This window comes from Hermetia illucens, chromosome 2 (genome assembly GCF_905115235.1).
Source record: "Hermetia illucens chromosome 2, iHerIll2.2.curated.20191125, whole genome shotgun sequence".
Classification (NCBI taxonomy): domain Eukaryota; kingdom Metazoa; phylum Arthropoda; class Insecta; order Diptera; family Stratiomyidae; genus Hermetia; species Hermetia illucens.
The window spans coordinates 130,945,412-131,067,307 of record NC_051850.1 but is presented as its reverse complement, the minus strand read 5'-3'; the positions used below and the strand labels follow the sequence as shown (position 1 = coordinate 131,067,307).

Genomic DNA, 121,896 nt, shown 5'->3' with positions numbered 1-121,896 from the left:
GCTTATAGTTGCCGTTTCCGTGCCTCCGTATGTCTTCCTCAATCCCCTGATTGCGAAAGGCGTATGCCTTTTTTCCGCATCCTTCGAGGATCCAAAAAAATCATTCGCTTCTTCTCTTTTCAAGCTTACTGCCCTTTGGATTTTGAAGGGGCGTCACTTGTCTTGCCTGAGTGACGCCTGCTTTCGTCAGGACATTTATATGGCTGCATGGCTCTGACCATATTTTTGATGCTCCGGTGCACATTGTGTTTGGTTTTTATTAATTCGGACAACTCTACAATTTTCCCTTCGAGTGAGGCGAACGATGATTCGTCCAAAATTTTTTATATGCGAGCTCAATGAAATGTCAATGATAGTAGCGGCCTGTCCAGAACTGAGCAATTTACGTAAGTACTTCAGCTAATGGAAAATCATGAACTTGCTTCAACTAACCAGCATAACCTATATAAAGTGACGCTCTACAACTAGTATCTTTTGCGATTGCCGCATCAACGGACTTCTTAAAGTAAAAATCTCCCTAAAGAAATATCTGCCACCGTGGCCCTCTATAGTTCCGGGTACTGGTCGGCTACTGAAGGTAATGAATGCTGCCTCTGGGTAATGGGAACGAGATTGTACCTTTGGATCAGTGCCTGAACGTGCTACCATCATATCCGAAATGAGCATATTTGTGATCAATATGGTGTCGCACATCGTAGATAAGTTGAGAAAGAGGACTATCTATGTAACGATCATCAAATCGACACTAACGACAACTATTTTGCTAAGATTGGTCTTAACATCGATGTCGATGAGAAGGCACGCAATGCCGATCGAAGCAGCGGAGACTTCATATTTGAAAGGTTGATTGGAAAAACTCCCGATTTTAGCCGAACCAAGCTTATGACTGAAAGAATTGACAAACCCAAACCCTACACAAGGCCTGACAGAGACCAAAGAAGGAGCGGTGTAAGAAAGAGAATCACGAAAGAATAACTCTGTCTGAATAATATTTGATTTGAAGGATCTTCCCTTTTCACTCTTCCTTCTGAACACTATGAGCTAAATGCAATGAAGTCATATTAATACCTCTATAAATAGGCAGTAAGATGTCCAAACAGGGCATTTTGTAGTATTCCCACTTCTCAGAAACAAACCAGGCGGCGAAGTTCGACTCGTTTGATTGTGATATCTGGGATAACGAGATATGCGCTCTACACCCATGGTAGACTCTTAACTTCCATTTCTAGTTTTTTTAAGTCATGCCATACTGTGCGATATCGATGAATTATTACCAGCGAACTGGTGCAAGTTCGAAGTCTTGGTCCCTAATCTTGTCGGTCGAGCGACAGTCATTTAGCTTTCGCTGGTTCAGACAATATTTTTTACGTGACTAGCCATCGAAACTGTCATATGCATGTTTTAAGTCAATGAAAATGCGGTGGAGATCAACATGATATTCCCAACTCCATTGAGAATATCAAGTGAATAGTCAAAACTGAGCAAATGCGTGCAGATCGATAATTATTTCATCATAATAGACCATGGTGAATCCAAAAATTTATTTAGTCTGTACCAGAAGACACCCAGGAGGTTCGTCTGCAGCCACATTGCTTGAGTATGTATGATGGAAGAAAAACATTGCACATGTTTGAAGTTCTTCAATACTTGCGCATGAAAAATTTCGCACATTTACTCTAGCGTTAGTGCCGTGCAAGATGACTATATACAGGAGATTCCCTATCCAACACTATGGAGATGCAAAATCATCGCATATATTCGACGTGGTAGGCGTTCCGCGACCAAAATTCCGGGCAAAAGGGCAGGTGTTAGTGCCGTGTATATGATTCCGTGCATTGGTTGCATTTGTCATAACTATAGTTATTGCCCAGCTGTTCATTGATTCCCATATGCCAGTAGGGACCAAAGGCAGAGCTTCCTTAAGGATTCATTTCAAATTAATGGTAATGAATCTTAATGGAATCACTGAGCGAATGATACTTCAAAACTCCTCTGTAGGGGCTTGGTGGAAGAAAGCACGCGCAACATTCTCGGCAATCAGTCCATTTTTGTTCTCTTAGGAACTGAGGAGCGAGTAAGTAGATGGATCCAAGATCAATCTTTCGGATGTATTCGTTTCCTGCTGGAATAGGATGAGGAAACGCACACAACAAAACCATTTAGGCAACCGCAACACACCGATATGTCAATACATTAACCGCATGGGCCTCGAGTCACTTATCCACCTCGTCCCTGCCCGAAAGGTGGACAATTCGATTCAGTGCCCCTTTGTCGCTAGATTTGCTCCACCTGTATATACTCTTCTTGGTGCTGTGTATGTGATACAGTGAATTATTATGCGGCCACGTGGTTACGAGCACAGCTGTTTATGGTTTGCCAAATGGGATGAGGAAACACACTGTCGAGACACGTGAACCGAAAAGCCCACAGCCCAGTTACCAACTTTTTCATGAGATTTTATGCCCCCTAACAACTTGATTTGATCCTGTATGTAGTCTTCTTGGTCAGCACCAACCCCCGTGCCCACTACACAGATATACAGCTAGCTGGTTGTATTAAATAGAGTTTCATCTGCTCAAAAGGGATATATCATGCTTAATTTAATTTCATCTTACAACTGAGCATTCAATATATAATACTACCAAACTGCCTGCATCCATGCATCACCTGGACGTCAAATCTATTCAGAGTAGATCTAATGAATCCATAGAAGCAGAGTTTCATCCACATAGCACGATAACCCAATTTCGGAAATGCCTCGAATGCATGTCCTTGTGTAAATAAACAGCTCAAGAACAATTTCAGTACCTCGAGCCTAAGGCAACATTGAACTCATTGCATCCCAAATATCTCGACGTGTGTTATACACTATTCCAAAATTTCAATTCATACACTTTACAAACACTTCGAATCTCTGTCAATTTCCAGAATCCAGAGGGTCTTGCATCCTTTAAATGCCAACAACAAAATATGAGATGACCAAATTCTATGCAATAACTCCAACGTTCCTACTTTCTCGGTCCCCAGAAACAGCATATTTTGCAAACAGTTTTCCTGTAATTTATCAATTGCATTCATGTTATTGCACCAACTCCTTAATTTAGTTCACCATTTATCAGAGCAGGAGCTGGTCCTCCGCACAGTGGACAGGACAAACAGAAACAGTAATCCGAGAACAAGATGATAGAGCCCGGCTTGTTTGAAATTATTTTCGTTTGTTTAGCCAGCATTCCAGCTGAAACAATATCGCATTGGATGTGTTAATTGAGTTCCATTAGGCAGAACAATACAATTTCCGGATGATGACACTTTCGCATTTACATTTTCGATTCGAACCGGCCGCTACATTATATTCATTCCTGGTAATGGCTCCTAATGAACGCTGTAGATATCCGGAGCAGACATTATTTACAGGACCGGAGACAGGGTCACTTCAAAACAGAAAGAATATTTATCTATATCTGTGTGCATTAGACCGTGTACAGTACGTTTACATTTTGAGTACCACAATAGCTATATCAACTTAAACAAGGATTTTGCAAGGATATTCAGTTCGAGTATATTTCGACATGTCTTTACTACCAAAGCCCGTTTTAAGATAAAGGAAAATATCCATAAATTACTAGAGAAATAATCTGGGATTAAATCCCTTGAAATTGGGAAGGATAGCACCAGACAATCAAAATTTCACCTTGGAGCTGGTGCTTCGTTTCTCCAACTGTTTTCTGAGAGGATTTATTACAAGGAGTAAAAAATGGAGGAAATAAACTGCTCCTATTTCCTTTAATATTACACAAGCCTCAAAGACATCTAAAAACATATCTAAACTACTGGATATAACCTTATATAGAATCCTCTGAAATCCTAGTTGGTATAGGCGTCCTTTGACCTTTTTCAATCAATTCAATATCATCCAGATCGAATCGTGACGGTGTAAATCCTGGATTGTCGAATGCGTAGACTGAATTTGAATCGGCCATTAGCTGTTGATTGGCGATAATTGTTCGACGTTGTATATCCTCCTTTATGGTCTTTCTACGTTTCCTTTCCTCAATGTGGGACTTTCGCAAATCCTGGAAGAGTGCTAACGACTTTCGGCTCACTGAAATCCGGCCGAGTTTAATTTTATCTGTAAGAAAAAAGGAAATCGAAATTTTAAGAGTCATTAACATTTGGAAACGTTTTCTTTTTGCAGTAACCGTTCATTTAGGAGAAGGGCGGGTTATCCTTACTATATACAAATCCAGGAAATATTCACAGAAACTTTCATTTGGAGTTAATTTGATTTTAATTGATGAGCGATGCAATAAATACAATTTGAATAATGACATATTATTCAATGCTTTATTAGCCCCTCCACTCTAAAGTAATGAAGTCATTTTAAGACCGCTTAGTATTTTCCTTCTTGAATAAGATAAGTCCCCATTAAAGTTATAAAACGAGAGGAAAACATTTCGGAGAGTATAAAAGGAAGACACCAGAACCGTAGCATAGAATAACAAGAGGGTAGGGAAGAGGGAAGAATGAGCAGTTGCCGACCCAATTTATCAAATTCTGCTAGCGGTTACTGCAAGTCGCGTTCTGATGATCCGAAGGCCGGTTTCAGACAAAATACTGACTCCAGCTCAATAGTCATTACTATGTTCCAACAGAGGCTTGCAATGCGCAGGCTAAAAGAAAATCTGCTATCGTGATGAGTAATCTGAATAGAAAGAAATTCTCTCGAAACTCCCTGACCGCATTTATCATGGCTGAAACACCGTTTTGGGTAATGCAGCGATAACGGTGGTAGTGTGGCGCAGCCACACGGTTGTTAATTCGACTGACGGATGCCACCACCGGTGTTCTCCGTGGCATATTCGAACTCACCTCGTGGCCGATTAAAAAGAGTATTAGGCATTTGCCAACTATTTTGACAATTGAAGTCAGTTGCTAGCGTTTCACCAAACTAGCCGCATTCATTTACGTGTCATTTTACAGTTGAATTATCACCAACCTTATCATTTTAAGAAAAGAGAAATATAATTCGAAATACAGGAAAGAAATTTCATTTATCATTCATTAGAGGCAAATTCATACAGATCTGAAAATCCTTAAAACCAAACTAATTTCGTGCATCAGTAGCGAGTATTAGTCAGAAATAATTGAAAGTACACAACACACCTAAATTAGCTCCCCATAAAAGGAAGCCTATCTGTCTATCTCTCGATGTGACCATATGCCAATTTGTATGTGTATTATATATCCCATGTGCCTTCTACTACTATTTAAAATTTCCCATATTTTATCGCCATTCCCATCGCAGGATCATATTTCCGGTATTGTTTCACAGAATTATGTTCAGCTACTATTTGCATTTCTTTTAGTTCGTGCCTCTTATTTTATCAAAGTGTAATCTTTTGGTGTTTGTAGCGATTAAATTATTTCAAAAAACTGCTTCATTTAACCACTGGAACAACTGTTTCAACGTTGCAACTATCATGATAGACAGTAGATGCGCTCTCACATGTTCAAATTTTAGTGCTGTTGATGTGACGAACGATATCAAGGTTAATGTCACCGCCGGCAAAACAACGCTTCCTAGATATAAAAATTCATCGCCATCCTCTATATTCCGCCCGTCAAACTCGGTTTTGTTGGTGTTTATCTTCAGTCCAACATTAATTACTTCTCTACCCAATGAGAGATATCGTTATCATAGTCAAGGTTTTAACAAAATATGTCACGTCCTAAGTACAAGGCAACATGGAGAACATCATCGATAACATGAAGAAATAATATCGGTGACAAACTATCCCTGGACAAGCACGACAGCGTTGAGTTTCTCATAGAAAGCCTCTCTCTTCCCTGGATCGAAAGTCTCTTCTGATATCCGACACTGCACTATCGAGATATTCCTCTTGCTGGACAGAAATGTCAAAGTTAATATTCTGTCTGATACCGGTTCCCAGGACAAGGGAGTGCATTTAGCGGAAGCACTAATTTAACACCGCATTCACGCTTACTTTGAGCAAATTTGCCAGAATAGGACAGTGCCGCAAGAGACAGGAAAGTTTAGCGGAAGCACTAATTTAACACCGCATTCACGCTTACTTTGAGCAAATTTGCCAGAATAGGACAGTGCCGCAAGAGACAGGAAAGTTCTTCTCGAAGTCTTAACGTCACTTAACCTCGGAATATCCAACTTGTATCGCTGAAGTCATCGAGAAACGTTTGCACATTGGAAAATCCAATCATGAACGATTGATGAAAACTAAAGATCGTAGTCGAAAAGTCAACCCGACTCCAAAGCGTAGTAACTGTCTCCAGCATAGTCCACAAATCTTTATCCCTTTTAGTCGCCTTTTACAACAAACAGAGAATATTTTGAGTGGATTTGATAACCCCCAACTCACAAGGGACTCACAACCTCCGAGAGACACGCGAGACTCCTATCCTAATAGAAAAAAATAGTCCGAGTGAGGTTAGTCTCCACCTACTGCATTCAGGCTGTTCTCCCTCGCCCTGCTCTTCTGTCGTCGTCTATCAAAACAGACATGGGGCCATCTATGGCGGGCGTACAGGAATCATATGGTTCATCAAAAACAAATCTGTAGAGGTACTTCCTTTACTTCACGTAGTCGACATGCTTGTGTTTGGAACAAGCCTATGTGTCCTTCGACTGTTCGTCGTCTGGTCCCATATTGTTTCCACGCAACTAGTGACCTGATTATCTATCGAGATCATCCCTGCAGTTACCCATATTATCTCATAAAATATAACTCGATAGAAAGTGCATGTTCGAAATGCGCTAAACTGATTTGCATCCTGATATTCTCTGCTATTTTCAATGGTGATAAGTTTTGATGCTCACACTGGTGCCGTAAAAACTGAGCTGAAAGACTTGTAGTTATAATATTCGTCGGTTGTGTTTCGGGCGGTTGTCTTTGGTTGTATTCTCGTTAATGTTGGGCTGGTGGTAGTTGCTTTCTTCCCCGAAAAACTTTAAATGTGGTCCAAAGCGAATGTTACTCTCAGGTATTTCAGCCATCGTTAAGAGTAAAGACAAGTTCATGGATACTATTTTGAACAGTTTTCAGTTTTCTTCACTTCATAATAAGCGCCATCAAAGTTAAATGCTTGCGAAGATCCAGCCCAGAGTCTCCAGACCAACACGATGGTTAACCGAGCTTTTGAAGCCCATTGGTATGACATATTATAGCCTAATATAGATCAAAGGAGAAGGAAAGGGGACATCAAGGTGATTCTCAGTGATATAATATCTCGTTGATGGAACAAGGAGGTAGAACTATCCTTCTAAGCAGAAGCCAATTCATCGCTGCCATCAATATAACCAAGCAGATTAAACTAGTCAGGCTTAGCACGTCCCTGGGAAGAATCTTCGCGGCATCGCTAAGATAATTGTTAAAACAATACTATAACACTTCAAAGAGCGCCTCGCAAGCCAGACCGACAAGAAGCAGGCTAGTTTGTGTTCTGCCCGTTTAATACCCTTCGGATCAGTCTATGATAGAGTAAATATAAAATTCACGCTCACCAGCTCTTCTCAATTTCCGTATGACTTTCAACAGTGTCAACATGGAGGGTAACTGGACCTTTCGCAGAAAGCATATTCCATTGGCTGTTTGATATGACAACGGAAAATGTCGTGTGCTCATCCAAGAAAAGTTAATTCTCGTTATTGGTAATGTCCTTCGTGCTGCAGTAACATATTCTGAAAACCTCTCGCAGATTGCAGATGTCATCTATCGGAGCAATTACAAGAGCAGGGGAGAAACCTAATGTACTGCAATTCTTAAATTTAAACATATCTCAGTTAGTTTAAATAATGCAACACGGTGATTACTGTTTCGCTCTTCCCAAGCTAGTTTTCCAAAATTACAGCTCACTAGTAAGATTTTGATTTTATTATTTCATCCTATCTACCAACACCGCAAATATGGATCTGGACTTTGAAGTGTGTTAGAGCACTTAGTCCTAAACCGTAACCGTACACTACAGGACACAGTACTCCGTCAGTACGTCGTGATTAAATAATGAGTCGACCACACCCACTGCCACCAGTGAGATTTGAACTGCGGCCTTTCATACTTGTTAAAATTGTTTTATTGCTTAACTGCCGGTCTGTCTGTCTATCTGTCTGTCACACGCACTTTTCTTAGAAAAAGTTATAACTATTGATGCAAAATTTGGTGCAAGGTCGAAATTGTCGACGCACAAGCATGCATTGTTCTACATTGAGCTTAAGGGGCTCCATATCAAATGAAAAGTCTGGATTAGTAGTTTCCGAAGCAAAGATCATTTCCATAGGGGGGAGTACGGGGATTGGAAAGTCATCACTCAATCCACCGGTCCATTCCCAGAAACTACTTAACACAAGAATCTAAAAAAAAACATGAAGCTAACCGTACAGGGCATCTAAACCCTAAAATTTTATCCATACCGACATCTGTTCATATAAAATTAAAATTGATTTGAAATCCCTTTAAATTCATCCTGGTTGTTTGCCACCCATTGTGGGGTGTAACGCATCAACCACACTTACGCGCCATCGTTCAACTTTCGCTGGAATGCGCTTCAGCTTCTCCCAAAGGACCAAGACACCCGCAATCCTCCTTTGCTGCTTTGGACCAAGTGCTCTTGGGACAACTCGTTCTTCGGCTATATTATGAGAACATATTCTACTGCATTGTGCAGCCAAGACCGCAATCGTCGCCAGCCTTAATGTGTGACCTATCCACTGCTGCTCCCACGCTCCGATCATATCGACCACGCGTGATAGGGGTATGAGCTAACCAAGTTTTTTAGGGTTTTGTTTATAGCTGTCACAATGCATTCTTTCGACCCTCATCTATCTAGAAAATAACTCTCGATTAACCAAATTAAGAAGTCAGGGAAACCCAGTTTAACCGAATTAAGGGCATTTCTGACAACTAATATAATCATCGCAATGCACTTACCAGCGGGTGACGTCTTCCGAGCCAGATGCATGACCGTTGCCATCACAAGTTGTTCTTTTAATTTTCTTTTATCTAAACACCCACTCGACGACAAAACTTGCGCTAGGTCGTTTTTTGAACTTCGCTAACAAAACCAACATTTGCCTCCTTTACTGGGCAGAAAACACTCTTTCCACCATTCACGATTCAAGCATAATTATGAACCATGTGGATCTGTCCTCCCACCCAATCTCAGCGCATTATTGCCTCCAATTCGGCACAGATTTCTTGTAGTTCTCCATCGGCAACTCCGGGATCGAGAGAACGTCCTGTTAAACCGTTGACTGTGGTTCACTTTCTTTATGTTGTACGAAAATAAGCGGAGTTATAAGAGTCGCAAATCACCAACTGTGATCTTTACTTACGAATCTTGCTCATTACAACCTTCTAGGCGTTTGACCTTTTTACGAATATTAAGAAGACCGCGAGAATTATTCGCCGAAATATGCAGATCGTAGTATTCTTTCTCCAGCTCCCGGTGTTCGAGCTTCCCTTTTATCCTTTAATAAAGGCTTGGAAAAACGATGATCTCAACAGCGATATTTCCTCGTTTTACCAGCAGTTTGTTTCCTACTGTAGCAAAAACACCATCGCGGCATTGTAGAGACACATGCCTCAGTCATCCGCTGACATTGCAGTTCGCCTTTTTCAGCGCCGTTCTCCTCATGTCGTGACCTCCTTCCCCAACCCCCAGGAATGTTTCCTACTCGAAAATTCAAGTGAAACGGCCAGTTATCCTAGTTGTTTGAGGTTTTGTTACAAACAATTTGGAGAAAATCCTATTTATTAACAAAGTTACAGTAAGTCCAATTTGCCCCTTTCACGTCAAATTACTACTCCTCGCGAAGTAAAATGTCAGCACCACATCGAATTGAATACCTCGTATATTCAGCGTACATACACTATGTATAATTGGAACTATCGTGTACCCAGATATTCTCACACAAAATATCAACAAAACCGTTCAGACCTGAAGCATATGCTTCCGGTTATGTTGCGGCTATGACGGTTTCTTCCTCGGTTTCTAATGTCGAAAAAGATGCCTCGATGATGCAGTGTTCACTCACTAAGCAGACCATCCCTCTGCCAACGGAGTACTGATATGTTAGTTTGACGATCGAGTCTAATCTTCAGCCTCGGAAGGCGGGCACTCATCCCACGTTGGCTAGTTGAATATCCGACTCGTCAAAGGTTTCAAGTAGGATTTAAATTTAGCCCCTGGTAATCGCTACTCGGCTGCTGCACTCCAAAGCCCACCAGTTCAAATTGCATTCAATAATTTTTGAGACTATGGTCTCTAGCGTCTCCTCCAGCTTCTTTTCCGCAACCAAATATCCATAAGACAAACCACTGTCGCTATCAATTATTCAGTGCAGCTGGTTATAAATTGCACATTCGAGAGCCTTATCTCTTATAATATTGCCTATTATAGTGACCTGCAGCTGCTTTATCTCGAATCATTTTCGACTCGTCCAGAACTTCGTGCTCGGTTACTGAATGGATGTGGTCTGCCCTTATTATTGCTGGTGGAAAGTTTCCTGATCTTAAGAAAATAATATCGTAACTATCTCCCGCTACAATCTAAAGTATATGCTAAGATGAGACTTTTCCCCCATGGGTTTATACTAGAAGAGTCGCCGTTCATATTCTGGCGTGTTTTTCTACGTTAAATTTGCCTTCTAGCGTGCAGGCTCTTCTTACGCTAGTTGCAGTTCTAATTCTGGGAGTATCTACAATCATCAGTATTCGACAACAACACCTCCAAAAATGTGTCCTTATATTATTATCTTCCCTATTTCCAAATATTTCAACGTAGAATCTGGTATGAAGTAAGCTACAAACTACTTTGCCCAAGTACCGGACCTTGTCCCGGGACCTGTGTGGAGATTTCGTTACCCTCCTCACAGACCCATTAAAAGTATGGAAAGTGTGGAAACTCAAGAAACAAATAAGCAGGAGTCATATAAGTCTTGGATGTGGAAATCCACAAAGATATATTATGAATGTTGCTTAAGAATATCTTTACGGGTTAATATATTCCATTCTTATCAAAATCAAATGCAATCTGATTTATTGAAGTCGAGAAAACTAAATCAGCTGGCAAAGAAGAACTTTCTTAACGAAGAATTACAATGATCACAATAAGATCGAATCGAATAAGTGAAATTGTAGGTAAGATAATCGATATAAACAACACAAAATTACGATTGAGAAAATAATAGAGAATATTCAGAGAACCATCATATGTAAAAACAACGCAGTGAAATACATAGATAAGATAGTTAAACTAGATTAACACAAAATTCGGAATAAATAAATGAAATATTAATTGTGAGCCACTTTCTAAAAATAACTTGAATGAATAGATGTGTTCTAGGTCAGTACGCAATATTCTGTAATCCACGAAAGTATAAACTCAAAGCATTTCATTTCGTCGTAGAAGAAATCAGCACTTACAATCGATCGAAAATCAAGAATAGAATTCAAGCATACGAAGAAAATTGACAAACATGCCCCCAATAGCTGCCTATCAAATTGAATCATATTAACAAACACTTTTTGCGGATTATATGACAATTCTAAAATAAATTCTGAACTAAAACCAAAAAAATTCAACCAGTAGTTGGTATGCTGTGATAATCTAACTATGGCGACAGAGACTGTAAAACACTGTAACCTCACCTACAGAAAATTCCTATGTTAGCGTCTCAGGTACTCAAAACAGGTTTTACAACCATCGTTGTTATCAATCGGTCTCCCGTTTGACAAGAAAGTTCCAAACATCCCGATTTTGAACTGGAGTTCACCAGTTCGATGTCCCTCACAGCCGCGTCCTAGTTTCCATGGTCGTTTCAATAGAAGGAAGATTTACCATGTTTTCGTTTCCTTAGATAGATGTATATATAGATGACTTTCCGGACTAGATTACCTTCTCTCATGCGGATTAGATGACCCAATAACCGAAGTCTACTAATGAGTCTAATGGACACCATATCTCTCTAGATTTTTTCACTGTGTAGGCTGCAACAGCCAGGAAGCTACACAAAATTCAATGCCCATCAGAACGGCAGTAAGAATTTGCCCTACGGCATGCCTAGAGAATTGATTTGTCTCCATCTTCACATACAGATGCTGGCCAGGCGGATGGTGCTCAGAATGTCCAGGAGTACCAGTGAAGTGGAGCCAGGGTCATTGGTCCAAGGAAAATGCACTTTGAACCAATGCACCCCAGAATATTTCAAGCGAAAATATATGCCACAGATGGATGTGCTTCCTTCACCCTCGAAAGGAACTATAGCAGGCAGAACATTGCTATTCTAACCGACAGTGGGTATTTAGGCACTAAGGTCCATGCAAATAAAAAAATCATATGTGAATGCCTTAACAGACTGAACACGCCCGGCTCGCTCAATAAGGTCTGAATACTGTGTATTCCAGCCCACATTTAGTTAGAGGGCAATATGGCAAAGGGTGAGCTGGCCAAGAAAGAAGCAGCGATGGGCCATTCTGTGGAGTCGGAAATGGGGGCGAACTTACCAGGAATAGAACAGTCCAGGATGCTCATGATGGGATACGAACCCACAAAATATTTCGCGTTGGTTTTTCAGTCATTTATATCTCAATATCAATTACTCTGGACAGACATATGTGTGCATATAGTTATATATACGTGCTAATGAAATTTGATAGTAGTGTTTAATTCTGACAGATGTATTTGTACATTAAACCAGCGGCATTAAATGTACGTACTTTATATATACATATGTATGCTTTTGTTCAAAGGGTAGGATAGGTAGTATAGGTCCCAGGGTCACACGTGGATTGGTACCCACGATTGTGCATAAAACCTGGGAAATGCCTGCTGAACCAACACCAACAGCTCTACTACCAAACCCTATCTCCACCTTCATGTGGTGACCGCAGGGAGCTCTTTCTTAACGAAAAACTGCATACGGAGAAGGATGAAGGCGAATCTCCCACGCCCTAAAAACAAGACAAATTGTACCAACTGGTCCTCCAGGTTGGAGGTTGGGTAGGGCTGGCAACCTTACACGGAAAACCAAAGTTACGAAGCCACATCAGGAGCCTCGGACTGGACGAATTATACAACGACGAACCCGGCAACGACAACGGAATAACGATTTGCGCATTTTCTCATGGAACGTGCGCTCCCTGTACAGAGATGAAGCTGATAAGCAGCTAGCCGATACCCTGTCTCAATATATGGCTGATGTAACAGCGTTACAGGAAATGCGTTGGACAGAGACCAGTTTCCTGGAGAAGAGTCACTACACCATATATTATAGTGCCCATCCAGTAAACCATGTGCTCGGAGTAGGTTTCTTAGTCAGCCAAAAAATTAAACCTGCTGTCATCGGCTTTGAAAACATAAGCGAACGGCTATGCACTCTGCGCTTGCAAGACAAGTTTAGAAATATAAGCCCCATTAACGTTCACGCCCTTCAGAGGAGACTGCAGAGTCGGAGAAGGATACCTTCTACGAGGCAGCAGAACCAACCCTCGAATTCTGTCCCAGATATGATATCAAAATCATACTTGGGGAGTTTAACAGCCAAGTAGGGAAGGAGTCCGTATTCAAGCTATACGTTGGCTCCCATAGCTTACACGAAAATACAAATGATAACGGACTACGGATTATTCAATTAGCAGGGTCACACGAAATGGTTGTTGGAAGTACCTGGTTTGCGCGGAAAGTGGTCCACAAACATACGTGGACCTCTCCAGACGAGACCACTTTCAACCAAATTGACCACGTGTTGATCGAACGCCGCCACCTCTCAGCCTTGATGAATGTCAGAACATATAGGGGGGCCAATATAGACTCCGATCACTATCTCGTTGGCATGGTGCTCCGAGCTCGAATAACAATACCACCTAGAATCCACTCTGACAATCAGGTGAGAGCTAACACTGAAGCCATCCACAACACAGCCCTTTGCAACAGAAGACCTGGAGATGAAGCATGAACAAATGATCTTCACAACCACCTAAAGAACGTCATCATGGATACGGTCGCAAACATACTTGGCCCCAGCCGCAAAAGGAGTCGGAACAGCACCGAAGACGAACAAACCAACAATATCAAACCACACTGGTCAAACAGCAAGAATAAGGATAGGAGAATACAACTTTGAAACCATTGATAATTTCTCCTACCTAATAGCTTATAAAACTGTTCCGCTCGAAACGTCTCAACATAGGGTCAAAGCTCTTACTGTACAAAACTATGATCTTGCCAGTCCTCATGTATTCCTCGGAAACTTGGGCTTTTAGCAATTGCGAAATATTGGCCGAATTCGAGAGGAGAATCCTTCGAAGAATTTTTGGCCCCCTACATGGGGATGGACGATTCCGTAGCCTATATAACGACGAAATCTTGAGCGATACCATGACCGTCAGGTTGTGGATAAAATCCGGCTCAATAGGTTACGGTGGGCGGGTCACTTAATCCGTATGGATGAGGATGATCCAGCCCGGAAAGTCTATAAGGGCAATATCGATTGTATAAAAAGAAGACGAGGCAGACCCTGCCTGAGATGTAGCGATGGCGTAGGTCAGGACGCCACACAGCTTTTAAGGATATCTAATTGGTGGACCTCGGCGCAAAACCGAGATGTCTGCAGTTCCTTATTAAGGCAGGCCTAGACCGAATACCGGTTGTTGCGCTGTTGATGATGATAACTCCATTGCTACCTATGTCATGCAGTCGAATTTGCAATCCCAGGATTTAATTTGCGGTTTCCTGACTTGTTTAATTTGTGCCTGCAGTCTGAAGCGAAGGAAACAAGTCGGAAAACCGAAAGCTAGACGTTTCAGGTATGAAAGGTTTTGTGTATTTCTTTTATAAAGAGATTCGAGTGTTCATTTGTCTCATTAGCATGTAGCACGTAAAATATGCATATATTACGTGAAAATAGCCACTTTCAAGTGATATTGACATTCATAGTCTTGAATTTGCAGAGGAGCGACAGTTTTGACCTAGTATAACTTTATTAGTAATAGTGCGATTTTTACCAAATTTGGCAAGATCATGATCTATGCTGTAGGCTACATTGTTGCAAAATTTTGTGATTCTAGGGGAACTTAAGGGCGGTTTTCCTGTCAATTACTTAAAATTATAGTAATGTACTATTATTAACTTTATTTGAACAGGTATCGGTATGGAGGTTATTTCGGAGCCTAGGCACCATATAGTGGCAGCCCCCTGATTTTTTTCAGATTTTTCGGTTTGGTAGTTTCTGAGAATGGGTTCGTTAAAAAAATTACCACTTTCAAGCCCCCGCACTCCCCACTTTTCAGCAAAAGTCAAAACTAAGACCGGATTCGAAAAGTACTAAGAGACCTTTAATTTGATACTCCACATGACTATATTTGATAAAAAAAAATGTACACCCCCTTTTTGCATGTATGGGGACCCCCCCTTAAATTCGTCGTAAAAGAATGTAACTCACTATGTGCGTGAGCGTTCACAGTTCCCACCTTTCTACCAAATTTGGTGTCAATCACAAAACCTTAAAAAATGAATTGCTTTTTTTGGACTGAATACGTTTTCAGGTCACAGATACAGTTTTTCGGAAGTCAATTCCGGTTCCTACTTGTGATTGTTTTCAAGCTTATCCGTATACATCATAAACCCTAAACATCTAGCAGTATATACCTGTGGCTTATGTGTGTGCTTACCCTCACAGTGGTCGAAGATACTCAGCATTAACATTTTTTACTGAAGATTCAGCACTTACAATCGTCAGCATGTCATAACAGAGGGGAATGGTTCTGATCACCCTATATCTATAGACATATCTGAAAGATACAAAGGCTCTGAAGCCCAGGGAGGTCAAATATCATCCCAGACCATCTTATTAGTACTAACAGGATCCTTAAAGAGGACTTTCACGCCCCTCCAACTGGTCTGTACAGAGTGGAGCACATTTTGAATATTAAGCAGTTTCACTTAATGTCAGCAATAAGATCAGCTTCGAAAAGTAATAATTGCCCCTATTCATTGGACAACCCACATGAACATATTCTGTGAAAATTGTACACCCCTCTTAAGCATATATAGGGAGTCCACCATCCATTAAACTCAACACAAAGTGGCACCACATGATGTATGACGCAGGCCACATGTTTTCATCAACTTTCGTGTCAATAGCCTCAGCCGTTTCCGAATAAATTGGTGAGACGGTGGACTACCTACTGCAAAAATATGCGGTTTTAATGGACGGAAATTCCAGAAAGTCTACTTATATACTTTCATACCCCATAAACGATACAGAATAAAAAGCTAACCTTTATAAAATTATTAAATAAGTTTTAGTTTGAAACATAATTGAGTCACGTGTAAAAAAATTTCACTTTCCAAATATGATTTTCAACCAGATTGGCTAATAGTCACGGGTGAATTCAATACCTACGAATTCTATAAAAATATGATTAACATGTGATAAAAAATAAACTATGAATCACAAGCTATTAACGAGTATTCAAAATTCAGAACATTTTCTTTTTGATACTTTTACATGGTAGGCATACGGAAAGGGGGAACCTAATCCCCAATATATTGAACAAAACCAGATGATGTTCTCCTTTCTAAGCAAGGTATTCACCTCATGTGATTCCCTCGCAAGTAGAACACGCATTCACAAATTTACATCACGTGCCAACTTTACATAGAAAGACAAATTAAACCTCGATATTCATAGGAATGCCTTAACCCCAGCTGCACCCTTAAAATCCCCATACCGTATTTCTTCCTTGCTAAACTGAGGAAGAGCTCAGCAACTGTTGACTGAGTAAAAATGGTGGTGAGGAAACTCAGCCTACAAACACCAAAATATCTAGTTCATTGGCAGTAATTTGGAGTAACACATCGACGCGTGTTTCAGTTTATATTGGGGATGGTGAAATGACTCGTTTGTTGGACATTTTACCACCAAATAACAAGATAAATGGAGTAATTTCGTTTACACCTTTGTATGTTATTAAAATTAATAGCACAGGATGTCCTGAATGTGTGTGGGTTAATGACGAGAGCACGTGTAAAGTCGTGTCAAAATTTTCAACAATTTATCAGTGAAAGCATTTCTTTGACGTTGATTCAAGTTTTTGATGAAAGGAACTGAGATCACATCTCAGAGCAATAGGATTCCGATACGCAGCGGATATGGATAGCATCATTTTATAATTAGTTATAGTCCATATATAGTAAGAGCAAAATATTTTTTTCTGCAAATATAGTGACGTGGGGTATAAAAAGAAGTGTCAATGATCCATTTCAAAAAACTTATATTATACACCGCGCGAGTATTACTGCCAAATTTTATGATTTAAGAGTGAACTACCCCTGGACTTTGGACGTTTTGGTGGTTATGCTGTATTCCACTAGAAACGTGCGGCCCAGATATCGTATGGTCTAGACAAACCGAATCAACCAATTTATTGTCGTGCGCCCATTACCGTATAATGGGTTTGAAACGGAAAACACAATAAAACCATCGACACTATAAAGCGTTTACAACCCATTTTCCGAAACTAAGCCATGTTCCGAAACAGACCGCTGTCGACAAATACCGGGTGACAGGAAAAATAATCAAGTTACCATTTCAACTAATCAACAAATTTTCCGGATTGACCAAAGGAGCAATTCGAATACTTCACTTGTGCGTCATTCTATGAATCCAATAATCAGGAGTAACTGAGGACCCGAATGATGTTGCAACTTCGACCGCATTTCTACGCACATTATTAGAATATGCTAAGATTCTCCCAGACGTTAGGCTACAGATCCCAAAACTACTTCGGAAACAAACAACATCATTGCTGCTGTCAACAGAATTTTGGATGATCATTAGGCTAGTGAGATTACTGTTGGTATACGTTGCGATTATTCGTCTTTCCAACAAAGGATTTGAAAAGGTAGTTAAAGAGAGTGTTGCTTTAAGATGGTGGTACTCCTAGATTTTAGATAAAATGGATAGGGCGAATTTTTCCATCGGGTTTCTTTGGTATTCATTTACAGTCCAACTTTCTTTTTCCTTTTTTAATAGGTATTTGACAAGCGTATGTCATCAGCGTAGTGAAAATCTTTCCTCAGTCTGCTCCAAACTTGACGGCAACTTACATGGACATATTTTCAACCACTAGCCTGTCTGCAGTGAAGCGTATTTCTAATTCCATTTCGCTCTGAATTCGTAGTTTTTTTATTTATCATCATCGACAGCGAAACAACCGGTATCCAGTCTAGGCTTGCCTTAGCAAGGAACTCCAGACATTCCGGTTTTGCGTGGAGATTCACCAATTCGATATCCTTAAAAGCAACCTAGCCTTTCGGTCTACACCATCGCTCCATCTCAGGCTCTGCCAGCTCTTCCTTTTCTATCATATATATATCCTGTAGGAAGCAATGTGGTCAGCATTGCGCTCGCCTGCGATTATTACCCTAATTTGACTCAGGTGCTCACAACTGACTCAAATGGTAACTGACGTGAAGTCAGGGTACAAATTCCACTGCTAGAGAAATTTGAATCACGACCTTCCATACGACATTGTAGTACTCTAACCACTGGGCTATCCGAATGCTCATGTAATAAGCCACAGATTCTTCTCTCGAACACGGTCAAGATTTTGCAATTACTCGTGCTAAGAACCCAACTCTTCAAGGAATATAGGAGGACTGACAAGATCATTGTCTTGTACTTAGCTTTGACCCTATCGTGAAACGTTTCGAATCGCACTGGTTTTTTTACATAGACTCTATTGGCTGACTCTATCACAATATCACAATAATACCAGAAGCAGAAACAAAATTCAAGTGAGGATACAATCCATTGTGAATTTCTCCTATCTCCAAATACGACACACGAGTTGCGGGAAGTTTGGCTCATCGCCCATAATTCATTCATGCATTGGTTTTGCCTCCTTCAACATCTGTTTGCCCTTTCACCATCCCACCGAGTCATGGACCTTGGTGAGAGGAAAGTAGAGTTCAACTGAAGATAAACACCAGCGAAACGCAAATTCTCAGTCCAATGGGTCATCGCACTCTCCTCTTCTGCATTAATGGTCAGAGCATCGAAGGCGTCCATCAATTTGTATATTTAGGAAACGTGGTTGCTGCGGACGCTGGCTCTGAATTAAACGTCGTCTGACGCATTAAAAGCGTATTCACTGCCTTGACTAAAATCTGAAAATGCAGTTATCTCAACATCAAAATCCAGTTGAAACTGTTCTGCGCAAGTGTTCTTTCTATGTTGCTATATAGGAATAGTATATGGAAAGTGACCACCACTGTCACTCAAAAGCTCCAAGCCTTCGTAAACACTTGTCTACGGCGAATCATTGGGGTACACCTGTGGGCGATGTCACCAGAAGGCGGAAGTGGCACTGGATAAGTCACACATGAGGGAGGGGGTACAATTGCTCCTGGCTACGCCATAGAGTCTACTGTCCCAAAATGGACAACGAATAGGTCGCCCCAAAAGCACTTGGCGCAAAGCAACAGATAAGGAGTGTTGGCATCTCGAAAAGTTGAAGTGCATTTCAGCGAACCGCTTATATACTATACTCCACCAAGGATCAAAGATATCAAAGTTTATATCGGTTTCACTTTTCTTCTCAATTGTGGCAACTATTTCGATGAAAAGTCAAATACGCCGAATTGAAGACAATGTCGTGTGAAAGACCGAAGTACCAAACAACCCGGTCTATTCTCCCCGACTGGTTAATCAAGGGGCAGGTAGGCTGGGAACGAAACGTATTCGATAGTGCTGAGCCAAATTGTAGGTGATTTTGAAATGTAAAAAATTCGTCATTTTTTCGACTTGCTTGATAGTTTTAATTGCAAGTTTGGCAACAACAAAAATGAGGGTACAATCATACGAAGCTCACTAATTCACTACACACCCCCCGAGAAAACTCTCAGTTTCCAATGGGGAATAACAAGAAACGCATGCGGATCATCAGGGAGCTTCACTTAGCTTAGCTTACTTGAGTGTAACGAAATGTAGAATTTCTCCGATATGTGATATGGCTATGTTCTTAAACTGGGCTATGCGATTTACTTAATGTAAGTAAAAGAGAAAAGTTTGGAACAACGTAACTAGTATTACTATCGGTAAAAAAAAAGTAGAAATTTAATTTCAAACATTGGTATCATCCTAAACTCTACCTCATCTTTCTTGGTGAGAGCTCCCAGATTGTCAATTAATAAGTCAGGGCGGATCAAATAAGCGAACTATGAGCAATTCTGAAAGTAATAATCGAGGCCTTTCATTTGATACCCTACATCGCCATATTGGGTGGCAAAAATTTTACACCCCCCTTTTACATTTATGGGGAAACTCATCTCAACGTAAAATGATGTTGTTCACAGAATGCATGAGGATTCACAGTTCTTACATCTCCACCAATCACTACATTCACCCCGTATCAATACATATAACCCTATCTGAGGAAAGAACGTAGATAGACTAGTGAACGCCAAGATCATTGTCGTCGGCTTCAAGGCCTGAGCAGAAAAGTGGGGAACCGGGAAACGAATGAAAGGAGACAGATTTTACTCGAAGTATTTTCCTGCTAGAACATCATGGTGAGCACCCCCAGAGACCACAGACTAATTATTAAACCTACTTGCATTTCTGGGGGTTTTGTGCTGTAATACCGATTTTACCGGAACGGAACGGGGTGCTATCGCCACCTCTGTGGAGTATGTTGACCGACTCACTACTATGTGAACTGTAAAACCTGCCATTGCATGTTCAAACCTATGCGGAGGGCGTGGCTAGTTGAAACGGTGTGAATAAATATACAACGCCAAGTTGAATTGATTGAAAGTTTGTGCCTCAGATATGGACTTTCACAATGGTATTATTTTCAAAAGGAGGAAACCGAATGTTCGTTGATTTCCACAGATCATGGGTACTCTTCCTCTCTCTGAAGAAGTGAAATATCTGGAAGTTATCCTAGACAAGAAACTTCTTGAAGACAAGCGTGAAGAAGTAAGCATGAAACAGCTTATGGGCTGTGTAAGCGGACCTTCGCCTCGTCATAGGGACTTAGGCCTCAGGTAGTAATGTGGATATATGTTGCTATCATTGGGCCGATGTTCGCTAATGTATCCCTAGTGTCATGAGTTATGGAGAAACAACTGAATTTGGGCTGCAAACTAATCACACTGCAAAGAACTGTGTGTCAAGGTATCACTGGTGACATCAAAATGACCTTCGTCGCAGCTCTCAATGAATTTCTCAATTTGCAGCTTTTGATTTTGTTTATTCAGAGCACTTCAAGCTGCTCTCAGCTCATTCACAAATTCGATTAGATCTATGGAAAAACAATGGACGTGGGACACAGAGCATTGGAAGAATCCAGTTTCCGTAATGCCTTCTGATTCTCGGATTTCCATTCATCTGTTTGTTAGAACATTTTAAAGGATAGTGGGACTAATCAGAAGAATGCATAGTAGGATATATTGACGTCTTCTACACTGATGGCTCAAAAACAGAACAAGGTTCTGGAACAGGAGTCCACCTCTCGAATGAAAACGAGAAGTGGACTTTTCTCTTAAGGCAATCTACAAAGGTCTTTGAGACTGAAGTGTATGTGATCCTAAGGGCGGGAACCTAGATGATTAACGAACGGTTGAAAGGCAGGCGCATCGCGACCTGTAGCTGCATTGAGGGCATTGAGCAGTCCTTTGATCACTTTAAAAATCGTTCAGAAATAAAAAAAAATCGATTGGGCTCTGTCTCTAGATTTAAAACGGTGGAGCTACTCTGGGTATCCCGTCATTGGCATATAGAAGGAAATGAAATCTCGCATGCTTTAGCGAAAAAACGTTGGATTTCCCCCAGGCCCGGAATTGCAAGCAATTGCTATCAAAAATTCGGAATGAGCTTGCCGTAATGGCAGGTAGCAGAGCCATAATTGCCGGTAGAAAAGCCTTAATGCTGCTAACTAAACCAAAAAAACATTGTTTACGATATGGATGATCCTAAGTCCACATCCACCTGATGTTGGACCGGATCAAATGGAGAGTAACTTACTCTCATAGTTTTTGGTCCGCGGATCTCTCGTTTGGGGCATAGCACCCAAGCAACACGCTAGGTAATTGTTTAGGATATGGAAGATCCTAAGTCCACATCCACATGATGTTGGACCGGACCGGATCCCTCGTTTGGGCATAGCACCCAAGCATTCAAAAAACAAAAAAGGACTAACAGAGGTGAGGCAGCGTCTGAAAAGTTGCCTCTGCCCTAGACAAAACCGGTAGTGCTCTTTTGTTTTTCAAACAAACAACCCGAGAAAATTATGCTGTCAAAAAGTAGGAAGACCTGCTGGGAATATCGTGGAAATTCTGACTGGGCATAATTCACTAGGCATATGTTCAGAACAGGAATTCTTGAAAATTATATGTGTCCATCCTATAATGAGGAAGCGGTTTCAACATTTTCTGTTTGAATACCCCGTCTATTGAAACATCAGAATTTTGCTGCTGATATGCTCCTAATCCTGCGATACATAAGTGAATCCGCGATATTCCGTTAAAAGGAGAAATCCAATACAACGAACCACACGGGTCTGATGGCTCAGATGTTTTGCCTCTCCCTGACCTCATACACAGGAGACACTCCAAATTGAGCAACAAGCGAAAGACAGGACATCATCTATTTGAGTAGACAAGAGGACAGTTTCGACATGCATGACAATCTATTCCGCCGCAACTTTCAAGACACCGTCCAATTCAATCTTGATAAACAACTCGGTGACATCGTTAGGCAACGGCATGGTCAACTAAGGCAACTTTGTCAAAAACTGTGCATCTTCACCTTAAGTACAATAGTTCGTGTATACATATAACTACGATAAGGTGGTGCTCTGCAACTGGAATCTTTTGAAATGGGTATATTGTCGAATTCCTCGCCTCAAAAATCTACGGTAGTGCTACTCAGCTCCGAGTGCTGTCTGCCCACTAAAGTTGACGAAAAACGTAGAATGAAAGAAAACAACCTTGAAAAAGACCGGCCTTCACGCACCAAGAAAGAATGTCATCCTCTAAAGGTAGGATGTTCGTTAACAGAAGAAATTTAAATGGATGAAGGCCAGATAACAGTTGGGAGGGCAAAGTAAACTTTGATTTTAAATAGTAACTTCCAATGTTTCAAGGGACTTTTTGTGTTCCATTCAAAACCAATTACATTCCTTCCACTCTATTTCTAGGGGTACGTCCAGTAAGTTCTCTCCTGATATCTAAGATTTAATCAGGTTAGAGAAGTTTTGTACACTTTCATGAACACTCACTTCTTAGAATGTCTGAAATATATTAAGTGGTGCTATCATTAGATTCTAAACAAAACTAACAGTTCGTAGATAAAACCCAATGCTTCTCATTCAATCGGTAATTAATGAAGTGGTTGCTTGAATGAAACCTCCCCCTCCCTGTCTTGTCTTCTGTGTCAGGCTTACGATGTTTGCATTTAGAAGCTACTGAAGCACATACATACGTCATTTGAAAGATGCTCACTTCGTAATTCTCATATAACGTTACGAAATCACTCCTACGGAAAGCTACACACAAGATACTAATTGAAGGCTTCCAAACTCGAACGAAAATCACGTCTGCTTGAGCAATATTCAATGCATCAATGAAACAGCTACAGTAATTTAGGCAAGATATAAATTCGATATCATAGACGAACTCCACACACAATTTCTCCCAATTTTCTACGTACTTACCTTCTTTAAAGAATCGTCTCTTGAAGTTCACTTCCAAGTTATTCCAGTTGAGCGATTTCGTCTGATCCATAAGTAGTTTATGAATAGTAGCACGGCGCACGGGCTCTTCCTGCTCCGCGTCTGAATCGTCATCATCAAACTGGATTTTTGGTTGCTGCAATGCTTTCGCAATATCGTATGCATCGCCTCGAAGCTCGTCTTTAATACCATCACCGCCTCCCTGTGGGGGATGATATTTTAGGCTGTTATAAGTTTCGAAAGATATACCACCGTTCGAATAGAAGTCGCCTACAATCATTCCCAAACGAGAGAACAATTTGTTTCAGAATGAGGTGAGAGCTCTTTTAAAAGAAGAAGCTACTTTTGGAAGCTGACCCCCAATGGGCATATTGTTTTCAAATCTTCAAAAGTTTGTTAAATAACCAAAGGAGCCTCAGATGGCATTAATTTCGGTTCATTATATTGACAGAGCCGGGAAAATACATGAATGATTGAAATGTCCTTGCTCATAATAGTCGGGAAATGCGCGGAGGTATAGAGCATAAACACTTAAAAAACACCCCTTTCAAATCTATAGTTCAATTTTGAAACACACTATTACAATAAGGATTATACTTACAGCCGAGCAGCAGTACCAGTTCAATGAAGTCGATGCAAGTATCTGTGAGATAGTTCCAAAGCGATGAACCAACATAGCGCAAAATTGGATGCCCAGAATCGTACCGAAGAACAATACAAACAAGGATCCAATTGGCTCCAGTTCCAGGTGTTCCTGGTAGATGGTGATTTCCATGGTCTTATCGTTGAAAGCAATCGTATTGACAGCGTTGAAGGGCCAACGGATGTGCAAGTAGCTCTTCTTAATTTGTAGCAGGAAAACGATGAGAACAAATAGAGCGTTAATCATGACGAAAGCAAAAACCGCCACATCACGTAGTCCACGTAGTTCCTTGCTGACTTTTTCCTTAGCGCCCGGCGACATATCCAGTGGCTTCAGATACTTGTCGATAAGACTCGTCCAAAAGTTTATTTCAGCTTTTGATAATGAATCGACTTTGCAATACTCCAGACTTGGGTCGTCCAGCCAACTTGGTAGAAATTCGGTTTTTTTCTCTTCTTCGTCCTCCTGTGTAGGGACGAAAACAATGTGTTCCATTAGTGCTGCTGAAGAAGTCGAGTCGGAGTCTAAAGTGTGTGGTAATTTGCTATGAAGAAGTTAAGGATGAGATAACATCGCATTTTCTCGTTTGAAGTCTTATCAGTAGGAAGAAGTTTGTTGGGGAGGATATAATTGATTTCGTACATTAAGTCAACCTTTTTATCACTTCTAAATATATCTCCGTGCTGAAAGCTGATAATGAAAGCATTTGGAGAGTAGACGAATGAAAACAAACGAGGAAAAAGAAACATTACTCGAAAGCTAATCAAGGAAATCTTATCCAATTCCCTCGGCCCACGTAAATCAAAACAACTTCTAATAGGGAACATCCTTACTAATTTCAAATGAATATGAAATAAAATGAGAATTCAAAACACGATTCAGGAAAGTGCTTACAGGCTTCTCTTCTGGTTTACCCAATTTACCGTCCGGCATCATTACAACAATGTCTCCAGACAATTTCCTATTAAATAACCATAAAACATCAAAATATCCTTTGGGTAAAATTACCACTTCATGCTTACAACTCTAGGGCTCTCAGTTTGGTATTCAACTCGGAAAGTTGGTCCGCTACATGCATGAGCTGTGCCTGTTCGGCGCTGGGTTTCGGACGTGTACACATCATACAACGAAAGAATCCTGAAATTGAGATATCCAAGGCACCCTCCTCTTCGTTGTTAGGTTTTAGGAAGTTGAATAGCTTTTGGAATCGTGTTTGCTTCTTTTTGCTGGTTTCCTAGAAAAGATATTATGAATAAGATTATCATGATATCCACACATGACCATAATGACTCACAGCCTTCTTAGCAGCAGCAGGCTGAGGATTCTCTCGAGTTCCCCATGAAACATCGTTCATATTGAAGAGTGAGTAAATTAGGAGGAGCAAATACATGGATGGGATAGTAATGTAGTAAACCACACCATAGAGGAGCGCTCCGGCTTCTTGAGGATGCATGAGACCTTAAAAATATTCATTAATATTATATATTCTCAAGGACTATTTAAAGTAAAGTCCACATTTTTCATATATCATGGCAAGTTATTATTATATGATATATGATAAAAAAGAAACATAAACTGAACTTAAGCAATAGAGGCAACTTTGGTCTATTATAGCTTAGTCAAACTTAATAGTAGTATGTTGTATGATAGCCTATATTACTACTTGATAACTCTAGGATAAACTTAAGGGAGATCTTAAGTCAACTTCTAAAAAAATGCTAATAATAAATATAGAACTCCGCTGTAGCCGGTCCCAAGCCCATATGTGAAAGGAAGAGTGATAGATAGGTGCAGTCTGAATAGATGTACGCCGATTACTTACTGAGCAAGCTATGACCATACCTGGCAATTAGGTATAAAACGCAAATTCATGGTAAGACGAGAAGGAAATATTTGAGGTCCGGTACTGACAACCGGCAGGAGATTGTACCGCTAATCGTGGGACGCTTCGACGTCCAAGCGCCACGATGACCAGGTGCAAGGTTCCGCCTGCTGCAGATTTTACCTCAATCTGCGACGACTACTTCAGCACATTTGCGTAAGCAGTGGATGAAGTGGACTGAGGAAATGAACATATTCATTATCCGCTCCCACTACGAAATACATGCAGGGCAGGTACAAAATCTTACCGCCTCTTGTTGCATCAGGGATTTGTCCAACGTTTCCCGCAATACGCGCACATGAATGTATAGTGAGCCTCAGATCAGTGCCACTTTATTACTCGCAACAACACAATCCCGGCCGTCATCAGGGAGTGTATTCGACTTAAGGTCATTGTGGAAACTGGTAATCAAAAGTCAATGGGGGCAGTGGCGGTGGTATCAACAATACCATACCGCAGTGCGGACAACAGTTTTAGTACTCACCGAAATACTCAGGTTCACCGTTCGACTAAAAGCTCCGCTGAGATTCGGCTCGCGGCCGTAAGATTGCACGATCCGAAGAATCGCTTTCGCGTTTTTGGTTTGAGTGACCGAAGAGATCAACCTTGAAGAATTCGTCTGTAACATCGGCGGGGCTCATCATGACAGGATATAGCTAGGCTGACTCAAATCAGCTCTGGCGAAGTCAACAGACGGATGCAAAATAAATTGCAGAGGGTTTACCGGAACTTGCGATTCCAGTGAGACACCCGTAGGTGAAATTCTGGACATATTAAAATGTGTCAATTGCGGTGAGAAGGTGAAAGTGACTCCAGACGTATCCAGGACGCAACGTATCCGAGGAACTAGTGGAGTTTTTCAGATAACCCAATGAATTCCAACGGAGCAGCCAGATAGTCCAGTTTTTGATAACGAAAGCGAACGAACATGCCTGCTGAGCATTCTGAGTAGATTATCGCCGAAGGCACCCGCCATGTCACTATGACGAACATGAATTTTGCAGACCTTCCGGAAAAGGAGGTTCGACTAGCTCGAAGAAGGGGTCCTGAATCGGGTATGACGCTGATCGTACTATTCACTTGTTCACCGCGTACGCACCACAGACAGTTCGACCTGATGCCGAGAAAGATGCCTTCTGGTAACTTCTCGATGACGACTATATCATTGAAGCGGCCTTAATGGTCATGTGGGTGAAAAGGCAGACGGTAACAGGTGCCATAGGGGATAGGGGTTTGGAGTGCGGAATGAGGGTGGCGAGCGTATAACCGATTTTGCGGACTCCCATGACCTTGTACTTATGAATACATGGTTCATCAAACGATTGTCTCATCTTCCTACATTTTATAGTGGGAACAGTAAAGCGCATAACGACTATATTCTCATAAGCCGCCGACATTTTACCACCGTCGCGAAAAGATGCAGGCGGGGAAAGATGAAGGCGAGACTCCCGCGCCTAAAAATGTTCTCATGGAACGTGCGCTCCCTGTGCAGACCGAATGCTCCTGAGCAGCTAGCCGATACCCTGTTCGAATATAGGGCTGATATAACAGCGTTACAGGGGATGCGTTGGACAAGGACCGGTTTCCTGGAGAAGAGTCACTACACCATATATTATAGCGGCCTTCCAGTAAACCATGTGCTCTCAGTGGGTTTCTCAGTCAATCAAAAAATGAAACCTGCTGTTATCGCTTTTGAAAACATAAACGAACGGCTATGCACTCTGCGCTTGCGAGGAAAATTTAGAAATATAAGCCTTCATGCCCCTAAAGAGGAGACTGCAGAGTCCGAGATATGCCAAGTAGGGAAGGAGCTCGTATTCGGGCGATACGTTGGCTCCCATACACCAAAATACAAATGATAACGGACTGCGGATTATTCAATTAGCAGCCTCACACGAAATGGTTGTTGGAAGTACCCGGTTTGCGTGGAACGCGATCCACAAACATACATAGGCCTCTCCAGACGGGATCACTTTCAACCAAATTGACCACGTGTAGATCGAACGCCACCACCTCTCAGCCTTGATGAATGTCACAACATATACGGGGGGCCAATGTAGACTCGGATCATTATCTCGTTGGCATGGTGCTCCGAGCTCGAATAACAACACCACATATAATCCCCTCTGACAATCAGGTGAGAGTTAACACTCAAGTCATCCACAACGCAGCCCTCCGCAACACCTATAAGCCACAAACATATTTGGCCCCAATTGCAAAAAGAGTGGGAACGACTAGTCTGACCATGAATGTAAGCTCGCAACGGAATAGAAGAATGCTGCATACCGGGTGATGCTGCATTCTCAAAGAACGCGGGCACGCGCGGAGGCTTATTACGAACTCCGTCGAGCAGAAAAGCGACTTCACAGACGGAAAAGGAAGCCTAGGAGCCTGGCCGACAAGTCTGTGAACTAGAAAAGTACAGGGAGTAACCCCACCAGGCGCGGAAGTATTACCAAAATGTCAGTAGGATGAAGCCATATACACCTCGATGCTCATCCAGCCGAGACAAAGAGGAAAATCTGATTTCCGACAGAATGGGTATATTGGAGCTATGAGTTGAGTACTTTGATGAACTACTAAACAACCAGAACATCGGCGAGTTGGAGGTCCAACCAACTGGAGACGACGGACAAATATTGCCACCACCAAGTATAGAAGAAACAACTCGTACAATTCATCGGCTTAAAAATCATAAGTCGCCAGGAGCCGATGGAATTACAGCCAAATTGGTTAAATATGGAGGCAAGGTGTGAGACAGCGAATCAATGCCTGACGACCTGGCAACGAGGCATTATTTGTCTCATACATAAAAACGGAGATATCACACGGTGTAGCATTTACAGAGGTATCACGTTGCTGAGTACCATCTACAAGATATTCTTCGCTATCTTGCTAGACCGGATAGACCCACATGCCCAGAACATCCTTGGCCCATACCGAAGAGGCAAATCAGCAACAGATCATATTTTCTCTCTGCGGCTAGCGATGGAAAAACTGTTGGAATATGGACATCAGTTGCACCATCTATTCATCGACTTTAAAGCCGTCTGTGATAGCATAGCCAAAGCAAAACTGTACACGGCCATGAGAGAATTCGGTATACCGACGAAATCGATAAGACTGACTAGGTTGACCCTAACCAATGTACGAGGACAGATAAAAGCAGCAGGATCACTCTCAAGACCATTCCACATCAACAACGGTCTACGACAAGGGGATGCCCTATCATGCGTCCTGTTTAACCTGGCCCTGGAGAAAGTGATCCGTGATGCTGAGGTAAATGCAAGAGGTACGATCCTCTTTAAGTCCACCCAACGACTGGCCTATGTTGACGATATCGACACCATGGGAAGAACCACCCGAGACGCACAAACTGCCTTCATCAAGATCGAGCATGCGGCGATCGCTGCGAGATCTTGGGCTGCACATCAATGAAGGCAAGACAAAGTATATGGTTCCAAAGTCAGCACCAAAACCGACCAACCAACAACGTCAAACCGCACTGGTCAAACGGGTAGAATAAAGGTAGGAGACTACTACTTTGAGGCCGTTGATAATTTCTCCTATCTAAGGTCGAAAATCACAACCGATAACAGCTGCGATGATGAAATCCGCGCACGGTTGCTGTCAGCCAACAGAGCCTATTTCAGCTTACAAAAACTGTTCCGCTCGAAACATCTCACCATAGGTTCAAAGCTCTTACTGTACAAGACTCTTACTATATAAGTCATGTATTCCTCGGAAACTTGGGTTCTTGGCAATAAAAATTGCGAACTCTTGGCCGTGTTCGAGACAAGAATCCTCCGAAGAATTTTTGGCCCCCTACATGAGGATGGACGTAGCCTACACAATGAGGAAATCTATGAGCGATACCATGACCATCCGGTTGTGGATGCCAGACAACTTTTAGGGGTATCGAGTTGGTAGACCTATGTGCAAAACCTGGATGTCTGGAGTTCCCTATTAAGGCGGGCCAAGACTGGATACCGGTTGTTATGCCGTTGATGATGATTGCATATATTATACAGTTGTGTTGCAAATAACCGCCAAAAAAAACTGTTTTTATTTTTATGTTCTGCCGTGGCCCAAGTTGTGTCGAACTAGTTCATACGAACCAAAAAATATCGATAGATTTAGTTAAACAACAGCAAAAACTAGTGTTTGGTCGAAAGATTGAAAGTTTAAAATAGCGGACAGTTGAAGTTAATAGTTCAATTTTTGACTAAAAAGCGGGCATTTTTGGGCTATTAAAATTGGTATTTTTTAACGAAAAAAAAATCGGACGATTAAATACTGCATCGTAATGTATTGTGTAAATCTACCAAGTTTCAGAAAGATTAGTGCAATAGCTTTCGACTAATATTGGTCACCAACTTCAAACATTTTGTAGAAAAAGACGCTTAAAGTATCAACATCTGGTCGTGTCTGGAACGAATCCGTCTCTTCTTCTTTAATATCTTAGTCAGTTTTATTCGGATCGACTTGAAATTTTAAAAATATCTTTGCAGATTATTAAACTTGAAAAAATGCAATGGAAATTGCTTTTTACAAAATTATAACTGACATCAACCGCTTCAAACTTGGTTCATGAAATACCAGTCAAAAGTTTTTATTACATAGATGTCTCTATATATAGGATTTTCGTGTACTCCACAGAAAATTATTTTGCTTAAGATTGCTTCATAGTTTCTAAAACGGACAGCCAAATAATAAATTAATAATCTAAGAGCTGACTGCAGAAAATTTACACGACTCGTACAGAGTCAATTTTAATTAGAAATGTTTGGAATATTGTGGGTGAAGCAGCGGCCGGACAGTCAGAAGACTTACTGGAAGACTAAGTCGTGGGTGAGCTGTGAGACCTGTCAAATTTTAGCCAGAAACAAACTAACTCTTGCATTAATAAACAGTGAAGACCCACAAATACAGGGCAAATATTGTCAGAAGGATAGGTGGAAGAAGGGCTGTCAAAAGGCTTAAAGTTGCAAAAAACACTTAAAATGTGCATATTAAAAAATACTTTGACAATTCGCTTTATATCTTTCACGTATGCAGGGTGTGCCAAAATTACCGGACAAACTGTATACCAAATCTTACAACTTACCTGTAACCACAATTTGAGCTGCAACAGCCACAAAGAAAAGTGACGCTGGGGACAGAATACCATCATCCATAACTTGAATAATGATACCAATAAGTACGGCCATCATAACCAATGAATAGAGCGAGCTGATAACAAAGGCTGCAATTAGCTGAAAAATAAGTTTTAAATTTTAGATTTGCATACATTTAACCATATGAGAAACACGTTGATGTCAAGGAATTGTAATGACCCATGCAATTTTTCCCATCTTCCAACCATCAACTACCTCCCGCACAGATTATGTCAATCTCAATTAGCAAAAGAGAAGCTGAGTAAAGGCGTAGGTGAAAGTATTCTCCATAAACATAATACAGCAAACAATCCGTTAAGGTAGCTTATCCTTCTCCAAGATAAAATGTTGCAAGGTTAACCTATTTCTACAACTTGCATCACCTCATGATTGACGTCATAACTTTCCAGCACAAAAGTTACTTACTGTACGATCGATGTGATTCCAGTGGGTTATTATTGTTAACGCGGATCAAATTGTTAGCCCGTTTATGAAATTGGAGACGTGAAATCAAAGATGTCAGCGGCAGATGGCTATTTCACAATGAAGGACAGCTTAATAGATGGGAAGAAAATTCCGGAGCGGGTATTATATATAGTGGAGTGGTACCAGTTAATAATGAAATGATTGGGTGCCGTATAAACTGGATTCCGATTTTATCTCCAGGTGAAAATGAAAGTTTATAAAGAGTACAGTTCGAGCAGATTTTCTTCCGGAAGTTATCGAGAGATTTCAGGATTATAAAATCTTTTCCCTTTCGTTGTTGTTAAATGCAAGAAACAGTATGATACATGCTAAACCAGTGCGAAGGATACCATGCATTTTCCGAAGGTTCACATCAAGAAGGTATCCTCATAAAGATCGCTCATCAAATATTGCACTTGAAATTGAAAAGTGACTGAAATTTCTCGGTTTTCCAGAAAGTACATTTGACACCACATTTAGTTATCGGAATCTTTTCTTCCTTCTTGATCAACCTGAAACTTAGAACAAACAAGTCGGGATACTGGAAGCTGTACGCTTCGGATATAAGGTTTTGTGTTCATTTTATATGAGGAGTTCCTTAAGCACGGTCTTCCATTCGTACATAGCTAAAAATGCTAAATATTCCTTCATTATTTGCTAAATTTACTGTTGTACAAATCCTAAATAAACAAACGTTGCCCATCCACATTGATCTAACGCATCTTCAAGCATTTCCAATTTACTTCATGCACAAAAGCATACACATATGTACTTAAAGTAAATACCGCTGGTACTAACGTACACACATGTGTACTCTATTGGACGATGATGAAATTAAGGGTGGTTTTTGAGTAAATTTCTAGAATATAGTATAATAATATTCTATTATTAACTTTATTTGAGCAGATATCGGAAGGGGGTGCACCATTGTGATTTTTTTTTTCAGATTTTTCGGTTGGATGAACTTTGAGAACCAGACCTGGTTCACTTTTTGAGGTTCACTTATTGAACGCTCACTCCCCTATGCTTCACTCAATATCCGAAATAAGATTTCGAAAAATAATAACCGAGAAATTTACACCGCCCTTTCGCATAGATAGGGAGCCCCCTCACACTCAACAAACTCAATGGCGCAATCTACTATATATAAAGAAATTGATTGACCACATTTTCGTGGCAATTGGTGAAAGCCGTTTCCAAGTAAATCGGATGTGACAGACAGACCAACAAACATTGAATCGATTTTAGTAAGGTTTTGTTTCACACAAAACCTTAACAAAGGGGAAGCTTTGGGGAATATCATAGGAGCTTCAGATTCGCTACAAACAAATGAGTCTCGGGGAGCAGCTGCTTAAAAAAAATTCGAATAAGACATCGACGTTCACCATCTGTATGTTGATTCCTTTACAGAACACAAAATAATGATTGAACTAGGAGTCACAACAAATCTGGTAGCATTGATAAACGCTACGATAGAAACCAACTTTCCAGAGGAATCACGATTTTGTCTCCACACTTATCCGCTTCCGTATAAAGTTAACAGAATTGGTCATGTAAGTAGACGACTTGGATGGTATGGCCCTATAGGTTATATTCCGTATGAACGTCTGCCAAAACTTGCAGTCAGCAGTAAACGAAGTAGGGTTCGCCATCGACAAGTCGAAAACTAAATATATAACGTAATAATCACCCCCATGAGGCAGAAACCAACACTAGGCAGAAATAATTTTTAGTAGAAAGGACGGTTCGCCTACTTAGGACTCTACTCACTAACGGATATCATTAAATTCAGTGAGGAATCACGACTCCATACAAGTCATTTTACTCGGTCTTTTCCATTAAAAACAACACGCTTGGCGTCTGCAAAACATCTATAAGCATGTCCAAAAAAACTGATCGATCTGTTCGGGGGGAAAAGTTTTCAAAAAGAATATTGATCGATAATATCATACAAATACTCAACCTAACAACTTTCTTTTGTCAAAGATATTAGAATTGATTAAAGACTGGCGGATATTAAACAAAGTTTCACTATCAAAATAGCATAACTTGGATATCACTTTGATTTTTTGATTTGATGGAAGAACAGGAAAATAAGAAAAACGGATTATAAATTCAATAATATAGCGGCAAAAATGTGCAACTCCATATGTAGCTAAGGACTCCTTTGGCGTCAAAAGCTCAACGGAAAACTCTGACGTGCACACTTTTGTTATATTAACCTAAGGAAATGCGGTAAAACGGTTCTCTGATGAACCGAGACCTAGAAAGTCTGAGGAAATTAAACAGACGACTTCTGAATTGCGCTACTAGAAGCTACGAAACTGACGATTTGTGAAACTGCGAATACTCCTAAAGTGAATATAAGATTCTTACGAAAATGTAGATACGGGACTTTAAATTATACTGCGAAGATCGAAAGCAGAAAAGTGACTGTGAGAAGACAGAAAATGCGACAGGTCGGGCAGGGCGCATTTACAAACTGCAAACTGGCATCTGAACAATAAAGCGACGACGAAATACAAATATTTTTGCAGCCCAAGTCACGCTGAATATTCGAGAAAATCCAACTTCCTGGGATGAACATGAAGTATGTTGCCACATATCAACATTCTCCAAATTACAAAGTTACAGATACTGCCTTTCCTGCATATTGCTATATTTGGAAACAAGTTTTTCCCTTCTTCAGTGTCAGGTGTTTTTATCAGCCTTATGCAGGTAATTTGAGCGGCTGATTGGTTCTTCGAACGCAAAAGCAACAGCCTTTCATCCTCAAGGCAATGGAATGTCGGGACTGATTTATTGTAACCTCGAGGCCCAATCGTCATAAAACAGATTCTCGCTCTACCAGCAAAAGAACCATTAAGTCAAGACAACTTCTTCCGGGAGTTGCGATGGCAATTCCAACAAATTCATCCAACACCAGTCAACCGTAATGGAGAAAAGAAGATCAGAAAATCAATCTCCAGCACTTGTTTCAATCCTAGGCCCAGTCCAGGCCATCCAAAACGAATCAAAAAATTCAGACTGGAGAGTTCATTTACCAACCTGCATTCAATTGATCTTGTCTTGCTGTTTGTCTGTCCGTCTGTCTGTTACACGCATTTTTTTCCTAGACGATGATAGCGATTCACACCAAATTTGGGGGAAATGTTGAAGCTGAAAATGCTCACGCATGCAGTGAGTTCTATAATTCTACGTCGAATTTAGGGGGGAGGGAGTTAAATTTTTTTTTCATCAGAAACCCAACTGACCTTATGGCAGGCTCTGTGCTCGAACAGTGTGCTACCAATAACGAAGCGCTGGAAGTTGCAAAAATCCACGAACCTCCCACCATTACCGTGGCGGTGGCCAAGACCGTGCCAGGTGTTGTCAGATCTCAACTTGCCATTCAGGTCACCTATCACGATGGCAATGTTACATTTAGGAAGCTTTCCCTGAACCGCGTTTAATTGCTCATTGAAAGCATCATTCTCCACTATATGGGAAGTCTCCTTTGGTGCGTACCATCGTACAAAATGTCCAGTTTATATCGCTGGAAATCCCGCTCAAGTTGGAGATAGCGAGCATTCTAAGGACCCTCACTACTGTTGTCGAGAAGCGTGCAGACATTCCAGAAACGAATCAAAGTCCAATTTCGATAGCCAAAGGTCCTTTCCATGAAGCAAAATTTTCAGGTTGCTAGCCCACAAATTTCTATCCCTTTTAATCACCTCTTACAGCGAGCAGGAAAGGCTTTGAGTGTATTCTTAAGCCCCAACTCACAAAGGTTTTGAATAAGCTTTTCTTAAAAATAATATCAGGAATGAGATGCCAACCAGAGGGATTCCTCTTCAAGTTTGGAATACCTCCCAAATTTCACCTCGACATTTAACGACTCTTACTAAGAGAATTTCAGATATGCTCCCTGTTCTTACTGTGGAATACTTTCTAGAAATCAATGAAGAGCAGATGAAAACGAGATCATACTATTCCAAAATGATCTAGAAAGTGTTGATATGGTCACCGCAGGATAATGCGGAAAAGAGACCAACCTGCTTTCTGTCGATCAAGCATTCGATATGTTCCTTGATAGGTTCCAGTATTACATTAATTACTATATGCACATCAGTAGGAAGCATACAATTACCTATCCAAATACTGCATTCAAAAAGGGTCCTTTTTTCGGAATTTGAATGATAATCCCTTTCTTTCACTTTCTAGGAAAGATCTCGGTTTTCGAAGATTTCTATAGAAGTGGATGTAGCGTTTATCCACTATCTGCAGGAGTTGCAGGAAAATCACCGCAAGCAGTCCGTCCGATTTACCCAGTTTGAATGAATGATGATTTAATTTTAATATGAGAGAAAAGGGATTTTACCGGGTGTTAAACGGTTGGAAACTGTTATGAAGTGGTACTCCTACCTTTTCAATAATGCTGAACCTGAAGTCAGTATAAAACAGTACCGCGGTGCTTTTAAAAGCGGGGTTTTGATTGTAGTCTCCAAACCAATCCATGTCTGTAAGATTATGCCTACACAGCAGGTTGCCACGTCAATCCCTCAGGATCTTCCACCTATCCAGCTCTTCAGCAGTGTGAATTGTGACCGGCTTCAGTATAGTTTACGTTGGTGAAATCTTTATTATTGCTGGTAGTTTCTGTTTGTCACGGAGAACACTACACTATACCCCCCATAATCTCTCGCAGTATCGGAGCTCAAACGCGTCACTTACTTTCTTCGATTGACTTAAACGACTTTGTAGTCAAATAGGCCTTGCGAGTTCCCTTCAGTATGTGGACGACTGTCTAAGAACCGAACATTATTAATGAAGGCCCAATGTTCACTAATATTCTCAGGCAAATTATTTAGAGCATTTGCCATTCTATCAACAAGATCCATCTCCCACTGTCGACCAACAGGCTTCCACACATGGACAACAGCCCGACCCGAGAAACGGACCGTATCGAATTTGCGGATTGAAGTTCCCCAACCTCACGAGAAGCAGCGAACGTAACACACATAGGAAGGCAAGAAACTATCATGTGATGATCTCCCTTCAGGCCGAAACTTGAATCCTTATACCGATTTCTGAAAAACTGTTAGGCACGTTTAAGAGCAGAAAATGATAGAACTAACCTGCAATGGCTTCATGAATTGGTTACATGTAATGTATGAAGGGTGCTTGGATACCAAGGTGTGCGAATGAAGGAAAGAAAACAGATAGAAAAACTCAAAAACGCTGGGAAGATTCAGTCAATAAAGACAGCACCTCACTGCTCGGTTCAGAAATTCCCCCCTTTCAGGAGTATCATGAGTTTTCATTCACTCAAAGCTGCACCCTGACGATAACACCTGCCTCCGCCGTGTCATCGAAGGGCACTGGGCTGAGACAATATTGAGAACTGTGTCGAGAAACAGGGATAGATCTCAGAGAGTCTTCGCTTCAAGGCCTTGAAGCCTGCTATGAAATGATGATCTGCTCGTATGAATGTTGAGGTTGCACACAGTATTGATCGCTAATACCATGGTGCTGACGATAATGGCATAGATCTTATTGAAAATTCGATATTTATCCAGAAAGGGTCGTGAACTTATACTTACAAGTAGATACTCCCACAATACTACGTGGCACTTTGTTGCTTACCTCTTAGACTAGTCAACGGAATTGATACTTTGAATGGCAAAACATCTCCGCTGCTGTCAAATTTAAAAAAAAAAACGGAAAGAAGGGGGAGGGGACTGATACTGACTTCAGAGTCAGGAAAGAGGTTCGTCCTATATAAATACAGACTGCCTAACCAGCTCATAGAAATAGAACTCAGGAAAGCTCAAACGAACATACTCGCCCCACTGAAAACGAAAAGAATCCGTCCTTTGCAGGAGGAAATGAGACTAATGAAAAATTTTAGTATACATAAAATCAACAAAGATCTTTTCGAGAAGATTATTCGTAATCAACTATGTTTTTGTCCGCTATCATTCAACCAAACAAGTACCCTCTGGGTTCAATAATCAAATGAGGGTGAACTTTACAACACCAAAGAAGCACCGTTCCGTACAATCTCAATACGTACTAAAGACTATTGTTTGTATTCACTTCAATTCCTGACTATAGTTGTAAACTTCATCAACCAAAAAAAAATTAAACTTTTTCGTGAAGCAAGAAGCAAAGTTGGATCCTTTTTTCTTGAAAGAATTTCTCAAATTCCTGGCTTGTTTTATTCTAAAGGAGAATTCGTTGGGGTGAATTAGGCTCCCTGTCGACAGTAGCAAGAAGTATTTAAAATAATAAAACTTACACTCAGCACGAAGGGGCTAATTGCCCCTAGGCCCGAAATTTTCTCGGGGCCTGAAATAATGAGACAAACAAAATTAGATTAATTGTTGGATTTCGAAGTGGCCTGCTCAGTTTTTATAAAGATATTCCCGCAACGCTATTGCTTTAATCTCTAAGTACCATCAAGGAATTTCCATTTATAAAATCCATTCGAATATGCTAATATTTATGGAAAAGCTCACAACGATGGTTTAACTCCCAAAGTCTCTTGCACTAATTCCATAAAAACATCTGGCTGTAACCGTTCCGTAACCCAAAAACCCTTATATTTAACATATTGCACAACTCACCTGATATTTCTGTTTGCAAAAATAGCAAATCACCATAAACGACAAAACCGGAATAAAGTTCCACAGAAACGAAGTCCAAATGTCAATACTGAAAACTGCCACTAACGAACCAACCATCATAAGAAAGATAGTTCCTGGTCCCAAAACCGTTCCGGCCATTAGCATTCCCTGATAGAAGATATACGGCATGGAAATGCTGTTGTTGTTCTTCACAATCGTCTTTGCATCGCCCAACAAATCCAATATGTTGGCAATAGTCGATGGAACCCATCTACGTCGTTGATTGTAGAATTCATTGAATCCTTCGGGCGAATGTGTGTATGCATCAGACGCTGCAGAATATTCGACGCGGAACTTTTGTTTCAGGAGCAAAGTACACAGCCAACGGTCCTCACCCTGATCGTATTGTACGTAATGCCTTGGCTCACTTGACGTCGTCGTATATTTTTTCATAACGCTATTCTCCATAAGAGCTCTACCTCGGAACAAGGAAAAGCATCCCGGACTGCACAGGACACATCCTATAACGTGTTCAGTTGCTTTCTGCAACCAATGGCCGATAGCATATTCAAACACTTGGTACCAAACCATGGGTCCCTTTCCAACCGGATGAATTCGTCCGCATGCCGCTCCTAAGTCGGGATCAACCTTCATGCGGCCAATTAGCTGCTGCACTGCCTGCGGTTGGAAATCAATGTCACCGTCCAAAGCTAGCAAGTAGGTATTCTGCGCTATAAGGATTTTGCGTTGAGGTGAAGCGTCCATTTGCATAATCCGGTATCCTAGCAAATAGTACATGTACATGACCTGCGACCAGCGTTTCTTGTGACGAATTCTGTCCTTGTTTTTGAGGTGGGCTATCATTTTTGTGCGACCCGGCAATGTCCAGACTAGTCGTCCTCCATACGGTGTCCTAATTTTGGTCGGCGGTTCAATACTCATTTTGGTTTGATATACTTTAGTGGCAGCTTCTTCAATGTTATCTATGAGCAGTTTGACGTATTCATTCAATGGAGGATCTCTAAATGTATTGCAGCGGTCTGGGTCGGTTATGAATGCGTCGTCGAAGAAAATATGCGCTAGGAGGGACAGAAATAAAAAAATATTAACGAAATTGGGTCAATTGCATCAATATTTCGATATTGCCCCAAGCTTTATGGCTAAGCTACATTGAATTGCTTCCAATAATCAAATAAGAAATTCATCCCGATGGAAGCAACAGATTAGGGTTGTAACTGAATTCTAACAATTTCTCACTGTGTACATTTCGAGCGACCTACTTTCTAGCTCATAATACTCGTCATCGTAATACGATTTGTCCGACTGAATGTATTTCCTTGCTAGCCTCCTTGCACATTGGTCTCCGTCTAATCGAATTATGGATTTCAAGAATTCCATCATCTCATCCTTAGTTTCATGCCACATCGTAGCACATATCATGACTTGCGGGATCTTATCAGACGGACGTATATCAGACGTTTCTGTGGATGAGTCGTATTCTGCCTCGGGGTCTTTGAATGTTACGGAGTCCTGGAATGATATGATAAACTCTTATAAGAAATAGGGTAAATTTAGTAAGGATTCAATATATGTACTACAATATTCATGGAAATAAATACATATTCTATTAGTATCTTGCCGATATTCGTCAATAATTTAACCGAAATTCTTTTCATTTTTCGTTTAGTTTCGATATGTAAGCCGATTGTGAAGAAAAATGTGGGCATATTAACCGCAACCGCATCCCATCATAGTTCATGAACACTTTTACTTCTAGAGAAGATATCATTTCCCCACTTGCCACAAAGGCCATTGGTAATTATGCGATCAGCAAACGAATCAGCAAGAGCACGCCTAAGGTTGGTATACCAGATTTAAAAAAAATAGATTTCAATGACATAAGAGCCAATTGCTATCTGCGTTATCTAATGGAAAGCCTGGAACCGAAAGGGGTCCTCCAAAATACTCAAGCTTTCAACGGAAAAACTGAAAAAGAGGAGCAGATATCAGCCGATAAATGAGGAAAGCTGCCAAGAACCTAAATCCGAGCCCAAGAAAAAGGAAACTTTGAATAGGTTAAGAACGAAAGTAGGAGCCAGAAGATCTGGCGTTATCTATACTAGCGGAGCAAATACGAGTAAATTGGTAAGGTCTACAAGGAAGAAGTAGGAAAATTGAGAACCTCTTGTAAAATACTAGAACATATGAAGAATAACATCTAATCTAGTGGGCAGTAAGGACAGTCGCCTCATTAAGGGATAGGAAAAAGGGAACTAACCAATATGAGGATAGGAGCCTTGATCGGCCCCAAAGGCAAAGCACAAAGATACACCGACAACGAAATAACTTCATTAGATATTGTGTATGGGTTGAACAAACCACAGAAAAATCTGTCCTATACAAGGACTTAGTCAAGGACGGAGTATTAACTTAACAGGCTGACCAGGCTGAACGATAGCCATAGACGTAAGTCACTACAAAATCGAATCGAAAATAAGGCTCAAGTTTTAATGGAGTTGTCATCCTTTCTCAATATTTCACGCCCTCATCAACAAATATCTGGCTTGTACTCCGGTCACTTTCTTCATCTGTTATTTTTTCAGGCCTTTGAAAGCCCTTAACTTTTTGCAAAATTAATTAAATGACCATTTTTGAGCAAACAGTGTAAGAGGACAGAAGAAAACAGATTTTAGTAAGACTTACAAAAATTTTAAAAATTGGGCCAATAATAACGTCTCGACGCACAAATATTCATTAGTTTTTGCCATCATTTGCGCAACAACCGGTATCCGGTCTAGACCTGTCTTAGTCAGGATTTGCAGATATCCCGGTTTTGTGCGAAGGTCCACTAATACCATACCAGCAAAGGCTGTCGACGTCCTCGCGACCGAAGTGTGGTATAAATCCCAGTGGAAAACATAAATTTTTACCCACAATGGAGCATAAATCCTGGGAAATGCCTGCTGAATCCGCATCAGCAGCTTTAGTACCAAACACTAACTCGGCCTCCGCGTAGTGATTGCTGAGAGTTTTTTTCTTATAGAGAAATTACAAACAGAGTAGAAGGCAAGTCCTTCGCACTTAAAAACGGGGCAAACTGAACCAATTGGTCGGCCATGTTGGTAATTGAGTAGGGCACGCCCCAACAACTCTAAACGAAAAATAGTTGTTACGAACAAGGAGACGAAGAGATGGGCGATTAGAATTGTTGATAAGGATAGCAAGGTGGGCATTTTAAGGTTGAGAATGCCTGTGTAGTGAGACTCCCTAGTTAATGAAATGCTTTTTATTGTGTTAATTAACCAGTCCTTACCCACTCCTCTCTCTGCTTTCTCAGAAAACCAATAAGAAAGAATCAATGGAGATTTATTTTACACTGCAAAGTTTGAATATTATCATGTATCGAGTTAAATGGTGTACGGATATAGGCATATTGGAATGGAGTGTAGTAGCGATGAACAACGCCGTGATGCAATGAAATTGTCACCCTTCCTTAAAGTGTAATCTATTCACTGCTACTTCCGTCTTTTGATCACCACCCGTGGGAATTAGAACTTCTTGGTTTGAAATTATAAAAGACCAGACAGTACGACGAAGACTGTGTTGATTAAGCCTTGGAACTGGTGAGTAACACTAATGGAATGGCCTCAACTTTTGGACAGAACAGCGAAAGCCATTTTAATTCACTTAATGCGTCGAGCGACTTTTCCTTGCGCAGCAACAAAGTTGATAACTCCTCAATTACGGAAGAATGGGAGACTCTTAAACTAGAACAATGGGCAGTGGTGGGTAGCAAAAGTTGGTAAAAGAACAAAAAGATCCGTCCAAAAATAATATCTATTTCAAAAAACTTAAAAGACTTGGTAGCGGTAGTATTTTGAGCTGCATCGGGGGAATCAAAAAGGCGATTGTATTAAATAACTCCACCCAAAAGTCGGTGCATACTTTTCACGGACAAGTGGAAAAGATCCTAGCTGAGCAAATAGAGGCGGTAATCTGGACATGTGGACAACAAGGCATTGAGGAAAGAATGGCATTCTAGGAATTTGACTCTGTAAGGACCAACATCAGCAGCATCACATTTGCAGCTCATAGTGCAGCACGCAGAACTTCACGTTGTACTGACAAACGTTGGATGGGGCATACCCATCGTCCGAAATAAAGAGATTGTCGTGTATCATCAGTATAAAATCTTTCGTTGTATTCAAATGTTAACCCGGCAATCTGTCAGGTACGCCTGAACGGTCCCCAACCGGCAGCCTGTTGGACAACATCATCCACGTACCAGCAAGTCAGGTAGCCCTATCTGTTCAACTCGGCCGCGAAAGGCATTGGGATGCAAATTTGAGATATTTTTGTGTTTGAGCATTCGTCACCGACGGAGATGCGCACGAAATTATCGCTCAGTGCCTAACCAGCCTGTGCGGCGACTGTTGATACGACGCGTCCACGTCCACCGTTTGCCTTCCCTCCTTGTCAGCTTGCCGGATGGCCGAATCATTTTCCAATCTATCATCGGCCGCCTGAATAGTCGAAACTAGCAGGTTAGCCATATCCCACCTACGTCCCGACGTAAATTATAGGCTGGCCTGAGTGTGGATGGCGACCTTTACAAGAGGGAATAAAACACATATACATACATATATAACGTATACATGACCATAGAGAAGCAAAGTTATTCAATCGAAACCATTGAAATTGAATAAGATTCTGTTTTACAAGTATATAATGTTCGATTCGTTCATCGAAACGTTTGGCATCAAAGCTTTCGCATCGAAGTACTATCCACCCACCGATGGACTATGGACGCATTGGCGATAAGAAGGCTATGGGGTAGCGGTCAAAGATTTCAATTCTGCCTCAAGTAGTTCATAAGCATATTAGAATCGTGTTTGGGTAAAAGAGTGTTTCCTCCTCAGTGGAACAAGCAGAAGTTTGTTCTGTTATTGACAATGCCCTCCCCCCTCCCCTCCAAAAAAAACCGGCGAACCTTTTTCATATCTTTGTAGATATACTTGTATAACAATCCAATCCCAGCATGGGTTTTGACGGGCTCCGCACTACGGTTCATGCGATAACAATGGTCGTAGAATTGGCTTTTGAAACGACGTACGCAGTGGTGGGACCAAAAGTCAAGAGTGCCCTTAATTAGGGCCAAAGTAGGTTGCATTAGGAGCGATTGGCTAAGTTCCATGTCACCGATTATTTAGCTCGGTTAATCTATAGTTATTTATCGGAGTGTCTTCTTTGATATGGGATGAATGTCGGGCCGATAGAATACATTGAGGAAGCAGGGGTTCCCCGAGGCTCCGAACGGGGACCGCTGCTGTCGAACATAATGTATAATGGAGTGCTTGGCCTTTTCCGGAGGAGGTTACGTCGATTGGTTTTCCAAATAACCTGACGTTGTTGGTAGTTGTGAAGCACTTTGTAGACGAGCAACTTTGTGAAAGTGAAACCTTATATCAGATCAAATCATGGTTGCAAATGGTTAACCTGGACCCGGTTGATAAAAAGGCGGAAGCAGTTCTTATTAACAATTGCAGGAAAACAAATTCTGTCGAAATCCCAGTGCAAAACCACGGCGTCGCTCCAAAATCGATTATTTAGCTTAAAGGGACATTTTGACCCCGCACGGGAGGGGGCAATAAAGACTAGTTCATCTCTAGCAATGATGATACCTAATAGTGGAGGGCCAAAATATAGTCACCGGCTGCTTATCGCAAGGTGATGAAATCCTTCCTACCATATGCAGCTCCTGTCTAAACTGGAGCATTGGTCACTACTGTAAACTAAAAGGGTGCAGCAAACCACCCAATCGGGTATGATATTTTGTATTGTCACGGCATTGAACCCTACCTAACCAAAGGAAAAGAGGGATTCTATCCTAGGTGCGGACTTCCGAAAAGCCGCTAGAAGAAAGCTTTACTGGGGATGGCAACAATGTTGGGTAATTCCGAAAAAACCCACTACTCCAGTGCACTGAGAGATGGGTCGAACCAAGACATTTAAAAAAGGGAAGAATGCCCGTAAAGTGTAAATTATTCCATCCATTCCATGCAATTATTCCAATCTAAAAAGCTACAAAGTATTATCTACCTACAAAATTTTACACCAACTGATGATAAGGTACATTTATGCAGAATTTGCTAAAACAACAAGGGAGATGATTTTAATTAAAAAAAATGATGATAAAGTAAAGTAAATAAAAAATATGAAATTACTAGTGAGCTTCGTGAATTGGTGCGATTCAACACTCTCTCATCCGCTGGACCTATCAGTTCTTAGCTAGGTTTTTTAACTGTCCCCGTGCATCCCAAAAAGATTTAATCTCTCTCAAGTGCATAGCCTAGTTAAAATTATCAGCGTTTCTTGAGAATGCCTTATTTAATCAATCGTTGCTAAGGAACAGCGGCAGCTTGATAATGATGTTAAACAGGAACAGGAAGCATCGAGCAGAATGGGGTTCATTGAAAAATCTGCATTGCCCACATTAAAATAACGACCTTTAATTTATTGGGTCATTTTACTCCTCACCTTCTTTCCATATTCAAATGCATTTTGTCAAAGTCTACATCTTAGTGAAAACGTAAGACATTATTGACCATTAAATTCGTCCGAATTCCGCAACCCATAAGAATAAAATACCTCAACAGTCACAAAAAAATGGTTTATAAAGTGGCCGAATATATCTCCAAAGAACACGTAAACGTCGCTATAATTATCGGTCTCAAGAGAGCTGCCCATAATCGAGGACTTCAACAGTTATTCGCCGCTCAATGAAGCAGATTGAAACCAAATAGATAATCTCTGTAAGGGTTCGAATTTGTAAAGGACTTATCTGTAGGGGCCTTTGCCACCAAGCCTCACCGCATGTTGTCTGGTACCATAGGAAGCTCTGAGCTGCTGTGGGAGTCTCATAGTGGTTTGATTGCGCCCATACCACGAACAGAAGTCCTTATGGACTCAACGCGTGCAGTTGCTCGGGAGTCGTATCCCATAATTATGGCAGAGGCGTTAAATAAGTTTCGCCTTGGCCCGGTACCGTTGTAGTAGTACCGACGGCGCTTAGATTCTGGGATTTATCTTTATCTTTACCCGACAGATGCTTACGTTAAACCCCCAAGACCATTAGCACGTTTATGACAAGAACTAGTTTAAATACACATAAAACTTGAACATTCTATTATAATTTACTTACCATATTCACCACATAATCCTCTTGATCCTGTCTTCGCCTGTTCATCATTATACATTGGTCAATCACAAAAGTCGAATACCACGGTACAATGAATAATTTCTCAGTGGACGCATTCCTATCATTCTGAGGATACCAAATGTGCCTCGTGATCCAGGTTTGCGACATCCACCACAATGGCCACACCCACATATAATGACTGAATATATAATCGAAGACATTGTAAATCGTTGGATTTTGCAGAAATAAGTAATCTGGGAAGACATCGTGATAAGCGCATACATTTCCATCTCGCACTCCGCATAGAATCACAAAAACAACAATTGCGACTGGAGTGGAAATGCTTAATGGCAAGGAAAAGCTGAACTCTTGAATCTTAATTTTGCATGCGAATTTCGAAAAGATATAGCAAAGATAAGATGAGCCAACATGTGCGAAAAGTATCCAAACGAGAGCCATTGGAGATGAATTAATCACGTGATCATAGTTATATTGCCATTCGGTATCGGTGTACAAAGGAGTTTTCTGAAACGAAATTTAAATAATTTTTTTTCCGCGTGAAATATTTTTAAATTTCGATACAAGAAATAACTACAACCGCTGTGAGGAATATGCGACATATTTCGAGTGTATTAATAAATAAACAAAAATTCGGAAAATAAACTTGTGAAGTTTGAAAAAGAACTGAAAATATCAACTTCAATGTTGAATGGATATAAGTATTTCTATTGTTATTTCTGTACTTCAACAAGCCACATCCATCTCTCCTAAAAGCGCGCTGATAAAAGGTTTGCAAATCCACATAACAGGAAAAGTTGTTCTTGCAAAAAAACGGAAATATGTGTACTGTATCTAAATTGAATATTTCGCATTCAAAACATTTTTAAAAACCATACAACGATACCACAAACTTCTAACTATTCGCATACTTACCATTTGAATCTGTATCTGATGCTCCTGCCATCCTTTCAAAAAATTTGTAAAATAATGTGAAAATCCTTTCCCATCAATAAGAATTCCTGTTATGAAAAACAACCAAACCTTCCATGGTGAAATGAATAGATACATGTAATATCGGGACTGAGTTAACTTTTCCCGGAGTTTCGCCAAACGTCTAAGCGGAGCTGTGAAAAAAGAAAAACATGCATTTTCCATGTCCGTTTTTCCATGAACATGCAATGTGCAATTTGACGAAATTCATTTAGTTTGTAATTCTGTGAAGGGTGATATTTACGTAAAATGCTGAATGCTGATATGTAATTTTCCCACCATCGAAATGATATCAAAATAACTGCTGGCACAATAGCCCAAAGGCTCGGTTCATGGTCAGTTACCGGCCAGACCAGAAAAACTGTGCATTGTAAACAAATTGCCAGACCGCTTAGGAAAAATTGTACAATTGACCGACACGAACAACAATCAAGTCCTGACAGAAGTCCTGAAATAGAAAAATGTATGGAAAAATGTTTTATAAGTGAAATGAACAAACAGAAATTTAGATTTGAGTTTGCATGTCAGCGAACAATTCCAATGTTTTTATAGGAAGCAAAAATGCATATGCTTCCCTCGAACTCAGAAGTAAATATGTATCCTTTTTGTCATCTAAGGATCGTATATGCACATAAATTTTACCCATTCTTCTGCCTTAAATTGACAAGTCAGATACTGTATGCCAAAGTTCCTCTTTTTTGTTGATGAAACTTGAAACATTTCAGTATTTCAACAGATTTTTTTCTGAAAGAGAAGATTGCGCGGAGAAGTATAGATTGGTGACGGACACTTACCTCAACCTCCTCATCACCTTCCAGGCAAAGAATAACGATTTCGTAGCTAAAGAAGTAAGAATCGTACACCATTATCACCTCACCGATGTACGTATATGTTTTTGTGGCTGAACTTTAACCAGGTTAACCTATCTTCGTTATTTGGGGCAGAAACCATCCCTGGCATTGTGCGATTCATTATTAAACGATTTCATTTTTAATAGTGCCGCAATTCCGAATAGCTGAGTGATTAGAGCACAAGGCCGGACGAAAGGTCGCGGTTCAAATGTCACTATTTTGTTTTTTAAAATCATTTTTTATTTTTAAGGAATAGGTAACAATAATATATAGATTGGAAAAATGAACAAAAAAATAACAATCTTTTAAACTAACCAAAATAACTTAAATCTATGGCCACTGTGGGGCAAATCTCACTGTTGGCAGTGGGATTTGTATCGTGTTTTGACGTCGAATACCAGTCGACTCAGCTGTGAAGGAGTACCTGAGTCAAAACAGGGTAAAATCTCGGGCGAGCGCCATGCTGACCATATCGTGTATTGTATCGTTACGGTCTTGAATAAAGTGCTCTAACATACTTCAAGGCCCTGATCCAATTGAATTGTTACGTGAACGATTATTATTATTAATTCAAGCACTAATGTTGCTAATGTTGTCTAGGTTCACGCATTTGAGGTACTTTTTGCTTTGGGTCGATAATAGTGCACACCATTGAGAGAATGATAACCTTCAGTTTTTCAGTACTGCGAGAATAAAGGGAGAGAGAAAGGAGAATGCTTTTGATCACCGAAAACAATTTTGATCGGTTTGCTGTTTCTTTATCTGTCTGCCTGTCTGTCTGTCTGTTTGTCTGTCTGTCACACGCACCTTTCTCAGAAACGGTTACACCGATTGATTGCGAATGCATCATAAACTTACTGTTTTTATGTCTTTGATAGTATTAATACCAAGAGGCAGGTGGACTTTCTGTTTTTTTTTTCGGAAGCTATTGATGTGGAACTATCCTTAAATATCTCAGTAAGCTTTTCCGCGTTAAATGTCTTTAAATCTCATTGCATGACTTTATGTCTCACGAATACCCGAATCTCCTGTTATCCATTACATACACATATAGTGCTCACCAACTTGCCAGGTAATGTCCTTTATCAACGTACTGCTTACGAAGGTAATACCTACCACTGAACCTATCCTCCCTTTACGGAAGGTATACGCAACCGACAACACCAAGCGGTTCATAAACTTATGCTCAAGGTGTGGGACAGCTGAATCAACATACCATACATAAAAAGGGAGATATCACACAGTGCAGCAATCATAGAGCTATCAAGTTGCTAAGAACCATTTATAAGACATCCTCCGCTATCTTGTTAGGCCGGATAGCCCCATGCACCCAGAATATCATCGGCCTTTACTCTAGGCATATCACTATACATCAGATTTTCTCTATGCGACAAGCGATAGAATAACTGGTAAAACTGCAAAACTGTGATAAAATTTGGTATTCAGACGAGATTGATAAGACTGACTAGGCTAACCCTGACCAATTTCCAAGGCTATATAAAAGCAGCAGGATGACTCTCGAGACCATTCAACATCGATAACGGTCTAAGAAAGGGTATGCCTTATCATGCGTCCTTTTTAACCTATCCCAGTAGAAAGTAATTCGCGGTGCAGATGTGAATGCAGAGGCACCATCCTCTTCAAGTTCACCGAACTACTGGCCTACGCTGATGATGGCATTATGAGAAAAACAACCCGAGATGTACAAATTGAGCAGGCGGCTCCAGATCCCGGACTGCACACGAATGAAGGCAAGGCGAAGTAAATGGTGGCAATCTCAACACTAAAGAACAAAAAACGAACAACATGAAAAATTACTTCTATCTAGGGTCGAAAATCGCAACCGACAACAGCTATGACGATAAGATCCGTGCACGCTTGTTGGTAGACAACAGAGCCTATTTCAGCTTACGAAAACTGTTTCGCACGAAACGACTCTTTATAGGGTGAAAGCTCTGACTATAGAAAACAATGATTTTGTCAGTCCTCATGTATTCCTTTGAGACCTGAGTTCTTAGCAAGAAAAATTGCGAATCCTAGGTCACGTTCGAGAAAAGAATCCTCCGAAAAATTTTTGGTTTCCTACATGATGGTAGACGATCCTATAGCCTACATAACGACGAAATCTATGAGCGATACCATGACCGCCAGGTTGTGGATAAAATAGGTCAATAGGTCGCGGTGGGCGGGTCACTTAATCCGTATGGATGAGGATGATTCTGCCCGAAAAGTCTATAAGGTCAATATCTATGGAAGAAAAAGAAGACGAGGCAGACCCTGCCTCAGATGGAGCGATGGCGCAGATCAAGACGCCTGACAGATATCGAATTGGTGGACTTCGGCGCAAAACCGGGATGTCTGGAGTTCCTTACTAATTCAGGCCTAGAGCGGATACCGCTTGTAAAACCAAGTAGTAGCAGACACGAACCCGGTGTCGGGTTACTACTGACGGCTACGGCAGTATCCTGACCTGGGAGCCGGTTTCTGACAGAATCCTAACTGCAAGATTACGGTTCAGGTGTGAAGCACCACAATTGTACAAAGCTATGCACCAACAGAGACTTCCGAAATAGTGCAGTGAGTCCTTGAGGGTTTAACGTGAGCACCTTCCTGGACGACTTCATCCCAGGGTCTTCTTAAGACAAGGATTGATTATGTGACCACAATCAGAGCCCCGCTGAGACATGCAACAACAATACCAGTCTACATATACCAAGTGCATGACTTAGCATTCATACATACTGGTGGATACAAGACCTACCTAAATCTCTACCGAACTAAAGAGTACGGCACCCGTGTTGAAACGCAACACCACGCCGAGGCTCGAAGGTCCCTTCTCGCTTGAGCATAACAAACAACCCCCCTGAAGCTCCTACTAGGGGACAACCGCAAATAATCGAGCTGTACTCACATACAACAGGAGTCCTCCCGAAGTATGAGAGTCCACTAGCTATCTTGGTTCCCATGGAAATAGTATACCCCTGGTGAGGTGTCATGACCAATTGCCACTTCAGATGAGTCTCCGTGCAGACTCGGGTCTGATCGCCCTGATTAGGCCTTTGCAGCATTCGCCTACTGCCGACAAGTCAAAGTGAGTACAGCGTCTCCCGGTGCCACCACTATGGAGGTTCCCCTCGACCACTTGGTTTTGGTTTGGCCGACAGGGTTGCGCCCCGTCTTCCTCACTGCCACCTCTGAGCACCGCCGAAATAGTGCAGAAGAAAGATTTCTTCGAACAATTAAACCCAGTTCAGGGGAAGCTTCCTAAAAGTGACATTGTGATCGTGATTGGTGATCTGAACGCCAAAGTAGAATCTGACACTGACATACGTTGCTCAGACATGTGATGGGGAAACAAGGTTTGGTCGCGAGCAGTAGACTTCGGAGTTGTCTTCTGGATGTGGGCAACAAAAAAAGCGCTGACATCCACCTCGAAAGGGACCACCATCTGATGATCACTTACATTCGATTGTGCATTAGGCCCGCTACTTTTCGCAAGGTTTGGGAGCTGCAACCTCCTAAGTTCAACATGGAACATCACTCGATAGTGGGAGCCATTTTGCTGACCAAACGTGCAGAGTAACCTGCCTGAGAATATCGATGAGCATTGGGTCACCATCAAAAATGCCACATCCCGAAGAGGTGTTAAGGGGTGTTATAAGATCTGGCTAACTGCTGAATCGTGGGAGCAGATCGATGAAAGGAAGAGGTTAAAAACTGTACTGACTGCGAGTGATGGCGGACGTGGCGCGCTTGGACTCCGATACCGAGCGAAATTGTTCAGCTTAGTTCAGCTTAGCGGACACCCTGACAAGAGAGAATTGGCTATTACGGTGATCAGGAAATAGAAGATGACGCAGATCGCAACGATTTCAGAAATGTATACCGCATCACGAAATAGCTTGCAGGCAGTCGCTAATCTTTTAATGGTCCTGTGGAGGACGTCAATGGTCCATTTCTCACCGACGGTAATGAACAACTGAGGAGATAGGAAGAACACTTCACCATGGTTTTTAACTGTATTACATCCGAATGAAATAGCTAGTCACCGTCACATGCAGATACGAACTGTTCTGCAAAGCAGAAGTCAAATTATTTTGGCCATCAATGCCGCTGGGGACGATCTCCCCGCAAAATTATTATGTTATAATTATTATTGATTATTGCACCTGTAGTTACCGCAGATCTGCTGCTTCCAATCGAACGGAAATTTCAGGAATCCGTGGCCTTTGTCAGAGAGTGGAAGAAGGGGATGATCGTCAAGATTTCAAAGAAGGGAATCGCCTAAAGAAGGGGTATCTGCCTACTCCCTGCCATCGCAAAGATAATAGCTAAAACAAACTTGGAACGCATCAAAGAATACTTCGGAAGCTTGATCGACAGAGAGCAGGCTACTTTCCACTCCAGATCCTCCTGCTTTCATTTTGGAGCACTGCGCTTTCTGCGCCACTTTGCCAGGATGGACGCAACAAGTTCGCAACAAGAGCACTTGGCACAGAACAGTAGAGACAAAATGCGAGCATTTTGGGTAGTTATGGGGTGCTGAAAATCGCGAACAATGACACCTAAATGTGGTTGACGCACTGTACCCCACCAAAGAATGAATGACAACCACATATATATTCCCATATATGCGAAAAGAAGAAGAACAATTTTTTCACAGAATATCGTGATGATCACGATGGGTTTTTTGAAATCCCGTGTTTATGTGAACCGTCCAAGAACCCTACAAGATTTGAAGACCAACATCCAAGAAGAAATTGCCAACATAACACCTGCTATGTTAACAAGAGTCATGACAAACGCCAGAAATCGGTTTACGCAATGTATGGAGAATGGGGGACGTCACCTAACAGATTTGATCTTCAAAATAATGTAAATAAAAACTTTAGACATGTACCTACATTATAAAAAATAAATAAATATTGTCCGATGCATACAATAGTTTTTATTGAGTTTTGAAAAAAGCAAGGTATGCTGCCGCACCCTGTATATATATGATATATATTATTTGTTTTAATATGGACATATATCTGAAAGTTTGGAAATATATGAAAAATATTTTGAAATGATAGCTATCTGCGCAAAAGAAAAACGTACATAGAAAGATAAGATGAACAATATAACACCTTAATACCTGTGAGGCACCCAGCTTCCGGTCTACCGACCTAATTGCTTCTGCTTTAGGTGAACTTCTTCACATTTGCAAATAATGTTGAAATACTAGCGTGAAGCGTATGGTTAACCATTATCAATATAGTGCTTTCCAGATCAAACTATTTGTGTAAATGTGCAATTGAATTTTTAACTATGTACACACGGAACTGTCATTCACTCATCGTTCTTCACATAGTGAAACACAAAACCTTTTATATATAAAGCGTCTAACTTCCGGTTTCCGGACTTGTTTCCCAATAAGTACGATTGGACATTAAATGGATAAAAACTTACATCCCTCTAAAGTTGGAAAAATATTTCACTCAACATGTTCTTATCACTAATAATTACTCACCGAGTACACCTGGCACAATGCAGAGACTATTCATTATCATCAGCCCCTTGATGGAATTCATCTTTGGTAGCACAAAGAAAAGCAGAATCGTGAGCCCAACTACGTGCATTGATTCCAAGATTCCGACCTTGATATAATTAAAACATCACAAACCCGTTAAAGTTACATATATTGAGTAACCATACCAACAAAACTTCACCAGTCTTCGGCACTCTAATGTTCTTGAAAAAACATATCCGAGCCGCCCGCAGGAAGGTAAAAAGTTCCGGGGCTGCAAAGGCGAAAACTAACAACCACACGAAAGCCACCCGCAACTCTTCCGGTATAATTGCATAATATTCATTCATAGGATCTAAAATAAAAATATCATTTTCCAGGATTATAACATGCAAATTAAACCATTTAGAATTCTGCTATTACGTCTGATATCACAATATCGAACGGACATTCCAGGCATGAGATGGGCTATCACAAGTAACAAACTTAATTTTGATATAACACTTGTCGATAAAATCACTGCAAACACAAAAATATACACAAGGATTTTCAGAATTTTTATGACAATTTGGAATTTGCGCCACGTGGCAGAAGACCCGGTAGTGTTCGAAATAGGAGGATCCTGGAATGAGTCCCATAGCGGAGTATCTTTCTGCTTGCTGAAAGAGGATTAAAACGATTTAAAGCGGATCACTTAATTGATAGGGAATGATATTTAAAATTTGGTTTTTAATCTTTAGCTTTTTCTAGAAATTATATTCTTTTATTGAGATTGAAATTGAAAACCAAATTCCAAATGTGTTGCTCACCCCCTTCTATAATCGTCCTCCAAAATATCCGTTTCATCACTACTATAACCATTTCCTTCGGCCGCCATCGCTAACTAAGTACATCGTCTTTCTAGAAGTTTCAAACTTGAGTGAAAGAAGGTCATCCAATGCACTTGCGACAGTAATTAAATTAGCTATCAGATAGAAAGTACATCCCTCCTATATCGAGTATCTCCTTATCAGCACCTGTTGTCACTTTGATAGCTGCTAGCCATTAAAAGCTTCGCGAACAATAATTGGTGCCATCATGAAATCATCTTGAAAGATTGGCCTGTTATCAAAATATTTATAATTGTTTATATTGAAGAGATAAATTATATCGACATAATTGCTAACTTCCAGGAAAGAAAGTGTTTTATGTTTCGCAGTTCAGTTAGTAATCTATGAGGTATGTAGATAAGGGAAGGAGAGTTTTCTGGAGGTGCCCATGGGAAAGGAGAATATCGAGCCGTATCAAATTGTGGAGAAATGAAATTTTTATTTATCTTTCTTCTGTTGAGTTCTAGGAAATAAAACAGAACGATCTGAGACACTTCCTTTGAAGGTCACGTAGAAATATAAATACATATAACGGTTTTAGGGATCAACATTGACCTTGAGGTTAAAATTCAATGGACTTTGGCGTAAACTTCTCACTTCCTCCTACCAAAGCTATCTTAGCAACTTTCCTGGGAAGTAAAAATTATTCACAGAACATGAGTTTTTCGTTTCACGGGGTTCCCGACAGTAAAAGCATGATATCATCTATGTTTGCTGATAAGACAAGCTGATTTTATCGTCAATTTCTAACATATGTTATCAATAAAGAAAAACAACAGACAAAGTGTACTTTTAGTCAATTAAAGACAATAATAAATGTTATTTAGATGAAGTATTGTTGGTAATTAAAACCATAAAGTGTCAAACGTAAATGGTTTTCCAGGGAAAGATATTTTTAGTTAATATCTAAGTGTGGGCTTTGCATAGGTAAAGATACTTTTAGATTCTTATCAACATTTGACATTTTTAACCCAACTCCCCTGGTTCAGTTTCGGTTTTCGGAACTGATTTTTATTGATAATACAATATATAAATTAGTAAGATAGGAAAAAAGAAAAATATCTTAAAGTTAACAAAAAAACGAATCGAAAACCGCATATTCCACATAAGGATATTTAAGTGCAAATCTATTTTACTATGATAGACTATTCACTTTAATGGGATATTAAATTGATTGTATGAGATTAGATTAAATTTAAATTTACACAAAGAAGACAGCTTTGGGCTACTGTATTTTCGTCAGTAATAGTAGCATTTTAACCAAACAGATCGGCAGAAAATTAGGCAAAATCTTGCATGTCAGAACCCTTCCCTAGAGCGTTAGTAAAAAAGCAGGAGAATGGTAAAAAATATTCGAGTCTGAGCCAATGTTAAGTAATCAAAGCTTTCGCGATTAGGTCCTCCATTTAGGATACACAGATGAAGCTGACTTAAAGTGGCTCCATCGAGTAATCCCAGCTTTAAGTTCTGGGCAATCGACCAATTACTCCATTGCGAACACGAAAATGTTCGCCCTGCAGAACATGGCGAATATTAAATACCCTGCCACGAAGGCAATTGGGAGAATTTTGGGCACTGCACTGTAAAGTTCACAAATATCTCAAAGGACAAATCCATTTTATTTAGATGACATGCTGGTCCCAAGCCTAGGTAATGGAAGAGATCAGGGAGATCAGTGAAAGAGATAAATAAAGTTTAGTTGGAATCATTCCCTATGCTAAATCCTACCTGATTTCTCTTGGTAGCAGGTCCCGCGATAGGCTTACCATGAAAATACATCCAGTATCGTTAAAAATGAAATGGTCGGATTAGGTATCAATGAGCCTCAGAGAAATCTTAGAGCCTCGACGCGACAGGACGGCCCCGGTCCTGCCAAGAAATAGACAAGGGTTTTTAATGCATGGACGGCATCAGGACGTAAGTAAGCTAATCCTAGCAAAACAAGTACGTGTCTGCACGCTAAATATTCGCACCTTAATGGAAAGACCGAGAAACTCTACTCTACAAGAAACCCCATGGTCTGACGCCAAAAGTTACGATATAGAACGCGAAGGTGGTAAAAATGGCTATGAACTTCTCCATTTTGGTAAGCCACATTCTCAACACGGTGTTGTCATTGCCATCTTAGAAAATTTCCGTAGCACCATTAAAAAAGTCCAACGATTTTTGGCTGGACGATGAAGCTCACCATTATATCAGCTGATCATACTAGTCACTTCTTCACCGCGTATGCACCACAGACAGGTCGACCTAATGCCGAGAAAGATGCCTTCTGGTAACTTCTCGATGCAAAGACCTGTAAAGTGCCTGCTGATGACTATATCATCATTGCAGGCAACCCTAATGGTATTGCAGGTGAAAAGCAGACGATAACAAGTCCCATCGGGGAGAATAGGTTTGGAGCGCAATTAAGGTGGTGAGCGTATAGTCGATTTTGCGAATACCGATAAACTTGTACTTATGAATACATTGTTCATAAAATGATTGCCTCACCTTCCTACATTTTATAGTGAGAATCATCATCATCAACGGCGCAACAACCGGTATCCGGTCTAGGCCCGCCTTAATAAGGAACTCCAGACATCCCGGTTTTGCGTCGAGGTCCACCAATTCGATATCCCTAAAAGCTGTCTGGCGTCCTGACCTACGCCATCGCTCCATCTTAGGTAGGGTCTGCCTCGTCTTCTTCTTCTACCATAGATATTGCCCTTATAGACTCCTAGGGGTGGATCATCCTCATCCATACGCATTAAGTGCCCCGCCCACAGTACCCCATTGAACCGCATTTTATCCACAACCCGACGGTCATGGTATCGCTCATAGATTTCGTCATTGTGTAGGCTACGGAATCGTCCATCCTCATGTAGGGGGCCAAAAATTCTTCCGAGGATTCTTCTCTCGAATGCGGCCAAGAGTTCGCAAGTCTTCTTGCTAAGAACCCAAGTCTCCGAGAAATACATGAGGACTGGCAAAATCATTGTCTTGTATAGTAAGAGCTTTGACCCTATGGTGAGACGTTTCGAACGGAACAGTTTTTGTAAGCTGAAATAGGCTCTGTTGGCTGACAACAACCGTGCGTGGATTCCATCATCGTAGCTGTTATCGGTTGTGACTTTCGACCCTAGATAGGAGAAATTATCAACGGTCTGAACGTTATAGTCTCTCATCTTTATTCTTCCCGTTTGACCAGTGTGGTTTGATGTTGTTGGTTGGTTGGTTTTCGGTGCTGACGATACCCATATATAGTATTTTGCCTTGCCTTCATTAATGTGCAGCCCAAGATCTCGCGCCGCCTGCTCGATCTGGATGAAGGCAGTTTTTTACGTCGATATCATCAGCAAAGGCCAGTAGTTTGGTGAACCTAAAGAGGACCATACCTCTTGCATTTACACCAGCATCACGGATCACTTTCTCGAGGGCCAGGTTAAAGAGGGCGCATGATAAGGCATCCCTTGTCGTAGACCGTTGTTGATGTCGAATGGTCTTGAGAGTGATCCTGCTACTTTTATCTGGCCTCGCACATTAGTCAGGGTCAGCCTAGTCAGTCTTATCAAATTCATCGGGATTCTCTCATGGCCTTGTACAGTTTTACCCTGGCTATGCTATCATAGGTGGCCTTAAAGTCAATAAATAGATGGTGCAACTGTTGTCCATACTCCAACAGTTTTTCCATCGCTTGTCGCAGAGAGAAAATCTGATCTGTTGCTGATTTGCCTGGAGTGAAGCATCTTTGGTATGGGCTAATGATATTCTGGGCATATGGGGCTATCCGGCCTAGCAAGATAACGGAGAATATCTTATAGATAGTACTCAGAAATGTGATACCTCTATAATTACTGCACTGCATGTTTCGTTGCCAATCGTCAGGCATTGATTCGCTGTCCCATACCTTGAGCACAAGTTGATGAACCACTTAGTGTAATTGGTCGCCTCATTTTTAACCAATTCGGCTGTAATTCCATCGGCTCCCGGAGACTTATGATTTTTGAGCCGATGAATTTCACTGACTGTTTATCCTATATTTAGTGTGGCATTATTTGCCCGTCGTCTTCAGCTGGCGGGACCTCCAACTCGCCGATGTTCTGGTTATTCAGTAGTTCATCAAAATACCCAACACATCACTCCAATATGCCCATTCTGTCGGAAATCAGATTTCCCTCTTTCGGCAGGATGAGCATCGAGGTGTATAAGGCTTCATCCTGCTGACTTGTTGGTAAAACTTGCGCGCCTGGTGCGGTTGCTCCCTGTACTTTTCGAGTTCACAGACTTGTTGGTTCTCCCAGGCTTCCTTTTTCCGTCTGTGAAGTCGCTTCTCCGCTGGCTGGAGTGTGTGCGCGTGTGCCCGCGTTCTTTGAGAATGCAACATTACTGGGTATGCAGCATTCTTCCCTTCCGTTGCTAGCTTACATTCATCGTCAAACCAGACGTTCCGATTTGTTTGCGGCTGAGGTCAAGTATCTTTGTGGCCGTATCCATGATAACGTTCTTCAGGTGGTTGTGAAGATCATTTGTTGGTGCTTCATCTCCAGGATCTCTGTTCACTGCGGTTATTGCGGTATCCATTTTCTTTTTATAGATGTCGCGGAGGGCTGTGTTGTGGATGGCTTCAGTATTCACTCTCACCTGATTGTCAGAGGGGATTGCAAGTGGTGTCGTAACTCGAGCTCGGGACACCATGCCAACGAGATAGTGATTCGAATCTATATTGGTCCTCCTATATGTTCTGACATTCATCAAGGTTGAGAGGTGGCGGCGTTCAATCAACACGTGGTCAATTTGGTTGAAAGTGGTTTCGTCTGGAGAGGCCCAGGTATGTTTGTAAACCGCTTTCCGCGCAAATCAGGTACTTCCAACAACCATTTCGTCCGATACTGCTAAATGGATAATGCGCAATCCGTTATCATTGGTATCGTTATGTAAATTATGGGAGCCAACGTATCGCCTGAATACGGGCTCCGTCCCTACTTGACTGTTGAAATCTCCAAGTATGATTTTGATATCATACTTGGGACAGGCTTCGAGGGTCCACTCAACTGCCTGATAGAAGGTATCCTTCTCCGACTCTGCAGTATCCTCTGTAGGGGCGTGAACGTTAATGAGGCTTATGTTGGTAAACTTGCCTCGTAAACGCGGAGGACATAGCCTTTCGCCTATAACCGATAACAGCAGGTTTCATTTTTTGGCTGACTAAGAAACCTACCTGGATGCCCACTCTAATATATGGCGTAGCGGCTCTTCTCCAAGTAAACGGTCCCTGTCCATCGCATCTCTTACAACGCTGTTACATCAGCCTTATATTGGGACAGGGTATTGGCTAGCTGCTCAGCAGCATTCGGTGTGTACAGGAAGCGCACGTTCCATGAGAAAATGCGCAAATCGTTAATCCGTTGTCGTTGCCGGGTTCGTCGTTGTAAGATCCATCCTGTCCGATGCTCCTTTCGTGGCTTCGTAACATCGGTTTTCCGTGTAGGGTTGTCAGCCCTACCCAACACCCAACCTGGAGGACCAGTTGGTACATTTTGTCCCCTTTTCAGGCGCGAGAGATTCGCCTTCATCCTTCTCTGTCTGTAGTTTTTCATAAAGAAAGAACTCCCAGCGATGTCCACGTGGAGGTGGAGATAGGGTTTGGCAGTAGAGCTGTTGATGTTGGTTCCGCAGGCGTTTCCCAGGATTTACTCTCCATCGTGGGTACCAATCCACTTTTCGCCCTGGGACCTATACTACCCTTTGACCGCCAACCATACATAATTTCTCAACTCTAAATCAAGTAAAAAGAACCTAAGCGAAAATACGACTACTTTGCCAATTGCTGAATGGCCTTTCTCCCCTTCTGCATCGATCGGACCGATCACGATGCACGTCTTCGGGTTGATGAGTGAGTTCTTAACTTGATTACGAAAGCTATCAGTTTGCCCAAGCAGGATTTTTTCAGCTCAAACATGAGATCGCCTCTCTGGGTTCCTCTGACCTTTTAAATTGGAGCCAGGCATGACCTTTTTTAGTATATTCGCATACGACAGATTGCCCTTGGTGGAGATTACAATTGCCTCTGGAGAAATTCGCACGTTCGGTTTCTTCTTCGCCTTTTTGTGAGTGACCTTGGTCAATCCACCATTTTCTGTTCCTTTAGGTTCGCTTCCTCCTTTCCGTATTTTTTTATTTGATAGCAAGTCAATGGCGCTACGTGCAAGTGTTTGCCGCTTTCAGCTTTTACTTTGGTGCTCTTTCCTCTTCTTGCGCAACAACCCATATTGAATCAGGCCCTTGAAGTGTGTTAAAGCCCCTCATTCAAGACAGTATACTGTAGAAGGCAATGTGGTTAGCATTGGGCTCGACCTATTACAGAGGACCCTAATGGCCTCAATATGCTTATAATAGCTTGGTGCCCGTTGTGCTTGTCCTTGATGAACTCAGGCAGCCCAACTATTTTTTCTCCAACCTGCATGAAGGGTAGTTCCTCCATGTTAGGGCTCTGCTTAAGATGAGTCCTGCCCGGATCACTGCTTTTAAATACTCCATCACCCTTAGCATTTAATGTGTTTTCCAGATTTTTTTCCATCTTGGCATTGGTGCAAATCGGAGAATTGAAGAAATTCTCCCGAATTGGTCAATCCCTTGATCTTGGAATATCTTCTGCGGGTGTCCTTCTTGGTCAGATGGGTGTCGAATCCACCTTCGTGGGCCAGCGATTCCCTTTCAGCCCATCATTTTTTACCTTCGTTATTGGTACTCTTTGTAAGGTCTTGTTTCACACACCTCTTTATCCAAATATAAATCACTTGTCAGCCTGTCTGTCATACTCACTTTTCTCAGAAACGATTTCACCGATTCTCACTAAATTTGGTGGAAAGGTGGAACTTAAGGGGGTCCTCATATATGCAAAAGGAGAGCGCACACATTTTTTTTCACCATATCTAGTCATATGGGGTATCAAATGAAAGGTCTCGATTATTACTTTCACAATGAGGTCTTAGTATTGAAGCCGACTGGGAAACGGGGGAATGAAAGGGTAAAGAGGGGTCACTTAAATGAAAGGGTTATTTTCAGAAACTACCCTCCAGAAAAAATTGATAAAAATTATGATAGTGCCCCTATATAACATCTTGATTCCGAAATACCCTCCATGCTAAAATAAAGTTAATAATTTAATTTCTTCGACGAATGCCGTACTCTTTGTCCCTGTGATGTTATCAGATTCGCGCTTCTAAATTCAAGAATGAACAAGGGGACATGTGGTCGCTAAATTATGCACATTCTCAAAAAAAAAATTAGAAAAGTAAAAGGAAACGGTTTTGGATTTTTTGTCTATAGTTACAAAACTTTACTTAAACGCTCTAAACGTTAATAAGTATCTATTATGCCGGCAAATGGTCAAGTACAATTTCCTTCCATCTTGCCCTTTCAAACTCTGTAACTATGCAAATGTACGAACAACAATCGATAAGTGTGCACCTACGTCTCAATCATTTCGTTGACATTCTGACTCTTACGACTTTACGGATTCCAATAAAGTTATGCTGAATCAATTCAATCAAAACTATGAAAATAACGGAGGAATGGCGTAACGCTCCAGTTGATAACGTTAACTATCAAAACTATAAAAACCTCCATATCAAAATCAGTCAAACGTCAATCATTAACATTCATTCCCAGCAAAAATCAAGGATTATGCAAAGCCTTTACTAAGTAGCAGTTTCTCTTCTTCATTAAGCCAATCTAATGATCTCCCAGTCCCAATTGCCCAAAACATTGCAACATATCCCCCAAGCATCATGCAAGTATGAAATGGTCAATTTTCACCCACCTAGACTCAAGGCAGGAAAACATTGAGTGGCTATGAATCTATAAACAGAGCGAAACTTAAGAACTTGAGCATCTAGACAACGAGCAAATAAATTGTTTAATGGAAACTTGTCGGAAAATCATCAATATGGCGCGTGGTTATGAACTACGGACTTTTGTTGATGTAATGAATCAACAAGTTGATTCCATTGAACCACGAAATTCGTAAGACATACTTCTTACTACGACTTCGTTACAGATTGGGGCCCTCAAGTGCGCCGCTGAAAGTGTGAAATATTGTAACTATGATCCTATGGCATTGCACTTCGGGCATGCCAGATTGAGTGATAATAACAAACAATCCACCCCGCCCATTCCCAATAGCACGCTTACTACTCATGTAAAAAATAATAACAAAACCAATGGCGTGAAAACACTGATAATTTCCATTATACCCTGCCTGAAGTGACTTGAATGTCGTAAGCCTGTAAGATACGTAAATGACTGCGAGTTTTGGGAAAGTGACGTCACTTCGGATTTGCTAAGTCCAAAATTCAATATCCAAAGACAAAGAGTTGGGAGAACTCCGATATCTGCAAAAACTTAATCCCGGAACTATAATAATCAGCTGTTCACGTTATGGTTTAAAGGTCGAAAGCTGAAAACAAGATCGCAATTCAACCACTAACTCGGGAAAGACCTCTCTCACCACAGTGCATCGATACCACGTACCTATGAAGTGCACACTTAATTAATTGCTTACTTAATTGCTTGCTTATGTGCATATTCCCATGATAGTACGGAATATTATACAATAATAGCCACTAACCGGCTCAAATCGGCTCTACTGTTATTGCATTCCAAAAAATCATGACGTCAAGGCACGTTTTCGCGTTTAACACAGACGAAACAGAGAAGACGCATGTCTTGACCGATATGACCATTCTGATCTCATAAACGTTGATAAGAAAACTCGCTACTATAAAAGTTCTCACTTAATCGGAACTCACATCACAAGCGTGTCAGTTTCGGTGTTAGTAGGACGTGCCGGCTCAAGTGCAACTCGCTGGAAGCACTCAGTTTTCAAAAAATCAGTTGAAGGTATTCCAAGCGGACGAACTTACACTTCATCATGTTGGTTGGATCAGCAACTCGACTAATCTCCGGAAGGAACGCCGTCCAAACTGTCTATTGGAGAGTGAAAAAGGACGGAGCCACGACTCGACTTGTGAAGAGCAACAAAACCTGCACCTTCAACAAAAACACAAAATACCCCAGGAGTATGTTTCGGCCTATTGAAATGAAGTTCAATATAGCCCAGTGATACTTAGATCTCCCAGTTAACTTGTTATTTGTTAAATAGTTTTCGTTTCTGTAGACTTAACTTTATCGAATATTAGTTAATTATTTTGAGTTGCGAAGGGATGTTAATTTGATGTGTAAATAAAGTATTTAATAACATGACCTTTAAGGTCTAAAAATTAATTCAGCCTGGTTTTTATGTCACCTAGATTGAGGATGAATATTACGTGATCCTTGAAAGCAGCAGCCACTGTCATCTAACTCCCTGCAATTTCAGCTATTCTTCCAACTTCATCAAAGGCCTATTTGTATTCCTGGACTTTTTGTTTAATCATTTCTAGATGCGTTGCTGTTACTTCAACGTTTTCAAATATAATATTAAACCTTCCAACCCGCAGCACGAAGCAGAGTTAACCCGGACAGCTTACCCTCGTAAATGACTTGCTAACAAAAAGATGTTATTCACTCAAGGATTAGAAAATTGGCCTGGAGTGGACGCTGAAAGGACAACAGAAGAGAATGTGAATACAATACGTTGTATTTGGACCATCAAGATAAATTTTCCCCACAAAAGATACTCATATTCAAAACCTGAAAAAATATTAAAAAGCCAACGTAATCTACAACTTTTCACCTTGTCGAAACGCTAGAATTCATGGCACCAGGTACAAAGGCCACCTCCATATTCCTCCAGACGTTGTGGAATCTTAAAATTTCCAGTGAACTTCAGACTGATTAGATAGAATATCGTAAGGAGCGACAAATATAAGTTCGCTATAAACCAGTTGATAAGGCCTAGCCAGCGACTGTTTTGCGTCATTGCTGGCAGATTTTAGACTTTGCTTCTCCATTGGCTTACCAAACTCTCTCCTCGTTAAGATAGTCATTTAATCTTAGGGTGGCTCGTTGAACTTATTTAAAGAAATGCTACTACCGCCTAGTAAATGACAACAATCTGAAATTCTTTCTTTAAATATCGTTTTTTCATCAATTGCGTCCCTTTACCGATAAATTCTTAAATTCTTCCCTGCTTTCTTCGATTAGCTTTGCCTCTACTATCTTCTCTACCAGAGTTCACACAACAACAGGACAGAAAAGAATACTAACAAAATTTAGGTCATTTCAGGTTCACCATTAACAGATCCTTTGAGAATTCTCGGCGTTATTAGTTCTACCTACGCGAAAGACTACTACCTGGAAAGGAAGAAATTGTCATTAGAGGTCTTAATTGTGGGCATTGAAGTCTACTTAATATCGACTAAACGAAGAGAAAATAAAAAGAAATAGTTCCAATTACAAAAAGAGAATACCAAGAACTAAGCCAAAATAAGAAGCAAAGAGGAAGACGTTGCCCAAAAACTCAAAGAAAGGCCGGCGTTTTGGTTAAAGCTAATCAAAGGAAGGTTTCATAGACAAATCAAGTACAGCAACGTCCTCATGTGTAAAATAAATAACGAAAAATTCCCCAAACTCAAAAACACTGGCCAAGCACCAAAACCTTCTTAAAACGTGTGAATCTTCTCTATTCTTTATTACAAGCTGAAACCGAAAATGGCATTTAAATTCGAGAAACATCTATAAAAGTTTCTAATAATACTTGTTTATCCAAAGGTATGCAGAGTCAATATGCATTTGACGTTTACCACGGATCATCGTCATGATCGTCAGCGGCCCAACAACCGGTGTCCGGTCTAGACCTGCATTAATAAGGAACTCTGATATTCCAGCATTACGCCGAGGTCCACCAATTCGATATCCCTAGAAGCTATCTAGCATCCTGACCTACGCCATGGCTCTATCTCAGACAGTGTCTGTCACATTTTCTTTTCTAACGTAGATATTGTCTCTTTAGACTTTCCAAACTGGATCAACCTCAGCCATATAGATTAGGTGCCCTGCCCCTGTGGAACCGTCCATTTGTAGGGAGCCAAAAATTCTTCAGAAGATTTCTCTCTCGAATACTTCTAAAAGTTCGGAAAGTCTCCCAGGAGAACTGGGAGGATCATTAGAAGGAACTCCGATTTTATGAAACAGGCTCTGTTTTCTGCCAACAACCGTACACGGATTTCGTTGTCATAGCTGCTATCAATTATGATTTTCGACCCTTGATACGAGAAATTTTCCACAATTTCAAAATCTTATACGCCTATCTTTATTGCTTTCAATTGTTGTGTTTTCGTTTTTGGTGCTGACGTTGCCACGCATTTCATATATGGATTCTTATGAAGGCAGATCGTTCTTCCTATTTTGTTGCTATCTCAACACAAACCAGTAGTTTGTGTGTGACATTTGCATCAGGACCGCGGATCATTATTTCATGATCCAGGTTATAATTACTATTCTATTAAGTTACACTACGTTCTTAAAGAACTACTGTGCCTCTTTTACTGGTTTTAGTGTACCCATTAACTATAGTATGTCAAGCAAGCCTATAACTGTCCGGGATTTTAATATATGCCCTACTGCCAGGTATTTTAATCTGGCCTCTGGTATTAAGTATTCTCCCAGGTGCCTCAACCTACTTTGCACAAGTGGCGGACACTGTTCTAGAAGGTGTATGAAACTTTCAACACACTCCCCACAGACCTTGCAGGCAATATCAGTAAATATCCCTACCTTTCCCAGATGAGAGTATAGTCGGCTGCGACCAATAAATATTCCCACTATAATCCGGAGATTCTTCTTGATGAGGTTTAAACAGTCTTTTGTGCGCTTGGGTTCGTGGATTACTTCATTCCTGCTAGGCTCGCCGAGTATAGTTCCCTCAGCCATTCATCCTCAATTTTTGATGTCATAGCCACGAACCCGTTTACGATTCAATAGCAGGGTTCAAACCCGTGTAGAGGCATCCCTGCTCCCTTCCTGACCAGTTCGTTCGCTACCCGTGGGGTGACCCGAGTATCCAGACGTGATTGTGCAAGCCAAACGTATTCATTCTCTCAAGGTATTTCCATATCAGTTTATAGTTCACTTGGTTGGACCTAAGTAGCCGTCGGCCGCTTGGCTGTCGGTCAGAATAGCAATGTTCTTCCCCCTAAAGTTACCTTGGAGGCACATCTGTCTATATTTCCGCCTGGAATATATTAGCGTGCTTACCTATTGATTCAAAGTACACTTTCCTTTGATCAATGACCCCGGCACCCACTCCCTCTGCTGTGACGGATCCGTGGACCAAGTAATCAGTTGCAGATTTAAGCCGTATATCGCAGCCACGCTCTCCCAGTTTGGTACCACCTAGGAAGAATATTAATCTTCCTTACATTTAGGATACTTTCGGCCATTCTAAAAATCGCCCTTATTGCCTACAACTATTTGTGTAGATTGAGAGGATTTAATCCTAGAAAGACTTCCAGGGATGCCATTGGGAATGTCCTCATTGCCCCACTGATAGACACAGCAAGCCAGTCTTTGAAGTTTGTGTAACACCGTGCCTTTTTTGCTGAGTTCTGTTCTTTCTGCCCAGATTACCGCCCCATAGGTAATCAGTGGCCTTACTATTGCAGTGTTTATCCCAAATAATATCCTCGGAGTGAAACCCAATTTTTTTCCTACTATGGATCTGCAACTCTTCAGAGCTCTCGTAGCTTTCCGACAAGTAGTTCCGACATGCTTCTTCCAGAGTAATTTTTGGTCTAGTGTATCTCCCAAAGATTTGTCTTGTGTTTCTAGTTTCACCTCCATGCCATGTAACCTTATGGCTCTCAGGTGATGAAGTTTACGCTTTCTAGTGGTTGGTGGTTTTGGCTGGATTCGTGCTCAGCATCACCTTCCTGCACCAGGCACTAGTAACCCTTAGTCCACTTTGGATTCTATCACACACACATATTTTCCCCTGCAGATAAAAAGAATGTCGACAGCATAACCCCGGACGTGAATTTCAGTATTTGTTAGCACGTCCAGGAGTTCGTCCACTATCATACTCCACATAAGCGGCGATGTACCCCGCGCTGTGGACAACCTTGAATAGTATTCATGACAATAGAGTTTGTACCTGTCGCTATTTCTACTAACCTACTCTCTAACATTTTGCCCATCCAGGAGGCCATGGTGCTTTCCGCTCCCATGCGACTCAGGGCAAGGAGATACAAGATCTCTACGTGCTATGTGTTGTAGAATGCTCCTTTGACATCTAAAAATCGCGCACAGTTATATTTCTTTTATTTCAATGGAATCCTATAACACATCAGTGAGCTGATATAGAACAATTTCGATTGACCCTGCTACTCGAAAGCGTATTGACACTGATGTGGGGGATTACGCATGGGAATATTGCCTCTAATATAGTTGCCTGTGAACTCCTCCAGCATTTTAAGTACGAACAATGGTAGGCAAATTTTCTGCAATAATTTAAGGTGAAAAGGATTCTTTTTGCCCGCTTTCGAAATAAAATCCACTTTAGCCCATCTCCATACCCATCATATATATCCCTCGTCTATGCTGCCACTTATCACGCTTAGAAGAAACTTTAAGATGATTTCTAGGCATCTTTGGTGTAGTGCTGGAAAATGACGTTTACTCCGCTAGATTTCAATAGTAGAAGATTCCCGCTGCCCCCCCCCCCCCCTAAGCCTAGTTTCCTAGTTCGATTTCTTCTCCAAATTTCCTGAAGCTGTTCCTTTTTGCTACCCTGATCGCGTTTCTAAATGCAGTCAGTGCATTTTTGTATCTCGTCCAGAGTCCGATTTTTTTCCCGGTTGAAAAGTTTTCGTACCCCTGATCGCCTTCTCGTTAGGTTCATGTTCCCCCACGGTGCCCGCAAGAGCAGTCGCAAATTACATGCATGCTTACTCCGTGTAAACCGCGAATCTGCCTCCAGAACATGTCCTTCGCAATTATTGCAGATGCAACTTTTGTATGATGGAGGTTTACCTGGGCTACCTTATTGCTGGCCATTGGCTCCGTTAGTTTTTGGAACTGTCTGAACGTCACCATCCTCCTCCGACATGGTGCGACACGTCGCTGGCCACCCTAAGCCCTAGAAAATCAAGGTCTACGTCATCCAACTTCTCCTCTTCACTAGGCAGCAGATATACTTCCCAGTCCCTTCAACCTCTGTGGCCTCCGAGATTTCTTCGGGGATTTCAGTAAGTTTTCCACTCGATATTTCCTTCAGAGCGTCTTTACTCCTTTCCTCCACCTTGCTCTTAATGACTCTCCACAATCGCGTTTGAAGATCCTCATTCTGAGCAATAAGGAAGCTCATGAGTTCTTCCGTTTCTAGTCTTGCAGCTTCAGGAAGAGCACTGTCACCATGTGCGCTCCTGGTATATCATCTCCAGCGAATGTCGACTGTTCTGCTCCTTCCCAGCCTGGCTATTTAACCCACTCCGTAGTGTCCTCCATCTCGCAATCCAACAATATGTGACCTGGCCGAAACCGTATCCCGATGAACATGAACTTCGCTCTCCATTCTTTACACATCTGATGAGGTCTTCGATAGTTTCCTGCTTCTCACTAGTGAGTTTTTGATCGGGAAACGTTTTTTGCAGTATGGCTAGTTGGTCAAACACCCCTGACACCCCTGATCTACCCGGGATCCTCCCGCCCCAGTTAGGTTCAAGTTTGGATTTTTTGGGAGCATTCCCCTCATATGAGCTAATCTCCGCTGCTCCCCTCTCTGGGCTCTGATAAAGATGACTGAGGTTTGTCCTGAGCCTTCAGGTTTCAGGCCTTTTTTCCGACAACACAGGTACCATTTAGCCCCTGCGTCACTGAGGCCTGTCTCCTTCCTGACGTCTGATATACTGATCTCAGACCTGCTTTTGCTTGTCCCTGCTTTTCTAACAGTGACCTTTGTTGGTTGAAGTCCTGGCAGTATGCCAACATGGACCTTAACGTCAAGCAGCCCCAACTTCTCCATGTTTTGAGTGCGATCACCTGCCTCTCAGTGTTTCGGAGATATGCCTCCGCCTGGTTAACCAGTTTGTGTGGGGTACGGGGTCTCACTTGTTCAGTTTTAGTTTTTTTTATTTTCATTTGTATATTCATTTGGTTCCCTCAACTACGCGGGTTTGGAAGTCCGCGCCCAGGTATCAGTGAAACTCCTTTCGAATACAGTCAGTTACCCCAATTGTTATGGAATGGGGGGGAATGGGGGCGGTGTTTTCCGACACCCCAACCTAGATCCATGGATAATAATAATAATCGTTGGCGCAACAATCCAAGTGGATCAGGGCTTTGAAGTGTGTTAGAGCACTTCATTCAAGACCGTAACGGTGCACTACAGGATTACAGTATCCTATAGGAGGCAAGGTGAACAGCATTCCACTCTCACGAGATTATTACCCTGATTTGACTCAAGTAATCATTCGCAGCGCGGTATCCGACGGCAAATTACAATACAAATTCCACTGTCACCAGTGAGATTTGAACCGCAACCTTCCATAGAGCAGCCTTGTACTCTAACCACTCAGCTATCCGGACATACTAGATCCATAGGGTTTTATTAATAGTAGGGTCACCTTATGCAAGGTGTGGCTATCATTACTCACCAACGGTCTTAGTAGACGAGAGGGCTGGGTCCTGGAGAGCCACATGGGGTTGGCCCCAGGGAGCTTTATCCCGCTTCAGTCCATCCTGGAGTACACTGTTTGGCCCCAATTAGTCCAGGTTAAGAAGAGGTGAAAAACCGATGGAACTGGTGGCCATATTCCAACAATTTTCCCATCGATTTCTGCAGAGATAAAATCTTATCTGCTGCTGATTTTCCTGGAGTAAAGCCTCTTTTGTGTAGCCCGTAGATGTTTTGAGCACGTCTATAATAAGATGGGTTATACTCAGCAACCTAGTGCTTCTATAATTGATCACTGAGTGATATCTCCTTGCTGGCAGTTATAAGGCAATATTTTACTGTCCCAAACCTTGAGCACAAATTGATGAACCACTTAGTATAGTTGGTCAAATTTAATCGATAATTCCATACGCTCCTAGCAACTTACCATTGTTAAGCCGATGAATTACACGAATAGCTTCTTGCATGCTTTTAAACAGTGACAGCATTTGCCGGTCATCTTTTGTTGACGAGACTTCAAACTCACTGATTTTCTGGTTGGTGTAGAAATGTTTAGCTTGTCAGGCTACCCACTTTAGTATGATACTGATATTCAGTATTTTCATTCTAGGATGAATTTAAAGGGTCACTCAAGTCCCCAAGTTTAGTAATATATTATATTATTATTACTTTTATTTGATTAGTTATCGGTAAGGAGGATATTTTGAGGGCTAGACACCATGTATGGGTAGATTCATACTTTTTTGGGTTGATTAATTTCTTAGAATGGCTCCGTCGAATAAGTAATCACTTTCCAACCCCTGCACTCCTCTTTGAAACTAATACGAATAGCGGCTTCGGAAAGTGACAATCAATACCCTTCGTCTGTTACCCCACATCCCCATATTCAGCGAAAAAAATTGTACACCCCCTTCTGATGTATGATAAATGGGCAAAACTTAACTTAATAAAAAATCAAAAAAGAAAGTAGCAAGCAAGGGCATCTGTAATACGCGAAGATACTAAAAAAGCCAAAGCTAACCCTAGCTAGGTAAAAGTGTCATCAAGATCCAAATAACCCTGAAATGCTATCACATGTTTGACTTGAGAAGAGAGGGCAAAACTAACCACTTTCGCAAAGAAGTTAATAACCCACTTGGGGAGAATGTCACAGTACAAGTCCAAAAACATAAGATCTATATACAGTGCAAGGATCTTGACAAAGTGACACCAAGAAGAGAAATGTGCACTCCGTTGAAAGAGAAATTTAACTTCGAGGAACTGGGCTGGAACGTTAACGAAAAGTTCTTTGCCAGTAATAGAGCGATTTTTGCCAAACTTAGCGTAGCGTTGTGCTTTATATTATGACCTATACTACCGCCCAATTTTATGATTCTATTATATAATGAACTTATGCAAGGAACCAATCCTAAAAATTATACTGATATTGAGCGGTTTGAAGCAGCTTCCAAATTTTTTGGTTGGATAGTTTCTGAGAATGGATCGGTGAAAGAAATTATCAATTTGCCAATTTCCAGCGGGATGGAAAAATGCCCTCTTTCAGGCAAGGATTGAATGCGCCGAGCTGTAGGTGGGGCTGCTGTTGGAACACCAGCTTGCATGCTTCTGCCGGCGCCTTCTTGTTTTTTATGGAGAAGACTGCCTCTTCCAACTTTTGCGAAAAGTCCTCAGTGCCTTCCACACTTGCTGATAGCGCGGCATACGCAGGGAATAGTGCCCATACAATAAGGTCCATCTGCTCGGCAAATTTGTCGATTTACCATGTCAATCAAATCTCCACGGATCCACACCTGCTTCAAGAGTTTCGATGAATCTCCCGATGGCGAGCAGAAGGCGTCAATCCGTCCACCAACGACAACAGTGATTTCGGTACAAAAATTACTTCAGGACTGTTCCAGTCGAAGTCTGGTCGCCAGAACGTTGGGGTGAAACCACTGCTTAAAACTACAAGTCCTGTTCTCGCCGCATTTCGAGAATTCCTCTGAAGGAAAGCCCTATTCAATTACCTTTCATTGAAGCCACCGTGGCCAGGGTCCGCCTCCGTTCCCGAAACAGTGTTTCCCAGAGCATGAAGCCTGCATCGAATGTCCTGCATTGTCTCATTCGGTGTGATATAAACACTGAAAAGCGTTACCCCTAAACACCAAATTCATAGAAAGGGTCCCCCCGAACTCAGATAGCAACGGTACCTGATATGTTTCAGTACTGTTCACTGATGAGCACTAAAGCAGCTTTAATCTTCGCAGCGAACTGCGCTAGGAACTCATGAGCAGTTGCACTCCGGTGCATATTGATCTGTACGATACAGTTCATGTTGACTTTTCAGTTCTGCTCTGAAGAAAATACACCACCCCGAACCCGAAGTGTGCGCAACGACCAAACGCGCCACGGTCCCTGTATAGAGTGCAACTCTCTGCCAAGTCTCCTACGAATTACAGACAAGTGCCCATAATCTACACATTTGTAACATTTAGTCATCTGAGGATGGCCCCATCCAATGTGGATTTTACTGGGCTGGGTTTTAGGATAAAAACCAAAGCATCTTCCCCCAGTAGCTCCTTGACCACTTCACAAAACGTATCTTTGTTTGTTCTACTCGTGCCTAATACGATGAGGACTCTACCTCCTTTCGTTTTTCGAAAGAAAAACAGTTCTAGCCCGCTATCTGCCGCAAAGGTCTTGCCTTCCGTCGGCTTAATAAGCAGAGCTGGCTAGCTAGTCCTGCTTCGTTTCCCCATCTTTTCTTTTGGTGCTCCACCGTGGCCGCCTCAATTTTAAACAGCAGTTTTTCTGACGAAGCGGCGTGTTGTCGCCTCTTGTCCCTCTTGGCCTTTTTCGTTTGAGCCCCAAAGAGTACCTGGGTGAAGTCTCCTTCCGATGCCCCTTCCTCTTTTCACTTTTCCCCAGCACCAGCGATTCGTTTAGTGCTTACGATGCTCTCAGTGGGAGCGCGGTTGCTCTTTTTACGCATCTTCTGTAGCTCTCAATGTTCGACTATAGTAGAAAGTACGATCCGGAAGTTCCTCCAGCTACATCAGCCTATTTCTCAAGTCTTTACTAACGTTTTCCTGGAAGAACGCTACAATCGTATACTCCTCACAACTATCGCGTATTTCTTGATAAGTCTTACATCTTCGACTTTCGCAAGAACAGACGACTGTCCTCCCACCCACCTTATATTCGAAGCCGTTTGCTCAATTTCAGCGGTTTCCACAGTGTCTCTTTCTGCAACGACAGCACTGCGTGGTAGTGTTTGGGTTGCCATCTCCGTCCTGGGTACCGCATCACTTTACGAGTCTTCTTCTTTATTTGGCTGTACGCGTCGATGTCGCCGTACATGTCAGCCCTTACTGTCTCCTTCGCTGGATGCTGTGGCAACATTTTTAAGTTGCACAAAACGCAGCCAACTCTTTCTCCATCCCTACTGTCCCCTCAGTTATGTATTATGCAGTTTTTACCAGCGCATCGTATGCAAGAGAGCAGGTCGCAATTGCCGGGTAGGCTGACCAGTTCCCTGACGGCTGATTTATGCTTAGCTGATCCGGAACCTCACGGGCGCGTCATATTTCGATCAAGGCAACGCGGTCTACTAATACCGGTTCAATTCACACTACCTGACCAGGGAGTCTCGAAGTGACTGGGTCCTGAAACACGCCGCAATAACCACCTTGTCAGAGCTAGGTTTACATCCCCCATCATCCCTGTGTGGAGTTGCCAAATCTCCCATCAGGCGCGTCCCTTCGTGCGGATAAGGGAATGCTCGGCGAATGTATCATGGCCATGCACATGCACGCATCCGGAGATGTGCGTGTATGGGCATGTTTATGCGCGTTTATTGGCTATGGGAAGGATAACCAGAAATAAAACGAAACATGGAGGAGCAGAAGAAGAATGAAGTTACGGTGCAGGGCTTCGGAAACCCAGTGCCGGCGGTTTTTGGGAGTGAGCAAGCGGGCTCCCGGCCGTCGATATCCAACGACCGCAGTGCCTCAGTAGTGGGAATCTTGGCTACTGTGGCATCTAATGTTACAAGCGTACGGGAGGAACTTGAACTGGCTCCAATGATGGATCCGTTCAGAAGGAGCTCGATTTTTCGCAGATCCCCTCCCACACGGGCACAAGCCCCCACGATCGCTACCGCCAGTGGGAAGCGTATAGCGGGAGTCTTCGATGAGGAAGAATGGCTGACGCCGATTCACCCGAGCGATGTTTTGGGCAATGATCAGTCTGGAGCTGCCTTTACTGCCCTCGGTAAAAAGATCATGGAGCTGTGCGAGTTTATAAAGGAGCGCAGGAACATTCACCAAAATATAAGGTCCATGATAAGAGGCATCCGTTTGACGTACGGCAAGGCCCAGAATGAACGAGTAGGGAAGTCGCCGATTGGAAAAGTGAACCAGGCAACTCAAGTAACGCCGGTTCAAAACACAAAAGGGGAGAAACCGGGGAAGAGGCTGCGCGAGAAGCTGAATGACTCAACAGGCCAGCAAACCCCGAAAAGAAAAAAGGACTCAACTCCCAAAAAGGCGGAGTTCATGAAAAGTACGTCTGAAGCTACCAGGGAAAATACTGCAGTGGCTACCTCGAGAAAAGGGATCGAACCTTCAAAGGCGGATGCGGAAGCTTGGAGGAAGGTAGAACCGCGGAAAAAAAGTTATCGGAGGAAGATTAGACCGGAGGTGATTTTCATTTCCAAACGAGGCGAACGCCGACATTCTCAGGAAAGTGAAGGCAGACCCCGAACTCACCAATTTGGGAGACAACGTCAGCCGCATTAGACGGTCCCAGAAGGGAGATCTTATATTGGAAATTAAGAAATCCAAGGATGTAACCGCGGACAAATTCTTGAGCCAAATCGGGAAGACTTTAGGACAGGAAGCCGACATAAGAGCTAGCAGGCCGGAGATCACTATAATCTGCAAAGATATAGATGAAATCACGACGAAGGAGGAGGTTCGCGAAGCGTTGGAGAAACAGTTCGATCTTGCCGGACTACAAGAGTCAGCGGTGAAAACGCTAAGGAAAGCCTATGGGGGAACACAAACCCCCATCATCAGCCTACCAGTGGAGAACGCACTCAAACTGTTAGCAGCAGGGAGAGTGAGAATAAGCTGGGTAATGTGTCGCCTTAGGGAACAGGTGGCGTTAAAACGATGCTTTAGATGCCTTGGCTTTGGTCACATTGCGAAGTCATGCGCTAACCCAAATGACAGGTCAAAGCAATGCAGGAGATGCGGAGTGGAAGGCCACATCAGCAAGGACTGCGGAGCTGACCCAAATTGTCTACTGTGCAAAGGAAAGGAGGGTGTGGACCATCGGCACATTGCAGGCAGCAGCAGGTGCCCGGAATACAGGAGAGCCCTTAGCACAAATCGCAGATGAGGTTAATACAAATCAACCTCAACCACTGCGAGGCGGCGCAGGATCTACTCGCGCAAACCATCCGCGAGAAAAACATCGATGTGGCCATACTAAGTGAACCATACCGAAACCGCGGTGGTAGCGTTTGGGTCAAAGACCAAACGGGCCAAGCAGCGCTGTGGACTTGTGGAGAATAAGCCTTCCAGGAAATAATGGAGCACCCGGAGGAGGGCTTCATCAGAGCGAAGGTGAAAGGCATCCACATCTACAGCTGCTATGCTCCACCCAGCGCTACACTCGTCGAGTATGAGCAGATGCTTGCTGCTCTTGTTTTGGATGCAAGAGGACGTTGGCCGATCATAATAGGAGGCGATTTCAATGCGTGGGCTCTTGAATGGGGCAGCCGGGTAACTAATGTGAGGGGACGTGTTCTCCTCGAAGCATTCGCGGAGCTGGACGTGGTACTGGCGAATGTTGGGTCTTCGTACACTTTCCGGGGAAGGGGCCTGAGGTCTATAGTGGACCTGACATACGTGAGTGCCACTTTAGCCAGTAGAATCGCTTGGCATGTCAGTGAGGACTATACTCACAGCGACCACCAGGCAATCTGCATAGAGATCAAGGGCGGATCAAGCTCGAAAAAGAGTTTTCGCAAAATGCCGGGTGGTATGCTTGGCTGGACAGTGAAAGTGTTCGAGGGGGACACGTTTTCCGCGGTGCTCAAATCCGACATATCCCTGAATGGTACGGCTGGAGAGAAAGCCACCCAGATCACTCGATGGGTGACGGAAGCATGCGATGCTACTATGCCCAGAAGTCGATTGCTCCCCAGTAGGCAACCCAACTACTGGTGGGACAATGAAATCGCGAGTTTGCGAGCCGCATGTTTTCGGGCAAGGAGGCTTTGCCAGAGGCTCAGGGGAAAACCCGGTGGCGACGGTCGAGAGGAGGCACACAAGCAATTGCGTGGCCGCCTAAAGGAAGCCATTCGGAGGAGCAAAAAGAACTGCTTCAAACCATGCCGACATAAACCCTTGGGGCGAGGCTTACAGAGCGGTGATGAAAAGGCTGCGGAAATCACCCCAGGTGACCTGTCCGCGCCTCCTGAAACAGATTGTTACCACTCTGTTCCCTCACCACGAAAATAGGGGAAGGCAAGTTTTTGTCCAGCCAAATGACGGGATAATACCGCCTGTAACTGTGGAGGAGCTGCTGGAAATATGTGGTAGGTTCGGTGATAACAAGGCCCCAGGTTTGGATGGCATCCCCAACCGAGCTTTGAAACTGGCAGTGAAGACTAGGCCCGACCTTTTCGCCAACACCTTCGAGGCGTGCCTAAAAGAAGGAATATTCCCTGCCCAGTGGAAAAAGCAAAAGTTGGTGTTGCTTCCGAAGCCTGGCAAGCAACCTGGAAACCCAGCGTCGTATCGTCCTATCTGCCTGTTGGATACAATGGGGAAGATGATGGAGAGAGTCATCTACAACAGACTCCTGCCCATCGTCGAAGCCAGCAATGGTTTGTCGGAACGCCAGTTTGGTTTCCGACGCGCCCACTCTACGGGGGACGCAATTGGCATCGTGGTAGACCTGGCAAAAGGTGCACTGATTTCTAGCGGCTGCTGTGCCGTGGTGGCGTTGGATGTCAAAAACGCATTCAACTCGGCCAACTGGAATAGAATTAAACGGGCGTTGGCTGACATAAGTGTCCCCGGATACTTAGCGAATTTGGTGGAAAACTACCTCTCAGAGAGGACTCTCTGGTACGGGACGGATGAGGGCCCCAAAGAGTACATTGTCACAGCCGGGGTACCACAGGGATCGGTACTTGGTCCCCTGTTGTGGAATATCATGTATAATGGGGTGCTTGCTCTTCCCGTCCCAGAGGGGACTACGATTGTCGGCTTTGCTGATGACCTAGCTATGGTTGTTGCAGCAAAACACCCAGAAGATGTGGAGGTTTACGCAACGGAAGCCGTTAGAGCGGTAAAGTCCTGGCTAGAAAAGGCCGGGCTGACCTTGGCGGACGCGAAAACGGAAGCGGTCTTGATAACGAAACGCAGGAAAAATAATACTGTAAAAGTGGAGGTCGGTGGACATACGGTCGTATCAAAGCCGGCTATCAAATACCTGGGGGTAATAATTGATACCAAATTGAGTTTTAGGGAACACCTAGAGTATGCATGCCAAAAGGCAGCCGGTGCCAAAAATGTTGCCAAATATTGGTGGGCCGAAACATTGCCGGAGGTTGGTGCTAGCCGGAGTGGTGCGCTCCATCCTGCTCTACTCGTCGCCTGTGTGGGCAGAGGCGCTTGCAAACTCTCAGAGACGGAAGCAGGTGAACTCGGTTTACCGGCGGATGGCTTTGAGGGTTTGCAGTGCTTTTAGAACCACATCAGATGAGGCAGTATTGGTGGTGGCAGGCATGATCCCGGTTGACATTCTGGCCAAAGAAATGAGTGTCCTGTACAATGCAAGACATATGGAGGGGCATGCACAGCGTAGAAATGCGGCAAGGTAAGAGTCGCTTGATCTCTGGCAACGCAGATGGAACGAGTCTGCGAAAGGTCGTTGGACGCACAGGCTCATTCCCAACATTAGGGTGTGGCTTGAGCGAAAACATGGGGATACCAACTACCACATTACCCAGTTCCTCACGGGACACGGTGGTTGCTACAGGCAGTATCTGCGCCGCTTTGGGTTGGATGATTTTCCGAACTGTCCCAGATGCGATGGCATACCGGAGGATCCAGAGCATGTGATGTTTCACTGCCCACGATTTGCGATGGAGAGAAGGAGCTTAAACCAGGTCCTGGGCAGGAGCGTGGCCCCGGAGAGCTTGGTTACTGAGATGCTGGAGTCCGAGGAAAAGTGGCTTGCGGTTAGCTCCGCAATCATCCAAATGCAGGAGGAGTTGCTGAAAGAACAAAGAAAGAGGAAAGCTGCAAATAGGAGAAGGATGAGTGCCTAAGAGCACACCTACCCCGCGAAGTAATACCTCAATGGTGGTCCCGCGGGGCTGGGGCTGGAGAGACCGGGGGTGGTTTTTAGTGGGTGTGAATCCCACACGCGCCCGCTGTTGTTCCGCCGTTCGGGCGGCGGAGCTGCGGCGGACGTGTCTTTCTAAGATTTTCCACCTCCGTGTACGCACAAAAAAAAAAAAAAAAAACATCCCCCATCATCGACGTCTCCCAGTATATCTCAACATGTATCAGTCCTTAGCAATTCGCTCTTCACTGAGAAACTTTCTCGAGGCTACGACGCAGGTATAATGCCAGCTAGGAGGTCATAACTACTTGCTCGGGCACATCAGGGATGTGAAAATGTAAATTGCAGGGTAAGATTACAACTATTCCTCTAAACAAGACACGAAACTTTAGGTCGTTACCATTAATAAATATTGCATGACCCAATCTGCAACAAGAAAAACTCGGAAGAAAAAGTATAAATTTAGAGGACTAATAAACAATGGAACAAAAGATCTCAATATGAGACATGGGGAAGCCTCGTGAAGAGTGCACGTTATCAGCTCCAAGAAAGTGATCAATTAAACTACCTCACATGCACACATATCACGCCATTCCACCCAAAGTTTCCATTAGATCCAATCTAATCTTTTTTTCAAGAATCAATAAGAGTCTGCTTGCCTAGGTTAAGACTATTCTCCACATTAACAAAAGGAAAACTTCGGAAAGTCTAACTGCGCGATCGGAACATTTTATCATATAATATTATAACTTGGACAATCTGATTAAATTGTACTCAGTCAAGTAGTGTTTGATACCATTGATACAAATTACTCATATCTAAGTCAAATAAGTAATAATTAAAGATCAGTTGTTATTTTCCTAAACTTGAATTTCTAAAAGTAAATATCAAGATAATTTTCAAGCTTCGGAGTTTGAAACCGATAACATGATAAATTGTGTTTGCGAAGTACTTCAATTTCACTTGACAACTATTATTTCATCTGCGTCTTTAGAAAATGTCGTCTTAGTTTTAATCCATTTTATTTAAGCTACATTATATTATATTTAGACTATTGGAAGCAAATCTAAAATTGGTAGTTTAAAGAAATAGTGAAATCCCAGTTACAAGCACTAAGGTCTAAACATGTGCCCCATTGAAATTTTCCATAGCTGTTCAAAACGCTTCCTCCAGGATGGAGATCAAGGATGCAATCCAGATCCCTCAATCGCGGTTCCGAATCTACGAAAATTCGGCTCCAATATGTCCCGATTTTCCCTAATTTTTTTCGGGTACGATCTCTATGGACCATGTATACGACACGTGAAGTTTGGTATATGGCGTGTGAAGAATCGAAGTGGACCACCCATATTTCGAAGCCTTGCTAGCACAGATGCGTGCGCATAAAGATATTTCCGTGCAATTGCATTTAAGTGTCCGTGAATTTGCAGCTTTCGCATTCATTCATTGACCACCGTCAACCCAGGTACATATTTTGCTCATCGCGACGACCGCATTTGTTGCAGCTTTCCACTAAACTTATTACTTGACGCTCTATTTTGATATCTAGGATAAACTCTCTGCCCTAGCCGGACCCAAACCCGATTGTGAAAGGAGGAGGAATAGATAAGTTCGGGCTGAATGGCTGAAGGGGGTTGGCGAGGGAAGTGCAGTCTTGCAGATTACTCACTGGTGGAGCTATCGCCATACCTGGCAGCTAGGTATAAAGTGCAAATTCAAAAATGAGAAAAGGGACAAATTTAAGGTCGTCTGGCTTGGGCTCCCGAATGGGGAGCATAGGGTCGAATCCGCTAATCGTAGGGCGGTTCGACGCCTAGGCACCACGACAACCAGGAGCATGCCTTCCCTGCTATAACTATTTCGCCACATTTTGTGGCATTCTGTGCAGCGAGTTGCAGACTAGTAGCGCTTCATCACTCGCAGCGACACAATCACGGCCATCATCAGGAAGCGTGTTTGACTTGAAGTCATCGCGGAAACTGGTGATCAAGAGTCGATGGGGCAGAGGCGGCGGCATCGATAACACCACGCCTCACTGCGGGCAATAATTTCAGTACTCACCGAAGCACTCAACTTCAACGTTCGACTGAAGCGTGGCTGAGGTTCAGGACACTCTCAAAAGTGAGTCCCTTGTTCAGACCAGGTATTCCCAGGCACTATGCACCTCCAACAACTCCAACTGTAACTACTTGCATTGCGGTGCACGACTTTGGAAAATTCGTCAATGGAAAATTCGACAATGGGAAATTCGTCTGTAATATCGGCAAAGTTTATTATGGCAGGGCATAGCTAGGCTAACTCGAATCGGCACTGATAATTCAAGGAGACTGGTGAAGAATAGAGTGCAGAGAATTTCGTAGAATTTTCGGGCTATCCGCCAAGCATACCGAGTTAATTATCGTCGAAGGCACCTACCCAAATACTACGCCGGGCATGAATGTTACTGAAAAGGAGGTTCAACGAGCCATAAACAGCTCAAATTAGCGGAAAGGTCCTAATCTGGATCGGGTGCAGAATTACATGGTCAGTTGCCACATAGCATAAACCAGAGCATTAGTCGGTCAGAAGACCCACCGTAGTACTCCGCAGACACATGACCGAGTTCAAGTTTATGATGTCCATTATTACTATAACAGAACCATCAATGCGCTCCTCAAAAACAATAAGATTCTATTTAAAATAATAAAAGTCTTCGGAGAGGACTTGTTAGTACTGATGAAGGGAAGAAGTGGTTCCCGAAATATCGGTATTTAATAATAATAATCGTTGGCGCAACAATCCATATTGGATCAGGGCGTTGAAGTGTGTTAGAGCACTTCATTCAAGACCGTTACGCTACACTACAGTACACTGTAGGAGGCAATGTGGTCAGCACTGCCCTCGAAATATCAGCAATTGCAAAATATAAACCAACAATAGCGAATAGGAAAAACAAGTTTTTATTATTTTAAATAATCTAATCGCTATAAATACCGCGGCATTACGCTCAAATAATATTCTGTGCGAGGAGCAGAAGGGCTGCCGAGTCGGGTCTAGAGGTTGCAAAGAGCCAAAGAGGCCAAAAAATCTCTTCAATTGCTATATCGATTATACCAAAGCTTCCGACAGCGTCCCAGACACCTCGTTAATCGATATCCTACACATTATCACCAAATACCACCTTATGAGTGCGTTCATCTGAAGGTAAAAACACTTCGAAATCTATCCGCGTATCGAGACGCATTTTCCAGGGGAATTCGTTGAGTCTCCTTTGATTTTCTATAGCACTAGGCCCCCTTTCGTGGCTACTGAATAATGCTAGTGGCCATAGTTTTCCAATAAAATATGACTAGGTGCTAAGTGCGAGCTGACACACTTAATGTACTTAGATGACATACACTTGTATGCTACTACTATTGCGAATAGTAGACATGTTTAGCAGTGATATTTGGATGGAATTTAGGTTAGACAAGTGTCGAATCCAAGCCATTCGCAAAGGTCATCACGAGCCATATGCCGGACATAGCATTGATAACATCCACATCGAAGTTATGAAGCTATCTGAAGTACGTCCAATAACGGATAGGGACTACTATGTCCAAATTCTGAATGCATCATCCAAACTCTGCCATGGAGTGGATGAACTTGCCTGGTGACATCGGAGGTAGGGGTATGATTGACGTGGCGGTACAAAATCAACGCCAAGTCGACTCGCTATGCGCTTATTTTAATAGAAAAGAGAGAGACTCTAGACTGACTCCACTTAATTTGAAAGGTCAACCTTTCAATGCTCTGAGTGGGGTGTAGAAGCGGATTTACCTATATGAGCCGCTGGCAGTTCCTGGTAGTTCTGTTTACAGCATGTATTGTGACCGAATAATTCTAACTGGTCGCCATATAGCACATAATAAGCCCCAGGTGCTGTTAGTTGACAATACTCCGCATATATTATTGTCGTTGCTATCCCCCATAATAGCAACATTAAACGTAAATATGTGCAGAAGAAGGTTCGCGATTCAAAGAAATTTGACGCCTCGAAAGGGTGGTTGTAGATTCCATAATATTGTCGGCTACAGGTATTTCACGCAAATCTCCCACGGTTTTTCTTGATGTCCAAGGACTCTCACAAACCATGCAAAAAGACATCATTCTCATACTTATTCGGTGTTGCGGGCAGTTCTCGTCTTATTCTTCCATTAACCTACCACCGACCATTAAAACCAAAGCCCCTCTATATTTGCTTTTAAGGTAGATCGTCCAAGCCTAAATGCTTGACACTTAGTGCTAGTATTAGCTGAAATCCGGCATCTGGCGAGATTGTGGCAACTCGGAAATAATAATATTATAATATGCATACTATTATAAAATTCACAGTTCCAAACTTTCCACCAAATTTCATGTCAGTAATTATCATCGTTTCTGAGAGAAGCACGTGTGGCAGATAGACAGGCAGACAGTGAGTCAACCAATTTTAATAAAATTTTGTTTTCTAAAAAACGTTAAAAAGGGTGAATGCACTTACAGGTTAGCTCCTATTGTCAAGGGATGATCACAAGAAAGACATGAGGCAATTAATTACTCTCACACTCAAATTCTTATGGATCCTAGTCAATGCCAGAAAAAGTTTCTTAGGTGCAAATTGAACATTTCAACCGGTTATCCCAGCTGTGCTCGGTGTTCATAGGACTCGGAGCACATATTGTAGAGAGGAAGAACCTCTATTTAAAATAATAAAACAAGAAAATTCAGTAGGAACAATGAGCGCCCGACAGAAGTTCTTTGGTACTATCAACTCCATGACCGGAGACTATATGGCAACTCGATAGTTTCACTCTTATTAGCTCGTAGTATATATACGTTGAGTATAACCGATATTCAATTCGAGGTGGTACTGGCATTTTATCTCTTAGTGAATAATTATTTCACGTAAAAGGAGCAACTTTGACTTACTTTGTTAATAATAGTAGAATTTCCAGCAAACCAATATGATCATCATCATCAACGGCGCAACAACCGGTATCCGATCTGGGCCTGCCTTAATAAGGAACTCCAGACATCCCGGCTTTGCGCCGAAGTCCACCAATTCGATATCCCTGAAAGCTGTTTGGCGTCCTGGCCTCCGCCATCGCTCCATCTCAGGCAGGATCTGCCTCGTCTTCTTATTCTACCGTAGATATTGCCCTAATAGACTTTCCGGGTGGGATCATCCTCATCCATACGGATTAAAAGACCCGCCCACCGTAACCTATTGAGCCGGATTTTATCCATAACCTGACGGTCGTGGTATATCAGCTTTTGTAAGCTGAAATAGGCTCTGCTGACTGCCAACACCCGTGCGCGACCGTAGATAGGATAAATTACCAACGGGCTCAAAGTTGTATTCTCCTATCTTTATTATTTCCGTTTTACCAGTACGGTTTGATGTTGTTGGTTGGTTGGTTTTTGGGGCTGACGTTGCCACCATATATTTTGTCTTGCCTTCATTGATGTGCAGCCCAAGATCTCACGCCGCCTGCTCGATTTGGATGAAGGCAGTTTGTACGTCTCGGGTGGTTCTTCCCATGATGTCAATATCGTCAGCATAGGCCAGTAGTTGGGTGGACTTAAAGAGGATCGTACCTCTTGCATTTACATCAGCATCACGGATCACTTTCTCGGGGGCCAGGTTAAAGAGGAGGCATGATAGGGCATCCCCTTGTCGTAGACCGTTGTTGATGTGGAATGGTCTTGAGAGTGATCCTGCTGCTTTTATATGGCTTCGCACATTCGCCAGCGTCAGCCTAGTCAGTCTTACCAATTTCTTGGCCGTGTACAGTTTTACCCTGGCTATGCTATCATAGGTGGCTTCAAAGTCGATGAATAGATGGTGCAACTGGGGTCCATATTCCAACAGTTTTTTCATCGCTTGCCGCACAGAGAAAATCCGATTTGTTGCTAATTTGCCTGGAGTGAAGCCCCTTTAGTATGGGCCAATGATGTTCTGGGCGTACGGGGCTATCCGGCCTAGCAAGATAGCGGAGAATATCTTATAGATGGTACTCAGCAACGTGATACCTCTATAATTGCTGCACTGTGTGATATCTCCATTTTTATGTATAATACGGAAAATGCCTCTTTGCCAGTCGTCAGGCATTGATTCGCTGTCCCATACCTTGAGCGAAAGTAGAGGAACCACTTGGTGTAACTGGTCGCCTCCATATTTAACTAATTCAACTGTAATTCCATCGGCTCCTGACGACTTATGATTTTCAAGTCGATGAATTTCACGGACTGTTTCTCCCATACTTGGTGGTGGCATAATGATGACTTTATAGATCCCCAATAGACTCTACACTTTTCAAACTTTATCTATGTAGTATACAAATGCGAGCAGAAAAAACGAATGCCCCTGAGAGACGGCAACGGAGCGTATAGGCTTGTAGTTAACAGATCGTCGAGTGTTTTTACAGACGACGAATTGAGTTCCTGTACCTACCTTTACTGCTCTATACTGCTCCAATTTGAGAAACGGCATTGCAGTTATATTTAAAGCTAACAAACTGAGTTCAGTCTACAGAAGAACAGCCCTAAGGGTGTACTCGGCATTCAGGATGGTCTCAGAGGATGCAGCATTCGTCATCTCTGGAATGATGCCCGTTGACATCTTGGCAAATCAGATGACGAATGTATACTATGCGAAGCCTATCTCTCCTTTATGGCAGACGAAGAACGCCGAAAGGGAGAGATCTCTAAATAAATAGCAAGAGCGTTGGGAACGCTCGGGAAAGGCGGACACACGGGCTCATCCTGCCATCAAATAGTGGTTGGAGAGACAGCACGGAGAGATTAATTATAATCATACCCTGTTTCTCACGGGGCATGGAGGATATCGTCAGTACCCGTTCAGGTGTGCATGTATTCTTCCACTGGGAAAGGTTTGTGGAGGAAAGAAAGAATCTAGAAGAGACTCGTACCAGGAAGACTGCGATGCGATAAACTCCATGGTCGCATGTATCCAGAGTAAACTGCGAAAGGCAGAGGAGACTAGAAAAGTGCGGTTACGTACGCCGCGCAGAGACGAAAGGGGACCAAGATAAAATGAGCTGACTCCGCCCCGTGATGTAATACCGTAGGGTGGTTCCACCGAGCTTGAGGGGAGTCGGGGGTGGTTTTAGTGAGAATCCCACGCGCTGGCATGTCCAGGCCAATGTCTTTTGAAGATTTCCACCCCCTCACAAAAAAACAGACAGAGAGTAAAGCGATTTTAATAAGGTTTTGTTTTACACAGAACCTATAAAAGTGATGCAATACTATTCCCCTAGTTCGATTTTTTTTACCCCTTACATCTCAGCAGAATAATTTTGCAAAGGTAGACGGGGCAGACGAGCTGACCTGGACTTTTCCTGCAATTTATTCTATTAGTGAGGTTGAACCTTGTAACTGAAATACCAATGGGTCATAAAGTCCAAATCGTAAGTTGGGAAATGTTGAATGAAGCTTTGTACCAAACACTCATAGTTCGGATGAGTTATATAATATATTTTCCACACATCATGCTATGAGTATTATTCTAGAACGATGACTACACTCACATCAGTTAGATCTTCCAATAAAATCTTAATTTCCAATTGCAAAATGTAAAATAGAAAACCCAAACAACATTGTGCAATAACAAATTGCATATTCAGAATTACGTAAAAGGATGAGTAGTGTTTTTGCCGCTCGGAAATCTATGTATGTGCACTTCATAGATTCAAAGTTTCTAGACCAAGCAAAATAAATCCAGCTTCATCTGATCCTGGTCTACGTCATCAAAAATGTGACCTTATCATGATGTTAGACATCTCAACGTGTTGCATCATCACGTGATCCAACCAATAAAAATTACACAAAGAATAGCCAAGGCAATGTCGCAGGATTGTTAATTAATCTATGAAATTGTTTATATTTGAAAGTTCTATTGACTTATTTAATTCAAACGAACCTTATTTTGCTGGAGACAATATTTTTCAAATGAATTGTTTTCAAAGAAAATTTAATATATATTCAAAATATTTCCTCTTCGGTCTTATTGATAATAACATAAAACTAGGATGAAGTCAAATCAAAGTAATTCATCTACTGGCAGAAGGCATTCCTCTTTCCGAACATGTCACATCCACGTAACCTGAAAGCTGTCACAATGTCACTTGGTCAGCAACTAGACTACTTCGCTCCTCCTCCTTCCAACTTACAGAAGAGTCGTGAAAACTCAATACCGTGACATTTCCAGACAGGCTCATGGTTACAAACCCAGATATTGACAATACTCTTTTTCCTACGTGGTTCGTAACTTCAACATCGCCAGTTCACCTCCAAAACCGATCACGATTACATCCTTCGCAACGTAGAGCCGGTCCCAAGCCCAGTCATGAAAGGGGAAAGGATAGCCAGCTTCAGTCTGAAACGCGCGTCGGGCTCCCATAATGGACAACAAAGTGTCACTAATAGTGAAGCAGTTCGACGTCTAGGCCCCACAAAGACAGATGACTTCGCATGCTGCCTCTGTTTCGCCACTATCATTAGGGAGCGTGTTCGACTTGAAGTCATTGCTGAAACTGACGGTCCGGCTGCAGTCTACGCTGAGGTTCGGGACAAATTCCAAAGAACGTGTATAAAATTCTCGGAAATGAATACTTTGCAAAAACCAGGTATTCCTAGGTTCAATGCATCTCCGGCAATTCCGAGAATTCTATCTCAAACCAATGATGAAACGTCGGCTACTGGTATTGTATCTAAATCCCTCACAGATTCCTTTGATTCATCAACCGGGATACTTCGCTTTAGAATGACGGTGTTCAAATGAAAGTCCGTGAAAAGAAAGGCCTATACCACAAGTTTTACGATAATAAAACGCTCCCCAGATGGCAAATTTATAAGAATACCAACCGGAAAGTGAAGAAAGCGATAGCTGTCACTCGAGCTATTCATTACAAAGATCTTTACAATAAACTGGACACTCGGACAGCGAAGAGCTCGGACCCAATACTGTGGCTCACTAAATCACCATCGCCATCTGACTGGCAATAAAGTGCCACTGTTTCAATATGGAAAAAGGAAGATAGTCCAGCAGAATGTTCAAATTATCGTCCGATCCGGTTACTTTCCCATACCATGGAGATTTTTGAACGCATTCTTGACAACCGTATTCGCGAAATCGTTGAAATTACAATGAATCAAGCCGGATTTGTCGGGAACTACTGATATAATACACGCTGCGCTGCTCTACGACAACACTTAGTACTAGAAGAACTCGTACACTGGCTTCAATTGCTCTACCACGATCCGAAAAGTAAAGTTCGAAGTGTGGCGGGTGTATCAAAACCGCTTCGTGTCTCTGTTGGTGTTCATCAAGGAAGCGCTCTCTCACCACTCCTCTTTGTTCTTGTTGTGGGCACTTTCACATAGAACATACAACGTCCAGCGCCCTATACATTGCTTTATGGAATGATCGCCTCATGCAATACGGTTTCAGAATGAATCTAAATAAAACTGAATTTTTGACGACCGATCCCCATGAAACAGGCACAATCACTGTCAGCGGCAGTGACCTGCCCAGAACTGAGCGATTTAGATATCTCGGGTCAATCTATCAGCCAATAGGGAACTGCGTTATGAAATTGCTGTATGCATTAACGCAACCTGGATGAAGTAGCGTTCCATAACTGTCTCAAATCTACCGCAATGTCGTTACCCCTGCCCTCTGTGGTTTTGACTGTTGACCGACTATAAAAAAACAATGAACAGCGTCTTGCGGTAGTGGAGAGGAAGTTGTTGCTTTCGACTAGTGGCGTGACAAATTTTGATCCCATCCGAAATGAGGATATCCATGATTGATATGGACTTGCATCAATCATGGAAAAATTGCGAGAGTAGCGTCTTCGACAGTATGGTCATGTCATTCGCACTAAGACTGGTCTGAACCGGACAAAGGCGAAAAAAAGAAGTTACAATACGCCGGTTTATCATTATTATATAATAATACTGAATTAAGCTTGAATCCGTCAATTTCTAATTTCTACCTAACATTGTTAAAAAAATTAAATTTTAGTCTCCTGTATGTTACCCTTAGTGATTATATTACTATAAATATTTAATTTATCATTCGGGTCTCTCTCAGGACCTTCTGTTGCACGGTGCCGGTGTCGTGGTTCAATCTGTTCCATTCTGGTTCTCCTAGAATCGTCAAACTCTCTTGCACGTCCAACTTCCTCCTGTTCCAAGAATCCTTGATGACTTCTACGTTGTCCCATGAGATGGTATGTCTCTTTTCAATCATGTGCCGTGCTATCATTGATTTCAGCGTTGTGCTCTTCTTATTCTTTGTCCTGACCGTTTCCACTTTTCTGTCGTGCTCTCCCCAGCGCACCGAAACAAGTCTTTTGGTTTGTCCTATGTAACACTTCTCACAATCTGGACAAGTCATTTTATTTATCCCACTGGATTCATGTTTTAATTTTCGGTCCTTGGCGGATCCCAGCCTGCTACTGAGCTGGTAAATCCTACTCGGTGGCACCATGTCGATACTTAGCCGTTTCATCATTTTTAAAAGTTTTGATGAAGCGGGTGTTTCACCTCTATTCTTCGTTTCCTTTCCAAGTCATTGTCCTAATTTCTTGCCGTTTCGCTTTTTTCCACAGCAGTCTTTCGATAATCCACCTTTGGAAGCCGCTATTCACTCCGGTGTCGATTCTTTCCTAATTCTTTCAACTGTGAGGGGCACAATGAACAATCGGTGGCCATGGATACGTCTCTCAAAAAGGGTGAAAGGGGGTTCCCCATTGCCTCCCCTCTGATTCCTTTGAAGAAGTTTCTTCTGAATCAGGTAGCTGTCCGAGATGCATATCCTCGCAAGTTTGATGAGCGCCCTTGTTTCTCTTTTCCACGCCAAGAATGTGAGATTTTTATTCGGTAGCCACTCCTCCAGATACAAAAGCGCCTCCTTCACTGGGATGGATGGATTCAACAGTCACTTGACGATATTTCGTGTGGGCGTGTTTGTGGCTGTTATAATTTCCCGGAATTTGTTGCCAGGTTTGTAGATCTATGCTAGACCCTTTATTCTTGGCAGTACAGGGTTGGGCGTCCGAAGTTTGGCGGGATTCTCAACAATGTGGCGGCATTCCTTTAATACTTTTCTCCCCCGTTTAATAGAATCCTTCAAAAGGTCTTCCCTCAGTGTAAAGTATCCTCCCGTCCTAAGTTTTCTGAGCGTTGCCGCATCGTAGTCCGTCTTCTCCACTATTAGGACCGCATTTCCTTTATCCACTTTTATCTTTTCCTTCATAACTTTTCTTTGTCTTTGCGCTATTCGAAGTTCTTTGAGACAGGTTTATTATGCGAGGAAAGGATGCTAGCTACATTATTACGGGTTGCTTCTTTTAATTCGTTTCTTTCAAACTTAATGCCTGCCTCAATATTGATGATGATCTGTTCCTTCGACAGACTTAGTTGTTGGAATGCAAAGTTTAAGTCTAGTTTAATTGTTCCTCTTGGTCCTTGTTGAAGATTTGTTTTGACTTATTCACCAAGAAATCCGGAAGTATCGCGGTTCTATTCAGATCAACCTTTTCGCCGACGTCTGTATCCAATTTTATAGCTTTTTTCCTAACATTGCTCTTTTCCGTGACTTCTCGCAGGGGGCCTTTCACTCGGATCTTATCCACAGTATCGGCCATATCCCCTTTTCTTTCCTCGATCTCTCCCACTAGTTTTAAATAGGAACTGTATACCCTCAATGTCACCTTAGCCCATTGAGATGTTTGATCGAATTTTTAATTAAAAACCTGATTATCGAAGAATTTGATTTTTATTTTTTTAATTTTTCTCACAATTTTTATTTATAATACTATTTATTTGCGTTTTTCCATGGAAGCCACTTTGGATCCACGACACCAATTACGTAGCTAAAAATAACTAACCTCACAACACAAGAAAATCAAAAAACTGTTTATACGGGCAGCACCCAACTTCAGGTTTCCTCACAACTTTTAGGCAAATTTGACTATAAAAAATACTCGAAATACACCACAGAAGGTTTTGGTTAATGCATTCCATCCACACCGAAGAGGGGGCCCCTCACTTCCGAAGTATTTAATTTTTTCCCTCTTGGAGTGTAGTGACTCGGAAGAGGCTTAAAATAATTCCTCGCCTTTAAAATTCGACTCGGAAGTATCATCATGCCCTGTCAATGTCGTCTTCTGCGTCATCCGCACATTCATTGAGGCGAGGTCGCTTCGCAGGGGGCCAATACAGTTTTTCCTTTTCCGGAGAGAATGAGGACGCCTCCACGTGGTGAACGTTGGGAGCTCATTCTTAGCGAAAAGCTGCAGACCGAGAATGATGGAGGCGAGTTTCCCGCGCCTAAAAACGGGACAAATTGTACCAACTGGTCCTCCAGGTTGGCGGTTTGGTAGGGCTGACAACCCTACAAGGAAAACCAACGTTATGAAGCCACAAAGGAGCCTCGGACAGGATGGACTTTACAACGACGAACCAGGCACCGACAACGCCATAACGATTTGTACAGAGATAGAGCTCCAAAGTAGCTGCCCGATACCCTGTCCGAATATAGGGCTGATGTAATAGCATTTCAGGAAATTAGTTGGACAGGGATCGTTTTCCTGAAAATGAGCCACAACACCATATATTATAGTGGCCATCCAGTAAACCATGTGCTTGTTGTAGGTTTCTTAGTCAGTCAAAAAATGAAGCCTACTTTATGGCTTCGAAAATATAAGCGAAAGGTTATGCACACTGGGCTTGCGAGGCAAATTTAGAAATATAACCTCATAAACGTTCACGCCCCTATAGAGGAGACTGCAGAGTCGGAAAAGGATACCTTCTACGAAGCAGTTGAACGGACCCTGGAAGCACGTCCCAAGTATGATATCAAAATCATACTCGGAGATTTCAACAGTCAAGTAGGGGCCGAGCCCGTATTCAGGCGATACGTCGGCTCCTATAGCTTACATAGAGATACCAATGATAACGGACTGCGGATTATTCCGTCGAGCGGAGAAGCGACTTCACAGACGGAAAAAGAAAGTCTGGGGGAACCAACAGGTTTGTGAACTTGAAGAGTATAAGGAGCAACCGCACCAGGCGCGAAAGTTTTACCAACAAGTCACCAGGATTAAGCCTTATACACCTCGATGCTCATCCTGCCGGGACTGGGACTGGGAAATCTGATTTCCAATAGAATGGGCACTTTGGAGCGATGGGTTGAATATTTTGATGAATTGCTCAATAACCAAAATATCGGCGAGTTGGAAGTCCCGCCAACTGAATACGATAGACAAATGCTGCCACCGCCAAGCATACAAGAAACAGTCCGTGCAATCCACCGGCTTAAAAACCATAAGTCGCCAGGAACCGATGGAATTACTGCCGAATTGGTTAACTGATGCTCAAGGTGTGGGACAGCGAGTCAATGCCTAATGACTAGCAACCAGGCATTCTCTGTCCCATACATGAAAAGGAGGATATGATGCAGAGGTATCAGGTTGCTGAGTACCATCTATAAAATATTCTCCACTATCTTGCTAGGCCAGATAGGCCCATATGCCCAGAAAATCATTGGCTCGTACCAAAGAGGCTTCACACCAGGCAAATCAGCAACAGATCAGATTTTCTCTCTGCGGCAAGCAATGGAAAAACTTCTGGAATACGAACATCAGTTGTACCATGTTCATATCGATTTTAAAGCCGCCTATGACAGCATAGCCAGGGTAAAACTGTACACGGCCATGAGATAATTCGGTATCCCAACGAAATTAATAAGACTGACTAGGCTGACCCTGACGGCTGTGCCAGATAAAAGCAGCAGGATCACTCTCGAGACCATTCAACATCAATAACGGTCTAAGACAAGGGGATGGCCTATCATGCGTTCTCTTCAACCACCAAAGTGATTCACGATCCAGACGTAAATGCGAGAGGTACCATCCTCTTCAAGTCCACCCAACTACTGGCCTACACTGATGATATTGACATCATGGGAAGAACAACCCGAGATGTGCAGTCTACCTTCATCCAGATCGAGTAGGCGGCAGGAGATCTTGGGCTGCACATTAATGGAGGCACGACGAAGTTACATTGTGGTAACGTCAGTACCAAAACCAAAACCAAAACCAAAAGAACGAACAACATCGAATCGCGCTGGTCAAACGAAAACAATGAAGATAAGAGAATACAACTTTCAGACCGTTGAAAATTTCTCCTATCTAGGGTTAGAAATCACAACCTATAACAGTTATGACAATGAAATTCGCGCACGGTTGTTGGTTGCCAACAGAGCCTTTTTCACCTTTCAAAAACTGTTTCGCTCGAAATGTCTCACCATAGGATCAAAGCTCTTACTGTACAAGACTATGATCTTGCCAGTCCTTATGTATTCCTCGGAAACCTGGGTTCTTAGCGAGAAAAATTGCGAAATCTTGGCCGCGTTCGAGAGAAGAATCCCCCGAAGAATTTTTCACCCCCTACATGGAGATGGACGATTCCATAGCCACGACCGTCTGGTTGTGGATAAAATCCGGCTCAATAGGTTGCAGGGGGCGTATGGATGGAGAATGATCCAGCCCGGAAAGTCTATAAGGGCAATATCAATGGTAGAAAAAGAAGACAAGACAGACCCTACCTGAGATGAAGCGATGGGGTAGATCAGGGTACCAGACAGATTTTAGGGATATCGAATTGGTGAACCTCGAAGCAAAACCTGTCTGCAGTTCCTTATTAAGGCAAGCATAGACCTGATACCGGCTGTTGCGCCATTGATGATGATGATGATACATACAGGTCAATTTGCTCGGTTTAGTCTCCGCCGGACTGTGCTCTCTTACAATCCAACCTTGATAATTTAGTCCGTTGGTGTTCGGTCAACAAGCTAACACTGAATGTCAGCAAATGCCACTGGATGTGCTATTCCCTTAAACGCTCCCCAACATGCTTTTCCTATTCTCCCAATGGGCAACTCGTTTCACTACTGACCTCCTTCCAAGACCTGGGTGTACTATTCGACGAAACTTCGTCTCAGTTCCTACTTCGTTGACAGAATCAATCGAGCTTCCTAAATATTTGGTTTAATCCGACGTTTCTCCTCCGAATTTACCTCAATTCAGCCCTCTTTCTCTTCCCCAGTACAGTCCAAGGGAGGTTTGGAAACATTAAATACTTTGGGAGTGAGGGGCCCCTCTTCGGTGTGGATAGAATGCATTAGATAATACCTTCCCGTGGTGCAATTCGAATATTTTTTATTCCCAAATTTGTCTAAAAGTCGTGAGGGTGCTTTCGGTATAAATAGTTTTCTGATTTTCTTGTGTTGTGAGGTTAATTATTGCAAAGTGATACTTATATATTATGACATCTTGGGAGTACAGTAAATTCGCACGAAAATGAATAGGAATGAATTGGAATTTTCAACAAAATCAAAAATCAGCTAAATTTTTAGTAAAAGAAAGTTACCGGAACCGTGACAAAGTACATTTTTTAGCTAGGGGCCAATTTGAAAACTTCAATTTTCGATATTTTGAAAACGGAAGGAGATTGCGAAAATCCGTCGTCAAAACGAGGAGCCACAAAAACTGTTATCCCCCCAACCGTTCAGCTACCGTTTCAGTATTTATTCTTTAATTTCCCAATGAAACCATCTGGGCCACATCCAACTTAAATTGAAAGCTTCAGAGCTTTTGTATCTTCGACACAAACCATTTTCGAATACAGCGGCTCGGCTCCTTATCATTTCAACTGTGACGTCACAATTCACTTGTCAATTGAGTGACATTTATCAGCTCCCTCGCATCTGTTTGATTTTTTTTACTTATCTTTTACACTTTATTTTAAGTCGTTAATTGACGTAGTCATTTGCTGAGCTTAAGGTAAGTCGCGTCATGAATTTCATAATAACATTTCTCATTATAAAGTTCGACTCCCACGATCACTTTTCAGCATAATTTTCCAGAATGAATTTCGCCGGAAAGGTCGTTCTTATCACCGGGGCCAGTTCCGGGATTGGAGCCGCAGCCGCTCTTCATTTCGCCAAATTAGGCGCATCGCTGTCTCTAAGCGGACGCAAATTAGAAAATCTAAATAAAGTCGCTGAAGAGTGCGGGTCAGCCGGACAGAAACCAATTGTTGTTGTCGGCGATGTAACCAACGAGAAGGATAATGAGAGGATTCTCGGCGAAACAATCTCCAAGTTCGGCAAATTGGACGTGCTGGTGAACAATGCTGGGATCTTGGAAAGCGGAACCATCGAAAACACTAGCATGGAGCAGTTCGATCGAGTGATGAACACCAATATCCGGTCCATCTATCATTTGACCATGTTGGCCGTCCCCCACCTCATCAAGACAAAAGGAGCCATCGTGAATGTGTCCAGCGTAAATGGAATTCGGTCCTTCCCAGGAGTTCTGGCTTACAACATCTCAAAGGCTTCAGTCGACCAATTCACGCGATGTGTTGCTCTGGAGCTGGCTGCCAAGGGTGTTCGGTGCAACGCTGTGAATCCCGGAGTGACCGTGACCAACCTTCACAAGCGCGGCGGAATGGACGAGGAGACATATAAGAAATTCTTAGAGCATTCAAAGACGACCCACGCTTTAGGTCGACCAGGAACTGTTGATGAACTGGCCAACGCAATTACCTTCCTCGCCAGCGACATGGCCAGCTTCATCACAGGCGCCAGTCTTCCGGTCGACGGAGGCCGTCATGCTATGTGCCCACGTTAAACGGTAGCGGAAGAGATGGATTTGCTTTATAAAAGCGAAACATACTATCAATTTGCTCTGCCTAATTTACAGCTAAGCTAAAAGAACTATTGCATTTAATTGTGTGTATTTTTTAAAAAGATAAAAACAAAACTATTTTGAAGCATCCATCGTGTATCTGTTGCAACCCAATTGCAATTTTAATTCACTTTAGTTCAAGTAACAGTTCCTTTAATTTTACTTCATAAATGAAACCCATCCGTGTCTGGAAGCGCGCCTCCGCGAAGCCTGTAAAGAAATGTCGAAGGGAAATTGACTAGCGCAACAGAAAGAAAACTTCAACGAAGTAATAGCAAAGCCTACCAACAGCATAAACAGACTAGAAATAAATTGTTCTAGTAAGGAGGTCGTCAAACAGCTTCTCTGCCACCAGAAAACTAAAATATAAACTCCACCAACTAACCAGAAATATGGTCGCCAAACATGCCTAGCACGTCATCATACTTGTGCGCCTTAGTTACTGGTGCGGTCGTCCTAGTCGTCTGTACCACGACTTCCCGGGGCAACTGACTCGTCGGCTACTCTGGGATGGTTAGCGCAATATAGTTGTCGTCATCATCAACGGCGCAACAATCGGTATCCGGTCTAGGCCTGCCTTAATAAGAAAATCCAGACACCTCATGTTTTACGCCGATATCCCTAAAAGCTGTCTAGCGTCCTGACCTACGCCATCACTCCATCTCAGGCAGGGTCTGCTTCGTCTTCTTTTTTTTTACCACAGATATTGCCTTTGTAGACTTTCCGGGCTGGATCATCCTCATCTATACGGATTAAGTGACTCGCCCACCGCAACCTGTTGACGTCGTTATATAGGCTACGAAATCCTCCATCTTCATGTAGGGGGCCAAAAATTCTTCAGAGGATTCTTCTCTCGAACGCAGCCAAGAGATCGCATAGGCGGCCTTAAACTCGATGAAGAGGTGGTGCAGCACAGAGACAATCTGATCTGTTGCTGATTTGTCTGGACTGAAGCCTCTTTGGTATGTGCCAATGATGTTCTGGGCGTATGGGGCTATCCGGCCTAGCGAGATAGCGGAGAATATCTTATAGACGATACTCAGCAACGTGATACCTCCATAATTGCTGCATTGCGTGATATTCCCCTTTTTATGTGTGGGACAGATAATGCCTCGTGGCCAGTCGTCAGGCATTGATTCGCTTTCCCACACCTTCAGTATCAGTTGATGAACCACTTGATGTAGTTGGTCGCCCTGGCGAATTATGGTTTTTAAGCGGGTGAATTGCACGGACTGTTTCTTCTATGCTTGTTGGTGGCAGTGTTTGTCCGTTGTCTTCAGTTGGTGGGACCTTCAATTCGATGTTCTGGTTGTTCAGTAGCTTATCAAAGTACTCAACCCATCGCTCCAATATGCCTATTCTGTCGGAAATCAGATTTCCCTCTTTGTCTCGGCAAGATGAGCATCGAGGTGTATAAGGTTTCATCCCGCTGACTTGCTGGTAAAACTTCCGCGCCTGGTGCGGTTCCTCCCTATACTTTTCGAATTCACAGACCTGTTGATTCTCCCAAACTTTCTTTTTCCGTCTGTGAAGTGGCTTCTCCGCTCGACGAAGTTCGTGGTAGGTCTCTGTGCATGCCCGCCTTCTTTGAGAATGCAACCTTACTCGGTATGCATCATTCTTCCGTTCCGTTGTTAGCTTACATTCATCGTCGAACCAGGGGTTCCGACTTTTCTTGCGTCTGCGACCAAGTATATTTGTGGCCGTATCCATAATAACGTTCTTCAGGTGATTGTGAAGATCATTTGTTGATGCTTCATCTCCAGGACATCTGTTGACTGCGGTTATTGCCGCATCCATTTTCCCCGTATAGGTGTTACGGTGGGCTGTGTTGTGCATGGCTTCAGTATTCACTCTCACCTGATTGTCAGAGGGGATTGTAGATGGTGTTGTAATTCGTGCTCGGAGCACAATGTCAACGAGGTAGTGATACGAGTCTATATTGGCCCTTCTGTATGTTCTGACATTCATCAAAGCCGATAGGTGGCGGCATTCGTTCAGCGCGTGGTCAATTTGGTTGAAAGTGGCCCGTCTAGAGAGGACCACGTATGTTAATAGACCGCTTTCCGCACAAACCAGGTACTTCCAACAACCAGTTCGTGCGCTACCATTTAGCTGTGTTTCAAGCTTTCCCCTTGAGCTGTTAAATCTGAGGCAGGCGAAGAAAACCTGTTCTGCATTTTCGGCTTTACCTTCACACGTAGGACAATCGTCTCACCGTGGTTCCGCACAGTCCACATGCTTATGTCTGGGATAAGCCTGTATGTCCACCGGCCATTCTTCGCCTGGTCCCATGCTGTTTGCCATGCAGCCAGTGACCGCAAACGCTCACTTTGCTTGTTTAGGCTTGCTTCCTGATTTTCGTACAGACGACTTGCCTCATCGGTTAGAATATCAGCCGGAATCATCCCCGCAATCAAGCATGCCGCCTCATAAGATGTTGTTCGGTAGGCGCAACATGTTCAGAGAGCGCTTAATCGATATGCATCTTGAAGCTGTCTGCGATTTTTTCCAATTTTTATCGCCGATACATGCAAAAGGGGCGTGTAAAAATTTTTCATCAAATATCGTCATGTGGGGTATCAAATTAAAAGTCTCGGTTAGTACTTTTCGAAGCCGGTGTTAGTTTCGACATTTGGCGGAAAGGTGGGGAGTGTGGGGGATTGAAAGTGAACATTTCTTTAAGGGGGCCATCCTCAGAAACTACCAGACCAAAAAATCTGAAAAAAATCAGGAGGCTGCCACTGTATGGTGCCTGGGCTCCGAAATACCTTCCATACGGATATCTGTTCAAATAAAGTTAATAATAGTAGATTACTATATTTTTTTATAATTTGCTAGAAATTCCCCCTTAAGTTCATCCTAGCACCACGATGCAGTGATGTAGGCTATAATGTAGAACATGATCTTGCCAAGTTTGGTGGAAATCGCACCACTACTAACAAAGTTATAATACGTCAAAGTTGTTGCTTCTTTGAAAATTGAAGACTATGGATGTCAATATCACCCGAAAGCGGATACTCCCACATAATATATGGATATATTACGTGTTACATACTAAGAAATATACAAAACCTTGCGTACCTGAAGCGTTCAGGCTACATTCTTGGCATTTGCTAATAATATTAAACTCAGAGAGTGAAGCGGATGAGGTTGACTATTATCAATACAGGGGTTTCCATCAAATGATTTATTTAAATCGCTTTCTAAAAAAATGAGGGCAATGGAATTTTTAACTATGTGACACGGAACTGTCAGGTACTCATCGCTCCTCATATCTCCTGTATCCCGTTTACAAGCGGGGTCGGTTTCGCCATTTTATTTTATCAAATGCCTGATCTGGATATAATCGCGAGGCCTTTAAATCCCCATCCAGCGTATCAAGCCACCGTTGTTTTGGCCGGCTTTTTGGTTCCTTACCATTGACTTCGATGTTCAGACCAACATTGGTAAGTGAATTCTCGGTTAATTATGGAGGCGACCAGTTACACCAAGTGGTTCATCAACTTGTGCTCAAGGTATGGGACAGTGAATCAATATCTGACGATTGATAGCCCGAACATTGATAGCCCCGTACGCTCAGAACGTCATTGGCCCATACCAAAGAAGCTTCACTCCAGGCAAATCACCAACAAATCAGATTTTCTCTCTACGGCAAGCGATGGAAAAACTGTTGGAATACGGACAACAGTTGCACCATCTATTCATCGACTTTAAAGCCGCCTATGATTGCATAACCAGGGTAAAACTGTACACAGTCATGAGAGAATTCGGTATCCCGATGAAATTGATAAGACTGACTAGGCAGACCCTGACCAATGTGCGAGGCTAGATAAAAGCAGCAGGATCACTCTCGAGACCATTCGACATCAACAACGGTCTACGGTCCTCTTTAACCTGGCCCTCGAGAAAGTGATCCGTGATGCTGATGTAAATGCAAGAGATACAATCCTCTTTAAATCCACCCAACTACTGGCCTATGCTAACGATATCGACATCATGGGAAGAACCACTCGAGACGTACTAACTGCCTTCATCCAGATCGAGCAGGCGGCGATCGGCGCGAGATCTTGGGCTGCACATCAATGAAGGCAATACAAAATATATCTTGGCAACGTCAGCACCGAAAACGAAGCAACCAACAACATCAAACCGCACTGGTCAAACAGGAAGAATAAGGATAAGAGAATACAACTTTGAGACCGTTGACAATTTCTCCTATCTAGGGTCGCAAATCACAACCGATAACAGCTACGATGATGAAATCCGCGCACGGTTGTTGTCAGCCAGCAGAGCCTATTTCAGCTTACAAAAACTCGAAAGTCAAAGGGTCAAAGCTCTTACTGTACAAGACTATGATCTTGCCAGTCCTCATGTATTCTTCGGAAACTTGGGGTCTTAGCAAGAAAAATTGCGAAATCTTGACCGCGTTGGAGAGAAGAATCCTCCGAAGAATTTTTGGCCCCCTACATGAGGATGGGCGATTCCGTAGCCTACATAACGACGAAATCTATGAGCGATACCATGACCGTCCGGTTATGGATAAAATCCGGCTCAATCATCCGTATGGATGAGGATGATCCAACCCGGAAAGTCTATAAGGACAATATCTATGGTAGAAAAAGAAGACGAGGCAGACCCTGCCTAAGATGGGGCGATGGCGTAGGCCAGGACGCTAGACAGCTTTTAGGGATATCGAATTGGTGGACCTCGGCGCAAAACCGGGATGTCAGGAGGCCTAGACCGGATACCGGTTGTTGCGTCGTTGATGATGATGATGAATTCTCGTTAGCGTGAATTACGTGACCACACCATCGAAAACGCTTCTCTCATAGTTGATCGATCGGTGCAAGCCCATATCGATTGTGGATATTCTCATTTCAGACGTGATCAAAATGTATCACGCACCAGTGCAATGCAACATCTTCGTCCCCATTACCGCAAGACCTCGTTCATTGCCTTTTATAGTCGGCCAACTCTCAGAACTATAGAGAGAGGCAGACGGACGACATAGCAGTAAATTTTAGATTTAGATCACAAAGAACAGCAGCTGTGGAATGCGTGAAGCAATTTCATTACGCAGTTCTCCATTGGCTGATAGCATTAACTCGAGATATTTAAATTGCTGAGTTCTGGTAATGGCAGTAACCTGTCCAGAACTGAGCGATTTAAATATCTCGGGTCAATGCTATCAGCCAAGGAAGAACTACGTTATGCTCCTCACATAGGGAAATACAAAACCTTTTATACCTTTTTTACACGTCAATGTTTACGATAAAATATTGCTTAGCACCCTACCTACCCTACCCTGCTTACTCTAAAAGCTGTCTGTCGTCCTGATCTACGCCACCGCTCGATCTCAGACAGGATTTGCCTTGTCTTCATTTTCTACCATAGATATTGCCCTTATAGACTTTCCGGGTTGGATCATTCTCATCCATACGGATTAGGTGACCCACCCACCGCAGCCTGCTGAACCGAATTTTATCCACAACCGGACGGTCGTGGTATCACTTATCGGAATCGTCCATCCTCATGTAGGGGTCCAAAAATTCTTCAGAGAATTCTTCTCTCGAACACGGTCAAAAGTTCCTAGTTCGGTTTTTTTTACTAAAAACCCAGGTCCCGAGGAGTACATAAGGACTCGAGAGATCATAGTCTTGTACAGTAAGAGCTTTGACCCTATGGGGAGACATCAATCGTAATTTCCATATGCCAAACTTTTTCGATTGTTTCATTAAGCTCAGCCATGGTTGTGAGCTTCCACACATTTTCGATTGGATTGAAGTCTGGACTGTGTCCTACCCAATCCAAAGAGATAACCCTTTGATTTTCCTTCAATTTTTTGATCTAATGTTAAAGAATAGTTTATTTAACTTAAAAAAAAGTTTATACGATAAGAAGGACGTTTGCGGTTTCTTGCACAACGGGCCTGATGGAAAGGCGCCGACTCATCTTGAAAAATAAAGTTCATTGAAATTGATGTCTTTGTACTTTTCTGTATTTATTGTGCCCTTTAATATTGAAATCGACTCAGTTTTATGTTTAGAAATCTATCCCAGTTGAAAGAACACAAGTTTCTGCATATCGTTCACCTTGTTTGCATCGAACACTGCGGAAGCCATCGAGTGCTATAAGATTGAATTTTGATTCAGGTTTTCTCGCGATCATACTGAAACCCTTTACGCGTTTTTGAACAGTTTTTGTCGAAATGTTATTAAGGTTTTGTGTAAAACAAAACCTTATTAAAATCGACTCAATGTCTGTCTGTCTGTCACACGCATTTTTCTCCAAAACGGCTAAACCGATCCAAACGAAATTTGGTGGACAGATCGGAACTATGAAATCCTACGCATACAGCGAGTGGCATAAATTTAGGTGGAGTTTGAAGGGGGGCTCCCCATACATGCAAAGGGAGGATTCAAAAATTTTTTTCGCCGGATATAGTTGTGTAGGGTATCAAATGAAAGGTCTCGATTTGTACTTTCCGAAATTGACATTAGTTTTGGCATAAATTGCAAAGTGCGTCAGTAAGGAGTCAAAATGTACGCATTTGAAGTGAGACAGGACTCATTTTCGGAAACTACCCAACCCAAACATCCGAAAAAAAATCAGGGTGGTGCGCCTAGATGAAATCTAGGCCTCAAAATATGTCCCATTCCGATATTTGCTCAAATAAACTTACTAATAGTATATTACTATTTTTTAGAAATTTACTGAAAAACCCCCCTTAAATTCATCCTAGGACTTCCAGATTCTGTACCAGCATAGAGGACAATATTTCGTGCATATGCGCAAAATTTCATAAAAATCAGGCAATTAACGCCAAAGTTATAGCAGTTCAAACTTAGCAATTTCGGGCGAGTTTACTGCTTCCAAAGCCATGCAAATCGGATGCTGACGTCATAATTACCCGGAATAATTGAATATTAAAGTCACATTTATGAAGAATCTATTTATCCGCAGCCCTTTTTAAGGTTTTGTGTAAAACACTTATGTGAAATCTAATCTTCGAGAGATGTCCCATTCCGGTATCTGCTCAAAAAATTTACTAATAGTATATTATCAACTTTTAGAAATTGGCCAAAAAATTCCCCTTAAGTTCATCCTAAGTGTACTAAATTTTGCACCGACATAGAGGACAGCCTCGTGCATACACATGCCAGGTTTCATGAAAATCCAACCATTAGTGGGAAAGTTATAGCAGTTCAAACTTATCCATTTCATGCTAATTAACAGCATCCTAAACCATACAAATAAGATGCTGACGTCATAATTAACGAGAATGATTGAAATTCCAGTGAAATATTAAAATTCCATTCAAGAAGAATCTAATTCTCCCTAACCCTTTTTTATATTTGATGCTGGTTAAATTGTTTTCATTCGCTAATAATATTAAACTCAGAGCGTGAAGCGTATGAAGGTGACCATTATCAACACAGGGCTTTCCATCAGTCGGCCAACACTCAGAACTATAGAGAGTGGCAGACGGACGACATTGCAGTAAATTTTAGATTTGGGACGTGCGCTGACACGTTGATCACAAAGAACACCAGTTGGGGAATGCCACTTCATCTAGGTTGCATTAATGCGTGAAACAATTTCATTACGCAGTTCTCCATTGGCTGATAGCGTTGACGCGAGATATTTAAATCAGTGAGTTCTGGGAATGGCAGTAACCTGCCCTTCGAGATACTTAAATCGCTGAGTTCTGGCAATGGCAGTAACCTGCCCAGAACTGAACGATTTCAATATCTCGGGTAAATGCTATAAGCCAATGGAGAACTACGTTATGCTCCTCACATAGGGAAACACAAAACCTTTTATACCTGAAGCGTCAAGCTTCCGGTTTCCCGACTTGTATTTTTTTAGTGTGATTGTTGCAATTCTTTTTCTATCTGAACTGCATTTTTAAAACGACTTTCTCTCAAAGTAATTTTATATTCCTTTGATGTGATGAACTTTTTTCATCCCGAACTTTCCTTGAACTTTAATTCATGTGTAATTTTACGAACAGGTACACTACCGTCAGCCAATGCAATGATAGCATATTTTTGCCTTATGACAACTGCGTCCTTTTAGGCATGATCTTATCAATCTTTGTAAAACACGATTACTACATAAAACATTAACATCAACGGAGCTTTCAAACACTTGTCAAGTGCAAGAAGACGTCTTCGGGAATCCTTTAAATGAATTTGTAACAGCAATCTTTTGGAATTCCTCGGCAAAGAGCGTGCAATAGGATAGCCATAACGCACTCCAAGTTTCCACTCAAAACGCAATCCTACTGGCCACTTTGCTTTATGATGATTGTTGACATTTTCCAAACGGAAGAATCGCTTAAATCATACGATTGTTAATTTCATTTGAGCAAATATCGACATGGGATGTTTTTGTAGGTCTAGATTATATATACACTTCTCAGATTTTTCACTAGGATGGAAGGTGTGGCCAGTTCTGAACAGAATCAACGGAACACGTTCGCACCAAATTTCGTGACGCTGGGTTCAACAGGAAATTAATGCACATTGAACTGATTTTAATAAGGTTCTGTTTTACACAAAACTTTAAAATGAGGAAGGTTAGTATGGTACTGATGATCTTCGAAAGTTGCAAAGTTTTTTTTATCTTTGATGACAAACAAACGATACTGAGAAGGAGGAATAAAGACGGGGCAAGATTCCCCTCGCTGTCAATCATGATAGCTTTCCCTAGTAAACGATTTATTCCGTCGTTCACTACAGAATAATAATGTCCCATCGATTACCTGAATTTCCGAGTATATGTACATATGTATACCTTGTTCTCTTAAATCCATTAACTAAATGAAGAGTATTGAAGCATTTGCCGCCAAGTCAACTATGTAGCTTCAGCCTAACTGAGCGAGATAAGGGAGAAACTAATAAAAATATATTCTGGCGTCGTTGCGTCATAAATCGTCAAACAGCTGAGTCCAACTAATAATTGTGTAGCGGGAAAGCAGTACATATTCTGTCTTGGGTATTCAGCTGAAATATTCTGGGAATATTAACAAGGTATTTATCTACATATATTCAGTGGAAGTATACTAAACTCTTTAATATAAAGTATGAAGTGTCGTTCATTGAAGAACTAAGGGAGAAATGATACTCCCACATTGCGCGCTTAATTTTCCAAGTTATAAACGAAGATGTTGGAAGGTTGCAGTGGTTATATGCATTGAAATAGTTAAATAAATTCAAGTGCTCATTGACTATTTCTGCATATATCGTGCATCAATTTAAAAGCTATAATTTTCGCGTATTTGCAAAAATAGCCAATTCATATTGCCATTTTTCCTTTATCGCGCTGCAACACTTTTCTAAGCCAATCTGAAATTAGAGAAAATAGCTATCTTTTATCTGTCAATTTCCAGCTGAATAAAGCCGGCGTCCAGTTGTCAAGCTGTCACAATTGTTGGCGTTTTCGTATAAAATACTTCGAAATAATTCCACAAAATTGTCCGTTAAGGTTCTAACCTCGTTAGCAGGGGTTTCCTCCAACTTATTCTGCAGAAGCGGGCATTGATATTTTTTCTTGTGACTGGCCGTGTATTATATTCTTCTAAAGAAAATGGAAGAGTTCAATGGACAATGACATCATTTTTCAAACACATTGATTTTGCAAAAAAGAAAAATATATCCTTTACGCCGATATGATCGGTTAACTCTGGCCTTTTGTCACCGAAACTTGGTAATTTCTGCATCTACGATATGCATATAATCGAGTTACCAACATAACTCCAAATGAAGTACTACTTCTGCCTACGGGTTAGATATTAGTGGATGAGTTGACTACAGCTGGGTAGACTATCCGGTGAAATCAACTTTTTCAGAAAAGATATCGGGTGGATCTCAGAAAATTTTTTTAAGTGTTTCCTATGCAATTATACGTAATTGTATTTAATGTGCTATGACTGCATTCTTTCTAGTTTCTAGGTTGTTTCAAAATAAACTGTTAAAATGTTATTCACAATTTTCAATTTTCCTCTGGCGGTTCGCATCTACTGCTCCATGAGAATTTAGTATTCAGGTTTTTCAACAAATGGTTCATTCTTAGCATGCTTAAGGAACTGTGTTACAATGCAAAGTCTGCTCGAATATAAAATAAAAACATTATAGACCAGCGAAACCATTTCCATTCATCACAGTAGTACTCCAACTGATAGTTTGGTACGAGTTATCATCATCGACGGTGCAACAACCAGTATCCGGTCCAGGCCTGCCTTAGTAAGGAACTCCAGACATCCTGATTTTCCGCTGATCATCCTGATTTTAGGCCAACTCAGGCAGCGTCTACTGCGTCTTCTTTTTCTAAAATAGATATTGTTCTAATATACTTTCCAGACTGGGTCATCTTCATCCATACGGATTAAGTTATGAACTGTCTCAAAGTTGTAGTCTCCTATCTTTATTGTTCTCATTTGACCAGTGCGATTTGATTTTGTTGCTTCTTTATCCTTTGGTGCTGAAGTTGCTACCATATACTTCATCTTGCTGCCTTGTTGGTCAAACTCCCTTGCCTGGTTACTTCCTGTTCTTCTCGAGTTCACAGACTAGTTGGCTCTCTCGGGCTTCCTTTTTCCGTCTGTGAAGTCGTTTCTTCATTCGACGAAGTTTGTTATAGGTCTCGGCGCGTGGTCGCGTCCTTTGAGAGTGCAGCATTGTGCGATATGCAGCATTCTTTCCTTTCGTTGCTAGCTTGCATTCATCGTCGAACCAGTCGTTCCGCCCTTTTTTGCGACTGGGGGCAAGAATGTTTGTGTGTGGTTATGAAGATCATTTGCTGGTGCTGGCCTCTGTCAACTGCGGTTACTACGGTATTCATTTCTCACTTACCTGTTATATAGGGTACTGCCAGTTGGATAATCTGCAGTCCACTGTCATTGGTAGTTTCATGGCAGCCAACGTATCGCCTATATATGGACTACGTCCCTACTTGACAGTTAAAATCTCCAAGTATGCTTTTGATATCCTACCTGGAGCAGGCTTCAAGGGTCCCCTCTACTGCCTCGTAGAAGGAATCCTTCTCCGACTCTGCAGTCTTCTCTGAAGGAGCGTGGACGTTCATGAGGCTTATATATCGAAATTTTGTCTGACAAACGTGGAGTGCATAGCCTTTCGCTTATGGTTTTAAAGCCGATAACAGCAGGTTTCATTTTTAGCTGACTAGGAAACCTATTCCGATCATATGGTTTACCGAATAGCCACTATACCATAATATATGTGAAAGTGTCTATCTTACGCCGAATGAGGCGATGCCGGATTTTCGACGGAGGCTAGATGCTTTGGAGGATGTTATCTTAAGAACAGATTGGCGGGTTCTGGTCGGGGATGAGTTCAATGCTAGGGCATTTGAATGGGGCAAGCCTCACACAAACTCCAGAGGGAGACTGAAAATGGCGCGAGAACAGGACTGGTAGTTCTAAACACCGAATCCACCCCAACGTTCTGGCGCCCGGGCTGCGAGGGAAGCATTCCAGACGTAACCTTCGCGTCGGAATCACTAATGTCGCTGGTGGACGAGTGGCGAGTTCTGGAAGACTACTCGGCAAGCGGCCGTAAATACATTGCCTTCGAAGTGGTGAACACAAACTCTTGGTGTGCACCACCCCGACGATCTTTCTGTGCGTCGCGAAAGTGAACACCGGGAGGTTTGTCGAAAATCTTGGAACAGATGGGGGAGAGCACTCCTGGGGGTGGTGGCGCGGCAACTGACTCTGTTGTAAGTTCAGTTATGAACCTAATAACGACGACCCGCGGAGCAAGCCTTCTATCTATTGGTGGAGAGTGGAAATCGCCGAACTTCGGAAAGAGTGTCACAGGCTCTGCCGCTTAACACAACGTCTAAGCGACCGGGAGGAAGCATGTACCATAATGACGGAGTACGAATCAGCCAAAAGGAGATTTCACAGCGCAATAAACAAGAGCACAGCTCGCCGCTGGCAAAATCTGGTCGACGAGGTGAATGGGGACTCGGTTACAAACTGGTAACCCTAAAAATGGGGGCTCTGCTGAAACCCTGTTCACTAAGGCGAACAGATGGACCGTATTGTAAGGGCACTGTTCCCTGCGCACCTCGTATGGGATGATGACGTCGGCGCGGAGAGTGCAGAGGGCTGTCCACTTTTCTATACAAAAGAGTTGGAACAGGCAGTTCTCTCTATGAAAAGCAAGAAGGCGCCAGGAGCTGATGGTATTCCAGAAGAAGTATACAATTTGGTATTCCAACACCGGCCAGACCTACTGCTCGGCGCATAAAACGCTTGCCTGAAAGAGGGTACTTTTCCGTTCGAAGGTGGCGAGGCTTCCGCTGATCCACAAAGGGAGAGGCGACCCCGAGTTGCCGTCTTCATATCGCCCACTACGTATGCTTGACACTACTGGAAAAGTGCTCGAAAAGCTCATCAGAAGTAGACTCGCTGCAGCGATACGCGCTGCTGGAGATTTATCTCCCCGGCAGTTTGATTCTAGAGCAGGAAGATCTACAGTTAATGCTGTCATGCAAGTCGTGGATGCCGTTCGACGAGCGGAGGCACATAGCTGACGAACTCGACGGGTGGTGCTCCTCGTAACGCTTGAGGTCAGAAACCGTTTAATTCCGTAAGATGGAAAAACTTTCTAGGCACATTAGACCATACTTTCAACGTAGCGAACTATCTCTTACGGATATTGAGGGATTACCTGAGGAATTGCTCCCTGCTCTATGAAACACTAGAGGATCAAAGGAGGATGGAGGTCACGTCGGGGGTAGCACAGGGATCCGTCCTAGGGCCGGACCTCTGAAGTACTAGTCTACTTAAACTCGACATGCTAAAAGAGTCGCGTCTGGTCGGCTATGCAGATGATATCGCGGCGCTTATTGCTGGACGCACTGTCAAACAGGCGCAAAGCAGACTCGGCATGTCGAAGTGATGGGTAAGCGGTTTCAACCTTGCACTGGAAAAAAACCGAAGTAGTCATCCTGACTAAAAAGAGAATTCTGACCCTGCGTCCCATATCGTTCGGCGAGTCGATAATCGAGTCAAAACCAACGGTAATGTACCTCGGGTTGATTCTTGACTCAAAGATGAGCTTTTTTGAGTAAATCAAAGCAGCGGCGAACAAAGCTGCAGCTGGAGTTCCGGCGTTAAGTAGGCTAATGGCAAACATTCGGGGTCCTACGTCTAGCAGGCGGCGTCTCCTGATGAGTTCAATGCACTCTGTCCTGCTCTAGGGCGCAGAAATATGGGCTGAGGCTCTTAGCGCGTAAATGTCTCGCGTAAGTCCAGAGATGGGGAGCTTTGCGTGTGTCGTCTGCATACCGCACTGTCTCTGAACCGGCCGTGATGGTGATTTCGGGAGTGATGTCCGTTGCCCTTCTTGCTAAGGAGCGTGAAGCCATATACAAGCGCAAGGGAGGTGGTTGTTCGTGAAGAATGGCAGTGCACTCTAGACAAGTGGTAGCTCTCTTGGGAAAATGAAACTAGAGGCAGATGGACTGCGCGGCTCATCGGCAATTTAGGCGCGTGGATGAATCGGAAGTCATGGTGAGACTGACTATTTCCTTACCCAATTTTTAAGTGGGCATGGAAGTTTTCCGTCTTACCTGCACAAGAGTGGAAAAGCGCAATCTTCGGATTGTATGTTTTGCAATAGAGTTGTGGGCTATGCCCACCACACTTTTTTTTTCTTGTTGAAGGTGGGAGGGGGTTCGTCAGCAGCTCTATTTAAACACAGAGGATCTCTCTCCAGACAACATTGTCGAAGAGATGCTGAGGGGTGCTGACAGGTGGAGCCGTGTTGCCCCATTACGTTCGGGTCCCACTCGTTACTAAGAAGATAGAGCTCGACCGGTGGAGGAGTCGGATGACAGGGGATTCCTTGAACTGACAATTCCTTTCCTCCTTTCTCCTCCCGTTGGTGAAAGGGGGAGGGGGGAGTTCGGAGACTAGCCGGAAGTAATGTGACAAACGGTTCCGGGCTAGCTCTCTGACGATGGGGAGGTGTTTAGTTGGTATTCCGACGACGTGCCGAACCGGGAGTCCAACACTGTGTCCGTAAATGCATTCACCTACCCTACACTCCAAACAAAACATAATATATGATGTAGTGGCTCTTCTTCAGGAAAGCGGTCCCTGTCCAGCTCATCTCTTGCAACGCTTTTACATCAGTCCTATATTGGGACAGGATATTGCTTACCTGCTTGGCAGTTCCTGTTCTGTACAGGGAGCACACGTTTCATGAGAAAATGTGCAAATCGCTATTCCGTTTTCGTTGCCGGGTTCGTCGCTGTGTCGTCAATCTAGTCCGAGGCTCTTTTCGTGACTGAATCTTTGAATTGATAGACCAGTAGCGTACTTCAAACTACAATTTTTATTTTACAGCGTGGATATATATTTCGGGAGCAACTTACCCCGTTCATCAGTACAAAGCTACTAAGTAGCTACTACTAAGCTACATGTCTACACAGTAAAAAAAAATTGTAGGTTGGAGTAAGCTACTGGTCTATCAATTTTAGGCTTGACTACAAATAGAAGACAATCTAACCTCTCTGTATCTTTGCTTCTCCGTGTAGGGTTGTCAGCCCTACTCAACCCCCAACCAGGAGGACCAGTTAGTACAATATGTCCCGCTTTTAGGCATGGAAGACTCGCATCCATCCTCCTCCGTCTGCAGTTATACATTAAGAAAGAACTCCCAGCAGTCAGCATATGGAAATAGAGATAGGGTTTGGTAGTAGAATGTTTGGTGTTAATTCAGCTGGCGTTTCTCAGATCTTATGCCCCATCGTGCGTACCAATCCACGCTTCGCCCTGGGACCTATACTACCCTTTGACCCAATTGTCCGGAGTAATAAAATAATAAAAATTAATTCTTGGGGCCGGCAAAGTTGTATGAATTAGGCGGAAATACGAATAATCGGGATAGGAAATTTCGGGATTTCCTTATATTAGCTTATTATTTCCAATTTCTAAAGTACATTTTAGGCAAAAACTTAGTATTTTGCTTTAATTGATTATAATCAAATTTCACCTTATCTTATTTTAGTCAGAAACCAGAACCTCGAGCCTTCAGTTTCATTTCAAGATGTCCATCAAAGGACTAGTAGCAATCATTACTGGTGCCAGCTCGGGAATTGGAGCGGGAACGGCCATATTCTTTGCAGAATTAGATGCCAAAGTGGTCCTAGTAGGTCGAAATAAGGAAAACCTAACAACAGTCGCCTCAAAATGCTACGCTGCTAATAAAGATGTGAACCTGCTCACCATAGTCGCCGACGTAACCAACGATTCCGCGATTAAAAAAATCATCGATGATACCATCAACAAGTTTGGCCAAATCGATATTCTTGTAAACAACGCCGGAGTCATCTCAAAAGGAAGCATCGAAAACACCAGCATGGAACAGTATGACTACGTAATGAACACAAATATTCGCTCAATTTACAACCTAACCATGCAAGCAGTTCCTCATCTGATCAAAACCAAAGGGACTATCGTTAATGTCTCCAGTGTGAATGGTATGAGGCCATTTTGTGGCGTTCTGGCCTACTGCGTTTCCAAGACAGCCGTGGATCAATTCACACGTTGTCTGGCCCTAGAACTGGCACCAAAAGGAGTTCGAGTAAATTCAGTGAATCCAGGAGTCATTGAGACGGAGATTCATAAGCGTGGAGGCATGAATGAAGAGGAGTACCAGAAATTTTTGAAGCATAGTCAGACGACTCACGCTCTTGGACGGGCTGGAACCGTCGAAGAAATAGCCAGAACGATTCACTTCTTAGCAAGTAGTGACTCATCTTATATCACGGGTGCCAATGTACCAGTTGATGGAGGCAGGCATGCTATGGTTTCGCCATATAACGGAGAATTTATTAGTTTTTGAAAATTGTATTAAACATTTAATGATCCCACATACGAGTACACAAATTAGATGATAACAAACAACACTACATGTTTTTTTTTTCATTTGTGGGTGGCTGGCAGTCGATAGGGAAAATATCGGTTTACTAACTGTCTGCCTGTCTGTCATACCTTATATCTCAGAAATGGTTACCCTTATTGATACGAAATTTGCTAGAAAGGTAGCACCTGTGAATCCCATTCCATTCGGTTAGTAACATAGTTCCACGTTGAGTTTAAGGAGGGGGTCCCCATATATGGAAAAGAGGAGTGTAAATTTTTTTCCCCGAATATAGTCTGTCTCGATTAGTACTACCGAAACCGATATTAGTTTTGACATTGGTTGTAAAAGTGAGAAATGCGGGAGAGCTGACAGATGGAATTGTTCAAAATGTTGTCGGTGCTAACGGAACTGGAGAATTAGCATTTCGTTGAAATTTACTTAAAATATGCCTGCCATCTGTCCGCCGCGGCTCGTCGATCGGTAAGAAAAGTACCGTTTTTACCATTAACACAACAGTGTTCGATATCTTTGCTTTTGACAAGTCGATACAGATCTAGTATCTCGCTGTTCCAAGCATCCATTTTATCGTAAAGATCTTTATGATGGACCAATCACTTTCTTTGCTTCCTAGTTCACACTTTTGCACATTCGTCAATTGACCAGTAGCTTATAGAAAAGGAGCGTGTTGGCTCAAACCTTCCTCTTTTATGAAAGAAGCTCTCACAGCTTATGGGCTGTATAGGTGGACCTTTGCCTCCACATGTGGACTTAAGCCTCAGGTAGTCATGTGGATACATGTTGCTATCATTACGTCGATGTTCACTTATTCATCCATAGTGTGATGGGTTAAGGGTGAAACAAAAAAGTTTTCGTTGTAAACTAGCCACATTGCAAAGAACTGTGTGTCTGAGTATCACCGGTGCCATGGGCACGACATCCGGCGTAGCTCTGTATCATCATCATTATCAACGGCGCAACAACCGGTATCCGGTCTAGGCCTGCCTTAATAAGGAATTCCAGACATCCCGGTTTTGCGCCAAGGTTCTCCAATTCGATATCCCTAAAAGCTGTCTGGCGTCCCGACCTACGCCATCGCTCCAACGCAGGCAGGGTCTGCCTCGTCTTCTTTTTCTATTATAGATATTGCCCTTATAGACTTTCCGGGCTGGATCATCCTCATCCATACGGATTAAGTGACCCGCCCACCGTAACCTATTGAGTCGGCTTTTATCCACAACCTAACAGTCATGGTATCGCTCATAGATTTCGTCGTTCGTAGACTACGGAATCGTCCATCCTCATCTAGGGGCCAAAAATTCTTTGGAGGATTCTTCTCTCGAACGCGGCCAAGAATTCGCAATTTTTCTTGCTAAGAACCCAAGTCTCGAAGACATGAGGACTGGCAAGATTATTGTCTTGTACAGTAAGAGCTTTGACCCTATGGTGAGACGCATCGAGCGGAACAGTTTTTGTAAGCTGAAATAGGCTTTGCTGGTAGCCAACCACTGTGCGCGGATTTCATCTTCGTAGCTGTTATCGGTTGTGATTTTCGACCCTAGATAGGAGAAATTATCAACGGTCTCAAAGTTGTAGTCTCCTATCTTTATTCTTCCCGTTTGACCAGTGCGATTTGATATTATTGGTAGGTTTTTGGTGCTGCCGTTGCCACCATATACTTTGTCTTGCTTTCATTGATGTATAGCCCAGATTAAAGAGGACGCATGATAGGGCATCCTCTTGTCGTAGACCGCTGTTGATGCTGAATTTATCTCGAGAGTGATCCTGCTGCTTTTATCTGGTCTCGCACATTGGTCAGGGTCAGCCTAGTTCGTCTTATCAATTTCGTTGGGATACCGAATTCTCTCATGGCCGTGTACAGTTTTACCCTGGCTGTGCTATCATAGGCGGCTTTAAAGTCAATGAAAAGATGGTGGAACTGATGTTTATATTCCAATAGTTTTCCAGTTTTGCTAATTTGCCTGGAGTGAAGCCTCTATGATATGGCCGATGATATTCTAGGCGTATGGGGCTATCCGTCTTAGCAAGATAGCGGAGAATATCTTATAGATGGTACTCAGCAACGTGATACCTCTATTATAGCTGCACTGTGTGATATCTCCCTTTTTATGTATGAGGCAAATAATACGTCGTTGCCAATCGTCAGGCATTGATTCGCTGTCCCACACCTTGAGCATAAGTTGATAAACCACTTTGTGTAATTGGTCAATTGTAATTCCATCGGCTCCTGGCGACTTATGATTTTTAAGCCGATGAATTGCACGGACTATTTCGTCGATACTTGGTGGTGACAGTATTTGTCCGTCGTCTTCAGTTGGCGGGACCTCCAATTCGCCGATGTTCTGGTTGTTTAGTAGTTCATCAAAGTACTCAACCCATCGCTCCAATATGCCCATTCTGTCGGAAATCAGATTTCCCTCTTTGTCTCGACAGGATGAACATCGAGGTGTATAAGGCTTCATCCTGCTGACTTGTTGGTAAAACTTCCGCGCCTGGTTCGGTTGCTTCCTGTACTTTTCTAGTTCACAAACTTGTTGGTTCTCCAAGGCTTCCTTTTTCCGTCTGTGAAGTCGCTTCTTCGCTCGACAGAGTTCTTGATAAGTCTCCGCGCGTGCCCGCGTCCTTTAAGAATGCAACATTACTCGGTATGCAACATTCTTCCGCAGCTCTGAATTCATTATTCAATTTGCAGCCCTTGGATTTGTTTATTGAGAGCAATGCAATGAGACCAGCTCATAGGTTTATTCGATTAGATCTATTGAGAAACAATGGACATGGGGGCACAGAGCATTGGTAGAGTTATTGAGAGAATTGAATCCAGTTTTCGCAATGCCTTCTGATTCTCGGATCCCCATACATCTAACATAGTTGGTAAAAGATATCAAGTTATCTTGAAAAGAAGAGAAAACTGCGTCGAACCAGAGGATTACTCGTCAGGATATACTGACTTCTTTTACACCGATGGCTCAAAAACAGAATAGGACTATTAAGCGGGAGTTTACCTCTCGAATAAAAACGAGAAGTGGGCCTTTCCCTTGGGACAATATACAACGGTCTTTCAGGCTGAAGTGTATGCGATCCTAAAAGCGGCAAGCTGGGTGATTGACGAGCGGTTGGTGGGCGAGCGCATCGCAATATGTAGCAATAGTCAAGCTACATTAAGGGCATCGAGCAGTCCTTTGATCACTTCAAAAATCGTTCAGGAATATAGAAATCAATTGAATTTTGTTGCTAGATACAATACGATGAAACTACTCTGGGTTTCCGGTCATTGTGGTGTAGAGGGAAATTAAATCTCGGATGTATTAGCAAAAGAGGGTTCAATTTTCCCTATGCCCGGACCGGAACCAGTAATTGGGGTGCCAGTAGCATTGGCTAATGCTTCTATCAAAAACTGGAAACAAGCTTCCCATAATGACAGGTGGCTGAGTCTTAATGCTGCTAAACACACCAAAATTTTCCTGTCATAACCAAACAAACATGCTGCAAAGTTTATCCTGTCGAAAAGCAGGATGACTTGCAGAAGTATGGTGGGTATTCTGACTGGCCATAATTCACTGGCTACACATATGTTCAGAACAGGAATTCTCCAAGATGATCGTGTCCATATTGTAATGAGGAAGCGGGATGCACGACATTTTCTATGTGAATGCCTCGCCTATGGACGCATCAGACATCAGATTTTTAGTGCTGATGTGCTATAACTGCAGCGGGTAGCATCACATCCACTACAGTGAATCCTGCGATCCACCTCAAACACACACAAACATCATAGGCCCTAAATATCTAGCAGTATATACCTGTGCCCTAGTACCTATGATGTGTACGGATAAACTTCCTCAATACATTCAAAAGACCGGATCATTTAGTGTCGATACTACATATTAGATGTACTGTGCCCTATGCCCACTGAAACTACCACACCATGACCCACGGTGCTCATGGTGCCAGTTACTGCATTCCATATTTCTTAGGATTCGAGTATTTATACAATGATCGCCTTTATAATAATAGTAATATTGTCAAGGGATGACGCACTGTGTGCTAAAAGAGCTATTGTGTCCCTTTACTGAAGATAATATATCTATAAACTATAGTATGTCGTTTAAACCTATAACCGACAGAAACTTTATTATGTTCCCTACTTCCAAGTGTTTCAACCCAGCATTTGGTATTAAGTATTCTCTCAGGTGCTTAAACCTATTTTGCAGAAGTTCCGGACATTGTCCCAGAACAGGTCTCATCACTCTCCTCACAGAATCTACAGACAGTGTCCTTAGATATCCCTATCTTCCCCAGGTGATAGTTTGTCCTGAAGTGACCAGTGAGTATTCAGACTATCATCTCCCTTCTTGGTGAGGTTTAAACAATCTTTCGAGTGCTTGGGTTTGTATCCGCTCATACCAGGGTGCTTATGTTCCATTCCTGGTAAGTTTTCTCAGCATAGTTCCCTCAGTCGTTCCTCCTCATTTTTCAATGTCATAGCTATGAACCCATTTCAGACTCAATAGACTGGCTCTGGCCAGTATAGCGACGTCGCTGCTTCTCCGCCTGCTGCTTCATTGCCTTTTAACCGAAGGTGACCTTCTTTCCAGAGTATCCAGACCTTCTTTTGCCAGCCGAGCGTGTTCAGTCTGTTGAGACATTCGCGTACCAGTTTGGAATTTACCTAGTGGGGCTAAAGTTCCTTAACAGCCGCTTGGCTTAGAAGGGTTAGAACAACAATGTTCTGCTCTTTAAATTCTTTAGAGGTTGAAGGAGACACATCTGTCTGTGGCATATGTTTCCGCCTGAAATATGCTAGTATACTTACATATTGGTTCAAGGTGCGCTTTCCTTGAACCAATGATTCCAGCGCCTGCTCCCTCTACTATAAATAATCCGTCAGTCTATCGGATAATCAGTTGCTGGTTTAAGCCGTAAGTCAATCCTAAGTTCTCCCAGTTTGCCCTGTTGCTCCAACGTGTTTCGAATTTCTTATCGAAGAGAAACCTTGTTTTCATGTTATCCCTTGATATCAGTAATTCGGAATGCCGCCTAGAAAGAATTTCAATTTTCCTTCGATTTAGGTAGCTCCCCGCCTCAATGGTACTGCCGGACATTCTGAAGATCGTCCTCCTTGCCAAGTCAATTCGAGAAGGACCTCTAGGGATGCTGGTGGGCTTTACTGATACACATATGCTGACATGGATGTATGGGATTGCGTATTAGAACGTTAGTTCTAATGTAGAGTTATTTATGACCTTCCTCACCGCCTTAAGGGTGAACGATGTCAGACATATTGGTCTGAAAAATTTAAGGTGAAAAGGATCCTATTTAGCCGCTTTCGGAATGAAGACCACTCTTGCCCGTCTCCATGCCTTTGGTATATATCCAAAGGCTATGCTGCTCCTTACTTCTCTTACTGAGAAAATACCAAAAGTTTAAAGGCTTCCACTGCCCATCTTATTCTAACTTCTGAGCATACCTCTTTCGCTAGTTTCGAATTCACTTTTTCCCCCTTCTGTCTATTGTGGGGGGCCTGTTGCCTTCCTCCCTGAGAAGCAGATGTATCTTATCCTCTTCATTCTCGGTAATGTCCTTCGTTCTTCAGACAGACAGAAGATATTGCCCTGCCTTTGGCTATGGGATTTCTTATTATTCTATTTATTTTCGAGTTGGCCTCAAGTCCCATCCGACACCTCCTAATTCTTGACCAAGATGCGCATCAGAGTTTTCCTTAGAGTTTTGTTTAGTCCCTTTTGTCTGGTGCTGGTCACGAATATTGGATACTGAGGATAAATTTAAGAGGGAACTCATCTTTTTCATTAATGTCGCTGCTTCCCCAGATCTCATGGTGGGCGTTGGCATTGCAGCTAAGAAGAAATGGTAGCGCCTTTCTCTTGCAGAACTTCGCCAGTCTAAGGAATAATTCCGGTGGAATCCGACTGTCGTCTTCTGCGAAATATCCTGATGCCATGACAGCTTTTCGAGTTCTTCCCCCATTCTAAAGTTCCCCCGAGTTCTAAAAGATGTTTGCAAAGGCTCTGAAACAGTGCTACAGGTTACAAGGTTTGGGTGAATACTCTCGAAAACTTTCCTGTCAATTGGGAATGGTAACAATCAAAAGGTATCTAATCCCCAAATTCAAACGCAAGCTAGTATGACAACTTTTCCCTGAACGTCAACCATGGATGCCGATTTTATACGCCATTAGCCAAAGAGTTGCTAAAGCTGCTTCCTAAATTTTACATTTGACTTCCCTTCTTTACGAAACGTCAAAACATATGTCAGTTGCGTTTGTTTTGAGTTTCTTGTGCCGGCGAGGCCTATTATCACTTCGGCAATGAAATGTGTCATTCCCGGGACAAACGCTCGTGGTAACATTCCAATTGCTTGAATCCTAACGCGGATCCTTATGTCTTCCTTTGCCAATTTCAGTTTTCGCGAAAGCCATTCAATCTATGGCGAAAATCGGTTCGGAATTGTTTGTCGAGGCGGACGACGATGGACTCTCCATTCGGACGGTTAGCGCCACCAAGTCGGCGTTTGCAATGATCCGCTTCGAACCAAACTTCTTCAATGATTACAACATTGAGAGCGACACTGAGGATGATTTCGCCAACAAATGCAAGGTTTCCATGAAGGCGTGCATTGGTGTCTTCAAGAACATGAAGCAGGTGCCGTCCAATTGCATTCAGAGATCGCTTTGAGAACTTCAGCGCATTTTTTTGCTTCCAGGTTGAGCTCTGCAAAATCCACATAGACTCGGCTCACTCGAAGCTAATTGTCCAGCTAAAGTGTCGGCTGGAGACTATCAGAACCCATTCCATCTCAATTTTGGACTTTGAGACGCTACAGGCCGTGTACATGACTGATAACGTCCCCAATGTGTAAGAAGACTTCCCGCCTTCATGCGACTCTTAATCTATTTTTGTCCATTGGCAGGTTGTCATCATCTCACAAGCTCTTCTCGGAGATATCGAACAATTTTCAGATGAACGAGGAGGAAATAACGCTGGAAGCAGGCGCTGACAGTTTGACTGTTAAGAATTACGTGGAGGGCTCCCATGTCGACAGGAAATTTATGCGATCGCAGTTGGCGCTCAAGTAAGTGCGATTGAAAAATTTGGATGCGTTTATGAACTGGAAGGTTTCGCTATGCTAGCGAAATTACATGGATAGTGGTGATAGTGCAAAAGGGGTGGATTGACTGAAGAAAACCCAAATGAATTTAGTTCTTCAACGAATTTTGCACAGTTATGAGTTTAGAACTTTATATTTGTGTGGTTGCCATTCACCCCTTGGTAAGGTATAGCGAGTAAACCACACCTACGCGCCATCGTTCCTGGTTGCCTGGAATGTTCTTCAGCTCTCTCCACCACTTCCCGGGACGCTCGCGTTGCTTCAATACTGTTCTGCACCAAGGGCCCTTGGTCGTCGGCTATCTTGAGAGAGCGAAATCCACTGCATGGCGTAGCATCAGATCTTTGGTGCCGATGTTCTCCAATTGCGACGGGTAGCATCACATCCACTAACGGAAATCCTGCGATACGTTAACGAATCCAGAATATTCCGTTAGACGGGGGAGGCGAGTACAATGGGCCAACACGGCTTGAGTGCTCAGAAGCTGTAGCTTCTCCCCCACCATACACACACACACACATGCCCCTCCTGCATAAAGTATTCCAGATACACTGTTCACGCTATAGCAAGCTTTCTCGAAACTGATGAACAGCAGGTGCAGCGAGGATCTATATTCCGCGTGTGGTCAATGCAGGAGGATCCGGAGCGGAAACCAGGCTGTTCTCTATTGACGAATGTTTCAAGACGTTCTTCAATTATCACATTCAAAATAGGCTTCCTTCTTTGGAATCTTGACGATCATCCCCTTCTTTGACTCTTTGACTCTCTGGGAAAGGTTTCCCCGCAACATTTCCATACGAGTGGAAAGGGCTAGGCTTAATCGTCGATCTGACTTACCTTAGTACTCCGTTGGCGAGAAGGATGATCTGGCGGATGAATGAACACTACACCCACAGCGATCAACAGCCCAACTTTCTCGACATCAGGAACGAGGGAGGTGACAGTCGAGTGGGCAACATAATCGCAAAAACCAGGATAGCTGGCTGGTCCAGCTTTCGGGGAAGAGACATTCCTGGCGGCTTTAGAAGGAGGTTACGACCCGAATGGAACGGCGCTGAAGGAAAGCAAACTGGTGGAACCAAGAAATCTCGTTGTTGAGAGCATCGTGTCTGCGAGCGGCGAAGCTTTGCCAAAAGACCAGAGAGAAGGGATACCGCGAGCTTCAATGTTGCCTTCAGAAGGCTATGCGGGTAAGTAAGCGGAATTGCTAAAATCAATTGTGCCTTGAGCAACATACGAACCCGTGGAGCGCTGTTTACAAAGTTGTAATGAACAAGATTCATGGACAAAAATCATCTCAAGTGACATGCCCGTGACTCTTCTTCAAAACAATCGTAATTCTATTGCCACAATGTGGTAAGAAAGTGGATCTCAGTCAACGGTGCAACAGGACGTCTTCACAATCCTCGGGATGACCAAGGAGGAACTACGGGAAATCTGTGCACGAATTGCGAATAATACGGTCCGGGATTGGATGGGATTCCGAACAAAGCCCTGAAGTTGGCAGCTAAAGTCAGACCCGCATGGTTCATAAGAATTGTGTATAGTGGAAGGAGTGTTTTCCGCCCAGGGGAGGTTGGTTCTACTACTGAAGTCCTAAAAACCGCCTGGCGCAGCCTCTTCGTATCGCCTTATTTGTCTTTCAGACACTATAGGGATGATGTTGAAGAGTAGCAGTATGGGTTTCGCAGAACGTGATCCAGGGTCGATGCCATCGGCCGCTGGTAATTGCTGCGCGGGGGTGATGCTGAATTGCAGGAATGCCTTTAACTCAGTCAATTGAGGTTGGATTAAAGGCACCCTGGTTAAACTACCTCTACCTCTCGGAGAGACTTTTTTGGTACGAGACGAGCGACGGGCCTAAGGAATATGTTGTAACAGCAGGTGTTCTCCAAAGCTCCTTCTGTGGAACATAATATATGACGGAGTGCTCGGCCTTCGCGTGCCAAAGGAGGCAGCATTTATTGATTTTGCAGACGACGTGGCAGTGATAGTAGTTGCGAAATACCACCAGGACATGGAAGTGAGACCGTGCATGTCATCAAAGCATGGTTCCAAATGGTGAAATTGGACCTGGCGGAAGATAAGACGGAACCGGTCCTTATTACCAATCGAAAGAAAAACAACACTCTCAGAATCCGGGTTGGTAATCACGTGGTCATTTCAAAATCGATCATTAGATACCTGGGGTAATGGTCGATGCCAAGTTGAGCTTCAAGGGGCACCTGGACTATCCATGCGAAAAGACAGCAAAGGCTAGCTCATCTCTAGCAAGGATGATGCCTAATATTCATCATCAACGGCGCAACAACCGGTATCCGGTCTAGGCCCGCCTTAATAAGGAACTCCAGACATCCAGACAATTCGATATCCCTAAAAGCTGTCTCGTGTCCTGACCTACGCCATCGCTCCATTTAGGCAGGGTCTGCCTCGTCTTCTTTTTCTACCATAGATATTGCCCTTATAGACTTTCCGGGTGGGATCATCCTCATCCATACGGGTTAAGTGACCCACTCACCATAACCTATTGAGCCGGATTTTATCCACAACCGGACGGTCATGGTATCGCCCATAGATTTCGTCATTGTGTAGGCTACGGAATCATCCATCCTCATGTAGGGGGCCAAAAATTCTTTGGAGGATTCTTCTCTCGAATGCGGTCAAGAGTTCGCAATTTTTCTTGCTAAGAACCCAAGTTTCCGAGGAATACATGAGGACTGGCAAGATCATAGTATTGTACAGTAAGAGCTTTGACCCTATGGTGGGACTTTCGAGTTTTTGTAAGCTGAAATAGGCTCTGTTGACTGACAACAACCGTGCGCGGATTTCATCATCGTAGCTGTTATCGGTTGTGATTTTCGACCCTAGATAGGAGAAATTGTCAACGGTCTCAAAGTTGTATTCTCCTATCTTTATTTTTCTTCGTGTTTGACCAGTGCGGTTTGATGTTGTTGGTTGATTCGTCTTCGGTGCTGACGTTGTCACCATATATTTTGTCTTGCCTTCATTGATGTGCAGCCCAAAATCTCGCGCCGATCGCCGCCTGCTCGATCTGGATGAAGGCAGTTAGTACGTCCCGGGTGGTTCTTCCGATGATGTCGATATCGTCAGCATGGGCCAGTTGCATTTACCTCAGCATCACGGATCACTTTCTCGAGGGCCAGGTTAAAGAGGACGCAAGATAGGGCATCCCCTTGTCGTAGACCGTTGTTGATGTCGAATGGTCTTGAGAGTGATCCTGCTGCTTTTATCTGCCTTCGCACATTGGTCAGGGTCAGCCTAGTCAGTCTTATTGATTTCGTCGGAATAACGAATTCTCTCATGGCCGTGTACAGTTTTACCCTGCCTATGCTATCATAGGCGGCTTTAAAGTCGATGAACAGATGGTGCAACTGTTGTCCATATTCCAACAGCTTTTCCATCGCTTGCCGCAGAGAGACAATCTGATCTGTTGCTGATTTGCCTGGAGTGAAGCCTCTCTCTCTCTTGGGTATGGGCCAATGATGTTCTGGGCGTATGGGGCTATCCGGCCTAGCAAGGTAGCGGAGAATATCTTATAGATGGTAATCAGCAACGTGATACCTCTATAATTGCTGCACTGTGTGATTTCTCCCTTTTTATGTATTAGACAGATAATGCCTCGTTGCCAATCGTCAGGCGTTGATTCGCTGTCCCATACCTTGAGCACAAGTTGATGAACCACTTGGTGTAACTGGTCGCCTTCATATTTAACCAATTTGGCTGTAATTCCATCGGCTCCTGGCGACTTATGATTTTTTTAGCCGATGAATTGCACGGACTGTTTCTCCTAAACTTGGTGGTGGCAGTATTTGTCCGTCGTCTTCAGTTGGCGGGACCTCCAACTCGCCGATGTTCTGGTTGTTCAGTAGCTCATCAAAGTACTCAACCCATCGCTCTAATATGCCCATTCTGTCGGAAATCAGATTTCCCTCTTTGTCTCGGCAGGATGAGCATCGAGGTGTATAAGGCTTCATCCTGCTGACTTGTTGGTAAAACTTGCGCACCTGGTGCGGTTGCTCCCTGTACTTTTCTAGTTCACAAACTTGTTGGTTCTCCCAGGCTTCCTTTTTCCGTCTGTGAAGTCGCTTCTCCGCTTGACGGAGTTCGTGATAAGTCTCTGCGCGTGCCCGCGTTCTTTGGGAATGCAACATTACTCG

The 121,896-nt window shown here is 42.6% G+C and overlaps 5 protein-coding genes across 6 annotated transcripts in view; 4 read left to right on the top strand and 1 right to left on the bottom strand.

The window, feature by feature from the left end:
* Window positions 1–3,448: 3,448 nt before the first annotated feature.
* On the bottom strand, window positions 3,449–54,099 carry LOC119649777 (chitin synthase chs-2). The gene is made up of 16 exons (XM_038052079.1): window positions 53,883–54,099; window positions 53,497–53,732; window positions 53,262–53,428; window positions 53,077–53,203; window positions 46,958–47,161; window positions 46,657–46,847; window positions 45,727–46,248; window positions 39,806–40,055; window positions 38,526–39,604; window positions 31,404–31,551; window positions 25,709–25,872; window positions 25,437–25,648; window positions 25,309–25,375; window positions 24,373–24,879; window positions 23,754–23,973; window positions 3,449–4,129 (listed from the first exon to the last, which is right to left on the bottom strand). Exons 1-16 carry the CDS (start codon window positions 53,948–53,950, stop codon window positions 3,843–3,845), a joined length of 4,449 nt encoding a protein of 1,482 aa, XP_037908007.1. The 5' UTR covers window positions 53,951–54,099; the 3' UTR covers window positions 3,449–3,842.
* An 8,621-nt stretch (window positions 54,100–62,720) lies between these two features.
* Window positions 62,721–63,209, top strand: LOC119650110. Its single transcript, XM_038052633.1, has one exon. The coding sequence runs from the start codon at window positions 62,857–62,859 to the stop codon at window positions 63,046–63,048; it is 192 nt and encodes a 63-aa protein (XP_037908561.1). The 5' UTR covers window positions 62,721–62,856; the 3' UTR covers window positions 63,049–63,209.
* Window positions 63,210–93,604: 30,395 nt separating this feature from the next.
* On the top strand, window positions 93,605–94,757 carry LOC119649668 (3-oxoacyl-[acyl-carrier-protein] reductase FabG-like). The gene is made up of 2 exons (XM_038051928.1): window positions 93,605–93,758; window positions 93,829–94,757. Exon 2 carries the CDS (start codon window positions 93,843–93,845, stop codon window positions 94,608–94,610), a length of 768 nt encoding a protein of 255 aa, XP_037907856.1. The 5' UTR covers window positions 93,605–93,758; window positions 93,829–93,842; the 3' UTR covers window positions 94,611–94,757.
* Window positions 94,758–103,542: 8,785 nt separating this feature from the next.
* LOC119649732 (3-oxoacyl-[acyl-carrier-protein] reductase FabG-like) lies at window positions 103,543–110,612 on the top strand. Of its 2 annotated transcripts, none has more exons than XM_038052014.1 (2): window positions 103,543–103,705; window positions 109,718–110,612. In XM_038052014.1, the coding sequence occupies exon 2, from the start codon at window positions 109,757–109,759 to the stop codon at window positions 110,552–110,554; it is 798 nt and encodes a 265-aa protein (XP_037907942.1). In that variant the 5' UTR covers window positions 103,543–103,705; window positions 109,718–109,756; the 3' UTR covers window positions 110,555–110,612. The 2 variants fall into 2 exon arrangements, with proteins under 2 accessions (XP_037907942.1, XP_037907941.1); XM_038052013.1 differs by having other exon boundaries at window positions 103,545–103,705; window positions 109,722–110,612.
* Window positions 110,613–116,876: 6,264 nt separating this feature from the next.
* LOC119650254 (cell cycle checkpoint control protein RAD9A) overlaps window positions 116,877–121,896 on the top strand; it is a 39,015-nt gene continuing 33,995 nt past the window's right edge. The window contains exons 1-4 of the mRNA XM_038052846.1: window positions 116,877–116,952; window positions 117,014–117,252; window positions 117,314–117,465; window positions 117,521–117,682. Of these exons, the coding sequence (XP_037908774.1) occupies window positions 116,919–116,952; window positions 117,014–117,252; window positions 117,314–117,465; window positions 117,521–117,682 (587 nt within the window). The 5' untranslated portion in view covers window positions 116,877–116,918. The remainder of the gene's footprint in view (window positions 116,953–117,013; window positions 117,253–117,313; window positions 117,466–117,520; window positions 117,683–121,896) is intronic.

What these genes read in the sequence shown, in the direction of transcription:
- LOC119649777 (XM_038052079.1), bottom strand. Translation starts at nt 53,950, where the DNA reads ATGGCGGCCGAAGGAAATGGTTATAGTAGTGATGAAACGGATATTTTG. An exon ending in TCGATATTGTGATATCAGAC is followed by an intron (nt 53,429 to 53,496) that starts GTAATAGCAGAA and finishes TTTTTATTTTAG; the next exon opens with ATCCTATGAATGAATATTAT. An exon ending in CATTGTGCCAGGTGTACTCG is followed by an intron (nt 47,162 to 53,076) that starts GTGAGTAATTAT and finishes TTTCTATTTCAG; the next exon opens with GACTTCTGTCAGGACTTGAT.
- LOC119650110 (XM_038052633.1), top strand. Translation starts at nt 62,857, where the DNA reads ATGTTGGTTGGATCAGCAACTCGACTAATCTCCGGAAGGAACGCCGTC.
- LOC119649668 (XM_038051928.1), top strand. Translation starts at nt 93,843, where the DNA reads ATGAATTTCGCCGGAAAGGTCGTTCTTATCACCGGGGCCAGTTCCGGG.
- LOC119649732 (XM_038052014.1), top strand. Translation starts at nt 109,757, where the DNA reads ATGTCCATCAAAGGACTAGTAGCAATCATTACTGGTGCCAGCTCGGGA.